This window comes from Lepeophtheirus salmonis, chromosome 12, assembly GCF_016086655.4.
Source record: "Lepeophtheirus salmonis chromosome 12, UVic_Lsal_1.4, whole genome shotgun sequence".
NCBI lineage: Eukaryota > Metazoa > Arthropoda > Copepoda > Siphonostomatoida > Caligidae > Lepeophtheirus > Lepeophtheirus salmonis.
Window position 1 is genome coordinate 8,722,130 of NC_052142.2, and position 107,730 is coordinate 8,829,859.

The window sequence follows — 107,730 nt, forward strand, 5'->3', positions numbered from 1 at the left end:
AGTTATTTCCTCATTTCAATCTCTTTGAACGTGCGTCCCATGCTCCGAAATGGATTCCTCTTGATTCTGGTTTTGACGACTTTTACTTTGTTCGTAGTTCTATCTGTCATCTTCCGACATTGTCCAGAGGCTCTTACAATTATACAACGAGTTTCAAAACGTTTTTGTTATCATAAACAGCATTAAAGGTGATACTCAGGTCCCTGGTAATCTCTGTTAGAGATTTTCTACGATATAACGTTTCAGCTACTCAATTTCTTTTGGTCTACAAATTTTCAATCTAAAAGTATCTTAATTACCTTATTTTTCAGAAGTTTTTTTTACTTAGAAGTGAGCACAACATACTTTTCTATGAAATTGTTTGTTTACTACATCAAAAATTAGAATAAATTTTGAGCGTATATATTGGATTACGCCGCACAGGGTACAGGTATTACGTATTTCTGCAGTAAAAGCTGCCAATTCGAAGATTGATTGTAAAGCAAAAATATCACTGAGCGTATATATATGTCACAGTAGAGCTTGAAATCCAGTAGAATAGTTGATTCTCCTCGTAGAGATCATGATCGTAATCTGTCCTAGGACAAATTATGATAATGATCTCTCCTAGGAAAACCAATAATTCTACTACTAAAGATTATAAACCTATTATCTCCAAGGACAAGTTACAATTTTCCTTTGGGAGATAGCAGTATTGAATATTTGGCTCATAGAACATTTTCCCCATTTTAGATATTTAATTTTTATTTAAATAATTTAAACAATTAGAAATATATTTGGCAATACACAGATACCAATTTTAAACACAATCACAATGATTTATTAAATGAAAATGATGCTATTCTTTCTAAGTAAAGTTAAAACTTAGATGATATCAACTTGTTCGGATTAAATTCTTATTCCCTCTGTTGGAAGCCCACTTGAAAAAATAAATGTTAGTAACTGTCCTTCTCTTTAGTAGCCCTTTTGTATGACTTGGCGTCATATTTTCAAAACACGCAACCTCTTCAAATATTCAATGTACTATGTTCATCAGTAAAATTGTAATTTGTCCTAGGAGAGATCAACAATTCTACTGGATTTCTATCTCTACATATACTTACCGAAAACTCTGCCTGCCAGCGTTGGGACAAAATGCCATAGGACTACATCCACAGTGGGTGCCAGCCCTTCCACCGGCTTCCAGAAGCCATTATTTCGTCTTAGGGTGGCTACATTAGTGATTAGGAGAGCTCAGACACACATATATTTTAGTATTAATTTTGTTGAAATTCTATTATTAATTAATATATTTTATCTTATTGAAGTTTAAAATTCAAAGTGTTCAGATTTTAGTTTACCAATCAGTTTAGGAAGATTTATATAAGATTTTTTCAAAGAAGGCAACATTAATTCATTTGGAAAACACTTCCTTTCTCTCAATTTATTAGCTATTAGAGGTACATTATTATTAAAACATTAATATATGGTAATAAACAACAAACACAAATATAAAATAACGTATAAATCAGCAATACGTGTAAATTTAATAAAAAGCTGAGCAAATATAAAATCCCAATTGGACAAAATACAAGAATTGTCGATAAAGTAGATTATTGCGCATGGGATGATTTTTTAATAACCAGCTAACTCCATATATTAGGACAAAGTTATTTTTGATAACTTTAACCAACCCTAAATTATTCAAGCATATGAAATTTGAACGTCTAGGCATAAGTGATTGGATCATTTCTGTAACTTGAAAGATTTAAAGTATTTGTCTTTGCAAATTATGTCAGGTAAAAAAAGAAGGCTATATTTTTGGTTAAAAAAATTAACAATACTAAACATAGCTTGCTATCTCACATTGTTTCGTACTGTTAGCATGCCTTATTTTAACAGAGATACTTCCAAATGGATTTCGTAAACTCAATGTAATAAAATTCGGTAACGAATCAGAGTATAAAATTAGAAGTCAAAGGGCTTAAACAAGGTAAATAAATTGATAAATGTATTAGAATCAAAAGTTCAAAATTTTAGGTTGTTCCCAAGAAAACATCTCCCGGCCAAAATGTCCATATATACTTGTTTGTTTAAAAATAGGCTCTTTTAGACGAAGATCCCTAATGAAAAATTATGTTGAATTATTTCAATAATATTCATATATATATATATCTTACTTCACAATTTTACCAGGACGAAGATCAAAATTATCATCAATTATTTTTATCAATTCAGTATTTGATTTCTTTGCTGTTCCATAGTCTAAAATTGTAACCGAGAGGGGATGAGGAACACCAATAGCATACGAAAATTGAACCATACAACGACGACAAAGACCAGCCTTTACCAAAGATTTCGCAACCCATCGAGCAGCGTATGCGGCCGATCTATCTACTTTGGTATAATCTTTGCCTGAAAACGCTCCGCCTCCATGAGCACCCCAGCCTCCATAAGTATCAACAATAATTTTACGACCAGTAAGACCAGCATCTCCCTATTATTTTAAATTAATATTAATCTTCAAGTAAACGTTGTGAATTATAACCAAAACTATGGCCAATTTTGAGAAAATCAGACCATGTTAAGAAAATTCATATTACCATAGGTCCTCCAATAGTAAAATTTCCACATGGATTGATATGATATTTAGTATTTTCATCCAGATACTTAGGAGGTATAACTACTTTGACAACTTTCTCCATTATGTCAAATCGAAGTGCGTCTAAACTAACCTAAAATAAGATAAATAATAAGTTACTCCTATATTTCAAATAACAGCTCACGCACTTTTTCACTATGTTGAACAGAAACCACGACAGTATGCACTCGTTGAGGAATTGTAGCTCCATTATCATATAGATATTCACAAGTAACTTGTGTCTTGGAATCAGGACGTGCCCACCAAAAGGTTCCATCTCTTCGGAGATCAGCGATTTTTTTGTTTAACTTATGACTTAAAACTACAGTAAGAGGCATGCATTCTTCTGTTTCATCAGTGGCGTATCCAAACATTATCCCTTGATCACCAGCACCAACATTGTCTTCATCTTGTCCTTCCCAAACGCCGGCTGCGATATCTCCAGATTGACGATCAAGATTGGTTATTACCGACATAGTTTTATAATCAAATCCCTTAGAACTATCATCATATCCTATCTCCTTAACGGTATCACGAACAACTTTCTGATAATCAACAGTAGCATTGGATGATATTTCACCAAATATCATTATTAAGCCTGTTTTAGTTATTGTTTCACAAGCAACTTTAGAGTTAGGATCTTGTTTGAGATGCGCATCAAGAACAGCATCCGATATCTGATCACACATTTTATCAGGATGACCTTCTCCGACAGATTCAGATGTGAACAAGAAATGATCACCAGATTTGGTCTCGAGAAGACCTCCTGCTTGACTTTGTGCTGGCATCTATAATAATAAAAAAACATTCAAGATTTAAGTATTTACGTTCAAAAGTAATAATCCCACATAACATTATATAATTAATACATTAATACGTTTAACAGGCCCTTGATTGACATTTAATTAAGTATCAAGTTGTTGTTTTTTCGAAATTTATAAAATAATACTAAATAAGAAAAAGGATCTTCGTCAATGCGAACTCTAAAATGTTATTATTTATTTATTTCTATTTAAAAACGAATAATTGTAATTTATAAGTATACGAATAGTAATATCAAAGAGTCTCACTTTCTCAATAACCAAATGCCTTGTTTCTTGAACGAACGTTTGAGAGTAAAAGAGACCGATTTGAAAAATAAGCACTCTATTTGTAGTTTATTTTTCCTATTTTTCCATGCGCCCTCTTTCCAGAGATAAAGTAATAGAGAGATGACTGATCAGACTCTTCATCGAGTACGGCAGCATGGGCTTAGTGCGTCAATACTCCTTATGCATTTTTCCTACTTTAAGCTACTGAGAGATTCAGTCTGCTGTGGGATAGTGGCAATATATTATTTGACTCATATATACGACTCATAAAAGAGAGTTCAATGATAATAATTAAAACTTATATTCATGTATGTTAACAAGTAGAGCGCGCTCCAAATATTTATTTTTTAAAAGGAAGAAGTTCTTATTTTTAAATTCAAATATTGAAATAGATTGTCAATGAGTTATTCCCCCATTTATTAAATTAGATTTAAAATTCTAGAAAATTAATAAAAGGTTTCACCTATCATCTGACGAAATTTCATCTAATTTCATTAACCATCTATGCGGTACATTATCTTTCCTAATCATGGACGGATCAAAAGTAAATTTTTTATTCACTTATAAGATTTATATTGGAGTGGTTCATAATAAGCACTTTTTTAAAACTAACATTGTAGTTTGATGTATCTGCTCCAACTTTTGTTGTATAATTTTTTTTTTTTGTGTTTCTAGATATTTCTCGACTTATAAATATCAATATAATAAATCATCTATAATTGGAATCTCGTATAACTATGTTAATTTTATGAACCTTAGTTCCAATCTTATTTTAAAAGGTTAAACAAATATAACAAGGTTTCAAGTAACATCTGACAATTTTTCATGAGGCTAGCATCAACAATTTGGGCGCTACACTACAGTATAAATGCATGGTCAAAATCTCAATTATACGCATTTATCTATATTCAGCCTCATGGTTATGAATATATTATAATTAAATATACAAATTAGCAAATTACTTTCTGTTAAATAATTAATTGATCATAATAGATTTTTATCTTTTACATAATATATTACATTACATGAACATACAAGTGAGCCCCAAGAGAGGACTGCTGCGAGACATATGGAAATATTTATTAAAGTTATTATATTGGAGGATAGAATATGACGTCTTTCTGCTCTTAACATGAGAATTTTGTGTATTTCAAATGTCACTGACTTAAAAGAGAGTTAATTTAAAAATAATTAAACTACTTAATATCAGGAATACTTTATTTACTTCGTGAAACTTTCATATTTCTATATTATAGATCTACTAACAATGAGATATCATCAATTTCTTAACTTAAAGTTGCAGTGATTATATTTTATACGATGAAAAATCAAAATCTTCTATATTAAAAAAATAAACAAAAAAAAACTAGAAGAATTATAGTATAAAAAATAGTTTAAATTTTCAAATTCAGGATTACTTTATTTACTCCGTGAAACATGAAAAACTTCCATATTTCTATATAATAGATCTATTAACATTGATATCCCTTAAATTTATTCCCTTAAAGTCTCTAATATGATATGTTTTACATTGAGAAATCAAAGACTAATTATTACCCGTGGCAGTAGATTACTAGTAAATTGATAAATCAAAGTATTATATGTATGTATATTTGTGATAGTAACTTAAATAAGGTAAAAAAATCATAAACTCTTATAAAACATATTAATTAGAAGTTTTAATAGAAGTTAGATGCTGAAAAATGACGATCTTCTTTAGATTCTTATAACTTATTAATCATTCATAATTAGTGATGTGAATTTTTTAGCTGGTCCGTTTTTTTTAAAATTGGTAATTTGAATAATGAATTTTCTTCCCTTTGCAGTTGTCATTACTATTTAATTCCTGAATATTGAGATTTATCTCATAAATAGATTCAATTATATTTAAAACCTGATTTGACATTCGTGTGTGCTGATAAAAGACGGAGAGTCACACTGAAGATTTGTTCCAGCTATAATTGTAAGTCCTTCTTGGACTCAGAGTAGAATTGGGCATCGATATGGGAGTAATTCTTGACAACGTGCTTGTTTATTTCCTTCTCCCTCTCCTCTCTTGTCACTGTTGATGTTTTCGTCCACGAACGTAACGGTTCTATGAGCCGGCTCATTGAAGTGAACGACGGGAACCGGCTTCCCACCAATCAGGAGCCGGCTCATCCCAAATGATGGATTTCTTGCCTTTTATAATAAATAAAGGTCATTCGGCAAAATTATGCAACAGAGCAAATTTTTTGAAAAAAAAATAATCTGAAAGAGCCAAAAGAGCCGGTTTTCTGAAAAGCTCCGGAATTCCCATGAATATTTGTGACAATTGTTTGTAGCTGATCTAATGAAACGTCATGATTATTATTCTTTCTCTCCTTCAAAACATTCTTCACTTTCTCAGGGTTACAATGTTGATTTTTGGTTTCTTTTTTTAACATGCCCATTGCACTCTGGATTTGCATCACTATTTATAGAGATAAAGAATACTGTATATCAAATATATGACATATGATTTTAGGAAAAAATGTCTACGGAAAAAAAAGGAAAAGTAAAAAAATGGCAATATTATTTTAAACTGATATAATACGCAGGGAGTACTTTAGTACTGGAGTCTGCATTATATTTTACACGCCTTAATATGCAAGAAGTTGTGTTACACTTTTTTAGTTTGTGTAATGACTTTTTTTAGTGTGTGAAAATAATTCTTAATTTATAGTTAGTTAATAAAATTTTGGCAGAAAAAATTGAAATAGATAGAATATTACTTTCAACGAGACTTCACTTTGACTCATAAATGGCAAGAAAAATTTCATTCTTAACATTCTATGGTTGAATATAAGAATTAATAAGTCATATTCGCTATATTATTAATATAAATATACAGTTTAAAAAATAAATATTTGATCTCTTGTTGATTTTCTAAGTTTGCCCCCCTTATAAAGATTTTGAATGAGATTGAGATCTGGAGACTGGGCAAGCCACTCCATGACCTGAATATGCATCTTCTTTTTTAGTCACTCTTTTGTTGCCATGCTTTGGGTTATTATTGTGCTATAAGATCCATCTTCAGTTCCCTACCCTGAGGTAAGGAGGTTGTCACACAAGATTTCTCCGAGGATGGTCCATCCTTCCTTCGATGTGGCGAAGTTGTCCTCTCCTCTTCACAGAAAAACACTCCCAATACATAATGTTTCCACCCCCATGTTTGACAGAGGGGATTTTTCTTCCTCCAAACACTTGTTTTGTTCATTTAATCAAACGTCCCTCATTGTTAAAATAAACCTACCATTAAAATTATAAAGCGTTATTTTCTTTGACAGTGGGCAAACTTACAAAATCGACAAACCATCAATTCTCCTCTGTAGGTCGTTTTTCAATTATTATTTATAATTGCTTATGAAATATAATAATTAACTGAGACGGATTAACATCTACGCCATAATTTTTCACTTTCAAAGGCCATTGGATCATGTTTGAGCTGCGTCCAGTTTATGATTATCTATAAATGACGATATCAAGGAATGTGGTACTGTTAAGGGTGATAATTTTGGTAAGAATACAAAAGCATGCGAGGAGAAGAGAAGAAATACTTATGGCATCATTGATTAAATAATATGCATCTTCTTCCATTAAGAACGTTACCATTCCCGCCTTTATTATTCAATATTAATATAATATTAGATGCTGATAGTCGATAGAGAACTGAATAAAATGCCTAAAATAACGTCGCCTTCTGTCTGGATTTATGAAAATGGAGGCCCAGGAATTTAGAAAATACTTACCAGATGAGAAACATATGGCTTGTCAGATTTATCGATATAAATGTGCCTTTAGTCCCCTGTCTAGAATTACACGCCACTCATTATTTTCATCTCATATCAAGAGCATGGATACTCATCTAAAAAATCAAGTTAATGATGAATACATCAAGTCAGACTTTAACTCTGATCCTCATAAAGATGCTTATTGGATGTAATATAACCTTATCCATTGCTAATCATCTACGTTCAAAAAATTTATGGAGAAACACACGAGTAAACCTATCCCTTCCCAAGGAACCATCATTAAATTAATGGAAGATGTTGGTACTGATGTTATTTATAGAAATACCCCCATTATAAATTGTGAAGTTAAGATAATTTTCAGCATGTTTAGAGTCATCCACTGAATTTTATACCATCTAATAGTAAGTATTCATTTTTTTTAAATCTAACCATAAAATATGATTCTATTTTAGCTAAAAATATCAAGAATTGTTATACACAACGCATTAAATGGCAAAAACAACTGCTTAAATGGTCACAACAACGGGAGTAGTAGCTTTGGGTTGTTCGCAACTAGTTTGTCCTAACATTAGTTTCTTCACTTAAAGACTTGGGTATGATCATTAGGTTTTCCAATATTACATAGTCAATAAATATTACTTTTTTGTCACTTAAGGATTAGCTATAGTTGATAAGCCGCAAGAAATGGTGTTCAAAAAACTCATAAAAGGCAAAAACAACTGCTTAAATGGTCACAACAACGGGGGTAGTTACATTAGGTTTAGCATTATAATTAGCAATTGTGCGTATCCTTCATGAAATATGAATGTGATTCAATCATCAACTTCTGAATATTTATATAATCAACAAATTAACTCACCATTTCTTAAAATCAATCGGAGAACATAACTTTTAATCAATATTATGTTATTTGAATATTTATAATAGTTACATGATTTATGAAATTGTATGATTTAAATGAAACTTGTAGAAAAAATTAAAGGAAAAAATTAGATTTTTTACAACTTTACTTGGCATATTTATTTATTTATAGATAGGAACTCAATCGAAATTTATGAGTCTTATTAATTTATTAGCAGACTTACTTCTAAGGAAAAAAAATACAAAACAAATCGTACAAGATATTTTATAGAAAAAGTTATTAGATTTGGGATTATTTTACCTTTTGCTGTCATTATCCAAGACAAATACTGTTTTTTAATTAAAGTATTTACAGTAACAGCAAATAGGTACATGTCTTGAATTCTTAAAGGTAAATAATGTGTTTTTATAGTATTTTTTTTTTTATCTGTAATATTTGATAAAGATGAATTGTAGCCAAGTACACGACATCTGTTGGTCTTTTGAGTCCATCTCTATCCATGGCATCCAAAAATGAATTTAAGATATTATTTGTCCCGGTTTCAGCAGACCGATTCAACGTAAAGTTAACTAGTTATTTTATGCTCGTATTAGATGCACATGCTCATTTCATTTTCAAAGATAGGTTTAATGCCGTCTAATTTTGCAGAAAACGTAATTTTTTTTATTTTGAAAAGATGGGAAGACGAAATTTTGACGGCATAAAAAATTATTATAAATTTTTTTGAAAATATGCACTTGGTCAATATGATTTTTAATATAAGGCGCCTTAATTGGTAATTCATCGAAGTATAATTAATGGATATAAAAATAAACATTATCTCCTTATATTCAATATTTTTTGTATGACAACTTTTAAAATATTAAAAAGAGTGCTTACTCCTTCTCTAGAGCGCTCCATCTAATACGTCTAACCAATGATAAAAATCCATTGTAGAATGAGCATCTTAATATAAAGAAACCGAAAATCAGCATAGTAACCCTGACAATTTGAAGAACGTTTTGGAGGAGAGAAAGAATAATGCTCATCACGTTTCATTAGATCAGCTATAATCAACTGTGACCAGAGAGGAAGGAGAAAAGGATATAAACATGGACATTTACTAGAATTACTGTGATGTCGATTCCCAATTCTAATCTGAGCCCAACAAGGACTAAAAATTATAACTCCGCAACAAAGCCTCATATTTTTCATGAGCACATGCAATCAGTTCAATCAGCCTTTGAATATAATTGAATCTATTTAGGAAAGGATGTTCACTACTCACGAATTAAATAATAATGACAACTGCTAAGGAAAATAAATTTTATTTTTTTTACTACCAATTACAAATTAATCGGCCAGCTAAAAAGCACACCATATCTATATCATTGTCTATCACCAATGTAATAAGTGATGAATATTATATGCCCCACCGGTATGTAAAAACAAAACAAACAAGAAACCTAAATTTAACCTGGTAGCCCTGACAATCAGAAGAATATTTGGAAGAAGAACAGCTTAGCTGACGTGTCATTTTATTAGATAAGCTGTGAGTAGCTCTGAGAGAGTTGCAATTGGAGTAAACACAAATACTACTCCGTATATAGGAAGAATATAGGCAATAATTACTCCGATGTATATCCTTAATTTGAATATGAGTCCAACAAGGACTTACAAGAAAAACTCCCAAAAAAATCTTCACTTTTACTCTGCTTCGAATATAAGCATTTGCAAATCTTCAATCAGACTCCGTGTCTATCAATGATGTATAGGTAGAAATAGTTTCACAATGATATTCATATTAAGTATTTACCCATTATCTTACTTTTTTCTTTATCAAGGATGAAAAGCTAATAAAATGTTCAAATAAGATGAAAACAACACAGCTTGCATCATTGGTATTTTGTCCTAAAATGGTAATGCTCCGAACAAAGACATGAAGAAAGTTGATTCAATAGATCCCAAAGTGTTCTTGTCTTAGACGAAACTACAATACATGAATTCAATGTTGATTGGTCCTCTGTATGGTCATTGTTAGATTGCCCTTATTTAATAAATTTGGAAGATGTTAAGAAGACTGACTACATAACAATTGCAATTATTGCAGTCCAAAGTATCAAAACGTTTTTGGATCCGATTTTTGGTACAAGTGGCTGCAGATTTTAATTATCAATGGTGCATCTTATTGTATAAAAGCAGTTAAAAACCTTCCAATCAGTCTTAATGGTATAGATCAAAACAGAGATGCAATCAAATTGGCTTTGTGATGGCGTAGCGAGAAGAACTCACTTTCCCAATATAAAGTTCAATATATTTACAAAATTTGGATGACTCTCAATATAGAGGAGACATTGGAGGAGGAATGCATCTTGTTTCAATTTAATTCTTGGAATAATTCTTCAAATTTTTATCGCGAATACGACTTTTTTTATGCCATTTAAATTATTATTTTATTATGGATTCACAAAAATATGGTATCCTTGTTATAAATCTTAACTTTTTCTCATTAATTTAAAAAATATTAATAATTGACTATATAATAAATTTTAATATTAAAATGAAATAAAATTATTATATTTATTTTTTCTTGTTACATGTATAATATTTTATTTAAAAAGAAGTTAGAATTTTTAATAAGAAAAGTAAATAATATTGGAATTGTAGGTACAATCAAGGTTAAAGATTTTTTCTATGATATCATTATTAATCCCGATTTGGTTAAATTCATAGTACACGCGATAGATGTGGTAACCCACCTTTAATTTAACAATTCTAATTAAAACGATAAGATATATATATTTATATTTTTTTTTTGAAAGAAGACAAAATCCAAGTGCAATTAAGATTGGAATGAAACAAATAAAAGATATGAAAATTTTTACCTACATAAAATTACAAGAAAATAATGATTTCACCGTTAATGAAAATGTTAAATTTGATGGAAATTTCATTTATTGAGGAAACATCAAAGATTTTTTTTTAATTTTGTAGAGGGAGGCTGATTTTTTAAAGGACCTGTAAGCTGGACTGGCAAATTTTTTAAGAAATTAAATCAATGCTTGTCAAGAATACATTTTTTGTTGTGAATGTTGGAAAAGAGTTATCATTTTTTTCTTTTTAAATACTTAAGGTTTAGACATTGTTGCTGAAGCTGCAATGTCCACAAATATAAGTCAAATTTCTTTTGAAGCAGGACTTGTTCCTTGATACAGAGAGCTTCAGGGATCTCAAGGAGCTATGAAGATGTTCGTTGAACTTCCTTCTCAGCTCTGACCACAACTAGAAATTACACAGGTTAAGGACAGGGCTGTTGGAAGGCCACTTCATCAGCTTTGAAAACAACGTGGAATTGGCTGTCGAGGTCATGCATGACAGTTTGGAAAAATTACGAGGCACTGAGTCTTAAATCCACATGAACGTTGTATCTGGAGGTAATGTGGCTTCCAGCCATAGTATCTCAATATTCTAAGGAAGGTTCAAATACACTGAGGAGGTCAACTTGAGACCGTGGTCAAAAATGTGAGTCGGCATGACATTCCTTTTACTGATTGATCCAGCCATTACCTTAAACGGGAACTTGATATTCATCACAAGAGAAGCATTTCCTCTGTTCCCTTCCAGCCAGCAGTCATTCTTTTGGTTTTAGGCAGCGTCCAAGGTGAAGTTTGACTCACCACTCAAAACCTTTTATGATGTCTGAATTTGACTTGCAAATTTGGACTAGTTTTTTACCAATCTGATGTCCTTTATGTTCATGGTAAGAATGGAACACTTTCCCCTGATATAGGATTTCACGCCAAGGTCGTCTTTGATCACCCTGGCTACCGTCCTCCTTCTTATAGACTTCTTCCGAGGATGAGCAGCCGTTGAGTTACCAGGATTCACTTTGATTGATCTCTTGAGGCCAGCCAGGAAGTGGCTTTATTCGCTCGCAGACGTCTTAGACGGTGCTACTGGTGTATTTTCTTACTTTTAGGATTGCCTCAGCATCATTGCCGGTCTCAAACAATTCTGTAATGACTTTACGTTGATTATATTCCTGCTTCATAGTAAAACTGAACAAATTAGTATAAAAATAAGTTGTTGTTCATGGAAGGTGCTTTCAAGTAAGTTAGAGCTTAACAAGATAAACGCACAAGAGCATGGATATTCGTCTAAAGAATTAAGTTAACGATGAATACATCAAATCAGACTTTAACTCTGATCTCCCAAGATGCTTATTGCATGTAATATACCTTTATCAATTGCTAATCATCAAACGTTTAAAAAATTTATGCATAAATACACGGGTAAACCCGTCCCTTCCTGAGGAACCATCATTAAATTAATGGAGGATGTTGGCAATGATGTCATCTCCAAAATTAACGAATAAGTGGAAGGGAAGGATATTTTTGTTGCTCTCGATGAGACAAAAGATAATCATAAGCGATCAATAACTGCTTTATTGATTGGTTCTTTGGACGGCTATTTCTTGGATCGTCCATATCTCATCAACGTGATAGAATCTAAAAGTGCTAATGCTAAAACATCTTAATAAGGAGTAATATCGCCGGACATTACGACATAGTTAGCTTTCCTATGTCCTGTTAGAAAACTACATTAAGTCAAGAATGGTTGCCTGAATTGTCCTATCAGTTATAAAGGAGTCTAATTTTTATACCTAAATATATAATAAATACTTTCGTTATACCCTCAAAAATCATAATAAAGCAGGCAGCTCATAATCACATCAGTATTTTGAACAGTGATACCATAAGTATCACCCCCCCCCCATTCTCCTCGCACGCCTTTTTCTTTATAGGGTTATCAACTTTGACTATATTTAGGGTTGTTGGAATCGTTGAAAAAGAAAGAATTTTATTGGCGAAAAGAGATTATATAAAAAAGGAATAAAAATCATTGGTACCCTTGCATATTCTTAACAACTTTTCTCCAGTATTGTACTAATCATCAGCAAAGCAACTTCCCCTCACTGCTCGGTCACGTGCATCATCATGATGCCGAAGAAAACGTGCCTTTTTTCATGGGTTTCTAACTACGGAGGTACTGATGTGTGGAATTATGATTTGTAAAATAAAAGTATATCTTGCCGTTTTTGCGATTTCTTGCACCCATCTCGTTCTTTATGGCAAGTAATCCGCCATTCCAAAACCTCTTATCGCATCAAAAACTTAAAAGTCTTCAATAAACACAAGATTAAAGGAGACGAAGGAGAATTAAACGGTTCATCATTCAATTTGGACGTAGCAAAGGTATTTGTGTCGTGTAACATCCCTTTAAATGTTCTGAATCGTCCCAATTTCTCCAAGTATATTGAAAAATTTACTGGAAAAACTTCTCCAGGTCTATGGATCGTTACAACTTGGTTGGGGAAATATGTCAAGGAGTTTTGAATAGAATAAAAAAAGTGTTGGAAGAAAAGGATATTTTTGTTGCACTAGATGAGGCAAGAGATCAACGGAGAATTTTGATTGGCCCTTTGGACGGACATTTCTGTGGGAGGCCTTACCTTATTGACTTGATTGATAATAAGATTTCAAACGCAAACAATGTAAATAACTTGGTCATATGCTCTGTTTATAAGTTATTGTGAGAAGACTTCATCTCACGTACCGCCTCGTATCGTCTCAAAGTAGGAGAAGGTCTTCTAAAAAAATTCCTGCAATTGATTAACATTACATGTATTGCTGATAGATTACATAGAGTTACAGGTATGGTTTAACAAAAGTTTACTCTAACGAACGAACTTATTTCCAATGTGAAGATGTTTTTGAATTCTGGAAGAAGAAAGGGAGTATTTACTGCTTCGTACGAAATTCCTCTCCCTCCATCACCCATTATAACAGGGAAGAGAACTTAATTAAAAGCAGTGGAGTACTACTACCATCACTTCGACGCCTTCAGAAACTATTTTAAACAGCATCGATGAAGATTTGGCAGCAACCAGAAGAGCACAATAATGATTCCTTATGAGAAGAAGTTGTATTTATACAGGAAAATTTTCTTCAAATACCTTTGGCAACAACTGCACTTGAGGAAAGATTGCCTTTTCTTACCAGCCTAACTATAGTAGAAAATCTGACTCAAGATTAGAAGGAAGAGGCATTCAAGACAAAGTTAAAAGAAGTACTTGAAAAGAATCCTGGCTACACAGAACTAAAGGCACTCTCAACAAGTGAAAACCTTGTATATAAAAATACTCCCAATTATGAATTGTGATGCTGAGTCTTTAGTATGATGAATATCATAAATACGAAAAGGAGGTACAAACTAATTACTAAGAAATTGAGTGAATTGTTGATCACCAAATGGAATGAATATTTTGTTATTATTGAATTGTCAAGACGTAAATATTAACATTATTTTTTAAATAATTTGTTACTTTTTTGCCTCATCTCTATTCCTTAAATTTTGTGCCAATGTTATTTAGTCATTTTTATGGTCAGTGGTCACTAAGAAGTTATGAGTACACTTCTTGTAAGGATGGGCTTGATGTCTTCTGACTATCAATATATTATGTCTCGCATAAATTGATAGAATATTATATACATTTATTAAGTGATATATTAGTAATATACAACAATCCCTCTTCCTTCATGTGTAAATAAATAAATATAAGTTAAAGATATATTCTAAACAATACTCTTGGGTTGGAATCGATATTTACTTTGAACTCTCGATCCAGCGACAGATACAATTGCACCACTGTCATATGTAGCTATTATATTTTAGAAGTAATTTCCATGGACATTCAATGCATCGATGGGTAATTTATTCAGTTCAAATTTTTGAATAGAGTTGATGATCAAAATAAGAGTTTTTTTCATTGAGACACCTGCATACTCTTATATAGTGTCCTCTCTTATCACATCTTGCGCATTTGATACTTTTTGCTAGGAAACTTCCCATTCTTATGAGGGAATTGGAAACCACACTGTCTACACAATTTTTCTTAGCTCGTGTTCCACGATCTCCTGGAGCTTTGACTTCTTCGATATATATTGAATCCACATGACTGTATTTGCGTTAACACTATTTCATACTAAATCATTTAGACTATTTTGATTATTCTTTGCCGTTTCTACTATTCTTCATTAATATATACTTCACAATTTTATTTGCATCATCAAATAATCTTAATTGTGCTTCTTTATACTCCCGGACTCCGGTTATTTTGTTAGACGTCATCCTTGAATGTTCTTTCAAATAGAAGTTATGTACTTGTATTTCAGGTCTAACGATGATTCGATCCACCTTGTATATTAATATTCTTAACCAAAGTTTTATATTATGACAATTAATATTTAATACTATTTGTATCATACAATAAATTATAACTAACATTTAGACATTTTCTTGATATTATTTTGGTTAAATAGTACCAAGTAAAACTATATTTTGATGAAGGGAAGCTTCTATATGTGGTAACCTTACAGATAAGTTGTAATTTAAAAAAATTATAGTTGATATATCTTTTTAGGTCTGTTCGAATTTACCCATGGGCCATCAAGTACGACTTATGAATAAAGGTGTGTTTATGTCCGAAAGAAAACAGAGGAACCAGATAGTTTTATTTACGGGCGCACTTGAGCAAAACACGATTCCCACAACCCATGTATGACATATCATATTAGCAACCTTTATATATTCCTGAATTTGAAAATTTATTTTTATATTAACTCATCTAGTGTTATTTTAAATATAGAAAATTCTCATTTCTATAACAGAATCACGTGATATTCTATCCTCCAAAACCATAGCTTTAATCAATAGTACCATATGACTCGCTCCTACCTTTTCCTCGCACTCGCTTGATGCCCAACCCTAGTTATATGTATGCTCTATCGATACATATTTTGGAAATTGAAAAGAAAATAGGCCACATAAGTCCAGAAATCAGTAAATTTAATAACTTTTAAATGTTTCTTGATCGTATTCTAATTTTAAAGAGCCGTATACAAATTTTGTAAAGCAACCTTTTAGTATTTTATGGCCAACTTCTCCCGAGTAATTCTTTAACTCCCTTTCCTTATTAAGAGTGTTTAGAAAAAAAACAAAAAAACCTCATCCCTCCTACCAGTGAACATACTTAAAATATAGTCCCTTACCTATATTTTATTATTATTAAAAGCAAAATTTTGAGATCTTAGGATAACAGTTTCTTAAGAATCCCTATATTACATATATAGCCTATATTAAAGGCTACTCACTTCTTTTGCAAAAGAATGTTCAATCGTATGGATAATTGCGATATAATAGAAAAATATACTATTTTTAAGAAACAATACCTGACCCAGGTAAACAAATTATGCCATAAATTTCAGATGCAAATACTATCCTGAATCAGGGAAAAACACTCAACCTTTTCAAAAAAAAAAAAGTTTTTGAAATGCAGGACAGTGTAATAAATGCTTTTTTTTAAAATAAATACAAGATATGAGCATTTAATAAAACTTTTCAGGTATAATTTTACAAACGTAGAGTCTCTGGAATAGGCATAGATAAATGCTCGAATAGTTTAGATAACGAGTGTTTAAAGTCACCAGACATTTCACTGTAAATTACATTAAGTTGAAAATTATCTTCCTTCTTAGATGCTACTGAGACCGCCCCAACATATTCATTATGGCATTCAAGCTTGTCATTTGCTTTCCCTAAAAAAATATGTTTATTATTTATACTATTGAAAATGAATTATAAAAACTTGCTGTTGCTTAGTATCAGATTATCAAGGGTTACTTTGTCGCCAAAAACCAACTTTTGTTTAGCAACAGACATCTTTATTTGAAGTCGAAGGGAATCAAGCAATGGATTAATAGAATTATCTTCTTCACAAAATAATGAAGTCAAATATCTAGCTTGAATTTCACCCTTTCGTGAGAGCAATTCAGATAGATTCTCAAGCTGATTTCTTACTTCTGACTTGGATAACAACGAAGGAGAGTTGCGCACTCCATATGTGCGAACAGGTGTCCCTGAAGTTGAAGTAGGCTTAGAAGAGTCATCCAAATGTTTGCGAGTTAATGACCTAGAACTAATGTATGATAATAAAAATAATAATACAACTATTAGATTGTTTCAGAAAATACATCGTTATAATAAAATCATGAAGGGACAAAATGATCTGGATTATAGGAACTTTTACTTTTATGGCTTTTCATTCGGTTGTATATCCACAGAACCATTCGCTAAAATATTATATATAGTAAAAGTTTTTTGAATCAAATGTGTAAAAGTTCCTATTTTATGCATAACAAAACCGAAAATGTGCCTTCCCATAATTATTCGACGTCATATTTCTGATACTTATATATATATTTGGCATTCCATGAATTAAAAAAAGTAAAATAATAATAATAAGGAACTGATTCGATTCAAATTTGATTTGTGGTATTATTGATAGTAGTCCTACTTAGAAATGAATATTGGATTCATAACTCAATCCCACTGTGAGTTCTGAGGTCCTCTAGATGAAGAAATTAACATTTTGATTAGTGATATATTGTAAACCAAAGCAATGATTGACAAGTATAATAGATCATTGAAAAAGTTATCCATGGCTTAAAAATATTTTAGGTTGGTGCTCTAGATTTTTTTAACCATCCAAAGTTATATAATAAAAAGTTTCATCGAACACACCCTTTTATAGTAAAAAAAGAATAAATTTCAAAAAATACTACATAAATGAAGTTTGTTAGGATTTTTATGAATAACACCATTAGCCATAACGGAATTAGGAGTAATTGTGTGATTTATATAGATAACTTAAACTTCATTGAGTTGGATTAAGTTATTTATACAATATTTATTTTCTGAGTTGGACTACTATCAATGATATCACTTACCTAATTTGAGTCAAATCCATTTTTTTTTTCATAGAATGACTAATATACATATATATAAATAGATTCGCACTATACCCTTGCATGTTGTCATCAAGTTTTTCTGATGTTGGTGCAGAATTGGAGGACAGTTTTTGAACTTCTATTTGAGATTGTTCTCTCAAATGTTTCCTACGTTTTTTACTCCAAAGCTCGTGGCAATCTTGATATTTAGGTAAATTAGGAGGTGGCATTCTATTAAAAAAATATCGGAATATTTAATATATACAATATTTAGATCGACTAACATAATTAATAGTACATATGTCGTTAATTGCACTTAGAATAACTAATTTTACTGAAATTGACCTTGACATCTGTACATATAGACTTTAATTTAAGGTGAAAACCCAAAAATTAGTTTCGATTTCAATATCATGCATCTGGTTTCTGAGTATTCTAGGTTTATAATAGAAGAGGCCCGCAACCTCACATAAATTCCTAAGTAAATTACGAAAAAAGTTATTTAAAACAAAAAACGAAACAGTTTTATAGCAAATTTCACGAGCTGTCAATTCAATTTCTATTCATTCCAGAAGATATATTTTTGACTGAAATTGATTGATCCACCACTTTTCTCGAACCGATCAAAAGCATGTGTATCATATCAGCATCGGATCTTATAGCCTGGACTTGTTTAAGCACCTGTACTTTAATATCTGATTTCTCATGTCCTCTCAAATGGAAGTGTTCTTTAGTGGCTTCAAAACTATATTGAGTTATCTCATGTAATCGAAGTATGAGCCATGTCCATTACAAATGAAGTTTTCTATTTATTTCTAAAATATTTGTTGATAAATTGATTGTTAATGTCTTATTGTATGTTCCTTCATTTTCTCGATTCAAATGATCAAAAGGAACATTAAAGCGGAAACTTCTAATTCGGACAGCAGTATCCGCAAAGTTTCCTAGGCTAGCATATTTATAAGAGGAATTATCTAAGCCAATAACTTCAAATAAGACAGCGGAGGAAAGAACTGCCAAAGAAAATCTTGCTATCTCCAAGTGAAATTGGGATTTTCTTCATTATGATGGGATATCCACCCAGGATGATCTTTTATTGAGATTATCTAATTAAATTTCATAATCACGAATAGTCCCAGAAAAAGATCTAGAGTTTTTCTACATACTATGTTAAGTGAAAAAAAGGTAAGTCGAATAAGTTATAATTTGCTAAAATAATACTAGTTGCTTTTAATTAGATTTTTTAATTATGTTTGAGCAACTAAATTATATTGAAATGTACGTAAGAGTTTTAGAAATAGCTTTTATGTCAGATATGTACATTAATGTTTATCTTAATACAATATAGATGTGCATTAACTATAATTATAGTAAGCACATTTCTCACAAATGCTTATTCATTTATATTTTTAAGGCATTAAATTCATTGGGTTCAGTGTGACTGATGATGTGAAATTTAGCCTATAAATGAGCCAAAACATTGTTAACCAAAAAACCCTGAAAAATGGAATATTCCTTCAGAATTCAAAACATATTCGATCTTGCTAAATATATTGGCTACTCTGAAAGCTGAGTGTGATTCCTCTGTCATGGATTTAACTGATTGATACATGGTTAACAAGGAGTTTATTTACAGAAAGTTGGAAGCATATATTCAAGAATATTTAAAGCAATTTACATACCGAGAGGGGATGAGTAGTTGGTGCACGACTTTGGCAGATATTAATTGTCGCAGAAAGTTCAATTTTTGTGAGAGGTTGTATTAAACCTTCGTTAAAACAAAGGGAATTACCATCAACATTGAAAATTTTACAGCGTTATTAGAGCGTTCGAAGGATTAAATCAAGGAAATACCCCCCATTAATTTTTAATTTAAAAAAAGAAAAAATTGCTGTTTGACCAGGACCGTGTCATAAGTCAATCAAAAAATGGCAGAACTACATTAATTTGACTTCGAATTACTTCCACATCCACCTTACTCCAAAGATTCGACTCCCAGAGAGTAATAAGGTTGTATTAGAGGAGGGATTCTCAGCCTTTCCCCCCGTCACTTACCACTTGTAAAATACTTATCTAACCCAAGTACCCCTTACATGCACAAAGCTTTTCAAGCTTCAATAACAGGGGCTTCCGTCGGATTATATTTTGGTAGAGTTCTTGGTATTTGGATTTTTGTGAAAATAAATCAAAAAATTCAAAAAATTTTGGTAACAAATTTCAAAAATGAAATTTTTTGAAAAAAAAATATTAAAAAATCAACAGCTATTCAGAAAAAAAAATATAACTCAACAGCTGTTCATAAAAAAGTTCAATTATAAATTTAAAAAAAAAAACCGCCAAGAAGGTGCCTCGGTCTAGTGTAGGGAAGGCCATACGAAAGGCTGGAGGAAAGTTGCTTAGAAGAATTGAGAGGCCACTTCAGTCCCAACTTGAATAATCTGAAGCACAACGCCAACCGGGTAATTTTTTTCTCTGATCAAAAGACCTTTACTGTTGCCCCCATCTAAAACAACCAAAATGATCGAGTGGTATGCTTTGGCAAGGCTGACAACAGCATCAGGACAGTCACCAAGACCAAACATTCGGCCTGTGTGATGATGCGGGGGGTTATGGCATTAACTGGAGAAAAAATGCCTCCAATTTGGGTTCATGTTGGATACCGGTAACTGCGAGAAGAAGGCCTGCAAAGTCCGCCACCCGAATATTGATGCCCTGAAGACCTCAGTTAACCAGCAGTGGATTATCATGAAAAATAAACTACCTTGCCAATGTGTGCAAGGGCTTCCGGAGGCAGTTGGAGGCTTTCATTGAGGCCAGATTTATAGTTAAAGTACATTCTTATAGTAAAAAAATTATATATATATATAAAATATTTATATACATCATCCTGATCAATATTAGTACTTTAATCACTACTTAGAGGCAGGTCTAAGTACTTTTTCTACACCCGGTATTCATATAGATATAATTTTTTTTTTAAGAGAAACTCTTCCCTTGATCATTTTCTATGTAAGTACATACATATATACTAAGACGTACCTGTATTATTATTTCGAATTATTTTAGTAACGCTATAAATAACTCCAGAACTTGTCGATAGACATCATTCGAAGTTCTTCTATCCATTTGACCATTATGATTAGTAATATATTCCTTTTTCAACCGTAATTAAGGGACATACTAAGATTAACTCGACAATCTTCTTCCTAATTCTTTTTTTAAAATTCGTATTCAATGTACGTTCTTCCCTTTTCCGTTAGTAAATAATTCGTTTTTTGGATTTTTAATTTTTTGAGTGCATTTTCCAATCAGCAACCCATACCTCATAAAAAATTTGAGGCATGGGAACTGATCTTGTTTAATGAAAAAAAAAAAAAAATCAAGCTATTAGCGAAAAAACAATCTTTTGTTTCATAGCAAAGGAATATGATATGATCAGAATGAACCATAGCCTAAGGTTTGTAATTCAGAATTCTGAACAACTTTTATTTTATTTTTGAAGTAGGTATCTGTCTGTTTTTGAAATAAATATCGTGTGCATTATTTTAACGGACATCTATTATCTATATATATCCACTATAAAATAATATTATAGTTGAATGATTGTATGTCCCATAATAAACACTCACAGGGGTATTTATTTAAAAAACGATGACATAATCATACTTCAAACATAAAATAAAAGTTGTTCAGAATTCTAAAAAAAAAAAAGGATTAATAAGGGCGTCAAATTTTCATGATTCGATTTCTTTACAAATTAAACTGTCATATTTTTTTTGCATGTAGGAAAAAAACAATATACCACGACGATGAGTATTGTAGTTAAATTTTACCCAACGAAATATCACCACTATCCAAAGGTTTTAAAGTCTATACACAGAGAATAAGGATCAAAATCAATTAAGACAAATTCTCATTTAATTCTAATGGAAGAGTATTAGAATTCAAGTCTTGTAAGTACTCAAATCTGAATGTAATATTTTTGTTAATAATTGTTTTCAGCAAAATGTAACTTAAAAATAAGGTTATTTTTTAAATTTATGACAATAATTTTTATTTTGTAGATATTCAACCCATCTGAAGTAGTAATAGTATGAAACTAAATTAGTTTCTTTGCATGATATCTTTATAATTCAAATTAACCATTAGTCGAAACAAAATATGCTATATAAATGTTTCTAAAGGAATTATTAACACATTTTCAAAAGCGACATACTTATCGGGGTCGACGTTACGTAACCATTCTCCTTTAAGAGCATCAGCAGCAGAAATTCGCTTATTTGGATCTAAAGCCAACATCTTATCCAATAAATCAAGCGCAGGAGCCGGAAGCATAATGAACTCCTCTCTTAGTTTGCGTCGATGTTGTTTTTTCGGTTTAATATTGGCGAATCCAGGCAAATTGATCACATTAGGCCAAACAGCTGGGCAAGGCGTTCCACATAATTTGGAAATGATCATAAGTTGTAAAAATTCCTCATTAGCCTAATTTAAAATAATACAAATGGAATGATAAGTGTACTTTATATTTTTACCTGAAATAAAGGTTTTTTAATGAATAACTCTCCAAGAATACATCCACACGACCAAACATCTATAGCTGGTCCATAACGTTCTTCTCCTAAAAGTAACTCGGGCGGTCTATACCACAATGTGATCACTTTATTTGTATAAGGTCGTTCCTTGTCTTCAGCCTGTAGTGTGAAATTGGTACATATGCCATACATACAATTAATATATCTTACATTATATAATCGAGCAAGACCAAAATCCGCTAACTTGACCTGCCCTCTATTATTAATCAAAATATTAGAGCATTTAATGTCTCGATGAAGGAAATTTCTATAAAAGAAACTTTTTATAGGAAAAGACAAATTGAAAAAATTTCGTACTTGCTATGACAATAGGAGAGTCCATCTAAAAGCTGTTTCATTATACTGGCATTCATTTCAGAATTAAAATCAACTAAACCAGAATCTAACAATCCAATGAGGTCGTGATCCATAAACTCGAAGACCAAGTAAAATGACCCTTTATCTTTTTTAAAATCTATAGCACTTTCTTTGTCCGTAACAATTTCACGCAATTGTATTATGTTTTTATGGCGCAACTGACGAAGAATCTTAATTTCTCTGACAGCAGTAATAGGAAATCCTTCTTTTTCGTTTTCTAAGCGCACTTTCTTTAGAGCAAATACTCTAGGACTTTCGATATCGACTTCAAGATCCATGTCATTATTACTGGTGGTTAATTTCAATACAGCTTTAAAGACTTCCCCATAAGTACCTTCACCAACCTAAAAAGTCGAGAGAAAAAATAATACTCATAATATGTAAAACATTATCTGATAACCTTATCGACAATTTCATAGAGATCAATTGACCTCTCCCCCCAATCTGTTCCATCCTCACACATGAGAGTGGGAGGATCTTTCCCTATAACCTTGGGATGTTTTTTATCTTTCTTTTTTCTTTTAATTGATCCACCAACAAATTCGATGTAATCGTCATCGGACCCAGTTGGAGGCATTGGCATGCTTAGTAATTTGGAATGTCTTTTACTATAAGTATTCATTGGCGATGACGAATTTAATGAATCTACTTTGAGATCATTTCCAGGGGGAAGAGGTAAATTTTCTAACCTATGAGAAGCCTTATACTGATGTTTAACCATAGAACCATTAGAAACAGGATTTATAACTGATGATGAACTTGGAGAAGAAAAGGCTTGAGACGTTCGTTCAGTCGTATGTGACACATGAGGTAGTTTGGGGTGTATCCCCTTACTAACGATAATTGACTGGGCAGAGTCTAGTCCTTTAACTGGTTTATGAGACAACTTGATGGATGGATACTGTAATTTTAAAATAAACACATTTATAATACATTATGATAAGAAATCCATAATTTTTGTACTCTTTGAGGAGATAGACAGTTACTTGACGTATGAATTTCGTCACGATTGCTATGATGGAAAGATGTTTCTCCCAGCATAGATGACTCTCTTTTCAAATTCTGTCTCAGCTTCAATTTTTCACGAAGTTCTTTTTTCTTTATCATTTCTGCAAATAGTGTTGTAGCTTGCATATTATTCGACATTTCAGGTTTACGTCTTCCTTCCTTGGTGTCATGACGATCTCGTCGTCTTGGAGAATCTTTGAATGATCGACGAGAATGATGACATACTGGAGAACGTGATGGAGACTTTTTAACTAACGTGGGACTTCTCTCTCGTGAATCTCTTCGCCTTCTGGAAAACGAAGAACACATATTATTTTTTTTGATGAACTTTGTGTAACAAGTACTCCAATCTTATTATGATTAACCATGACATCATTAAAAGTGATAAAGAGTTTTAGCTTAATGAATACAATAATTTATACTTGAACTATTAAAGTACAAATATAAATTAATAATGTTTAGGAATGCGACTTTTATATGGGTCATTCCATTTCAATTCACCAGAAGGATATAATTTATTATACCCCTATAACTAAGAATTTAATTAAACTCCAAGACAACTGATGCAACAATAAGTCTTGTTATTACTAACCATATAAATATAAACATTATCACCCTGAATATAATTTTCTACAGCTTCAATGTAGTCCTCTATATAAGATGAGTAATCAAAAGCTAAATAATTTTCATCGCCAATTTTGAATAGTTTTTAATAATTTAAGCTTTTCAGACTGAAATATTTTTCTAAATTTTAGTTTGACAAGCTAATATTTTACAAAAAATACTTCCAAAGTTAATAGACTATTCTAATAATACCCTTTTGTTACTTAAAAATAGACACCCATAAACAAAAAATAATCAAATAACGTCAACAAAATACCAATATATCAGATCAGCAGCCTCACAGATTTGCTTCATTTTTAAACCAATTCTTCAAACTCTCTTCAAAATTTCAATTGGAAAATTCAAGTATGGGATCAAAGTAAAAATCCCCTTCCCCTGAATACACACTCTCACATCAAATCCCTTTAAAATCCTAATTTTTTTTCCTTATATCCTAATTTTTTATTTCTTATTCAAATTTTGAATACTTGATAATTATTATTTAAAAAATCCGTAAATGATAAAATTTTGGTTTTTGTATATGAAAGAGACCAGTAATATCGTTAAAAAAGCCCACATATATAACTCTATATGAAAGTATTATTTCATTAATACTCATAAAATAAAACAAGATCAGAATCAAAATAAACTAGATACAAATGTAATTTTCAACCAATTTAGATCCTAATATATATGAATAGAAGACAAAACATAGTACATGATAAACAGAGCCATAAGGAATGCGAAGGTGTGTTAGCTACATTTGACTGGAGTGTCATATCACTCTTATTCAATACTACCGATAAATCTTGATCAGTTTATGCTTTGCTATTTCTGAGAAATTTTTAACGTTTAATTAACACTTACAACGACTTATTACTTGAGAAACTATAAATTATAAACCTACACATATATTTCGATTGTATAAACTATTTTTTTTAATATCAAAATATTATGTTTAAGGTTAATATTAATTTGTGTTACATTAGTTTATAATTGAAAGAACAATGTTACAAAACGTCTCATGTAAAGAGCAAATATTGGCCGATGTTCATCAGATTTCATTGCTATAGATAATTGCAATTATTGAACCTGAAAGTTAAGTATGAATAAGGTAGATATATCTATATTAGATTTCCATGATATAGAGAAAAAATTCAAATATGATGTAAAAAAATAAATTAATGTTATCTCAGAATTAAAATTAATGAATATTTGGTTCCATAGTATTTTGTGGTATACATCTTAAACACATAGATTGCTTAAACATAAGCATGATTCAACTATAATAACGCTCCAGACAAATGTTGAAGAGGGAGACATTTTTGATGGTTACGTTCGTCGTCATATATAATATTTTGTCTTCTATTCATATATATATTTGGATATAAATTAGTTGAAGATTACATTTGTATTTAATTTCTTCTGATACCCACCTTTTAAGTTTTATTTGATTGAGTGCATTGATGAGAAATGATCAATTTAATAATTGTATTTTTTTTTAAATTGATTGGTCAAAAAAAAAACTAGCTTACAATTTCTGATAGCGTAATGTGTGTTCTTCCTAATGATTTATACGCCTTAATTAAGTACATTGCCTAACTTAAAAAATGATGGATGTCACGTATTTTTTATAATTTATTAATTAATAATCAAGTATTCAAATTTTCAAGATTCTAAGTTGAAAAATAAGGATTTAATAGATAATGCGTTTTCAGGAGGGGATTTTTAATTGGTTCCTGGACTAAAATTTTCTAATCTTTTAACTCTCACATCTTTGTTGAAATTATGCATAGTCTATTCTGATTAGTTTTTTTTTTTTTTTTAATTGACATGTATTGTCTATTTTGAAAAAAAATTCGATTCCTTAACAAATTTTTGTGCTCATATAAGGATGGTGCTTTTTTTAATTGTTTTTACATCGAAAAACTAAATTTCTGGTTTTGTGGCCTACAAATTTATATTATAAAAATTAATTTTTACAAAATATACCTGTTATGTTATTTTTTTCCCCTTGAATGGCCTAAATAAAAGACATAAGCAAAACATATAATTTGTACAAACATTTTTCTACAAACGAAAAATATATAAATTATTTAGGTATATATTTTGAATATGAGAAATTGCCGTGTTCATAAAAAAAAAACACCTCTTTTTAAAAAAAAAATTCTTATATATTTATCATTTTTGATCATGACACAAATCACTGTTTACTTTTAAGCGAAGACATAACATTTCATTTAAAAGAAAGAACACCATAAAAAAATGATTTATTAAAAGTTATCTAATATTTATTTCTTGTAATAATATATTAAGGTCGGTCATAGAAGATAGTTATCAGGAAATGAAAGTAAGAATAGAGCACGCTCTTGTTTAACTAAAGATGGCCTTGTATATTTTGAAAACGTGGTCTCGATGGTTGTGTCCAAGAGACTTTGATTGAATTATACTTAATCATGGGATTCAAGTACTTTTGCCCTAGCTGCAAGCAATGCTACAATAACAATGAAAAGGACCCTGATGTGAATTTTAATCGATTTCTACTGAATGATCCAGAAACAGTCGTCAAATGGCAATGTCTATGTGAACAGAAACTTTAGAACTCAATTGAGCATCCACACGTTAGCACAACAAGAGTTTTCCTCCTGATCGATTGAAGATACTCCTACACAAAGTCACAGAAGTGCTTTTCAATATCATGAACAAAAAATTCATTGTAAAATGGAAGCTCCAATCAGTATCAAAATAATGTTTAAATTAAATATGTATAGATATATTAATGTTTTATTGATGTCCTCTTATGTCAAAAAAAAGTATATCTTATTTGGTAAATATATCAATATCAATGTTATAACTATTAGTTCATACAAGTTATTATGTTATATATTAAAGATATAATTTAATAATATGGTTTCGGCCAAATATAACTATTTTTAAAGGTGTATTTGGTCACTCTAATTTGTTGACATCAACACGGAATCAACTTCCTTATTATTAGTATAATTGTTATGTTGTGTAAAGATGTAGTGTGCTTCCTCTAAGAGTAATAAAATAATTTTTTTTTCCAAATTTAAAGGAAAGTGGATAAAAATCAAACATATGCTCCTTCAAGCCGGTTGGGTGATCCAATTTATGAAGTTTGGTATAGAAAAAATAATTTGTTTGCTTCGATATTGGTAGTATCCAAGGTTAATGGAAATACAAGGTTATACCAACATGTAATCGGGATTACTAGAATTTTCAATTTTATGTACCGTACCTACTGCTGAGCAAGACAGACAGATTTGGTGCCATAGAGTATAACAACAGCACCAAACACAAATTCACTAAATGCCAAAATTAGGAACTGGAACTAAAGAGAGAAGTTTGGTATCTCTGGAGTATGATATTATACCTAATTTACATTTTATATAGGATAAATACAAAAGGGGGGAAATCAATGAAACCAACAGCATCATACATATCGCATGGTCTAAATCCTAAATTAAATTCAGAATCATAAATTTCTTGGCGGTTTTATATCAATTAAGTACTTAAGTTTAATTAAATCATTACATAACAATGTATATATGATGAAAGTATAATTTCTTCCTTATCAAGAATTTATGAATAAAACTGTTTGTTTACTTCTCAATTCATGCTGTAATAAAGGAATGATCTTCGACGACTAAACTCAGAATAGTTTTCGATGGCTCAATGAAATCTAATTCGGAACTTTCACTGAATGATTGTCTGCTAGTAGGACCAAAATGGCTAGTAGATCTCATTGATTTACTTTTTAAGTGGTCATTTCATAAAATTCTTCTAGTGTCGGATATTACGAAAATGCATTGTCAGGGGGATTAAATTCCTCCTTGAACGCAAAATTTATCGTTGATCTCAGTTTTTTCCTCCTTTGTCACAATTTTTTATATAGATATCATAATAAAAACTTAATGGTTTTTCAATAAAAATATCTTGTTCAAAACTCGAGATATCTCTTTATTAGGCTTTTTATATACTTAAAAATTATTCATGTTAGTGAGGAACATTTTGATATAGAAAATTATATTGTATATATAAAAATATGAATCTCTAAGGGTTGGCGTTAAAATTCTGATAAATTCTGATAAATTCTGATATTACCCCATTACTCTGAATGATGAAGTTTGAGTCTCTTTTGAAGAAAGAAGTTTATTTAATTGCAAGAAAGGCAGAGAGATGACTAAAATCTTCTTTTGTATTTCCTAGTTGTCTGGCAAAGGAAGCCTGATGACAAAGTAAAGAGTACACAACTTACTTGGGTGAATGAATCCGCCTTTCTTCCTGCTTTCGGGATCGGGAGCGAAGCTTACATAAGTCAGGAGAGACTTCCCGCTTCCTTTTGCTTTGTCTGGAAAAAGAAGGACTTTTCGGAGGTGGACTTGGGGGTGTTCGAGGTCCACGCGGATAAATTGGAGTTCTGACTGGTGAAAGAGGCGGCGGGGGTCCCTCGGGAGAGCGAGGGCCTCTACGCAGCCTCCTCGATGGGGAGGGGGACGAAATTGGACTGGTGTTGTCAGGATGCATTTCCGGATCAGAACTAACTGGAGATCCGGGAATGAGGAGAGAAAGATCACGCAATCTCTTCTTAGATTTCTTCTTCTTCTTCTTCTTCGACTTTTTCCGCTTATGATGGTGATGGGGCTCAGGGGGCTTAGGCGGCTCATGCGAGCAAGAGGCTTCCACAGGGGGTGCCGTGCGGGACACTGAGCACAACACCTCCTCAGAGGAGTCCAAGGGAGTCGGACTTACCACTTCCGTCTTGAGGTCCAGTGACATGCCACAACCATCGTATTCAGGTAATTCCTCACTCTCCACTTCTTCTTCACTCTCACACTCGTTCCCACTCCCACTGCTGCTCCCACTTCGTCCACACCTACTACTCTTCTTCAACTCATGACCCGCCTCCCCCACACCTCTGCTTCTCTTCCTCATGCTCATTCTGCGCTTCTACAAATACTCCGCACGGATACGTCAGAGAGGGAACCCGAGTCGTTACAACGAGGCTTCACATACTTCCACAACAGCCTCGCGTATCTCAGAACTTCAACTTTTCCCCTTCTCTTCCCTTCTCTTCCCTTTCTTCCCTTTCTTCCCTTTCTTCCTTTTCTTCCCTTCACAGGAACTCTTATTTATCTTTTAAGTAATACCGGACTATCATTGTCATAGTAAATTTTTTAAATGAATTATATCTAAGCAAGATAGAATAACAAGCACTACGAAACCTCCTCAAAACTACTTCATGGGGCTCCATGATGTTCACAAATCTCTTTCAGATCCACCAATTTCAGCAAATTTAAATTGTCCATTTTTGACATTTCTTGACTGACGTCAGAAAGAAAACGCAATGAGAAATGCCACGAAACTTCTGTAATGTATTAGTGTTTTCTTCCCCCTTCTTCTCGTCTCTTATTTTCTTGTATATATATATGTAAAGTACATTCTTTTAAATGATTTTAAGTATAAATAGTTGTGTATTTTATGTACGTACTAAAGTAGGTTTTTGTATTAATAAGAATACAGATGTTCTTATAAATAACCATTGTATTATTCCTCCACGTCTTTCCTTCTCCTCACTTCTCTCGGTCGCCCTGGATCTCTCCATCTTATAAATAGTTTGTGTTTCCTCACCCTCGTCAAAACACAACAACTTCGGAACAAACATTAGTTAATTTGACATAATAAAAAAACACTCAACTTCATAATGACATTCAATTTATTTCAATTTTGTGATATATCAGATTGGAGACTATGCCACTTACAATGTTTAAAACCTCTTGACAAATAATACATAGTATGTACAAATGTGATGAGAATAAAGTTTTCAATTTATTATAAGGTGAAAATATTTTCGAATAAGTTGAGGGGTGTGCCGAAGTGAACAAGTGCACGAAATACAAACACAAAGTGGATTATTAAAAGGAAATAGGAGCGAAAATAATAATTTTAATCAAAAAATAGGTCAACCATCATAGCCAAGAGCAGCAACAATACTAACCAAAATTCAATAATTGGATTTTCATTCAAAATAAATCAGTATTTACTGATTACTTGTAAGTAATCTAATCGACGGATTTATATTCAATTTAAGGACTTTTTCTGCCTCAAAAATGTTCAGAAATTCTTAAAATTAGTGAGTAACTTAATTGCATTTGATTTTAAAACATTTAATAAATTTTCTGTAAGAAAATTAAAAGTTAAACTGAAAAAAAAACAATCCAAATCAAATTTTTTTTGACAGAAAATTCTTTTAAGTTGTAGTATAACGTTTATTTCGTTGTTCCGAAATGGTGTTCATTTTACTATATTATTCAATCCTTCGATATTATTAGAATATTTTTGGATCAATTGTATTAATATCAATTTTCTGATTCATCTGTAAATTAAAAGGTATCTAGAAAATGGTTGTTCTTTTGGACCTTTCTTTACTTATTAACAAAATTATTAAGGAGCACTTGCATCATGTCTAAAGCAGAGATTGCAATACGAATGTTGAATGCGCCAAAGATCATCGAAAAAAAATTATACTAAAAACTATGATCTTATCTGAAGCTAAATCAGTTTCTTACTCGTGAATACAAATGGGAAAGACAAATTGCATTTATCTTTACAAAGTTAATCTTTTTTCTATTTTCATTGAGAATGAAAGATAAAGAACATCCGATGGAGATATGTTTTATCTTTCTGAACAGGTACATTTTTGTTTCCAACGTTTTCAGAATTAGTAATCTTGTTCTAAAAACTTATAGAAAGCGTTGAATATTATCAATTTGCCATTTGAGAACTATCTCTTCTCTATCTTATATTATTGAAAAATAGAATACATTCCATCTCATCTCATTTTTCTCTCTTCTTATTAACAATATATCACTTCATCAACAATAACTTGATTTAATAGAAGATATTCCTCAATGACAAAATCTACATTCAATATTCAATTAATAGATTTACTTGATTATAGATTTATATATAAAATTCAAAAAGAAGTAAACTTAATATTGTAATTATTGCAACATGAGCAGATTTTTTTTTTGTGACAACTTTATTAGTCAAATTGTGTGGAAGATAGTTCTATTGACATAATTAAAAAATAGAAATTCAACTTTGAATTTGACTATCAATTCTTAATATCCTATTTCGCTCAATAACCACATAATGAATAAATTTTTGACTGATTTTTTTTATTAACAAACATGCAAAAGACAACATCAATAATGAATAGCGAAGAAAAAACTATTTTTTTTAGTATATTTACTACTTGTTATGTATTTAATATTTCCTTACATGTTTTATCTTCTTGTATATTCGTCCATGTATTATAAGTACTATGTTTTACGTATTATAAATAATCTTGTATCTTGTAAATAAATTAGAGTATAGTTAGAATACACATGATCTTATAAACAGTGTTACATTATTCCTCCACGTGAATTCTTCTCCTCATGTCTCTTGGTCATCCTGGATCTCTCCTATTATAAATAAGCTTGTGTCTCTCCCTCGTCAAGACGCAACACTACTAAATATTCTTAAATGCATTAAATATATTTTGAAGAAAACGTCTCACTACACTACATTTATGAAGATTAAATTAAATGTTTTAAGAATAACTCCAACATTTATTTCCATTGTGATCCAAACAATGTAGAAATTTCAATATATACAGGTCCGTCGGTCTAAAAAGCAACACTTATAAATGGTGCACCTTTGTCCTATTTGTAAAGTTGTTGGAATCGTTGAAAAAGAACGAATTTGATTGGTTGGAAGAGATTATATAAAAAAAGGAATAAAATACGTTGGGACCCTTGTATCTTCTAAACAACTTTTCCTCAGTATTGTACTGATCATCAGCAAAGCAACTTCCACTCACTGCTCTCTCACGTACATCATCATCATGCCGAAGAAAAAATCCCTTTTTTTCATGGGTATGTAACAACGGAGGTACTGATGAGTGGAATTATGATTTGGAAAATAAAAGTATAGCTTGCCGTTTTTGCGGTTTCTCGTGCCTATCTCGTTCTTTATGGCAAGTAATCCGCCACTCCAAAACCTTGCATCACATCAAAAACTTAAAAGTCTTCAATAAACACATGATTAAATGAGACGAAGGATAGTTAATCGGTTCATCATTCAATTTGGACGTAGCACAGTTATTTGTGTCGTGTAACATCCCTTTAAATGTTTCTGGATCATCCCAATTTCTCCAAGTTTATTGAAAAATGTACCAGAAAAACTTCTCCCGGTCGATGGGTCATTAACAACTTGGTTGGGGAAGTATGTCAAGGAGTTTTTAATAGAATAAAAGAAGAAGAGGAAGAAAATGATATTTTCGTTGCACTAGATGAGACAAGAGATCATCAAGGGAGGTCAATGATGGCAATTTTGATTGGCCCTTTGAACGGACATTTCTGAGGGAGACTTTACCTTATTGACTTGATTGATATTGACATTACAAACGCAAACAATGTAAAGAACATAGTCATAAGCTCAGTTTATAAGTTATTGGGAGAACTGATGCCGCCTCGTATTGTCCCAAAGCAGAAGAAGATCTTCGAAAAAAATTCCCGTAATTGATTCACATTACATGTATTGTTCATGGATTACATAGAGACGCAGATATGGTTCAACAAAAGTTTCCTCTAACGAACGAACTTATTTCCAATGTGAAGAAGATGTTTTTGAATTCTGGAAGAAGAAAGAAAGTATTAACTGCTTCGTACGAAATTCCCGTCCCTCCATCGCCAATTATAACAAGATAGGGAACTTGATTAAAAGCAGTGGAGTACTACTACCATCACTTCGACGTCTTCACAGAACATTTAAACAGCCTTGGTGAAGATTTAGCAGCAACCACAAGAGCACAAGAAGTAATTAATAATTATTCCTGAAAAGAGAAGAAGTCGTATTTATGCAGGAAAATTTCCGTTAAATACTTTTGGCAATAATTACGCTTGAGGAAAGATTGCTTCTTCTTACCAGCCTAACCATAGTAGAAAATCTGACTCAAGATTTGAAGGAAGAACCATTCAACACCAAGTTAAAAGAAGTGCTTCAAAGAATCCTGACTACACAAAACTAAAGGAACTCTCAACAAGTGAAAACCTTGCATATAAAAATATTCTAATTGTCAATTGTGATGCTGAGAGAGTCTTTAGTATGATGAATATCATGAATACGAAAAGGAGGTCCAAACTAAGTACTAAGAAATTGAGGGAATTGTTCATCACCAAATGGAATGAATATTTTGTTATTATTTAATTGTCAACACGTAAATATTAACAATAACGTTTTTCTCTACAATATTATCAACTTTATCCATGATATATATAATTCTATTAGCAGTGAAAAAATCTTTTCGCTAAATTTTGGGGTTTTTTTTCTGTTATAATGTCATGGATAAGCATTATGCTTACTTTAAAGTTCTTATGATACGAAGAACAGATCCTTCAATTGGAAGATTGTAATTAATTCTAGAGATAATTCTAACAGGTAGTTAAATTAATGTAAGTCTTCAGTTTTATTATTTAATAGATGTTACTTGGAAGCGTTTAATTGACAATTTGAACAATAGTTATTTAAATCAATTACACAGTCCGCTAGGACAAAAACTTGCTCTGTTTGAATGATGGCTCAATTTTCACTTTATTTCTAACATATGTAGTGTATTTAGAAGCGTATCTTTGACGTTTCCTTTCCTGAATGGAGATATTATTTTGAAAGATATGCTATGAACAGCTACAGACACCAAATAATCATCAAAGACTGTATTTTTTTCTTTTTTCCGGCAAAGAAGTCTTCAGTCTTCCATTCACTTAGAATTCTGTGGTATTTAACAATATAATTTGAATATTTGGACATAGAAATATTACAATTTCTGTTTATATGTAAACGTGCGGGCGTAATTTAAATATTTGAGGAATTTTTTTTTCTATGTCGTCAATTAACAAACACATTTATGACGAAATGTATGCGTAAGAAAATGTAGGGATTTTTAGTGAGAACCCTGGTTAGGAGAATCAAGCAAACTCAATATTTAATGTATCAATGCAGGTAATGAACAAGAAGTTGGGCTAGGTAATGGGCTTTAAAAACACTGTGGCCTCCATTTGTACCTCTGCGGCACTGGCTTGTGTACTCTCGATCCCGCAAAGCTTGCGAAAAAAATTGTAACGTCGCACAATTCTTTCTCCTCAGGCTATTGGTCGTGTTTCGCTACTTGGTTTAATGCTTTAGCTGGGCAAGAGAGGGAGATTTTGACTACACTGTGGGACAAGAGAGATAAGTTTGGTATCCTTGAAGTATTATTTACATTTTACAATAAATATATATTATTACTAATAGACTATTATTATTACGATAATAATACCTATTCGCCATTTCGAAATAGTATAATGTATTCGTGCAATGAAACTGTTAGTTGTGCAGTTTCCATTCGTGATTTTGCAATAACATCATTTATCATCCTTTTCCAAAGGATCCCTCCAGTAGGAAAAAGTGTGGAAAGTGCTTGTCATCGAAGGGACCCCTTAGGAAAATACCCTAGAATTTGTGAGAATCATTTTGAGGAAAATGCTTATAAGAGGAACTTAAAGGTGAACTGCTGAGACTATTTATAAAAAGAAAATTGAAAGAATCCCTTCCAGAGGTATCATACCTGGAAAACGATTTGAGCAAGCTCCAAGGAAAAAGAAATCAATTAAAATAATAGTCCAATTTCTAGAAGATTCTAATGAAATATATTTGGAGACATTAGACAAATCATCTCAAACCAACGTAAAATCAACTTGTGATAGAAAAGGTTAACGCATCTGATGAAGCATATGTATACCGGAGTAGAAGCTCTACTTCTAATACCAGAAAAGATCCACTCATTCTAGAACTCAAGTTACTAAGGAAACAGATTTACACAAAAAAGTGAAAATCCTTCAATCGGAAAATAGATAATTAAAATCCAAATCTAATTTTAAGGACGCAATGAAAGGAGAACTGGAAAAGAGATTTACTAAATCTCAATATAAACTCATTATCAGTGAGAAGAGGTTTGGAAAATGGAATGAAGAGGATTATATTAAAGGACTGATACTGAAGTCTCTTTCCTCAAAACCCTACCATTATATTAAATCCAGTAGTCTACTCCGGTTCCTAGTGTAACAATCCTCAAACAGTGGATCCGAAATTTTAAAACAGCTCCTGGAATACAATCAAATATTATTAAAATTAACCCTCAACAAATCAAATCCAACGAAACTCCAAATGGAAACTTAGCTGTCTTGTGCTTCGATGAGATGAAGCTCCGATTGTTATCAACAAAGCAAGATAAATGTGATTGTAATAATGAAGCAAATTAACGGAAATAAAAATGGTGAAGTGGTGTTGTCTAAATTATCTGCTTTGATGCGCTACCAAAAGTGCATAAGCATTTCTTCAAAATCTTTGATATCATTGTATCAATACATAAATAATGAAATTGGCCTTCCATATATATTGGCATCTGGTTTAAATCAAGACTGTCTTAAAAACTTTTTTTCAAGAATAAGATATATTGGACGAACCCACTACTAGTGCGGTAGAGGCCATGGACCGATTTCAGATACTCGTAATAAGTGGCTCATAAGAAAAAGTTGTAGAGGATGCTCCCATCAGATTTGAAGATGTTTCAACAAATTACAGGTTGTAGTATCACCAATACACTAATGTATATATACTAATCCTGCATCTCCTTTTAGGTCCTATTTTGAGCGAAGCAGATTCAGAAGATAACATAGAATTTTATCAAGACTTTGATCATATAATTTATCCTCAAATCATTAAAGGTGAGATTAAGGAAGAGATAAATAATGATGAAAATACAATAGAACAACCATCTAATGATTTACATCATCCTAAAATCTGTGGAGATGAAGGATTTATTTATGTTACTAGATATGTGGCCAAATTGTTACATCAAAAATTTTCGCACTCTGGGGTATATAATACTTCCACCATCCAAGTATCCAAAATATGATAGATAATGATAGAATTGGAAAGGACAAGGGTGAATAGTTAACACAGAATAACTAATAAGTAATAAGCCTTCCATTTAATTTTCCTAATGGATTTGAGTGAAATCGACCATCTTCTTCGTTCCTCGTTGTAGTCCACTATGGCAATGTGATCCTCTATAGAAGCTGAAACTTAGCTTAATATGTTTCACTACAACGTGGAAGATACTTAATGGGTTTGAATGTCTCTTAATAAAATGAAGACCTTGTCAAATTGTAAAATCAAAAATGAAGATTGTTTCTTTTTTTATACGATGGAAAATATAAACAAAATACACAACTACTTATACGCTATGACGTCACTATTAAAAGCCTGGTGGAAGTAAAACATCACTCGTAAAAACTTTATGGTATAACCTTGTATTTCTATTAACCTTGGTTTTATCTATATATTTCTAAATCTTGCAGTTCTTTGTTTGTTAAATAATGCACAATTATTCTATCTGAAATACACTTGACGTCTTTTAAAGAAATATCTATATTTCGTTATAACATTGAGTTAAAATATATTTTATTGATCTCGAGTCGTAGTCAACATTATTTTATTTAAATTATTAATTATCATATAAAAACAAATTATAGTAATACAAAAATAAAAATAAATATTTATGATTGTACATCTGCTTTACTATGACGTAAACCATAAGTAAAATATATGATCATACCGATACATAGATAAATAAGAAATTGAATCCATGTATTAGTTCCAAGATTTACCATTAGATAACAATTGATAAAGACACTCAGTAATGGGAACACAGGAACAAATGGAACTTGAAATGAAAGCTTTTCTTGAGATCGAGGCTGAAGTAGGAGAATTAAATAAACAAAGAATTCCCCTATCAAGGATATCACAATAATAGTGACATATATTACGTTATAAGTATAAGTAGTCAAAATTGCACTAATGATGATACATAAGATACCTAAAATATTCATTTAGAAAAAAATAGAGATATTTTAATATATTTTACCATGAGTCCATGTAACAAATTCTGCAACTTTTGCCGATTTGTACGACGGAATTTTAATACCTTGTGTATTAAAAATAGTTTTCAATGCAATCAACTTAGTATCATTGGTACTGGAACAGTTTGAAATATCTTCTTTAGATGGTAAATATCTGAAAAAATAATAAAAGGAATCCTAGAAACTTAATATTTTTATTAATCTGTTTTGAATAAATTTTAAAATTGCAAATTGTCACGGAATGTTCATATTTGATTCTTAGATACACAAGAAAAGAGAATGTTGACAACAAAGGTTTGAAGTTTTTTCAAGTTTAACTTCGTTTCAATCACGATGATTCAATGTATTGTTTTATCTTTTAGCTTTTAAATATATTTTCATTGAGCAAACAACATAAAATTGGAGTTATTTTGAAAAATGTAATTTCAACCGAATCATTTTATTGAAAATGAGTATGCAAGTAAGGCAGGAAAATCAAAAATTTAGGTCATGGTTATTTCATAAATTTTATAAATTTCATTTAAAAATTAACAAAATATATTTTGACACTCATAGTATCTTTAAAAATAGTGAAATCGGTTTTAAGTAATTAAGGCGTAATCAAAAATAATTTTTAGAAATAAAAATAGATTATTTAATAAAGATTAAAAAATATTCCGACGATTTATTCTATGTTAGGAATTGATGTGATCTGTCATGTATATATCAAATTATCCTTCAAAAGGGAACTAGAAAATGCCCAAATTATGAAGTAGTTAACCAAAAACATCATTATTCCCCAATTGCCGGACCAGACTGAACTATTTCTTATTCAGTAGTAAGGATATTTGGTGCATACCCAAGGTTAATAGAGATACAAGGTTATATCATAACGCGTGTATGACTGATGTTTGACATCCAATGTTGCTTGTTATCTCAAAATATGTTTTTCTTGCCAGCAGTCGGTAACTACGATAAATTAAATTGAAAGTTCTGGCAATAGTGACATCATAGACTATGAGTGGTTGTCAAAATCTACCTTTCATCCCCAGCAGTCGGTACGATACATCAAATTGAAAATTATAGCAAACCCGATTACATGATAGTCTAACATTGTATTTTTATAAACATTGGTGCTCACCAATATTTAATTTGAGTTCATTAATCAACGCTTACGCTTTAGGGCAGTAAACACAAAAATTTACACAGTTTTTCCACAACTCATACTCCTAATTAGTGTAGTATAAGTTGATTAGTTGAACTCTGATTAGTAATTGTTAACTTAATATTGTTATACTTTTTGTTCACAAGGGGAACTGAGGGTATCCTGAATTACTCTTTAACTAAATACTCAGAGGAATGTTTTAATAGATGTTGTCATGTTGACTGTGCCTATGTAATACACAACGTAGAATAAAGAAAGTATTCTGAAGGTTCCATAATTCATCAATAAAAGTTGTATTGGATCATGACTTTCCATGGATCTCTGTTTATTACTCTTCCGGCAGCTTCGAGCTATTCTCAATCATTGGACTATAATACAAGGACTTCATTTCTTACAACCTAAAAAAATCTAAAAATAAGAGAAAAAAAAACCAGATAAGTAATTCAAATGCAAACAAACTTCCTGTATATTATGAACCTATACATATTCAACATCCAAAGAGGGAGGATTCCTCTTTTGGTAACATCCTTTTTGAGAGGAGAATGTGATGATTCTCCATTCTTTTAAGTGGAATTTAATTAGTAAATGTTTATATTATTTGAATTAATGATTCCAAGTTATTATTACTTATTTCAATGTAGCCATATAATGACAGGATTTTTATTAGCATAGGTTCGAATTACTTTTCACATATTACCGTAACAATACCATGAAAACGCAACAATTTTGAAAAAGGGTGCAACTCTCAGGAGAAGTAGAAGTTGCGCCTTGACTTCTTTTTATGAAGTAACCTCATTCATTTTACTACATTAAATTGAAAGGTAGCATCAAATACACATAAAATCCAATGTGACTCTATATAAATGTGAGGTAACAAGGATTTTCTAAGGCAGTCTGGTTGGGGTTACCTGAATCAGCTGACGTCATGACGTCACTTTTGCGGCAGTTCAGATAACTTCATTGAAGTGAAGTGCACTAATTTGGATCTGTTTAGCAAAGATGGCATCCTCTCAAGTTTTAAAGCGTGTTTGTGCCATGGGCTGCTAAACAGATCCACGGGATGCCCTGTATTTTGCATTTTCTTAGATTAATTTGATGCTCCAGTATCTTTGAATTTGAGTCTGTAGGAGAAAATACCAAATAAATATTCAGAATGAAAAGATTTGTGATAGGCACTTTACATCCAATGATCTTGAGTGGTATTTCCAGTCTGAGCTTTTTAACTTAAAGGCCAGGAAGAAATTAAAAAGTGATGCAGTCCCCTCACTCTATGTTCCCTTTACTTCTCCCGCTTCAGATTAACCCAAATCCTTCAGAAATATTTTTAAGGAAACTCGCATAAGGAAAGAGCTTGTGAAACAACTATTGGAACAAGTAAGGTCCACGAAACCAATATGGACTCGGAAACAGAGACTTATAATGAAGGGCTCATGTACATTTGTAGCAGGATCTCTGAGTCCCAACAAGACCCTTTGACCAAGATGCAAAGTACTCAGATTCACGTTTACATATTCGAAAAAGGAGACCAGTGTGAGGAAGCAAATGGGTCTTTTTTTTTTTGAGCGCAGATGCAAAAATAACATTCTGTGACGAAAAACGATCTGTTTCTGTACAAAACTAAGTACAAGTTACAAAACTCAAAGAAGCTTAAACAAAATTTAATAAGGACCACCTTAGAAAAGAACCCCTCCAAAATCCAAGAAAGAAGAATTATATATCCCTTAAAGAATTTCAATCGAGGATACTCAAAAAGGATGTAACCACTGCTTCCTCTTACGAAACATTAGTTCTGCAGCCTTTAAATATTTACTTTCCATAAAACTTCTTCCATTGCCAAGACTCAATAAATCTTTCTATATGATTTTAAGTGTGAACTTTTCTTCTCTTTGAAAAAATGAGTTTTCAGAAGAATATCAAGAGCGTATGGGGGTTCTATGTTTCGATGAAATGGAAGTTAGAAGGACGTTTCAAATTTTCTCTAAACTTAAGTAAATAATAGGAACTTGGAAATAAAATGTAGATTGTAATAATAAAAGGGCTTTTTCATTCGTGAAAGCAACCAATATATGTGAAATTTGACACAAATATGAAATATATGTTGTTGTTCTCCATCATTGAGACGGTTGAATAACCTGGAATTTTAATCAAAGCCATTGCTTTTGATTTAGGTAACAAATTATTAATCTCCCATTTACAACTCTCTCCAGACAACCATTCGTTTGAAAATCTTTTGGATACAAAACGCCATATTCCATTTCAAAGCTTTACATTGTAACCATGAAGACACAATTGACCAAAACTCAAACGTATTTGAAAGTCTGCATAATCATGTAATTGAATAATATCCCAACTGGCCAAAAGAAGTCATCATATCCTTTGAAAAAACAAGGACAAGAATTAGAGTAAATAACTTTAATAAAAAGCTGAAACTTGAGAACGCCAGTAGTTATACAAAGAGTACATTTGTATTTGTGTATGATAGACAAAATTGTGTCATAGAAAAAAAATACCAATATATATTTTATAGAAAGGACAAGAGATCAACAAGAAATTGTATTCCTGCCCTTTTGGTAACGGAGCACTATAGAACTTATTACTTTTTTTATTTGTCAAAAAAAAAATGACGTATCAAGCGATATACATAGGGTATTTTTGTGTAAGCGAGGTAACGTCATGATAGTGACCTCGCAACAATCGGTAAGGGAAAAACTGTACACAAGAAAAGTGTAATGTATTTCGTATTTCCTTCCCCCTTGTTCTTCTTATCTTCTTGTATTTTCTTTTATATATATATGTATTAAAAGTACTGTATTTTACATAGTATAAATAGTCATGTATTTTGTAAATAAATTGGAGTAGGTTTTTGTGTTAATGAGAACACATATGATCCTGTAAAAAGTGTTTTACTCCTCCACGCATTCCTTCACCTCATCTTTCTCGGTCATCCTGGATTCATTGGCTTAAACAGTTGGAACCTCGTCACTTTCGTCAAGACGCAACATTGGCGACAAGGATGGGATCAGGAACACGTGACCTCCATGCTGTGGGATCGTCGGCGAAGCAAGCCCTGTTGGAGTTGTGTAGCCCTTTTTCGTCGACAGCGAGAACACTCGTTCGTCTGCAGAAGGCAGAACAATATGGACTGTGCCTATGTTTGGGCCTCGTGGAGGTCACTTACAAGAGGGGAAAGTGTGTCCGTGTCAGGGACCCCATCATTAAAAGTGGGTTTAATCCTACAAAGTTTTGGTTCTCTGTTGTTCCTACTCTCCCGTTCACATCATTGGATAATGGATGTGCAACGGTCTCTCCTCTGGATCATCCCGAGTTGGATAAGGATACATCGAGCAAGATCGCTATTTCTCCCAGGGATGAGCAGGGTGCTTAAGTGTTATTTATTTTATTTAATATCTACATATATTACTGAAAGCCTTTTCCTGATATTATGCCTGAGATACTAATAGGAAATAATTCAAAGATTCAAATCAAATTACTGTAAGATGATCAGAAATACTCAATATGTTTTTTTAAACGTTATTATTTATATTAAATAAAAGAAGGATAATTTTACCTTCGTAAATTTTCTCAAGACATGTTTTCCACATGGCAAGTCATCCCAGGGCAAACTTGCAAAAAACAAACTTTCCTAGTTACCTTTTGAACAAAACAATGATATATCTAATGTTCGCCCAGTATATAATGTTCATTGAGTATCCTCAACATCTATGAATATTCGATTTGATGGATGTTCATTTAGAACAATGTCTCAAGTCATACCTTCAGCAGTAATAGGTTTCTTTAATTTTTGAGTTCATAGGAGATCTGTTTGTATAGTCTTCGATACAATGTCTCAAAAGACCTCAATATCAAAGTAATTTCATGATAAAGTAATTACTGTATATTAATTTGGAGATAATAGGTCTGCGATGAGAACATCGATAGTCTCATTCGGATTGACTTTGCCATTTTCAAAAGTCAATAAGAAAAGACTGCAAGCTTATGTGAGTGAGAATAAAATTTGTTCAGATTGTTAACCATTATATTTAGGAATGTTCACATTTGAAAAATCTGGATTTAGTCTCAAAAAAATTAAGTGGTAATTTTAAGGTAGATATCTCACTTGTAAAAATAGCTATCTAAGATTTGTCTTCTAAAAACTTATCAGCCATCCTTCTAATACTTCGTTGCTGAGAGCAATGAATACAATATTTGATTTTGTAATAATGGGAGCAAACTCTGCCAAAGTTCCACCCCAAAGGAGATCTAAGATTTTCTTTTCAAGAATTTCAGACAAGAAAAAGATAAATTGAAAGACTTAATGGAGAAGTTTTAGACTGTGCTTGTTGAACGGAACCATGCTTCAACCAGACATCGTCCAAATATTTCTATGCTTTATATCAAATTTTTGATCTTTCTTGGGTTTTATTCACTTTTTATAATTCGTTCGTTTTTTGTAGTTTAAAGAAGTCATGGGACAAGGAACTGGAAAAATCTTTGGTCTATGGATTTAAGATTTGAGAGAAAGAGCTACTAAATCTTCCAAACTTAAAAATTGATCGATTCGTTTTACCTAAGTTAATTTTTTTTAAAAGTTTAGTTACATTTTTTTTTTTGTACGCAAGTGAGCTTACTTACAGAAGCGTTGTATATAATTAATTTTGTTACAGAGAAAAATATTGAGACAGAATTTATAATCAGTAAGTCTTGAGTAGTGCTTAATCCTCAAAAGACTTGTTGTGAACTTTTAAATGGATTGATAGGTGCTTGACTCGTTCGTTTTGTCTTCGATGCTTTTATTGATACTCATTTACATGTTGATTCGTATAATTTATTGTGAGATTCTAAAATTTAACCACCGCGGATTCATATACCTTGTAAATTTTCGTTCAGAAATGGGAAGATTTAGTTGTACGTCCTTGCTGGAAACATGTCCTTATCAAGCAAAATGATTACCTTAATGGTGAATATTCATTGAATTCATTGGATGAAGCCATTTTATTCGAATAAAACATCGTGGGTTATGGTTTTGAATGGCCACTGCTCTAGAAAATAATAATTATGTACCAGTGATGTATCTTTGGCTTGAGAAGAAATATTGGAAATTAATTCGCATAACAGTTTGGAGTCAAAGGTGAATTATCAAAGCTAATCAAAATTCAAGCTTTCTCACTACCCAAGAGTTGAGTGAATCAGAATTGAAATTAAAATGTACCGTACAACTTCAATGTTTTAATGAAGAATATGAAAATGTGTTTTGTGGTCGTTACTTGTCAAAAGATTGTCGACCTAAGGGGGGAAGAACCCCCCTTAGGTATTATTTCCCAAAGTGACGCCATCGCGGACAGCACAAATACCAAAGGGGATATGACACATCCAAAAGACTTTGGGGAAGAAACTACAATGAGCAAATTTGCTGAATCGAGTTTAGCAAGCTTAAATCTGCCAGGTAGTCAGCCAATTTGGTTCTGGGCCAAGTTGGGTGGTATACGGTTTCAGGGATTAGCAGACACTGGAAACCAGGCACTCGATCTTATTGACGAGGTATTATGGAGGAGGTCAAATACTTGCGAGAACCTGAAAAAGGCGGACATTGTAGTGGGGTCAGTAGGGGATAATAGGTTAGATATTATTGGTATTCCTACTGAACCGGTTGTAATCATGGTGGAAAATTTAGAAGAACCATGGAAGATAAACCCCCTAGTAGTTCGTGGGCTAGGGGTGCCATTTATACTATCACTGAAAACTATGAGACAGCTGTCCATATCATTAGAATTAGGTGAGGATATCATTGCTAGGGTTGGGACTAGCAGGACAGAAATTTGGTTAACAGAATATCTGGGTTCTGACGAGGCAATGGAACTTGTCTCCACTTTAATGTTAATTGACTGTGAAGAAGTTGCTGAGGTAATTATTACTGAGAAGACGGTAATCCCCGCAGAGAAGACGGTAATAATTGAGGCTACAGCCAAAGGGTACAAGGTAACTGATGACGGCACATCAAATATTGTATGGTTTACAGCAACTAAAGAAGATTGGAAAATAAATCTTGAGTCACAATTAACAGAAGTGAGGATGACGAGGCGGGGCGATAGTAAAGTAAAATTAGTCATTTCGACTGTTGAAGAAGAACCCTGGCGGATAGCTCAAGGAAGAAAAATAGGAACTATCCGACGACTGAAGCGTTACACGCCAACTCATGAAAATTTGTTAGCTTCAATGGAGATGGAGAAAATCTGCCCTCCATCTGAAGAACTTGAAAAATTAGACCCTACTATTAATTATTCACTAATACTAGATAAATTGTTCCAATATATTGGAAAACCTATTAAAAGAGTAGCTAGTGAGGTGGAGAAAATTAAAAAATGAAATTAATATTATGTTTGGGGGGGAGAGTTCGAAAAAATGATTATCTGAGCAGTAATGAACGGGCACTAGTAGAAGAGTTATTATATAGATTTTATGGTATATTATCAAAAGACTCCTCCAAAGTAGGCTGCACGGAAATATTAGAGTTTGCGGTGGATACCTATGAATCCAGCTGTGAAAGAAAGTTTTAAAGGACAACTTCAACAATGGATTGAGGAAGGAATAATTGAACCGACCATAAGTGAATGAGGATCAGAACAAGTTAACAATTTGTTTCCCCATTTCGGACTTATAAATTCCTTCAGATGCCTTTTGGACCCAAGAATGTGTGCAGGACATATGCACGATTAATGCGTCAAGTTTATGGTCCACAACTAGACCGGTGAGGACTCCTCGGATTCTTTGATGACAATCTCATCTTAGGATGTACGTTCATGCAAACACTATGTAGATTTGCTGAATTTATGCTCAGGACTGAGAATGCTAATGTCAGGGTAAAGGCGATGAAAACAGGTTTGTTTATGCCTATGACGAATTGGTTAGGGCACGAGATAGGGGGGAGGACATGTTGCTCCGGCTGATAGACTAGTAGAAGCTGTTCAGTATTGGCCTATTCCTGCTAACAAGAGGGATCTCCAAACCTTCTTGGGCAAGACCTCTTATTATCGTAAATTTATAGCATCATATGCTAAAATAGCTGAACCAATTGCAAAACTTCTCCGCAAAGATGTAGAATGGCAGTGGGCTAAGAGCCAAGATGAAGCATTTAATGAATTAAAGAAAAGGTTGCAGGTAAAACCATTATTAAATACCCCAGACTTTTCAAAAGAATTTATTGTAGAAACAGATGCTTCAAATTTTGCCATTGGCGCCGTGTTAACGCAAATAGGGGATGATGGTAAAGAACATCTGATTGCGTACGGTAGAAAGTTCCTTAATCAATCACAAAGAAATTATTCTGCAACGCAGAAGGAATTGCTAGCTGTAGTCGAGTTTGTAGAACATTTTATGTATTTTATAATGGGAAGAAAGTTTGAAATCAGGACTGATCATCAACCTTTACAATGGTTCATGAAATCAGTTGCGCTTACTGGAATGTTACACAGATGGAAGGAGAGGCTTATGGAATATGAATTCGAAATTAAGTATAAGCCTGGAAAAAGAAATCAGAATGCTGATTCTTTGAGTAGAAGACCCGACCATGAAGAAGGTGTAACGGAAGAAAGTAAAAAGCCCAATGAATATGATTTCAAACTAATGAAAGCTATAGGCAAACCCATTGCAAATGTTGCTGCGGTAACAACTCGACGCAGGAAAAAAGAACTTGATCAAGAACAAGAAAGGATCAAGGTAATAGAGCAAGAGATGATTGAGGTACAAGATAAGGGAAAAGAAATCAATGAAAATGAAATTGATGATATCTCAACAGATAAATTTATAAAACTAGATTTTTATAGGTCACAAAGGGATGATACTTGCATGAAATATATTAAGGGTTTGTTAATGAAAAACAAAACGGTTGAGGAAATTAGAGCACAAGGTAATAAATTATTGTCGCGGGAAATTAAAGCTTATCTTAGAATATATAATCAATTACATTTAATTGATGGTAAATTGTATATGAAGAATAAGGAAAATGGAAATTATGAGAATTTGTATACGGGAAAAAGATATTCATACAGTTATTGCGACTGTACATGTACATCCTTTATCAGCGCATCCTGGAATGACAAAGTCAAAATTATTAGCTAAACAATATTTCTATTGGACAAATATGGATAGAAATATTGAGGATGAAATAAAAGGTTGCGAGGTCTGTGTTTGTGCAAAGGAAAGGAGACAAAGACCATTGGAAAAAATGGGACAAACTTCTACAGCCATCAATGAAAGATTCCTTGTATTTTACATGGATTTGATGGGTCCGATGTACAACGGTTATTCCAGTGATCCTAAGTATTTAATGACAATCACTGATGCATGTACTAAATTTCCAGAAGCGTTCCCCTTGAAGGAACCTACAGTTGAAAATATTTGTAAGATATTATTAACTGAATTCTTCCCAAGGTATGGAACGGGTATGAAATTAGTAACAGACAGGGGTTCACAATTTAATTCCAAATTAATGCGACAGGTGTGCGATGAGTTAGGAGTCATTAAAGCAGAAACTCAAGCTTATCAACCTCATACTAACCCGGTTGAAAGATTAAATAAGGATATTGGACAAGCTATTAGAACATTAATGGTCCAAGAAAATATCCCTGATAATAAATGGCATAAATGCCTAGGGGGAGCCTTGGCTCAAATAAGGTTCCTAATTGTACCGAGGTTAGGGTATTCTCCATTTTTCTTAGTAACTGGAGCACATCCAGTGGTTCCTGCAGTTCAATTAGATTCAAATATGCAAAATGCTCCTACATCAGTTAATGAACTGGTAAATACAGTTACTGATGCGTTAGAAAAAGTTAGAGTCCAACAATTTGAAAGTCATTTAAAGAATAGAGAGGCTTAGAATAAAAAAGTAGCCCAACAGGTAATTAATGTTGACGATGAGGTGTTTTTGTGGGCACCACAAACTGACAAGAATCGTAAATTGGCTACTTATCAAAACGGACCATTTAAGGCTCTAAAGGTAATAAACGACAGAATGGTTGAGATTAGAACAAACAAGGGGCCTAAAAAAGTAGCTAAGGACAGACTACGGGTAATATCAGGAAAATATATTTCTAAAGAATTGATTCCCTTTAATACACCTCTCTATAGAACAGAAAGAAATAGACCTTCAGACTCTAGACTAACGGAAGAGAACGAAAGTAATAATTTAGATCGAGTAATTCAATTTTCATATCCTGATTCTCCTGAAATTCAAACAATTCCTAAGATTTCTACATCCGTAAGTAATAAAGATATAGAAGATCTTTCAAAAAAAAGGGATGATGAGGAGGAGAATGGAAAACAAGAGGATAAAAATGAAAATGGTAATATGGATGAACTCGAGGAGGCATATATGAGTGAAGCAGGAGCGGAAGAAATAAGAAAAGAAGTAAAGAATATGGAAGAATCGCCCAATAAGATGCAAAGATCTGTTGAGAAGAAGAATAAAAAACGAAAAGCAACGCCTGAATATAAACAGAAGTCAAAGAAATTATTAAGTGCCGCCTTTGATGAACTAGCTGCGTTGCCAGATGGGAAAACACGCCCTAAGTCATATAAAAGGAAACCAGTCAGCCCCCACGTACCAGGTAAAAAGGAATCGCGTATAGAGTCAAGTAAAGAGAGCGAGCTGGACTGGAGTGAAGAAGAGGAACAGACTGAAAGAGAACTAGAAGATACAATTAATATATCTTCTACAGATGTTCCACAGGAGAAAGAGGGCGAGGAACATAGTTTTCCTTAAAAAGGAATAAGTAATAAATATTTAATTATGATTTGAACTTTAAAAAAGAAAAGAATTAAATATAATTAAATATGAAGTTACTTATTTTATTATTATCACTTACTTTTGTGTTTGAAGTTCTTCAAGTTAATTCAGAAAGTGAAATTAATGGAAAGGAAGAACTCGTCAATTCTATTCGAGGAAATGGGTAGAGTGGGAACTTCAGTACAATTGATAGAGGTCAAGACGGAATTACCAATGGTGAAAATCAACAGAAGAATTGAAAACGTCCTGGGGAGTATGCATGCTACAATTAAGTATATGAACATTGTGCATATTCCCAAGTCATTGATGAATGCTCTACAGCAAAGAATAGAATATATCGGCACACACATGAATGAAGTAATGATGTTATGTGGGTATAAGAATGACGGAAAAACGAAAAGGCAAGTGATAGTGGGCCTCGGAGTATTGGGAGGCTGGATGCTTAAGGGGTTGTTCACAAAGTTCTTCTCAAGTGATTATCACTCAAGGTATGAATCAGAGATATTGGATACCTTGGCACAGCAAGAAGAAGAACTAAGGGCAATCCGTGGAGCAATGAGAAACTTAGCCACAAAGTATGATATCCTTAAGAATGTCAAAATGATGCTTCACAATCAGCTACAAGAAGTAGAAAGGGTTGAAACAATGATAATGGTGTTGACAACAATTTCAGAACAGATCAACAAATGAATCAGGGGAATACAGGCTGGTATGACCGGGAGATTAACACCAGAATTGTTATCAATCAATGATGTGGGGAAGATCTTGGATATGGTAAAAGAAAGGAATCATGATGGATCAATCAGTCCAGTTGAAAGTGAGAGTATTGGGAATTTTTACTCTCTGCCTGTGCAACTGGAAAGAACGGCAAACGGATTAGATGTGGCGGTTCGATTACCCTTATATTACAAAGATAATCTATACGAGTTATATAAGTATAGGGAACTCCCAATGACAATAGAAGAAGGAGTTCGGATGTCATATCGATCACCAATAGGAAAATATTTAGTGATTGATGACATAAAGGGTATTTATAAGGAAATTGAAACAGATGAATTAGTGGATTGTATTCATATTGAAGATATTCGTCTGTGTCCACATTTAAGGTTGTTCAGAATTGGACAAAATGGTTGTTTGCCTGCATTGATTCATGGTAACTTTAAATTGGCTAAGGGATTATGTGACATAATGTTACATAAATCGGATGACGTGTTTGTGTCGCAAATCAACGATGGAAAAATATTCGTGGATGTGCAGAAGACACAAAGGATCAAAGCGTCATGTACAAGTGCTTCTGGTAGGACAACAAAACGTCGAGAAGCACTTGGGTCCGGACAATGGATGATCACATTGCGGAATGATTGCAATGTGAGGATTGGTGATTACTTGATTGGAGAAAGACCAGTGACAAGTAAGATCAAGGTGAGGGTCGTGGAAATGATGATTCTGGATGAGGTGGAAGATGTTATTGCGGATTTAAACCTCCGTGAAAGCTGGGTTTATGGTAATGGACAATCAAGCTCAAGGACAAGCTAGAATTATTGACGGAACCTCAGAAAGCAATATCTATAAACAAGTTGAGGATAATGGCAAGAACTGCCAGGATTGAAGAGAATCGTTTTTGGATATACAGTATAGTGGTTATTGAAACTTTATTACTCATTATATTTTCAGGATTCTTTGTGACGTTGCTCTGTAAGGTACGAGCTAGAAGAGCTGTACAGGAGTGAGTTAAATCCTGAAGGGCCGTATATCGGGAAAGAAAGACGAGGTCGTCTTTTCCTCAAGGAGGGGAGCATCTGTAGTATCACCAACTGGATGTATTATGTATGATGATGTGAATGATAGTTGTTATTGTATATATATATTTATCAGATTTAAGCTATCATGAGCTGGGAGCATGGGATGAGGTGAATTGGAGAGTTCTAGAACAACTAGCATTAGACCCCAAACGTCTATAAATATATGTTATGATGTATGTAGGGGAATCAATCGCCAGATTATCTCCAAAGAACTAAGTAATAAATAAGGCAGTGTGCAAACGTACTACGTGATTCTTATTATCAACCCTAAACTCCAAAACAACAACTTAAGGTAGGCCTAATAGTTATCCCATTGATCACAGCGGTGTTCTCATTTGACTCCCACTAAATTGTATCCTGAGAAGGAATGCTTATCAAATATTGATCTTATATTAATCCAAACTAAAAAATATAAGTAAACTTTGTAGTAGCCTTTTCCACCATTGCTAGTAAAGGACACTACACTACCCTCAACTATATACTATATGCTCCAATTCTTAGTATGATAGAAGTTTCACATAATTTCAGACTCAATAGTTTCTTAAAATTATTTTAGAACAATTTTAGAAATTGTATAAGCATTTCGACGTGCCAAAAGCTCCGAGAGCTTGATTGGGAGGTTCTATTGTACCCTCTGTATATTCCAGATTTGGCACCAAGCGATTATGAACTTTTCACATAAACTGATTACAAAGGATACTAATATGGAAATCAATAGTGATCCACCAGTTAGCTCCTTACTTAGAATTATTCTGTATTATAAAAATATCAAAAATAGATCATGCGAAATTCAACAAAAGTACGTTTTGGTTTCTAAGAAGCCCTACATAACCTTGGAACATCTGCATGCTTCAACTTATGAGTAGGTTTGAAATGTCACAGGTCTATCGTTTGAGGAAAGAATATTCATGGTACCAATAGAGTTCTTTAGAACATCGAGAAGGACAGTAAATTATTGGAAAAAATCACTGGCTCCTGGAAATCCATAATTCAGTATGTGCTTCCCCTTCTGCGATCAAATATACCAATAAACTCAATCGAAGAGATTACACAATGGATGAATTTTTCACCATCAGGTATTTTTTTGGATATCTTAAAAAAAATATGAAAAATCAGATTAGTTATGTGATTTTTCTACAATAAAAACGGTTAGAGAATTACATATCAACTTGAACAACCTGGTTGTTGGGATCTCGATTAATTTTTACACCACTTTTTTTAATATACTTCAAGTGAAAATACAAAAATAATTCAATAATGATCTCAGGGTGGAGTTTCCAATTGGAAAAGTCCATAAACGCTTCCTTCATGTCATTTATCTTTCGGCAGATGATATCTTCAGGAGCTCGATGAGTATATTTTGCAACCCTTTCACAAGTTCAAAAAAAAAAAAGTATTGCTATATGGATTGGCTTTATATTCAATATTTCTCAAAAAAAACCTTTGGAAACAGATGATGAAGGAAAATGTTGTTCTTGTAGCATAGACGTGGAAACCTCCCCTCATCTATTCTACAAATGTCCATGGATTAAAGATATAGCGAGAATGCCATTAAAATCCATAAGGGAAACCTTTGAGATGTCACTGTCCAAGGATAATTGGCTGATTTTGACGTCATTAGTTCACAAAGAGTACTATAAGGAAGATATTGTGACAAAAAGTCACCTTAGCCTCTATGCAGCACGTACAAACGGTACGTACTTTCGGATTCACGCTTACTTAGAGAGGCTCGTTCTTCGGACTCTGGAGCTCTTCCAAAAATTGACAATAAGGGCAAGTAATTATTTTAACATTGTGAAGTTGTTGACTGAATAATGAGACAGAATTAGCTGGATTTGTTAACTTTAACGGCTGAAAATCGAGTATATTATAGACATGTTTAAAAAAAAAAGAAACCGAAATTCAACTTGGTATCCTTAAAAATTTGAAGAATATTTTGGAAAAGATCAGCACCCATTTAGTGACAAGAGAGGAGTTGGAGAACAAAATAAACAAGGACATTGTCAAGAATTACACCGATATCATTCCCCAATTCTTCTTTATAATTCATTTATAACTCTGCAACAAATCCTGAAAGTTACTTTCTGCTCTTTTAAGAGCACACACAAATGTTCAATCAAGTATGGATATAATTGAATCTGTTTAGAAAAGAAAGTTCAATACTCAGAAATTAAATAACAATGATAATTGCTTAGGAAAAGTAAATCCCTTCTTCAGATTACCAATTCCAAAAAACAGGCCAGCTAAAAATACCACACGATTTACATCACTAGAAATTACACATATATATCATCTCAGTTTTTCTTAATCTACAAAAAATAATCGATCTTTGGCATCAAAACATTCTTTATGTGTTAGTTCACTTTGCCATCAACTTTTTTTAATTTTTCATATCTACAAGGGTATAAAAATAAGATGTAATTCACCCTATATATATTCCCAGGCCCAGTTTACAAGTAGCATATCTTACATTTTGAGAGATTTGTAGTAATGTTAGCGTAAAATACAAGAAGGGGGCAGCGTTTTCCATACATTTGTTACGTCATTAAATGGACCTGCTTAATTCTGTCAAATTATAAAAGTCGTGTTTAACTTACTTTTATCATCCATCATCTTGATTTGTCCTCAATCCCCAAGTTACACACGGTGTTATCTCGATAACACAATATGTATTTTGTTGTCAGTTGCCAATTTACTCATCTCACTTGATAGTTTATGAATATTTCATAATGTATTTTATTTTTTAAATAAAAGAAATAATAAGCTGTTTTATAATTATGCTCCGTTTTCAAAAGGACAGTAATACAATTAGTTGTTCATTCCTGAATATATATATATATATATTGGCCATCTTATTATTTCTATGAAGAAATTTTGGCTGTCATACTGTCATATGGAAATAAAAATATATATCTACGCTTTTCTTATAATATTACCAAACAATATTATAATACAGTATGGAATAAAAATCTATGTATATTTTTAAATTACGAAATATATATATGTAATTAAAAATAGTGGACGGAGAATTTGTCAGATTTTTTTTTCTTTACTCTTGGTTATGGAGAATTCTACAGGTCAGAGAATATATTACCATTATTTGAATAATGTGGTAATACGTAAACAGCATAAGTTGACTGGAAATCCATCAAAACACAATCGAAATATGAATAAAAGGAATGAAGGTTTTAAATATTTTCTAGCGAATCTAATAAAGAATAATTTTATTTTTAGTAAGCTTTTGTAAGCTTTAAAACTGATTCTTTATTCACTTTTATAATATGACAGTACTTGTATTTACTATTTTAAAATTTAAAATGAAAACAATTCAGAATCTCCGTCAATTTAAATCGATAAAATTTAATTAAGAGTTATTAGACAATATTTTGAAGTAAAACATGAATTATATAAAATATGAAAAATTTATTTTGGATATAATATTCCGTGTCATTAATTTTGTTCTCATAAAAAAAGAGAGATGAGAAGGGGAGATCAGATAATCCAGTTTTTAATCCGACGCTTGGTATATCAATTCTTAATCGTAGAGCTCTAGCTTTAAGTCTCCACAAGAGTAAAGATAGTTTATTTTATTTTCTTCCTCTCACCCTATATTCTTCTCTCCTCTCCACTAACGTTATCCATACAAGCCCGTTTAGAGCAGCATGAACATTATCTCGTGGGATTAACATTGTCATATTGTGTTCCAGATAATAAACATTGTAATTTACTATTAGCTTTACAGGCCACTTGCTCGAGATCACCAGCTTACCCAAAACCATACAAGACTTCGTGGTTGTATGGATTCCTACCTAATATGGGTTTCACACTCTGGCTAATGTCTTTTTTTATAAACTTCAGGGATCAGTAGTCCCAAAATTATGAAATACAAACTTTTTTCCCCATTACATTATTTGCAGTTCGTACATGAAAACCCCCTCTGGGAAAAAAGACTCCAGATGAGATACGATATTTCAAGTGCATCTGCTTTGGTGTGAGGATTGGATCACTAACACCTTGGATTAAATTTTGTTCTTATTCTGTCTCTCTCAAAACCTCCTAAAATTTGGCTTTGTGGTCTTGTCAAGAGATGTTGTACCTGATAGTCGATTTGGCAACTTTGAAAGGGTCTCCGTCCGTCCTCCATTTTGGATTGAATGAGTATTACTAGAGTTGATTCTTCAGAAAGACCAATAAAGAATGAGCCCCTCTAGAATTTAACATATCTCCCACTGTGGCTAACCACAAATTATATTTCATTTTTTCAAGTAGATATAGGGTGATCAGCTCATTTCCTTCGATTGGGGCCGGTGAGCCAATAGCAAGCCTGTATACACTTCTCGTTTTAATCAGAACACTATCCATTTCTCTAATCGGCGAACACTGTAGACGGTCTGGATTCTTTTTACCTTCAGCTTCTAGTATCGCCCATATCCAGGGGAAAACTTCATATGGCCCCGTCTTCTCCAAGATAATTGAATGAGATATTAATACATTATTTATTCCATCGATTTCCAAGTCCCCATATCAATTATGTTAAGTTTAAGTATGCTTAATTAATAATATTTTATATATACATGTTGGTATTTGAAATACATCTGTTTTTAATTAGTTTAATTGTTATTATATAGTCAAATATATAGTGATTATATGAATCAAGATGATTTTTATTCACATATTTTGATATGATCAAAATTAGATTTAGTCCGCGAGAAATCAAGACGTTAAGATGCCAAGAACAAAGATCATTTGTCATGTTCCCAGATGCTAGACTGTCATAGAAACTGATTCATAGGAGGAATTAAATTGGTTATTGGAATAATGGTAATTGTTCAAAAGAATCACTAAGATCGGGGATGAAGTAAAGGTCGACCCGTTGCTTCAGTTTTATCAAACGACATTGGGTGATAATATTGTGAAAGATAATTTTGGCATCTTAAATTAAGCCAAGTAAATTGTCCTAGCGGTAATAAATTCACTTGTAGTGAATCAAGAGATAAAATTAGTAAAGGAGACGGAGTTATTATCTCTTTACATGAGTTCATAAAAACGTATGGATTTTTCAACGAAGGTTGAATGTGAAAGAAATATAAATTGTAGTCATGAAGTCATTCATTCGGGATATTAACATGTATCTGCGACCCAAGAATATTAATGGAAATAATTCCACCTTCTGATGTTGATAAGAAAGGACTCTCTGAGCTTAAAAACAATAAACGAGTGCTTGGAGATCGTTCGCTTCAAATTTCTGCACTTTCGTCTATCAGAAAAGCATTTAGTATTCAAAAATAATACGTTGGTAAATGGCCAGTCTGAAGATCAATCAAAGTCATAGATGAAGTTGTTCAGTATTGAGTTGGATGGAATAAATCAAAGTTTTAAATACACTTTAATGAGGCCCGTGATAGTTGGTAGTGGTTGCAGAGACTGGTATTTGGTAATGTTTTAGGAGGAAAATTTATTTTTGAGATTTAAGCAATGGTTAAACGACTTGATCAAGGTTGAAGATCATTTCTGGGAAGTTATTGGAAAGCCAATCGATATTAAGGGTGGCATTTTTCTACGTGTTAAAACAATGGAAAAAGTTTAATAAGAAATGGGGTCAGTTGTATATGTGAGTTCCCTTACTAGAAATGTGTTCTTACCAAAATATGTTTATAACAGATTAAAATATTAGATCATTCGTACCTTATGCACATCGAGGATGTGACTTCACATATAGGTAACAACAGAAAAAATACTGATCATGGATGCTTAAAGTGAACAAAACCTCGTACATGAAGTAGACTCCTACTCTCCTTTTGAATCTGTATTATCCGATTTTTGCGATATTAAGGGCCCCAAGTATCTTGTATTCGCTGATAGCTTGTCAGAATGAACTAAGTTTTATAAAAAAACATTTGATCAGAATGCATTTTGACGAGCTTAAGATAGTTTTTGAGTACGCACAGAGTTCCAGAATAAATATGGAGCCACAATTAACCGGAATTAACATCCTTAGAAACAAGAGTTTGTAAGAAATTGAGTCGTCAACTACCGTACATTATCGACGTATTTCCTTTAATTTTAAAAAGAATGTTACCACAAATAATACAAAATTAGTATAGTTTTTTTCCTAAGAGATTGGATAGGATGAGTACCCTAATGGAAGTGAGGGATAATCACCAATTATCGGTAGAAGTTAATGGATGTGACGTTTTGATTTGAAATTTTAAAAGATATATCTTGTTACCTTAAATAATATTATCAGCATGAATTAAATGATTTGATATGTGATTTGGGAATAAGAAAAAGACATCTGAGCTTCTAGCCCCACAATTGAATCAGAACATATTGCATAAGTCGAAGTATGTCTCATACATAATAATAATTTACTGGAATATGGTATTTTTGATGGAGCAAAAATACATAAACTTATCAGATATGAAGAGTTTATCAGTTAAATGACAAACCTGGAAAGGAATCAGAAATGTGTTTTTTTTTTTCAAATATGTGGATAACTTCCTGGGGAATTCCAAAGCTACTGACTACAAAGAGTTAGTGCACATACAAATGGAGGACTAAAGAGTAATGAGATGTAAAATGAGTATCATACTTTATTTTTTACATTGCCATCTTGCAAGCTTTCCTGATAATCTTGGTGATGTAAGGGATGAACAGGAAAAAACATTTAATCAAGATTTAATTGTAATGTAAAAACGTTGTGGATGAAGATGGGATGTGTACAAGATGATAGACTATTGTTGAAGCATAAAAAGAGATTGTATTTAAGTTGAATATACAAAAAAAAAAAAAAATGAAATGTAAGAAATTTTTAACATATTAACTATTAAATAAAAATATATATGTACATTAAAATATATGTACTCTTTTCAAAATTATATTTTGTGTTGTTATTAGTCTATCTGAGATAGGATTGTGTTTATATGATATATTTTTCTAACCTATTAACTAAAATTGTTGTTGTTAAAGAAGATTTACAAAGTGATAAATACTATTATAGAAATGTTGAATTAGTCAATGTCAAGTCATACGTCCTCTTTCAGACACTACAATTCTAATTGAATAAAATAAGAGACTGAATTTGTCATATGTTAATAAAATAAAAGGAAATATTAGGCGTTGTGGATTAAAGAAGGGAAAAATAATAGACTTTTGCTTTAAAACTACATAAATATATTTTTTTTATCTTAATTTCTATTTTAACATTTTTAAATAATATCATACACTTGACTGTGTTTTACGTTTTTTTAAATTATATAATTATTATTCTGAATTTCCTCTCTTTTACATACCGGTCTTTTCCAATAACCAACCAAAAGATCAGTCCGTTCCGGGCGACGACACAATAGTTCCCCCATAAGATAAACAGAGCATTAGGAAATTAAAAATTATGATTATCTGCGTTTTTAGGAAAACGGTCCTCTACCGCTTCGAAAGGTTGTTTGTGATCCATAGATTTGGAAAAAGTCGGCTCATTCGTTTCTGAAATTCATTTAATAGTTTTGGGTGATCGTTTCGGACTAAAAATTCTTTAATGATCGCGGGTTTAAGACACTCAATAGAAATAGTGTCCTTTTTACCCGGTGGTACTTCCACATAAAATTTATTTAAATTCCAAAATAAGACTTTCGCTGGACCCGTATAAGGTGCTTCCAGAGGATTTTTTACCCGATCCAAGCGAATCCAGACATAATCTGAATTAATTAAATTATCGGAAATATACAAATGATTTTTGCTTTAACACCACATAAATATATTATTTTTATCTTAATTTTTATTCTAACATTTTTAATTAATATTATACACTTGACTATGTTTTGACGTTTTTTTAATTTTATAATTGTCATTATTATTTTCCTCTCTTTCACGTCCCGGTCTTTTCCAATAACCTGCCAAAAGATTGGTCCGGTCCGGGCGACGCCACAGCGTCAAGATTTATAGAATGATATTAATTTTTTTTTAAATTATATAAATAGCTGAGTAAAACAAAAGATAGTTATAAGAAAATTCACTATATCAATTTTATCAAATTCTCTCAAAAGTCTCATGCAATGTTGGAAAAAACGAAATACTGGAATTTGAACTTGATACTGGAAAGAATGGTCATATCAAAACAAAAGTATAGCCATTAATTCTACGTTTAAGCCAATCTACGTATTATTACAGCCAAAACTGACTTATTTACTAATAATTGACATAAAATTGGAAAAATACATATTTTTCAGTCTGAAAGACTAACTCAAGCAATTTACGAACAACAAATACTTCAAATTGTTAAATTAATTTAAACATTTCTAGGTATAACCTCTTAAGATAGAAAATGTTTGTCTAATTATAGTAAGATTACCTAGCCCTTAACTCAATATATATGACAAGTTGAATGGATTTGTAAAAACCGGCATCAAGAAACCTTTAATGAACTCAAACAAAACTCATTAAAACAACCAATTATCCTTAACATTAGTTATTTGCTATTGTTATATTTGTTCATCATTTTAAATATTTTCTAGCTGGCTATAAATTCACAATCAACACAGATCATCAACTTCTTCAATTGTTTATGAAACAACTGTACTATCAGGCATTCTTCATAGGTTGTATAACATTAGGATAATATACATATAATCTTGGAAAGCAAAATCATAATACCGACGTCCTCAGTATACGAACGGATAATATAAACGAAGAAAAGATCATAAAAATATTAACAAAACGGAACACATGTAATTTAAATCATCTTGACAACGAACATAACTCCTGCGACCATAAAGAAGAAGATAAGGAAGCTCAAAAAACAAAGATCAACGAAGTGAATTTTTCAAAAATAAAAATAAATTACACAATGATTAAAAGAATATATTGTAGTATATAAATCAAGGAATGAGCATAGAACAAATATGAAATAAATATATAAAATCTCTAACGAAAGACTCAAAGATATATTTAAAATATTATAATTATCTATGTATTGCACAATGTAACTTATATCTTCAAAACGATGTTACATGAGATTTGTTTACTTTCAAAATTAAGGAAACAAGTAATAGCAACTTCAGTACCTATACCCCTCTTATAGCTAACCCCAGAATAAACAAATCGAAATTCATGGAAAAATAGTATTTATATCAGACAAATATGCATAGACATATCTAGGACGCAATTGGAAGATGTGATGTTTGCATGCAAGCGAAAGTAAAAAAACAACAAGCTTCTGAAGTTATTCGCCAAACATTCAAGGTAATAGGAGAATGTTCTAAAATATTATATATTAAGGTAGGTCGATTTGAGCATTTTCTTTCGAATTTCGATTTTAGACAGGCACTGATAGTGAAAGTTAGCTCATATGTAAGACTGGGCACGTTTGGACAATGAATTACTGTTTTGTGATTATAAAAGGTAAACGTTTGTTTTTTATTTTTTTCATATTTTTTTATTCATTATTTATTAACAACTGTTGTGATAACATCTTCCTCCCATGAATTTTGCCGCTTACCTTAGTGCAATATTGAAAATAATTAATTTTATTCGTCAAATGCCTTAAAAATGTTGCCCCTCCGCCTACATTACAATTAATTGGATCCACATCTATCCATTTTCCCATGAAGCTCATATTTATCCGTTTAGAAATCCTAACCACACACCTTTTGATTCTCTCTTCATGTTCTTTTCAAGGGATCTCGTCTCTATGTACCTCACTCGGTGGATCTTATCTTCTTTAATGAAAGTATCGTTCATTGTGCAGATGCTCCTTCCCACCAAGGTCTGTGATAGTGACTTCTAACCTCGTTAATAATTGCCTCTATACTCAAAAATTCATAAATTCCTCCAAATCTTCTCTGGAATAATCGTATACTACTATAAGAACTAATAAGTTCCATAAAAATACAGAATAATCAACTGAAAGCCCAAGTAAGCAACAGAAAGAGTTATCATCTCCCTTTACTGTTCCTTAATTGAAATGATGTAATCTTTTTCTTGTTGAGTCAACTCTGCTTCGTCTCTTACTCTAAGAAAAATATTTCATTCATAAAAGTCCTTCAGTTTCCTTGATGTATGTAACGCAGAAATAACTTAGCTCGATCACAATTCCAATTATACGGTAAATTTTGTGATGTATAATCTATATAGATAATTATATAACCTGGAACCTAGATTTCTTTATCAATCTTACATCAATCCTCGCTCCTGTATTTTCCTCGCACTCGCTTGATGCCCAGACCTACTCATATGATAACGAAGAAGAACATGATTAATACGTAACTCAACTAGTTTTTTTTTTTTAAATCGACTTAAAGATCAACTACATTCACCCTTTAATCAAGGAAATATGTATTACTGAAATATATGGAAGAGTGAAAAAAATTATATTTATTTTCTTAGCTTAATAGGCTACTTGCATCCATCTATTTGTAAGTCATTGAAGATTATATGAATAACACTAGAAAATATATACAAAAAAATGTATACAAAATATACATTTATAATATTAGCTGTATTAAAAATATATTGTTTGAGAAAATTTGTTTCAACATTTTAAACTCATAATAAGTTTTTAATACTTCACCTAAATTCATATGGTGATAAAGTTTTTATGTTTATTCTTCTGAAACATTTTTTACTTCTTCTGCATGACGAACACCAGCTGCACAAGTTATTAAGAATCGGTAATACAATTACTTTCCAATTTTGCTTCCAGACTCTATAGTAAGTGTGAGATGGTGTTCAGGTCCCTTACATTTTTTAGCTTAACGTATCCACTTTTATGGTAGACCACTTCATATGTTAAAGTGTCTTTGTCAATTTTTCAGTCTACTCCAATGCATATCAAATTTTCTATATCATTTTTCACCGCTCATCACTTTTGGTTTTAAAACTACGCTTTCCTCGGTCAATTTTTGATTTTCATAACAAAAATGCTTAACATCACGTCTTCGTTCAACTTTAAGGTGTAGTACAAATGAATCAATGAATTTTCTTTTACTTAGCAGTTGTTATTATTATTTAATTCCTGAGAAATGGATATCCTGTCCTAAATAGATTCAATTATATTCAAAATCTCATTGAACATTCGTGTGTGCTCATAAAAGACAGGAGCGTAACCTTCATAATTTTTTCGAAGTCCTTGTTGGACTCAGAGTAGAATTGGTGATCAACATCAAAGTAATTCTATGAAATATCCTTTTTTATTTCCTTCTCTTTTTCCTCCCTTGTCGCAGTTGATTGTAGCTAATCTAATTCTTCAAATTGTGAGGGTTACCCAAAGTTAATAGAAGTCCAAGGTTATACAATAACGCGTGTTCTACTGATATTTGACTTCCACTTCCACCACGCTTTTTACTAGTAACGTCATAAATATGATTGGATGCTTGTTTTGTCAAAACAAGTCTGTCCTTCTAGCAGTCGGTACGATACAACAAATTGAAAATTCTAGCAAGCCCGATTATATGATGGTCTAACCTTGTATTTCTATTAACCTTGAGGGTTACCATGTTGATTGCCCATTGTTCACAGGACTTTCATCACTAGTTATAGTACTAAAAATGTACAAAAAATCATATATTGGTTGATCTGATATCCAAAGAAGGTGAAGGGAAAATATATTTCTTGCAGCCCAGGCCTTACGTGGGTCCTCTTCAGAAATTACCTAACAAACCCTTATATTGATCAATTTTCTTATTTTATTCCCACTGTGAATTCATTTTTGTGGAAAAACTTTGCAATGTATGAGTCAAGTTTGGAAATTTATATTATTAGACAAATTTTGGAAGGAAATATTTTTTTTTATTAATTTGAACAATATTATAGAATTAGAAATAGAGACACTGAGGAAAGGTGACCTATCGATACACGATGTGTGATTTCATCAAATATACTCGAAGGTGAAATTTATATTATCGCTACGGAAAATAGGGTAGTTCTGTAAGCCTTTGATTTTTTGGCCACTGAAGATGAACACAGATATTCTAACGTTTGCTGAGCCTCATGCTCTAGGTAGAAAGCATCTAGAATAACTAGATTTAAAAAAAAAATTGGGTCAATTATGAATGAATTCGGCAAAACGTTAAGCAGATAGGTAAAAAAATTCCTTCACAATTTCAACTTCCAACAAGAGTAATGCTTTTAGACTGTCATGTCTTAATTGTTGGAAATTATACCATTGGTTTATTCATGAATTTACCGGTAGGCCTTTGTCATATATCCTGTATATCTATATCTTTTGTTATACATCACAACCAGAATTCTGTTTAGATCAACAGGTTGTACTAAGAGTGCGTCTTCCAAAGTAAGAACATTGAAGGTTACTGTGATAAATGCGAAGGCTTTTATCGCAAAGACGCTTATACAGGGGAAAAAGTCGTTATAGGAGACTTAAAGGCCGATTCATAGATCGGTGTCTGCCTCTAAAAATGCCTACTATGGACATATTTCGAAAAGACAGTCCGTGTTTTTCTTTATGGGCAAAATATCTCAACCTATCAACTAAGTAAATATATAGTAGGAAAAGATGTTCCGTTCAATATAATGTGGTTTTTTGGTGACTGCAAAGGTGCGTTTATACTACAGGAAAAACGTTCCTATTCATTACATACAATGTTCCCATTCCTCTCATGTTCATCAATAATAATGGATTTTTAATCAGGGATCTGATTAATAGCAATCTGTGATGATAACCGATAGGTTCAAGTACAGGATTGGCAAAAATAATCTCTTGGGTTTAGTGGATATGGAGGATTCTTCGTTGTCCTAGTCCTTCATATGTTACCTGCATTGCTGAATATCATATAATTAATGACTCAATTGAATATTAATTGTCATTTCATTATCATATGCCTAGAGTAGAATTGATTTGACAATTGGAGTTGTCCCTTGGAAACTTTAATTTAATATTTATAGAATATGTAGGAAATTGTTGATTTCTGAAGCACACATACATCGTTGGTTTTGATCTCCTGAAAGGTTAAGCATGTTGGTAAGCTAAACATACTTTAGTGAAGTTTATGGCGTCGGTTCGCAAATTAGGCTAAGCATAAAAGTGAAACTCTTCTTAAAGCTTCATTGAAACCTAGATGACTGTCCTTGCGTGAAGATTGCAAGATATTTTGAAGCAATTTTTGAGATGATACATCGATACCAATGTGTCAACATTGTCAAAACCACCAAGTAAGTTTTCTGGAACGTATAAAGCACGGTTTAATTTTAAAATAAAGTTAATTAGGATCATGATTTGTTTGATCCTCAACTATATCGTCAAGGAAGTTTGGCCCTGTTTTGATGTTATTTACACTTATGGAGAAAATGTCGGCAGTATGGTTCAACTTTCGAGAAACGTGTTCAATATTAAAGTTGATTTCTGCTATAAATGCGAATGTACATAATTGTCCTGGTGTCCAGAGAGATTGTGAATTTCAATCGCAGCAACTAAAGACATTTGCTCTGTGAAGACTTTAAAAGTTGTCTCTCCAAAGATCATTGAAAATGTTTGATGTTTTCCTTAACACTTAATAATTCCCCATCAAACGTTGAATACTTATGTTGTGTCGTAGAAAGAGATCGAGACCAAAAAGCTAGAGGTTGCTAGTGCCCATTTACCTTTTGTTCGAGGAAGGCTTCCATCCCTGTATCAGATACATCAGTTATGAGAGCAATAAACTATCTATGAATGCAAGTTGAGTACTCTTAGAAAAATTATTTTTATAAATTGAAGGACGTGTTCAATGTTTATATTCTGCATTAAAACTATACTTTTATATTTTCTTCAATAAGTGATATAAAAGCATTGATACAATCTTTTGATGACCTAAGAGTAATATTGCACCATGCCCAAAAATATTTCCAGTTCATTGATTTGATTTTGGAGTTGTTACTTTTTAAATTGCTTTTACTTTACATCCTAGAGGCCTAAAGCCTTTTGATGAAATAGTGTGCCCAAAGAAGTTTACCAATTTCAGAATAACTACAATTTTTCTTGGGAAAGGATAATATCAGCTGTCTTAAGTCTTAATAAAACAACTTTAACATTTACCAATGTTCTTCATTGACTTGGCAGTTAAAAGAATGTCATCAAGGTAAACAAAACTATTTGGAATTCCTCGTAAAAATTGAATCGAGGAGTCTCTGAAATGTTGGAGCAGCATTTTAAAACTAAAAGGCATCCTCAGATACTCATACAGATCAACTTAATTCCATCTATAATTTCCCAGGAGAAAATATCGATGAATTGCACAGTATATTAGATTTTTAAAATTTGTTGAGAAGGTTGGAGGCTATATTTCTGTAAAATTGTTTTTTTTTGCGTCTTTATTACTCTACACATCTATAGTATACATGTTTTTTTATTATTATTATTATTTTTTATTAACGAGCCTCAACTAAAAATGTATTAGTGTGAGGCCCCCACTGCATAGGAAATATTATAATTATCCTATTATAAGTTCTGAAAAGCTTAGTAGGGGACATAGATCCATAATCTACACACCCCTTCCCTCTTTAATTTACACCGTCTGTGCCTAAAATGACTTTTACAAATCTATCGGAAGACTTTATGTATTTGGAAATCAGAAACAACTGTATCACCCTTGCGAAGAAAAAAATCAACCCTACAGTTATACCAAAAAACTAAAAAAAAAAAAAAAAACTCAGAAAATTGACTAATTAATTAAAGCTTTTTTTACAGCTCCTTGTGCCTGATGAACCTATTAATTACAATTGTCGCTATAATAGTTTAGATGAAGTTTTTAAATCAAGTGGGCTTACCTCGGTAAGAAAAATAGAATGCCAATACGTAGAACTAGATGGGGGCTAATTTTCTGACACTCAAAAGAATCCAAATGAAGACAAACATATCTTCAGAGATAAGATTCCGACCTTTTACTCCCCCAATTATCGGACTGGAGGTAATCCCGAATAAAAAGATAAAAAAATTTATCAGAATCCGAACGTAATTGGAAAATTAATAGTTGAGAGAAGACTCTTAGGATATGGCAGATCCACGGAGACGTCAATGACCATAATTCACGGACCGTCATGTGGAACTCCTTTTCAAACGCAAAGCAAAAATGTTTTCACTATAGGATGGCGACTTTGGGCCTCTTCACGAATAAATCGCGTCCAGGAAAGGATGGACAGAGTTGTTCCTATTGTAAGGAAGTAAAAGAAACGAGCTGGCACCTCTTCTACGACTGCTGGAGGATCCTGGGAGTCCGTACCATTCTAGAGGAAAAAATTAAAGAAGAATACAGGGTGGATGTTACCATAAGGACAAAATGATCGCTACATCAAGTCAACATACATCACATTTTAAAATTGACTTTTTAATCACATGTGTCTTGAGCATAGTGTATCATATTTGATATAAAGGAGAATGCAATCCTGTAGGCTTCGAAACTTTTATTCAACAGAGTATAACTTTTTTTGAAGATTTTTGACGATAAGGGGTCAGGGATAATGTAATGTTTTATGATATTAAAGGTGGTTTTTTTTTATGGAATAACCAACGACATAATATTGATTTTAATCGGCCAAAACAATTTTTTTTAAATCCCCACAACTTCGAATCTTTTAAATATATAGTTTGTCTCTATATATGCAGGGCCGTACGTCAGTATTGCGCTTTGTCTGCTTCAGCGGACCAAAAAAAACACCTTACTCAACCGTCCACCAATCATATAGGTATGTAAATATAGATGAATTAAGTCATAATTAATTATTAAAATCTATTATATATATGTAACTTATGACCAACTCATAATAGTACTGAGTCATTATAATAAAATTACATATTTGTAGCACGTCCACCCAAAAGGAAGCTAGATAATTTTTCTCAAAATTGAACATGGAATACATTTTCCAACAAATTATAGTTCATTTAAATGAAAAAATGATTCTGATTAATCCTTTGGAGGCAACACAAATTGTACTTAAAGTAGCCAAAATTCACCGGCACATTTATAGAATTAGTAAATTAATAAATTATATCTCTAAGACAATATTGGGGCCAAATTAAGTCAGATAGATAAAACGGAGGTTTTAAACTACAGTTAACACTCTCGGGTATCTCAATTAATCGCAGAAATTTGAATTCAAATCCTGTAATTTACCGTAATATCTCTGTCAAATATTGCCTGTCATTTTATAAATATAAATAATTGAACCTTTGAATATAAAACATGTTTTTCGCTTCCCGTGATACATTTCTGATAATGAATAAATTACTGCAGTTATTTCAAGAGTACTTTACAGCCAAAAATAAAAAACAAAGACGCACACAACATTTTTCGTATCGATTTAAAGTACTTCACATTGAGTGGATATTTGAGTTAGATATTATGTTTAACGTTACTTGTTGCAAATGTGAAGTACTTTACAGCCAAAAAAAAAAAAAAAGACGCACACAACATTTTTCGTATGGAGTACTCTTGAAATATTTGGGAGCGAGAGAATTTGTTTCATTGAATACAAGATTAATTAAATTATTACTGCTTAAAAGGGACATAAATAATAGTTATGTACTTTTTAGAGTGGATTGTTGCAGTAATTTATTAATTATCAGAAATGTATCACGGGAAGCAGAAAACGCATTTTAACAGAGAGTTGGTGATTTTTTCTATCTATCAGAAGGAAATACAGAAGGACAAATTTAATTATCACAAAGTTAAACTCCATAAGAATGACCCCAGCTGCAAGTATCAAGTGAAAAGTGATCATAAGAAGCAGAAAACATTGAACTTTGCTGTTAAGAAAACTTCCTCTGCTACATCCTCATCCTCAGTCACTGCCTCCTCCTGTCCCGATGACCCTGCTCCAGTTGAGGCCTTACTGCCTGAACCAAGATCTGAAAAGTCCGTTTCTGCTGAAGAGAAAGTTACTGCAGACACAGAAACTAATGGCGACTCATCAAATTACCCCAGCGGACGGATTTCTCCTGGAATAAGACTTCCTAATCTCGATATCGGACCAATATTCTCTCCCAAGCAGCTCTCTGTAGTCAACAACAACAATATTCCCTCTGCAGAGGACTCTGAGACTAGTGACAATGTCCAGGGAGGTGAGAAGAGCAAGACTGAGGAGAAGGAGTTTGTGGACGGAGGCCCAGAGTACCCTGTCGTCTTCACGAGCCAGATGGGTGACCCGATACTTACAGGGCGGGAGCCAAAGCGGAAGGACATCCAGACCAGAACCAGAGTGGAGACTGAGCAAGAAACTGTGCTAAAGTCGAGAGAGATCATCCTCTACAGCCCAAGTTACAAACATACAGTCCTCAGATAGATGACAAATACTCCAGAGACTTTCAATATGATTGGTTCTGTAAGTTCCTGTGGCTAGAATATGACGAGGTTGAAAAGTCAGCCAAGTGTTTCGCCTGTTCCAAATTTGCCATTTCCAACCTTGGGAAATTTGAGTTCAAAACATGGAAAAACAGTTCCTCGTTGAAAGTTCATTCTAACAACCAAAAACACAAACTGTTGATGGAAAAGTGGATCAATTTCCTCACATCAAAGAGAAAGAATACCTCTGTTCTCGGCCATGTTCAGTCTCAACATGCTGAGGCCGTCGTGAACTGGCGAGCTTATTTGAGGTATCTTTTCCAAACTGTTGGGTTCCTCGCAAAGCAAGGATTGGCTTTTAGGGGCAATTCCGAAACAAGAGAAAAGTTGACAGAATCTAATGAAAACAATCGAGAAAACTTCTTGGAGCTTTTGTCCCTGCGTTCACACGACAATCATATTCTCAAAGATAAACTGGAGGCCGAAGTCAAAAAATTTGGTTCAGCTGGGGCAGGTTTTGCCAAATGGACTTCACCTGACATCCAAAATGAGCTGATAGAGATTATAGCATCCAAAGTGACGAAAATATAATTGAAGATGTCAAGACTTGTGCCGGCGATGATGACTACTGGTTCTCTGTGATTGTTGATGAGACATCAGATATGTCAAACACGGAGCAGTTCAGTCTGTCACTGGGATATCTGACGAGTGAAGGCATCAAGAAAGAGAGCTTCCTCAAGTTTGTAAAAGTTATCCAGACTGACGGCAAATATTTGTTTGAGAAGCTTCACGAAGCTGTCAAGGATCTTGGCCTTAACCCCGCCCGCACTGTCTCCCTGGCCGCGGACGGTTCCTCCAACATATCTGGCATCAAGAAGGGTCTTGCCACCAGGTGGAAGGAAGCAGCCCCACTGTGTGTCTACATCCACTGCTACGCCCATGTCCTCAATCTTGTAGTCAAGGATCTTCTCTCAGATATAACCCTGTTGAGAAATACAATGGGGACAGTACAAATTTTATACAACTTCATTGAAGGGTCACCAAAGAGGTCAGCAATCTACAAGTTGGTGAAGATAACAAGTAAAGATGAGGAGCATGCCAAGGTGATGACCCTGAAGAACCAGTCTACTACCAGCTGGAGTCTCCGCTACGATGCTGTACACGCTGTATCTCTAGAGATGGTCAGAATCATGAAGACCTCCATAATAATGAGAAAAGATAAAGATACATTGTCGAGTTCAACAGCAACTTCTCTGCTCAACAGCATCTTTAGTCACGAATTTGTTTTCGGCATTGAACTGTTGAAGACACTCCTCAGACACACATCTAGCTTGTCAGATGAACTTTAAGGCAGAAAGGTTGATCTAGCAAAGGCCCGGAAACACGTCAAACTAGTGATTAGGACTCTTGAAGATCTTAAGAATGAGAAAATCTTTGAATCAATCTGGAAACTTGCTGAGTTGAAGTCGTCTGAGATGAAATCAGTATTTGACCAGGACAACTCAATTGATTTGGAATTCAAGGAGGCGAAGATTCCAAGGAGAATAAAGTGGAAAGGAACAACTGAATCCTACTTCCGTGAAACACATTTCGATGTTGCAATAAATAAGATTGTATTAGAGCTTGAGAGCAGATTTGCCACCGACGATACAAACATCACAATGGATCTCATTGCAATCGTCAATGACAGTTAAGTGGAGACCTGTGTCATTGAGCGTGTTCGCCAAGCACTACAGACTTGAACTCGAGCAGCTCCAGTCAGACCATGCAATCTTCCAGCAATTCAAGGTTAATATTATAATGTTTCATTTTGGATTATATGTTTAAAATTTATGTTTCTCTAGGCAGATATTGACACAGAAGACATGGTTTCGTCACCAATTCCTGCGGAGTTAATAAGCTCAGGAGTGTTCCGCCTGATGCCAGAGCTATACAAGGTGATCGTTATCCTGGCATCAATGCCCATCAGCAGCTGTGAGGCGGAGCGGTCATTCTCCTGTCTCAGAAGGCTAAAAAACCCCATGAGGACCACCATGGACCACGAGAGACTCTCCTCCCTCACCCTCTTGAACATGGACAGGGTGATGGTGGACAAGGTGCTCCATGAAGACATGGACAGTTTGATTGACACCTTTGCGTCAAGGAAAGAGAGGAAAAACTTCTTCTTCTAATCATGATAAAGAACACATGCATTTTTTTCTTCATTTTTTTCAAACACATCACCACGTATACATGCGAGTTAAGAACATCAAGACTTGTGAACATAATTTATTTTCTGTCAATGTAACCATTTCATGGTATATTATAATCTTGTTCATTATCTTTATCTGTTATTATTTTAAAAATATTTAAGGAGGTTTAAATTGTTTGACTTAATTGTATAGTTCAAAAAATTTCTCTCATTCTTGCACCGTGCATTTTATACTCCATTAAACTCCTTCCTTTATGAATAGGTCGGCATTGACTTTCCGTCTAGAGTTTTTCCTTTTCATTTTATTTTTCCCAATTTTTGCCTGAAGAAAATAATGGTCAGACAGTCCATTGGACGATATTCTTGCAAGATTTAATCTATATTGTAGCATTTGCCCTGTTTAAATATCCCACGTTCACCACTGAAAATCAACTGTTCACCCTTGTAAAGCGGACCGAAAAATCTTCCTGACATACGGCACTGTATATATGTATGTATATATTATGAAAATGTATTATTATTTTAAGATCTGAATAAAACACTTTTATAAAAAAAAAATAAAGCTAATTTATATTTTATAATGTGTATTGTACTTTCATTATATATATTCTATATCAGAAAAAAGTTTTAAAAAAAGAACAGATCAAAAAATTCATAATTTATCAAGGTGCATTAAAATTTGCATTTCAAAATTATCATCACACATTTTATTACGATTTCTGTGAAATAAATATTTTCTAGTGCTGAAAATTCTCTCAAATGGGAAAGAGCTTGGAATAGATGTGTTATATTTAATAAACATCTTTTTAACCGACCCCGATAAGCAATATGTTGCAGTCTCAGTTTGACTTCATCAGTTTCGGTTCTAGTGGCTCAAGAATGGGAATCGCTAGTACTGCTTCAATAAGGGAGCAACTTTGCTTATGTATGATTATTATGTCACCTAAATCAGGTTGAACAAGATTAGTCTGCTTTCTTGTACTATTTAACCTTCTGTTTGTTGTTCCTAAATATGACAATTATTACCTTGAATTTGGAAGACTATTTTATTTCGTAAGTTATATTCTTCCCAAACCTGATTATAGTTTTTTTTTATGCATAAAAACATTTAAAGTAATGGTATGAATATTTAACAAGTACTATGTTCCTCTGCACATTATGCTAATCATAAACCGGAAATAATTGAAAGATATTTGATTAATCGAACAATCTATGACTTACTTAATTATAAATTTATATTTTCCTTTGTCAACTCCTTGGAGAAATAAATGTACAAGAAGTGCTGGACATTCTTTTTGGAGACTTATAAATGGATGAAGTCAATCTTCTTCAATTTTAAAAATGATTCTTAGGAGAATTAAGGAATCTTATTTATAATATATTGTATGATTTAAATATTTATTTGAATGACACAAAATTGGTTATATTCATTGTTTGTTAACACTTTACCATTTACATTACCTTCAATTTTTCCATCCTATTTGTTTGCATTCCGTGTATCTATAATTGACTTTCTTCCTCATTTTTTTTTTTTAATTTCAACTTATAAAAATAGTTATAATAGCATCGGTTGTTCAAAGAAGTTTACTAAACAAAAGTCATTAGCGAGATTCTGGAGCTGCTTATTGTTTTTGATGGATGGCGCAGCTAATATACGTTATAAAGAAATACCTCTTACGTTACAAAAATTTGTTAGACTTACGAAGATGGAGGTAGTCAAAATAAAAAGATTTGTAGAGTTAGACCCAATTCTATATACAAAGGCAAGGATGACAGCTCCACTCTGTACTATTGCAGTGTGAAAGTATTATAGAAATAAAAAATATTTTCTGTTTAAATAATGAAAATGAAAACCAATCCGTCCTGCAAGTTGTAGAAGCAAATAGAAAACAGTTCCTAAACAAACAACAAAGAAGTCTGCTATCAGTGGTTTACAAAACCAACAGAAATTGTTACATATATTCGTACTTAAATACGTTAAATTTAATTTGAAAATAATTGCATGTTGATGTTCAGTTAAATAATTAAATGGGATAGTGACATGATTATTAACTCCAAATAAGAATTTAAATTCACGCTCAAACGATCTTTAGGTGGAAATTATTCTCTTACTTAACCGACCTGTCATCTTTGTCTGTCTTTCATAATGATATTGTCTAAATTTCATTTTTTTTCTGCAGGAGCTTAATCACATAAAATTATATTCTGGGTACACAAATAATAGATTAGTTTTGTATAAGATAGCCAAAATATGTAGCTTGTTTTTGGTGAAATATTTACTTTCTTAATTTAGATCAAATAATAATAAATCTTTCAAACCATTTTTTTATTTGAGGAACCTGCTTTATTTATATTAATGTTGGAATATAGAGTTTCGGAATTGTTACAAAAATCTTGTAGCTTCCTTTGGTAGAGATCTTGTTTGGATGTAAAGTCTCTGAAGAGCTAATGCTGTAGTAATCCATCTGGTACTTTGCATTGTTCATTATATTTTTTGAAGAATGAACTTAGAACAGAATTTGGTTCATTTCAAATAATTTGACTATTAAAAGAAAAAATTTTCGATCCCTGCTTAATTTTTTTTTAAAAGACTCATGAAAATTGGAACTCATACTCATGGTTTAAATTGAACTGAATCTACTAGAAAGGATAAGTTCGATACAAGACTTCCTAATTCTTTTTTAAAAAGTTTTTGATCCAGTTAATTGAACATCATGGAATTCAAAAAATAATTTTAAATGCGATTAATCAAAACTTAGTTGTTTAATATCTAAAAAGTAATATGGAGGTGTGCAGCTCGGTGTTTCACGGGCACGGTAGAAATTATTATCTTAGTTTAGTTCGATGCTCCATTGCACTTACAGAAGGAAAAATACGTATAACATTACATTGACTTTTTTTTCTGCTCAATGACTCTTAATTTAGCTTCTAGAATAACATTTATATTAAAAAAAAACATTGATTTATAGAGATTAATTTAATTTTTGCATAAAAAAAATGAGCACTCTAAAGATAGTCTTCATCATAAATGCATAAGAAAAAAGAATAGAAGATATTAAACATCCAGCTTGTAAAATAAATGATGACAATAACACGAACAAGCATCTCCAATCTTATATATATAATTGTTTTTCTTCAATAAAACAGTTTCGTAGAATCCCCATCACGACATATCTTAGACCCACTAGGATTTCTATATATTTTCACCTCTAAATTGCTTAATCCTGTTGTATATTATTTACTATTAATGTATAGAAGATTCCTTACATATCGCATATAGTAAAACACCATATAATAGTAATCAAACAGTTGTGAGAATGATATAAAATTATTTTTAAATTTCTAATCTTACTATTTTATAAATCTTAATTTAAATAATATTATAACTTTTTAGATTTTACAATATATGTTGGTTTTTTTGTGTAAAATTCATTTAATAACTACTAGGTGAATACTTTATTAAATCAATTTTAATAAATAATTTCTGTTATTATTTTTCCACATAATATGGACTAAAATAGGTTGGCATGGTATTGCCGAGGACATTTAGAAATTACAAATAATTTTTAACTCTTCTGTTTCTTATAAAATAAAAAAATAAAGACCGTAAATACTTAAAAATTATTTTTGCTGCATGATGGTATGTATATTTACACACTTTTTTTAAAGGAGATTATTAGGTTTAGAGAAGAAAAAATATTCAGGTTGAACTGTCGTTCGCTTAACTTTGATATTATTGTCAAAAAATCATTATCCTTTCTCTCTTCTTCTTTTTTCTTCTCTAAACCTTACAATCTCCTTTTAAAAAAAGGAGCAATGATATATATCAACATTCAGCGAGAACAATGTTTATAATTTTACAGTATTTTTTTTTAAAGTTTCATATGAAATAGTCGTTAATTAGACAACAAAATTTATTTTTAGAAAAATGTTCTCTTAAGGCCACAATGACCTTGAAGGCCGAAAAAATGTTACCAGAACTATCTCTTCAGTCTATAGAACCTACATAAAAATTTCATCAAAATCCATTGATTAGTCTGGCCGTGATTCCTGGACACACAAATAGACATTTGCATTTAATATATAAATAAAATCTATGATGAAAATTCAGTGCAGAATGGGCATGTTTAAAAAAAGAAACAGAAAATCAATATGGTAACCCTGATAATTTGAAGAATATTATAGAGGAGATAAATAATAATGTTCATCACCAATGTTATTAGAACAAGATTAGGCAACAAGAAAAATACTGGGCATCAACGACAGATTTATTAAATAAATATATCTCTTTCAATTTGTGGTGACGTCATTGGGAAGAGTTTTGGTTATTAATAAATTAAATATTTGTGGTTACTCAGTATTTATTAAGCGATATTTTAATAAATATAATGACAAAAGTAAGTTTTCAAATTTTCATAAATTATCACAACATGAACATAACACATGTTAATAAATAAAATGTTATAATATTTTTGATTTTTCATATATTTGATTAAATTTGACCAAAACTCGTCCCAATGACGTCACCAGAAATTGAACGAAAGACATTTTTATTTAATAAATCTGCTGTGCTTGCCCAGCCATTTTCTTGTTACTAACGTTGTTCTAGTAACACTACTCATGACATTTAATTAGAATCAGCTGTCACAAATTCTGAATTTCCCAATAAAAATATATTTCTTAAAAAGTTTGTCAGTCAAAAAATTCATTTTTAGAAATATGCTATTTTAAGAGTGCCATAGCCTTGATAACTAAAAAAATTGTTAACAAAGCTATCTTTTTAACCCCAAAATTTTCAGCAAAATCCATTCATTGGTAAAGTAATGTTTTATTTGTCATTTTTTACAAGAAATATTCATTTTAAGAGAGAACTATATTAATATTTAGGAAAGATTGTATTTCATCTAATATTTATAATAATAATATCTTTCATTAGACACATATTTTTTTGAATTGCTGAATTGCTCAAGAAGTTATTCACTTTGACCTTTTTGGGAAAAATTGCTGAATTTGCCATTTTTTGTGTTAAAATTACTCATTTGTTAATGTTTTGAAATAATTATAGAAAATTTGGATGCTAGTTAGATTACGCAATTTAGGAGAGAACTATATTAATATTTAGGAAAGATTGTATTTCATCTAATATTTATAATAATAATATCTTTCATTAGACACATATTTTTTTGAATTGCTGAATTGCTCAAGAAGTTATTCACTTTGACCTTTTTGGGAAAAATTGCTGATTTTGCCATTTTTTGTGTTAAAATTACTCATTTATTAATGTTTTGAAATAATTATAGAAAATTTGGATGCTAGTTAGATTAAGCAATAACTTTTGATGATTCTTCGATTATATTTATTGAGGGAAATCTACCTTTAAAAACCTTCCTTCATAGGGCTCTCTTTTTGGAGGTAAAACTATATACATGATGTAATCAGGGTTAAAACTACATGATCAGATATGTGAGGGAGCCTATTGAATAATCTTCCTTCAAACTTGCAACAAAGGAGAAATACTTTTGTGCCAAATTACGAAATCCTGATCTTCCATTTATGCAAAAGGTTGGTCGTATAATCAGTGGATCAAACTAGACTCCTAAAGATTTCACCAACTTCAGAATCGCTGCAACAACTAATGTCTTAACGATCTTTGAGTATGTTTAAAACTACCAATACTGATCTAAGGCAAAAATTATCAGAATTTCCAAATTTTAGCGCTCATTTTTCCTCTTTTGGGGCAAAATAATGGCTCAAAAATCCTAAATCTAGTAATAAATATTAACATTTCTAATTTAGCAATTTTTCTATCCATTGCTATTATATTTGTTTTCCTGTATATGTTTCTGGCATGTCAAAATATGGCATTGAATCGTAATCATACTTTAAAAACATTTTTTTAAACTTAAAAGGACAGAGGCGTGAAGAAAATTTTGGAAGCAATTTTTTTCCATTACGGAATTATGTGACTTTTGCAATCACAAATCTATGATAATTATGTAGTTTAAATATAACAAAATATGGAATACTTAAAAATTATATATTCGAGCTTATATAATGAAAATACATTGTTTATGTGAGAATGGTTCATTAGTGACCATTCAGATGGATAATTAAAACAACATCCGAAACATTCACAAGATATATATATATTTTAGTTTCAAAACATCGACTTTTAATTTTTATATGATAAGGATAATAATAATAATTTATAGTCTGAATGTTGATAAAATATATTTACCTTAAAATAAGAATGCACGTCGACACCATAGTATAACCCAATAGGGTTCCAATAGACATAAGATCTACAAGTGATTGTAGATTAAAAATCGCAGCCATAATGGCAGCGATACTCCCTGATATCAATGTAGCATAAATTGGTGTTTGAAACTTAAGATGCACTTTGGATAAAAATTTAAAAACAAGACCATCACTTGCCATTGCCCAAATTACTCTAGGTAAAGGAATCAATGCTCCAATGAGACTAGCAAATAAGCCAAAAAATGCCCCTATTTGTATTATAATGACAGCCCAATTTAAACCAATAGATTCAAATACTTTTGGTAAAGGAGCATCGGAATCTTGCATGAAATATGGAAGACATAGGGTTACAATACTGGATACTCCAAAATATGAAATGAAAACACACAAAAGTGCAAGTATGATAGAGAGTGGAATATCGCGCTTTGGATTTATGACCTCTTCGCCTAGAGTAGCAATAACATCAAATCCAACGAATCCATAGAAAGCAGTTCCAGCTCCTTTTATTATTCCTGAAAAACCATATGGAAAGAAACCTCCAGATCCACAGACTGTATCATATTCCTCACTCACACAATTATTTTCTTCAGTACATAAAGGACAGTCATTGGTGTAGTTATTTTTTAATTCCTCCATTGATATGTTCCAATTTTCAAAATTTACTGTTTAAATGTAAGTATTTTTATTTAAAATTTTGTTATAAAATGTATCTACCATTGATTCCTCCGGCAATGAAAACAAACAAAACAATAGCTATGTTAACAGTTGTAAGCAAATTATTAATTATTGTAGATTCTTTGACTCCAAGGGCTAATATGACTAAAATAAACGTTAATGAAAAGTGTATATAATTGATACATAGAATGTAAAGACATACTCGTTAGAACCATAATTAACAAAAAGGATATAATGTCTAAGTTTTTTTCAAAAATTTCACCAGTTACCAATGGAAAATTCTCTAGAAAAACTTCAACTTTACCATTGGTTATTGAGTTCAAATTTTTAGTAAACCCCTTTGCTACAGATGATGCCCCTTAAAAATTAAAAAAAAAGTTTATGTGTCAACATATTTTCTCTTTGAGAATATTACCTATTCCATATGATAATAACATACTCCATCCAATTATGAAAGCTATAAATTCTCCAACACATACATAACTATAAATATAAGCAGATCCTGCCTTGGGTACTCGTGCTCCAAATTCTGCATATGAAAGACCTATAATGAATACAAATGATTTAAAAAATATATATGTAAGTATCAATCTTTATTATATTCAATCCAACACTTGTAATTAAGATTTTCCTAAATTTTTGAATAATAAAGTTATTATTACAGTATGGATAAACAACATTACAATACAAAAAAAAGTCTGGGGAAATTGAAATTATTTTTTTATTACTAATTAATATGTATCAAATATAATGAAAAATTCTAAATACTCAGCAGAAATAAGTTTGAATATTCTTTACCTAAATTAATTATTCAATAATATTGATGAATTATGTATATTGCAGATGATGAAATTAAATCAAAATAATATATTTTAGAAGTTAATATCCAACTATAATAATAATAATGTATTGTTCATGGTTCATTTAAAAAAAATTGAATTAATTGTGCTCAAATACTTAATAGGAAATAGGAATGAATAAACATTCAGGCTAATTGCTGTCGAACCTGAAAAAAATGATGCAATGGCTGCAATCAAAAATGATATTACTACACCAGGACCGGCCTCTGTTTTAGATATTTGTCCAGATAGAATGTATATTCCTACACCAAGTGTGCTTCCAACACCTAAAAATTGAATTTATAATTAATATTTAGTTTTAAATTTAGCTATAGTTCAACAACAACAAAAAATACTAAAATTGTTTAATAAGTGAATTACAAATTCTAATGCATTTGTTAAATGTCAAGTATAGAATAGTTATAAAGATATTTATGATAATTAAATTTGATTTGATCCTGAATTGTAAAGTTTAACCTACCTAGTGCTGTTAAATCAAACAATCTTAGACATTTCTTCAACTGAGAAGGTGTATTTGTTTCTATGATTTTCTTTCTTTTCACACGTCGTAAAAATTCCTCGAAATATTTCATTTCAATAAAATATTTGTAGTTAATTCATGTAATAGATACTATTTAAAGAATAATTAAATTATCAAGAATTGAAATGACGATATATTATAAATAGATGTTTATCAAAAGTTGAATATATTACGTACACAAAAGTTGTATTAAAATAAATAAATATATATATATATATGATGATTCAGTTAAATATAGATATTCTTTAGACTAGCCTTGATTTGAAACATATTGATCATACATATAACTTTTATTAGTAGCATACACAAGTCAAAATTTGTATTGTAATGCTTGGTTTTTGTTTTACATTTTAATAGTGTAAATTCATTTGAATGAGTTTATTTTCAATTAATGTCAACTCACCAATGTAATGAATAAAATCAAATAGATGCCACCTAGGCTCTTATCATATTTTGTATCAACTCTCGTAAGCTTCTGCAGTGGGGATAATTTATGTAACTCATTTACGTTTATTAATTACTTGGACAGAAAGTATCTTAAAATACTATAAGAATAGGAATGCTCTTGCAAACTCGTTTCTATAAATGAAACAAAAGGATACAAACCTGGTAATAACAAAATAGCAAAAAATTCAAATTTAAGTAGAAACAATCAAACATATTGAACAAAATATACAGAGAATGCTTAAATATTATATATAACATCTTTAATATTCTAAATTGATTATATTTTGTGCAGAAAATACTATTTTTATACATTTTTAATTATTATCTTCTATAACACAACTTATAAAAGACTCTAAAAATTGTTATGAGAAACATTTGATTATAGTCTGTAAAGTATTTATTTATGTGGAGATACAATTTCCTCACGAGGGTAATATTCCAAATAAGTTACAAGGAATTTAGTAATAAAGTATAGGATTCCAGATTCACTAAGTTTTGAAATTACAAGAGTATTCAGATTTGTCAATGGCATTCTGTTGAAGTTAACAAATCACATTTTTTTCCCTCTCAAATAATCACGTAACAGTTCCCAAAAGCTATAATATATGTATATAATACCAGAATAAACTTGAATAGATCTTCAAATTTTCTTTGAGTGTCTAAAATCGCTTTACATTTTTTTTAATAATAAGATATTCTGAAATGATAATGGACTCAAGAGTGAGACTTGAAATGTCTAGTCCAGCATCCATAACATACCATAGAGCACAAACTGAGTTATATAAATTAAATGGATATCAGTGTGATAGAGATAAGTGATTTTTTGTCCTTTAGATTAACTAAGGTAGTAAATCAATCAAATAATTTTCTTGGATTAAGAGACGAAGTAAAGTTGACTTGAGAAAGGGATTGACTGAGATTTTCAATGAAGAAGCTATTGATGGAAGATGAGAGAACTCTCACGGTATCTTTTTTTCAAATACTGTGTCTCGTTATGGTACTCCTCATTTCTTACTTCTTACAGTAGTATTCGGAGTATAGGATGATTCTAGACCAGATCAAGATCAGTGTATGTAAATTACATATTATATGTACATCTAGGTATCAAGGTATTTAGAATTTAATGACTGTGCCTAGCACAGATAGTCTCTGTTATTTACCAAAATTTGTTCCGAGGATTTTTTGTTTAATATTTCAACTTGAATATGGGTGTGACTTTTGTTTCTTAGAATATTTGTTTCTTCCATGATTGTATGTTTTTCACTAATAATAAATATCTCATGTAAATTGTCGTCTGAGCCTCTTCTTTCCGAAGATTTTGAGGTACTATTTTTTATTTTACCTTAAGACAAAATTCTAGTAGTGATGGAATTCTTTTAAAGTATCAAAAGGATATGACCTAGCATATGTAACTACTCATATTAAACTTAAAATGTTTACTTTTTTGAACTTTATTATTTTATATATATCAATTCTAAATTATTTTACCAGTTTCAAGAGTTCAATAATGATCAATTATGTTCATTAATAAATAAAGGATTTGGAATTAGGTATCTTATAAATAAGAATCTTTGATTATAAGATTAAACTACGTCATTTGAGAAAAGATTATCTTATGGAGGATTCATCGTTGACCTATTCCTTCATACCTTACCCGCATTCGTGGATATCCTTTCATTAAACTCAATTGAATATAAATTGTGATCTCATTCTCATATGCCTGGAATAGAATTGATTTGGCGATGGAGTTGTCCTTGGAAACTTTGATAGACATTAAATTTGAGAGAGTTTTTCTCTAAGTTATCACCCGGAATGAATGCCCTCTTCAGCTCAAAGCTTGGAACTCGAGTCATGATGAATTCATAACATGCATGATGCAGAACTTAATTACTTCCTATATATTCTATAAATTCCTATAAATTGAAAATAAGAAATATTTACCAACACTAGCAGAGGATCCTATAGAGTCTCTCCGAGTCCAAAGCTCTCTAATTAATCAACTTTGTACATATGTACATCGTCATCCAACAAAAGTTTAGATTTACAAAATTGAGCCAATATGGATGTTGAATAATATAATTTAACATTTATCTAAATTAATGTTGGGTTGTTCCGTGATTTAGTTATCAACAATTTATGGAAGACGTTGTTACCATATTCAATATTTGATTTATCCTTTTTGTATTTTTTATACATATTATTTTTATAATTTTTGACATGCAAAAATTTATTTATTAATTGATAAACATCTATTTATCTCCTCGCTCATGTTTATTAATTATTAATTTTTTTTTATTGTCAGGATATTCAGATAAAAAATGTTTTAAAATTAATATTTATAATATTTGGTTCTTAAAGGATTTATGTAATCATCATATAAAAATTACAACAATTTTATGTATATGATTCAAATATATAATATTGAAGGTGTTATCTATAAAAATTATAATTTCTTTTATTTAGTATTATAATAGATTTCATTAAATTATATACATAGTAAAATACATATTATGAGGGGGGATAATCACAAAAATTGATAGATAATATTGATTAAACAAAGTATTTACCTTGTAATTATTAAATGAATTTTATATCATAAAATAAATACATGAATTGTAAAATGTATTATTATTTATATATAACATTATTTAAATTAATACTTCTACAATAATAAAAATTAGAAATTTAAAAATAAAGTTATATCATTCTTACAAATATTTAAAAGCTATTCTACGGTATTTTAATATATACAATCTTTATTAATTTTACTTAATTGTACTATAAAGGGTTATGTTTGATGAAACCTTATCTTATTTTTTTCTATATAAATAAAAGTATGATTTTTATAAATCGTACTTTTTTATTAATTCCATGACTATCTCAATACATTTTTTAAAATTATATGTTATGTTTCAATGGTAATGTTAATGTAAAAATAGAAAACAACCCTTATTAAAATATTTAAGATATTGGTTCATTCCTAAAAAAACATGATATAAAGTATTTTTTAAAGCTATTACATAGTTTTTCAATAATGTATTTTACTTGCCTATTATTGATTTGGTTTACGATACATAATGATAAATAAATTCATCAAATTGATAATGATAACTTTCATAACCTCAGAACTCAGATTTTAATTAAGTTACTATATATTTCATTTTTGAGTAGGAAACCTATCAATGATTTCACATACCAAATTTCAATCATATTCGTTTCCCGTGAAGATTTATTATATAATGATCCATATTTACCTACCTATAATAAATTTTTCTTAACTCTATTTCCCGCTGAATTGAGGGCCTCTCAAAATTCTTGAGCGAAAGCGGGAACGCATTCATTGATTTGAATAACGAGCGGGAGTGTGCTCGTTATTTTAGAAGAGTGATAAAATCGCTCCGATTTTTGCACATTTATATAAACTTGCATTACATTTTCCTTTTCTACTTCTTATTGGATAACATCAAATTTTTTGATGATTAAATAATAATTTTTTTAAATTGCAATAAAAGACTGTTGATGTTATTTCTTAAGATAAGCTACCGTTGAGAAAGTATTTTCTAAAGGTGTTCAGTTATTTAAAGATATATGTCAGAATTTAAAAGATTTAAATTTTGAAGAAAAAAAATTGATTTTGACAATGAATCAAATATTTAATGATTAAAACATTGGATTAATCATTTAGGGATTTTTATTTATTTTAAATATAACTTAAGATCTTTCTGTCTTATTCATTCTTTTACCTTATTTGACCTCATGTTTTGGAATAAATGATATATATAAATTTCAGGAATTTAATTGCGATCATAAAGAGTTGTCAAATTCAAATACTCCTCTATGAGCAAAAAAATAAGCGCTGTTCATTTTTAATTGAGCAGGAGCGAGAGTACGCTCACAAAATTAATTACGAAGTGGATCGCGTTCAGGATTTATTGAGCAGATTAATATTCTATAAATGAGTCATGATTGGTTCTCCTTGTTTTCTTTTAGATGACAATGTCAAAGAAGTTCCATCCTCAGAATCCGTTTCTTTAGTGACTAAGGACTGTTTCTCCCAGACAACGAAGAGCTCACATCCTCTTGGATCAGTATCTTTCAAGATAATACGAATATAGTCCATTCATGAATTACTAATTGATACTTAGTTGAGGAAAGTGATTGATATTTCTCCTCACGAAAGTCAAAATAATTTTTACTGAGGAAAGACTATTTTCTAGCTCCTTAATAAAGACAACAACAACAATCAACATCTATAAAGATATCATCTTCATAAAATTTATAGAAATCTAAAGACTTTTTTATCGGTGCTCACTAATCTCTTGTGCGATGGAAATGAATAAATTTGTTTTAATATTTTGTTGTAAATTTTCTAAGATTTTTTTATCAATTTGAATTTTCTTTTTTTAATTATAATATTTTGTACATAAATGAGGATATCCAAATGGTTATTTTACATATATTTTTGTATCCTGAAATCCATTTCAATTTATTAATTTAGTAATTACCATAAAATTATTTTTATTAAGTTAGGAGTAAAATGCAATTATTTATTTTATAATCTAATGGTTGTGGTTAATTTTTATTTGAACTCTTGTATAAATATTATAGTATTAGTGAAAATTAGTAAAAGAAGTGATTTCTATACTATGCATAAAATTTTACAAAAAGAAGATGAAGTGCATCAAGAAAGAGATGATGAGGATTCCAGAAGGTCTCCAAATATTTGATAAGAAAGGATGTATCCATCTTTTTAAACAGTTAATTATTAATATGAAGGCGTAAGTATTAATCTAATAAACAGTTATATTCTTTCATGTTTCCTGATAGCCCCTTGCTATATAACACCAATGACTACGCATAAAGGTCTATTTTTTATTATTTTATTATTTTTTTCATACCTATATCTTTACAGAACTCCCTGAAATATGTTCGTAATAATGGTCCACCGTCAGTTGGAATATGCATTGGAAACTCATAATCTTCAAACCACGTCAACATTATATCACTGCTTGACTTAGTTGAAGTCTTTTGTAACTGACGATGAGGGGTCACCCTGCATAGCGGTCTACAACGACGAGATAAGTTTTCCCTTTGACCTCCATTAGGTCGGAAGACACGGTTTGAGAAAGCATTGACAAGGTAATGAATAGCCAAGCTCTTAGAATGAATTACAGATTGATTTCAACAAATTAATTTCATTTGACATTCCAGGTACTGTAGTATCATTGGAAAAGGATCTATATTGACCTACTATATATTCTTATGTTGTTATTATTATATGGTTGTGTATAGATTTTATTTATTTTTGTCTTATAAGTAATAAATAGGAGTATGTCAGTCTTTGTATTTTTAAGTGATGATTTATGACGTAAAGGGGCCGCTTTAATGGTGAGTTGAAACAGAAGCTGTTATTTGAAATGTTCATAATAATGAGTACCGTATAAATAGAGGTCATCTCATCATGGGACTATGCACATGATAAAAGACTGTCGAATGTTCTAGAAACTACGTATAAGACCCAAACCGTTTATAAACATTGAAGTCAGTTGCCCTACGAGGTTAATCTTCTGATAACCTCCAAACTTAATACTAATAAAGAGTGCATTGGGCTATTTTAGGAAAGAATATCTCGTACAAATTTATTTGATAAATTCTTCGAATCGATATCAATAAACAAGGTAGGCCTAAGCACCTAATACACATACTGTTAGAAATCATCTCCAACATAATTTATATCCAAATATAGAGTACTTCTTAGACATTTGGTTACTATATATCCTTTTAAAATTATAAGTAACTTTGTAGTAGCCTTTTCCACGATTGCAATTCGCTTGAATAGAAAAGGAAACTCCCTTGTTATATTTTTGAAAGATGTATCCCCCGTCGTCGATACTATCTTACGGATGATAGATTTACTTGGAGAAACTTAAATGACTTGAGGAAAATTTTCAGGTATAATTCTCAGTTTTTGTTGACAATGCCATGAAATAATTAATTCATCTTGCAGATCTAGAGTAACGCATGCCGTGATATCTGTTTCGGGGACTTCTCCTATTTTAATACGAAGACAGACTGCACCCATGTATCTCAAGCTTGCATTGTTCGCTGCTGTGACGGAGAGTCTTTTAGATGAGTCTATTTGGATGATGTACTCCATCATCCAAGTTGTGAGAAACATGAAACTCAGTAGCTCATGTATCAGGGAGAGCTTTCATGGTAAAGGGTTGGCCATACCTTGGATAAACTTCAGCCTCGATATATAGAGTGACATGATCGGTGAACAAAGTTTTCGTTTTGATTGTCGACATTTTGATTGGCTTGGCCTTACTCTGCAATGAAAATTTAGCATCATGTAGGCAAATTTTCTCGAAAAAGCCCTTCTTTTTGTATTTTTTACACATCTCAATTTTAGCAAGACATTCAAAAGGTCGACGGGATGTATTTGACACGCCACCTCTATAGCATTTACTTTCAAGTTTTGGTGGATAATGATGTTTCTTGTTTGTGGTTGGATTTTGTTGTTGTCTTTGAAGATCTTTGTGAGTAGAAAGAGCTAAAAAAAAATCTGTTTTTGTTTTCATTTTTTATTTCGTCCTCGATAAATGATGCCGACTCCCAGGCAATAGCTTTTTGTATAAGCTTTTAATGATTTGGCCTACTTTGACGGACATTCCGTTAACGATTTAATTAAATTATGTACTTACTAACTATTCAAATAGTAAAGAGAGCCAAGAATTTTAGCAAATTAATTAAAACATATGATTGATATAAGAGGCTCGATATGGCCAAACTCTTCCCGTAGACGTCTATTATTTGTATTCGTGATCAAGCATAGGGTGTACAAATAGTCTTGATTGATTCTGTTGATCTCTGCTTCTTATCCCTGTAGTCTGAGACGGAGATGCCAGTCTGAGAATTTTTCTCCCCGCTTTTGATGACATTGAAAGAAGCCATACCGTCTCATTAGGAGGAGAATTGCCTAACCAAAAGTTTAATTTATTTCATTTAGATATCCTCCTATGTCCATTATTGGAGTGTCTAGAGTTTCTCATTGACTCCATCTTATTTGTAGAATAGTAGAGCTCGTAACTTGTCCCCCAAAATCAAAATTCTACCAGTGTGGAGTCTGTCCTGAGCATCACTGGTTTCAAATCGTTATTTATTTTTACAGTTTTGACCAAGAACTTCTTGGACGGGAGGGGGATTTCTTCCTTTGGTTTTATGGAATTTTTGGATAGTTTTAGGATTGATAGCCTTAATTTCTCGACTGTTTCAGAGACATCTTGAAGAATAATTTAATTTTCACTATTACGTCCTCGGTTCTTTCCTCCAATGTTATGGACTCCACTCCTCCCATAAAGCTCTTAAATACTGTAAATTGATAAGTTAGATACGCCCTAATTTGTGGTTAAAGTACTTTAATTGTTAGCAGCGCCATGTTTAGTTACCAACTCACTACGTTTCTACTGATAAACGATGCTATTGGTGCTAACATAATTATATTCTATACAAATGTACATTCTAATATTATAAACATACCGGCTTTAATCTTTACTATAAGATGACCTCACAGAGAACACAGGAACAGAGAGATTTTTCATGATCCATTTACACCTTCTAAACTAAAATTATTGAGTCACTTTCTCCTTCATTTAGCTCTGCTTTGTCTTTTATTACAAGAAAACTATTTCATACCTTTATTTTCATTGATGTATATAACGCAGAAATCACAAATAGTCAAAATTAAAAGGTGAAAGAAACTTACTCAATGCATCATACTCGGTTCTCTTAGCAAGATAATTACATGAAACCTTTTGTGATTATATTCGAGATGCAATATATTAAGATCTTATTGCTAGCTTATGTTTTCACATGATCATTTCTTATCTAATAAATAATATCCAATTATTTTTAAAATAATATTGATTTATCCGCTACATTAAATATATATTATATCTTCACATAAAGAAAATATATTGAAAAAAACTCATAATTGAGCTAGATATAGCATTTATAGTTACAAGTTATCTAATAGAATTCTTCCTCTATGAATCAACGTATATATACATTTTAGATAGATGTTCTTCTTTTTTTTCTTCTTACTAACAGACATATGGTATAAAAATTCCCTTTTATGAAGTCCCAAGCTCAGTTCAAAACAACATAATTAATAAATTGGAAGTAAAAAATATAACAGAATTATGAGTTTTTACTCAAGAATCAAAAATACTTCGAATTCATACCAAGAAGCTCAAGCCTTCAGAGAATTTATTTGTGACACGCACGAACTAGAGGTTACATTTAGGAAGCATCATTACCTCGTAAGTTACTAAAGGAGATATTTAGTGGAATTGAATCTCTTCGATCAACTGAATTTAGGTATGTTTATTTAATATTTCAGTAATTTATATACAAATATAATTTAAGTAACTTTTGTAGGAAACCCATTAAAGTTTAATGGTCAGTTACACCAACCCGACACTCTTTTAAACTAATAACGTCACTACATTTAAATTTACCTCAGTTTAACTTTAAGTTCGGTAAATTCTGGGGAAATCACCAAGAGTGTCTATAATTTCTGAAAATTGATACAAAATCCAGTATGTATAAAAAATCATACTGTTCATCTACAAATCCATTTCAGGGACCGTTTAGGATAGGAAAATAATCTATTCGCGTTGTCCTTGATATGCTACTCCCTCAATGTCAGAGACCACGGGAAGGACAAGATCCGGTTTTAATCCCCATTCATCGTTGACAATTTTTCTTCAATGTCTTCGAACGAATGGATTTCATCGTACCATTGGTAATCAGTGTTTTCATCAGAGTATCTCTAACAACAGACTGCCAACCAATCAATGAAATAGCAAAGCTCCACTCAGAACTAGTATATGAATTTGTCAATCTTCCGAGTGTTGAAGAATCCCAACGCCTTGCCCAAAATATATTTTTAAACACAAGTTTGATAGGAACTTGTGTTATAGTAGATGGCACTCATATTTAGATAAAAAACCACCGATAATGTCGCCTATTCTTGAGAAATAAGAAAAAAATAATCCAATATTTCTCATGTAGACATGGAGGTAGTGCTCATGACTCGAAGATATTTAATGAAAATAGACTAAAGAATATTTTAAAAGACAGATTTTATCAAAAAGAAAACCTTTTCTTGGTTGGTGATGAAGGCCTTGCACTCTTCTGACATTTTTGCAACCCTTTCATTGACTCAAAAGAAAGGTGATATTTCAGCCTTCATTTCAGAAGGGTCCTAAAAAGTCAATTTCCAGTTTATGATTATATTGTCAATTTACTACATAAGAATATAAGAACATCATATTTCATTTGGGAAAATTCGTTAAAAAAATTTAAGATTTATTTTCCTTTATTACCTCCTCAAAGGAAGGAGCTGGCAGTTTCTCTGAGATGCAAATTCGTCAACCGAAAACAGCAAAAAATCTCAAATACAGCACAGAAAAATATTATAGATTATTTTGAGACATAATTTCAACTGCCCATTCTTACAACTTTTTAAATTATTCTTTATCTTTCAATTTTTTAATGTTATCTAATAAGACGTAGAAACAGAAAAAGTACTACAAACTTATATAAATGAGCGAAATTCGAGCGAGTTTATCCTTCTTCTAAATTGATGAGCGTTTCTGCTCTTGCTCGTTATTTAAAACAATGACTGCACTCTCGATAAAGAACTTTCAGAGCTTCTCTTTAATGTTTTAATAATTATAGTTGATAATATTGTAGAGAAAAACGTGTGCGAGGAGACGGGGGAGAATGACATATGGTATCATTGTTTAAAAAACTGATGTGATTCTCCTTAATAATCATATCAGTATTTATCAGTTACCTGCTTTATTATAACTTTTGAGGGTAGAACGAAAGTATTTATTTGCAAAATGTTTAATAAAGATATACTACTTATAATTGACTTAGACGGTTTTTATCCGTTACAGTAGATTTGAAAACGTCACACTTCAAGAAATTGTAATTCATTATGAACCATATTCTCAGAAAAATAACTAATAAAATGACAAAGTAAGAGTATTTCGAAATATATTTGAAGTTCCAAGTTTAAAATAGAAGGCTTAAATTAAATATAATCTACATACTAAAAAAATAAGCCATCATACATTTAAGTTAAATATACAAAATTAAACAATTAGAATCATATAACTAATAATAACAATAAATTATAAATACAGAATATTGAAATAATAGATTGATCCAAATAATATTATCTTGTTCTAACATCGGAATTCAGTTCAATATGTCATACCTTTAGGTTGCTAAACACAATCCAAACGTGTAGTTTAATCAAAAATAGGATCACCCTTTTTTCCTCATGTGCAAGTTGCATATACAATTGTCACAGGATAGATATATCTCTACCGATGAGATCTTAATAATGATTAATAATAAAGGAAATGTCAAAATCATAAAATAATGTTAGATTTAAATGCATATCTTCTTCCAATCTTAGTACGAACAGCTTTTAGAATCCCATTTTCATTTATTTCTTGTTTATCTAACAAAAGAAAAGTTAATCGATGCAGTCAAATTTTAAACCTTAATTACTTATCTTAGATATAAAAATAAGACTCCTTTATAACTTATAAGACCATTCAGGCAACCATTCTTGACTTAATGTAGTTTTCTAACATGACATCGTAAAGATTTAGAGCAAAAGCTAATTATGTAGTAATGTCCGGCGATATTACTCCTTATTAAGAGCATCAAAAAAGATATTTTCCCCGTTATTTATGCTTATATAACAACATACTATTATGATGAAGGATATACACAATTGCTAATTATAATGCTACACCCAATGTAACTACACCCGTTGTTGTGAACATTTAAGCAGTTGTTTTTGCCTTTTATCAGTTTTCTGAACACCATTTCTTGGAGCCTATCAACTATAGCTAAGCCTTAAGGGATAAAAAAAAGTAATATTTATTGACTATATAATATTGGAAAACCTAATGATCATACGCAAGTCTTTAAGTGAAGAAACTAGTCTCAGAAAAACTATTTGCAAACCATCCAATGCTACTACTCCCATTGTTGTGACCATTTAAGCACTTTTTTTTTTGCCATTTAATTAGTTGTGTATCATAATTCTTGATAATTTTGGCTAAAATAGAATGAAAATGATCAGATTTAAAAGAAAAGGAATACTTACTGTTAGATGATACAAAATTCTGAGTTCCATTTCTTAATATGGTACGGATGACTCTAAACGTGCTGAAAATTATCTTAACTGCACAATTAACAAAGGGGTTATTTCTATAAATGATATCATTACTAACATCCTCCATTAACTAATGATGGTTCATCGAGGAGGGAAGAATTCGCCCGTGTATTTCTCCATAAATTTTTTGAACGTAGGATGCTTAGCAATGGATATGGTTATATTACAAGCAAATCTTTGTGAGATCAAAGTTAGAGTCTGATTTGATGTATTAATCGTTAACTTGATTTTATAGACAAATATCCATACTCTTGTTATGAGATGAGGATAATGAGGGGCGTGTAATTCTATACAAGGGACTAAAGGCGCATTTATATCGATAAATCCGACAAGTCATCTGTTTCTCATCCAGTAAGTATTTTCCAAATTCCTAGGCCTCCATTTTCAGAAATCCAGACAGAAGGCGACGTTATTTTAGGCATTTTATTCAGTTCTCTATCGAGTATCAGCATTTAATATTATATATTAATATTGAATAATAAAGCCGGGAGTGATAACGTTCTTGATAGAACAAGATGTATATTATTTAATCAATGATGCCATAAGTATTTCTTCTCTGTTCCTAGCACGCTTTTGTATTCTTACCAAAATTATCAACCTTAATTATATATACTATCTAAATAGTAGTTGCTGCAACAAATTTATGGTGATTACATAAGAATTAGTAGATATATGGATGACCAGAAATTTTATATGTCGACAAAACCTCAGATCGCACCTTTTTCTATTAATAATAGCGAAGGAAAACTTTGTAAACTCTGCAAGTGTTTACTAAAAATATTGATGAATGCTATAAATAAACAGTTGTATTTGAATTTTTAAAGAAGAAGTGACCTATAAGGTCTTACGTTCAAGGTTAATACAAATACAAAGTTAGAATATAATGTAATTGTATTTGCTTGAATAATCTATGAACCAATAATAATCTATGACGGTTCTAAAGTTAGAACTTTCAATTTGATGTATGGCAACGACTGCTAGGCAAGAAAGACAAATTTTGACAAAACACGCAATCACTCATACACTATGACGTAAATATTGAAAAGCGTAATGGAAGTCAAACATCAGTTATACACGCGTTATGGTATAACCTTATATTTCCTATTAACCTTGCTTACATTAAAATATTTCAGAAATAAAAAATTAATGTTAATACACACTGTAACAAATTTTAATATGCTTATTGGAAGCAATAGATAGATAATCCCAACGAGCCGTTGATATACTTTTGCTTTAATTAATGAACAAGGAAAAACATTATTGTATAAAGTTTTAACTAAACACTTTCGTACACTTCAATGGATTAACCATTAGCGGCTTTCAGAAAGAAGGATGGTTTTTCATTTATTGATTCATTATGAAGGAATTACACTGATTTCCGCACCTGTATCGACAAGGATGTTTTTCCGATAAATTTTATCGTAAATTTTATAAAAGTGGGAAGGAGTTCATCTTTGAAACCTAATAAAAAAATATGATGCAAATACATAATCTTCATTCCTTAAATGCAGACTTGGACTTGCTGCTTAAGAATTGGACTTGAGTCTATATTTTGAATATTTGCAACATAATTGATCTTACAATCAACGACTTACGTCTTGGATTCAAAAGATTTTAGATGGTTGTTAGCTAATTTTCTCACAATTTGAGGGCTTTATGAATACTCAAGGACTTGGACTTGCAATTTGTATAAGGACCTACTACTACCTCTGCTATAAATGAAGCAATATGTATATTCTTGGAAACAAAACGAAATTTCAACAAATAAAATACTAACAGACAGTGTAAGTCAAATTAATTGAATGTTTTTGGTATAGTGAGCTTTTTGAGTATACAAGTTGACTCAGCTTTTTGCCTTCTCAGTTTCTACAACGAGATAGGCAGCGACACCCATTCCTACTTTGGAGGCATCTCCGAAGACAGCAAGAACCTTTATGCTTCCCCGTTTAACGCGGGAAACGGAGATCTTTCATCAAAGGGATTTGTTTAACCCATTTGCTAAAGATCTTAATGCCCGCTTTAGCAGCTTCGGGGACTTTAGACTTAAGATTTCGTCCCACTTAAACTTGTCTTCCCATAATAAAGGAAGAATCAGTTTAAATTGCATTATAAATGGTAATACATAATCTTGTATGTCAAAGACTTGACGAGCTAGAGATACAATATCCCATCTTGATAATGAAGCACAATCAGGATTAAATTTTGAAATATGCTTCCAAGATAAAACATAAATTCATCTGTACATACGTCCAACTTTAAACCAAGAACTGAAATCTCATCTCACGTGGAGGAACAATTCGTTCTGATTCAATCAATGAAAAATTTTCTGGACGTGAAGATGTTATCTTGTGGCCATAAAATCCTCCACATTCGAGAATTTTTAATTTCTTTAAAGTAGTTTGGATAGCTTTTTCCGGAGTATCCTGGGTATATTGTCCATGTAGGTCATTTTATTTATAAATTCTGAAGCTATTGTGTATTTCTTTGCTACCTTCTAGGCAGTTTCCTTAAGATACCACATAGAAATATATTGAGCTAAAACTAGTCTTAACACAACGACCTTGAACCTTATCAACCACGGTTGATCTCCGGGCTTTCTCCAAATAAAACGGAACATATTTTTATCAAGGGGGTCGGCAAAGTTAATCGATAAGAACATCTTTTTAATGTCAACGGTGACAAAATACTTCAAGCATTTAACCTTTAGAATAAGTTCCATTATATGTGGAAGCATATTCTTACCTGGCATTAGTAGCTTATTTAATAATTTAGTTTTATCTTTGAAATCAGGTAAAGATGCATTTACCACAATCCTACATTTGTAGAGTCCTTATCAAGCCGAAAGACAGGTCTTGATATCAGGACATGGGTGGAATATTTTGTAATTCTTTCGTTAGAAGGAACTTACTCAGTATAATCAAGATCAAGAAACTCTTGATAAGCCTCTTAAACTAAGTTCATATGTTCAGATTTGACCTTATCGTGAACTCGCTGCATGACAGCAATGGTTCTACTGTAGTTATCAGATATAACTCTACCATTAGGATCACTATCAATCCATGGCATTTTTATGAATCACTCATCCCTAGATGTATCAAAGACAGCAGCTTTTTGCTTATGCAAATCTGTCTGGAGCCAGTTCTGGTTCTTGAGGATTTATACCCACATTCTCCCCATTCCAAAACTTAGTTGAATTAAACTCGAGAGAACGATAAATAGTATCAAGATCAAAGTCTTTAATTTGAGTAATAATTCCAGAATACAAAGAAGCCTTATTATCAATGGTAATTCTTTCTGAAATATGATATGCTCCTCTAAGGACCCCTCCTAACATAGTCAACTTAGCAACAGGGAATGGCATGTTAGTTTCTCCTGAAAGTAGCAAAATCATCTTTTGTTTCTGAAGCATTATTGTGGAATAATAAGGTTCCGAAAAGAAGAATTTGAAAATCTCTAGTTCGTGTACTAGGTAACTCTTCTGTCAACTTAATGTATTTAGTGTAATCCCATTTTTTAGGATCAAATTGAATTGGATCTAAGGAATTAACAATTCGTTTACAAGTAATAGCGACAATGGGTGCTGTACAAGTAAAATTCTTCAAATTTGATAATTCAAAAACAACTTGCTTTTCTTTATAGGAATTTATTGCTCCCCTGCAACAGCAATATCGATATTGATAATATCTCCCTTTCATCCTAGAGATTTTGCTGTAGCAGATTTAATGATTGATAGGTTTGCTCCTGAATCAAGTAAAATTCGAATCTTACATAATTTCCCATTTACAGGATTAATAACTAAGGTTGATAATTTTTGTAAGAATCCAAAAGCGTACGAGGATAAGAGAAGAAAAACTTATGGCATCATTAGAGTTGTTGGAATCGTTAAAAAAAACGAATTCGATTGGTCGAAAGAGATTATATAAAAAAAGGAATAAAACACGTTGGTAACCTTGCATCTTCTAAACAACTTTTCCTCAGTATTGTACTAACCATCAGAAAAGCAACTTCCCCGCACTACTCTCTCACGTATATCATCATCATGCCGAAGAAAACGTGCCTTTTTCATGGGGTTCTAACAACGGAGTTACTGATGTGTGGAATTATGATTGGGAAAATAAAAGTATATCTTGCCGTTTTTGTGGTGTCTCGTGCCCATCTTGTTCTTTATGGCAAGTAATCCGCCACTCCGAAACCTCACATCAACAACTTAAAAGTCTTCAATAAACACAAGATTCAAGTAGACAAAGGAGAATTAAACGGTTCATCATTCAATTTGGACGTAGCACTGAAAAACTTCTCTTGGTCGATGGGGCATTAGCAACTTGGTTGGGGAAGTATGTCAAGGAGTTTTGAATAGAATGAAAGAAGAGGTGGAAGAAAAAGATATTTTCGTTGCACTAGATGAGACAAGAGATCAAGGGAGGTCAATGACTGCAATTTTGATTGGCCCTTTGGATGGACATTTCTTTGAGAGGCCTTACCTTATTGACTTGATTGATATTGAGATTGCAAATGCAAACAATTTAAAGAACATTGTCATAAGCTCAGTTTATATGTTATTGGGAGAAGATTTTGTCCCGTATATACTTAAAGTTTTCATCACTGTCTCGTATTGTCTCAAAGCAGGAGAAGATCTTCGGGGAAAAAATTCCTGGAATTGATTCCCATTACATATATTGGCTCATGGATGACATAGAGTTGCAGATATGGTTCAACTAAAGTTTCCTTTATCGAACGAACTTATTTCCAATGTGAAGAAGATGTTTTGGATTTCTGGAAGAAGAAAAAGAGTATTTACTGGTTTGTACGAAATTCCCCTCCCTCCATCACCATTTATAACAATATAGGGAACTTGGTTAAAAGCAGTGGAGTACTACTATCGTTACTTTGACGTCTTCAGATAATATTTAAACAGACTTGATGAAGATTTGGCAGCAACCAGAAGAGTACAAGAAGTAATTAATAATTATTCCTTAAGAGAAGAAGTCGTATTTATACACGATAAATTTTCGTCAAATACCTTTGGGAATAACTGCGCTTGAGGAAAGATTGCCTCTTCTTACCAGCCTAACCATAGTAGAAAATCTGACTCAAGATTTGAAGGAAAGGCAATTCAAGACCAAGTTAAAAGAAGTGCTTCAAAAGAATCCTGGCTACACAAAACTAAAGGAACTCTCAATAAGTGAAAACCTTGTATACAAAAATATTCTAATTGTCAATTGTGATGTTGAGAGAGTCTTTACTATAATGAATATCATCAATACGAAAAAGAGGTCCAAACTAAGTACTAAGAAATTGAGGGAATTGCTGATCCCCAAAGACGGCAAGATGTTTACAATCATCCACACCAAATTACGAAATGGAACTCTGAATTTTTGTACCATCTAACAGTAAGTATTCATTTTTTTTTTAAATCTGATCATTTTCATTCTATTTTAGCCAAAATTATCAAGAATTATGATACACAACTAATTAAATGGCAAAAAAAGTGCTTAAATGGTCACAACAACGGGAGTAGTAGCTTTGGATGGTTCGCAACTAGTTTATCTGACATTAGTTTCTTCACTTAAAGACTTGGGTATGATCATTAGGTTTTCCAATATTACATAGTCAATAAATATTACTTTTTTATCACTTAAGGATTAGCTATGGTTGATAAGCCCTCAAAAATGGTGTTCAGAAAACTCATAAAACGCAAAAACAACTGCTTAAATGGTCACAACAACGAGGGTAGTTACTTTGGGTGAAGCATTATAATTAGCAATTGTGCGTATCCTTCATGACAATAGTATGCTGTTATACAAGCATAAATAACGGGAGGAAATCTTTTTTGATGCCCTTAATAAGGAGCAATATCGCCGAATATTACAACATAATTAGCTTTTGCACTAATTCTCTACGATGGATTTAATTCTAACATTTTTTTAATAAGTATATTTATATTGTCTAATTTTTTGATTTTGACGTTTACCTCATTTTTTACAATTATTTAGATCTCATCGATATCTATCCTGCGCACAATTGTATATAGCAATTTCCCCATTAGGAAAAAAGGGTCGATGATCTTTTTTATTAAACTCCAAGTCTGGCTTGTGTTGAGCAACTTAAAGTTATGACATATTTAACTGAATTCATGTCAGAACAAGAAAATATTATTTGGATCAATCTATTATTTCAATATTCTCTATTTACAATTTATTGTTTTTATTAGTTATATGATTCTAATTGTTTAATTTTGTATATTTAACATCAATGTATGATGGTTTATTTTTTAGTATGTAGATTATATTTAATTTAAGCCTTCTTTTTAAACTTAAAACTTCAGATATATTTCGAAATGCTCTACTTTGTCGTTTCATTAGGTATTTTTCTGAGAATATGGTTCATAATGAATTACAATTTCATGGAGTGTGACGTTTTCTAATCTACTGTAACGGATAAAAAACGTATAAGTATGTTATACGTAATATATCTAAATTAAACATTTTGCTAATAAATACTTTCGTTATACCCCCAAAAAACATAATAAAGCAGGCAGATGATAATCACATCAGTATTTTAAACAATGATAGCATAAGTTTTTCTCCCCCCTTCTCCTTGCACGCGTTTTATCTACCGAATTATCAACTTTATTAATAACGCAACGACATAATTAGCACAGAATGCTTTGTATTTAGGGATATTGTCAAGTATTTTACTACAATTAATTGACATAACTTGTAGAGCTCTTTCAAGAGGGAAGTTTTTGTACTATCTATTTTCCCCAAAGCATTTATGTTACTGATATTAATTTAATCTCTCTTATTCAGAGGATGAGGAATCCCTTGAAAACACAAGTAGAATTTCTAGCTCTTTTGAAAAGAGGCAGTGAATTTGGGAGTTAGGGTCAGTAATCAAACCTCAGGAAGCGAGATAGCCAATAAACTATTCAGACACAGGATGCTGTACCTGCAGACTTAATTCCTGCCGATAAAATATCAGATTCGAAACCCTAGAAAACACAACTAGAATGAAAGAATTGCTATTCACAAAGGAACCAACAGATAATCCAAAATAATCCTCAAATGTAGATCTCAAGATCCAGCTCGAAGGACCATGCAAAGACTAGTGCACTGTATAATTCGGAAATCTACCTCGATAACCTTGTGTATGAATAGCAACCCTTGACAATGAATATGATAATTATTATTACCTCAATATATAAATAAAAACAACAATATTTGTTTTTGAGAATAAAACTATTATATTTAGAACAGAAATGCAATTTAGACCTCTTCCTGACAATAGCAACCAAATAACATTGACTGAAGATGGGATAATTATTAACTGTGAGGAACTCCTATTGTGGCGTACATTAATAGTACGCCAAGTTATAACTCTTTCTCTCTTTTGGCGCTAATAGTCAAAATGAGAAAATTGGACAAGTTCAACCTTGTAACAATTATTGGACAAGTTTAAACTTGCAGTAATTATTCGACAAGTTCAAACATGTAATTATTAATTACGTTAACGTGATTCGTATAATGCAAATTGCAATATTATGCTAAAATGATCGATTTGCCGCGACACAAGGAGACGTTGTTGCGTTGAAAATGGTTGCTTGAAACTTCCTTTTCTAAGTGGAGAGATATTTCGAAAATTTATAAATCTATGAACAGCAAAAGGTGGCAAGTAATTTTTTTCAAGTTGGTTCTCCTGTATGTAAATAGTATTTTCGAAATTCCCTTAGTTTGTAAATAATATCTCAAATAAAGTCACCATGCTGAAAGTGGAGTGAATAAACTTTTGAATACTCAGAAGGTATAATTCTTAGCTAGGAACTTTTAGTATTCGTTCTGAGAGAAAGAATGAGGTGATATGGAGAGATTTGTGGATTCAGTTTCATAATCTGAATAAAAATGAGGAACAAAATATTTTTTTTGCATCATGAGAAACTTACTTGAGAGTCATATTGATGAATCAGTTCTACAACTTTCAATATCCTCACAAGATCCTCTGAATGAAAATTCAAACTAAAATTATATATACAGCTATGGTTTATTAAATATATCTGCCAATTTGAGTGTTTACTACATTGATTAACAAACACATTGATGACGTAAGGTATGCTAATTATTAGCGTAGGGAAATGTAATTTTAGTCAGAGCCCTGGTAGAACTTTGTCGTTAGCTCAACTTTCATATTATTGTCAAAAATCCTTTATTTCATTTTATCTTCTCTAAACATTATAATCTCCTTCTAAAAAGTGTGCAAAGATAGATACTCTAACATGCAGAAATAATTATTCTTAAAATGTTGCAGTCCTTATTTTTTATTTTACATGAAGTAATCGTTTGTTTTTTCATGATAAGTTGTTACACAATGTACATTTTAATAACCAGTGAAAAAAGAAGTCGGTAGGAGAGTATAAACCTCCTCCATTCATTAACTTTGACGGCTTTATTTTTTTCCATCTCATACAAGTCAATGACGTATTGAAAGTTTGAGGATAAGAGGTCAACGTCCCCAAAATTAGGACACCTGAATATTTCCCCCCTTTGAAAATAGTTATACAAGTTTTAGAAGTTGTGGGTATTAGAGAAAAGTCTGGAGTAGCTGAATTTGGCATAATAGATGTACAATATCCTTTACAAAATTTGTTAAAGTAGCATTTTTGGTTAGGGCTAGAGATATTACGGATATTGGACCAAGATCCAAAGTACCTAGGTATGGTATAAGTATACTTGTATAATGGTTCTCTTCAGGAAAAATACTCAACCGGTTGTTGAAATTACGAACTGAAGTAACCACACTTCTGACCAAGCACAACACTTCCCATGCCATCTTGTTCAAGGATATAGAATGTTTGGCAAAGCTGTGATACCTGGCAGGTGTATTTAGCAAACTGAACGAACTCAATAAATATCTGCAAGACAAGGACACCAGAATTTTAAACCTGTATGACAAGGTGAGAGGCTTCTTGAAGAAAACAGAGGTGTAAAGAGGGGTTGTGCGCAGGGAAGTTTCCCCTGACTTCCTAATGTGAATGATTTTCCCTCTATGCGGATGTGAACAGAGCTCCCGTCTAGTTAATCATATTGGGACATTTGACCATTGTCATTCAAGATTTCAATTCTTACATTGCTGACTTAAAGAAGAAATCTACACAACTGGATTGGTTTGGAGACCCATTTCTCTTGTTTGAAGCAAACAGAAACAAGTTTCCTGTCACTGATCAAGAATAACTTTTAGAAGTGACATCTGAGCGTGGCCTCCAGTTGAATTTTGCCAAATCCATACTCACATACATTTGGGTGTCTGTAAAGCAGGAGTACCCTGACCTGGCACCAGGCTTGAACATTGAACAGAAAAACTTTTGCGCAATATTGTACTCTGTAATTCCTGAAAATTTCATTCACATCGATGTTTAAGAAAGTTGTATTGTTTTATTGAAATATCATATGTTATTAGATCACAGATTTCGGTACAGGAAATTCGAGTATGCAAATATCTTTCCATGCTCTTCGGACAATAAAAGATAATTATTGAAAAAAAACAGAGGTTAAAAATTAAAACAAAGTACCTTCATATTGTGCAGTATTAAAGATTAAAGGGGCTAATGTTGTGTTGAAATTGATGAATGTCTCAGGAACTGATTACATGAAAACTTTAAAAGATACTAGATAAATAAATGTTTTTAAGTCCAGTATAACTTTTCTTCATCCATTACACCCCATTTGTAATTGTGAAGGCTATCTTGACATACCTTATTTTCCAGCAAATGGTGCAATTAAACAAAGCAATGGATTGAAAAAAATTTTAAACTGGGTAACATATTAAGAATTTCTCTACATTAAATGTATTTGACATGAATTTGGTTTCTCCTATTTAAGAAATGAAAATTCAGCATTTCTATGGAGATCCCCAAAACACTACTATACTTCCATTCACGCCTCCTGCAAGTCTTTTTCTCTCCTTAAATTGGCATTTTGTAACATACCTACTTTATTTACTCTATTATTGGGGAAAGTATTATATACAATTTACACTTAAATATAGATTTTCATCGTGAACTCCAATCCAAGGTAATTAATTTACTGAAGCTTCAAAACCCCATAAAATCAAACTGTCATATATTTGGGAAATTGTAATATATTATCCAATTATATGTATATTCAATGTTATACTGTTACACAAAGCGAGAAAATATAAATACCTCCAATAATGTAATAAATAATTAAAAAATGTAACATCCATATCAATCCTCATCAATTAAAAACCAATTGGAGGCCTCTCCAAATAATAAAAAAAAAAAAGAAGAAAATCAAAAAATAAAACCTGAACGGGCCTGACAAATAAAGACCGACCACAACCTAGTTTTATGGACACAACTTGGCTTAACTATATTGTTTTAAAAATTGAACCCGGCCCAAACTTCGAAGAAATTTGACATCATTGTATAAAAATTGGAAGTATCATTTCTTAATTTACGTGTTATATTTTATACAAATGGAAATGTGTATAAATTTTATTTTAAATTAAGGAAGACATGCTATAAAATTAACATAAATTTTATTTTTAAATTTGGCATCATTTTTATTTAGTTTTTAATCAAACTTCGGTAATATTCATCACAATTGTATATTTAAACAATTTGAATTGTCTTTTAATGGGGTTTGATGATGTACAAAAAGCTACTATAAATGAGAGCCCCAATTTTTTCAACTGTTACCTGATTCAGGGAGAGTACTTCTACACCATTACAAAAGTATTGTCAAAGATTAAGGAACAACTTGTGGTAAATGATATCTTGCTTTAGACGAGACTACGGGTAGATCCAGGGATGACTTCTTTTTTCATGGATTCGGAACCAGAAAAATCCGGAGTATGAGGACACGACCAGAAATACCCAGAGTATTATGACTCGAACTTTACCTGAACACTGAAAAGGTGGACTCAAATACAGCTCTGAGTATTGAATCTTTACTTTTCTCTTTAATTATCTTTACTATTTAGAATGAGGTATAAATAATTATGTATGAAATATGAAGAGGATCTATAATTAAGATGCAAAATAACTAATAATAATTATGAATAAAGTTAGATACGAGTATAGTATTATGTCTTAATATTTGGTTTCTTATATTGATTGTACTATTTAGGTTTTATTTATGATAACCACAACAAGAATGTGTAGCGGCCTCATTCATCAGTAAACATTCAAGTTGTGGTACAAATATCCCTATAACAGGAGATGTATATCCCATAATGGATAACATTATCGTTGTTCATTTTTTGGTTGCATCACTGTTTCCGTTCATACAATTGAGACTGAATTGAAGTGCTCGGAGTTGTAATCAAACTTTTTCGATCATTAGAATTAAGAAACAAAAATTTTACTTTATAGATATTCTTCTTCTTATATTTTGAAGTAATTTGAACAGACAATAGGGCTCTATAGCCAGTTTATCGCATTTAAGAAAGAAGGAGGGAAGATTTCTGTTGTTATCTATATTTATTATTTCATTCCATCCTGGAATATCCTTCTCAAAGAAGGAGTCAACTTTACTCTGTAATTAAGCCTGATAGTCATGCTCGGATGAATTTTAATCCTGTCATCTCTCAAAGAATACTGAATTCTAAATTAGAGCATCTCTTGAGATGGATGATCAAGTTAGAATTATGGTCTATCGATCCCATTGATCTTCTTTGGGTCCTAACCTAGAAAATAGAAGTCTACGTCTTCTGTTCTTAATGAATGAGGAATTATCTTAGGTATTAGCAATTGTAAAATTAAAATTATACCTAAATTTCAAATTATTATATATTTTAATTTTATATTTATAACTTCATATTGTTTTAGTATTCAACATATCTTTATTTTATACAAAACGGTAGTATTCGGCATTGGCCGAGTAATTAGGCGCCGGATAAAATACAATGTTTTGAATTAATAACAAAGAAGATAACTTCTGAAGAATTTTCATGAACACACTCACATGTACCTACTCAACACAATATACTTATATCAATTCATATGATGTATTCTCTCTTCAAAAATGAGAGAATAATATTAACATTTTTAGAAAATCAAGTAAAACGCTGACATGACTGAAGAGCATTTTAGTCTAAATGCACACTAATAAAACAAACAAAATTCATTTTAACATACCAACGTTTAAATTTTATTCAAATCTTATGATATTGTTATATATTGATGAAGTTCATACTTGTAATATTGTTACTACATATATATGTCATACAAAATAATTGTGTAAAGGAATAATATGTGTGCAGTTATAATATAGACCACGATGAAGCAAGGTACATAAGTCTTACTCTTAAAGATTATTATGGCATAGTTGGTAGTTTTAGAAGGACATTAAAGAGGACAGACGCGTGGATTCCTAAAAAAGTGATAAGATGTCAACTGAAGTGATGGCTGCTATTTTATCCATCGTGAGAAGATCCCAAGGGACCCAGAAAAGGTCATTTGAGTCGCAATATGAAAATTAAAAAAAAAAAAATTAGAAGAAGAAAATTCGTCCTCTCATAAAAGCAATTTAACTTTAATAGCAGTAAAAAATGCAATTGTTAAATATGATGAAAAAACAGAAGAAATTTTTGGTCTTTTGGAAGAATCCAAATATGAAAGAGGAAAATAATATCAATGGGAGAGGAGTTCGTTGAAATTGAATCTCGAGTCGATATGTATTTGGAAAGACGTTCGAACAATACAACGGACCCTTCAGTCAAGAACGTAAGACATCCAAATATTCAAGCTAAATTACCCAACCAAATTGAAGAAAATATCAAACACACAGACTCCTATTATAGAATAAATTAGAAAAATAGCTAACCCCGATAAAGACTATAAAAATTTAGTAAGATTTTTTAAAGTGATCTCTGTCAGAAAAATATATTTTCAAATCCATTGGTAAAGTTATACGAGACTATGTGGAATGATTTAACAGTGGACAATACACTAGTTCGGATGAAATCACGTATTATCATTCCAAAAGCATGTCAAAAAGACATACTGCTTAAACTTAATTCTCATATCAGGGAATCACTAAGACAAAGATACGTGCGCGAGATTCCGTTTACTGGCCTCGAATTAATAATGAAATCGATATGATCATTGAGAAATGTGATTCATGTTAAACTCAAAGAGCAAGTCAATGCAAAGGGGAGTTATTGACAGATGTAATTCCTTCATTGATTTTTGAATCAATGGTGACGGATTTATTTTAATTAAATGGGAAGTCTTACCTTGTATGTACCGATGCTCTATCTGGTTATACAGTTATAGAGGATTATAAAAAGGATTTTAATACTGATCAAATTATTGAAAAGTTTTCTAAGTGGTTCAGAGATTTTGGATATCCAAAGAATTTAAGATGAGAACAGATTATTGGTTATGCACGTAAGAGGTTTTAAGGGTTTCTACAAAAAAGTTGAATTATTTAGTCACCTTTGAGCTTATATTATCCTCAAAGCAATGATATAGAAAAAACAGCTATGAAAAATATGAAGAGTTTACTTTATGAGTGCAACACTCTAAAAAACAACTCCGATGAGTTTTGTGACGGATTGTAAGAATATCGTAATACACCTTGTCAGTATGGGTATTCACCAAATCAAATTGTTTATGGCAAAAATTTGAGATCCCATATTCCTACTTTCAATTATACTATGATGAAACCATTAGACAATCAAAATGCATTGCATTGCAATTAGAGAGAGAAAAATAAATAAAAAATATTATAAGACACACTGTTTACCAGTACTGGAGTTTGGGAGGACATTGCCGATTCAAGGTTCCGTTTCAAAGAAGTGGAAAAATATTGGGAAAATTATAAAATGAAATAACAGATTGTGTAAAATTCGTTTCGATAATGGCAGAACTTATTGAAGGAATAGGAAGTTTCTACGTTTGTTTATTGGAGAAGAGGACGAGAAAGACAGTAAGGGAAAATGTGAAAATATTAATGGTGAAATGAAATTGACAAACAACCCGAAGAAGCGGATCATGTTTTGTATATAGTTTATGATCGTTCGAGAAAAAAGGGATTCTTATATATATATATCATACAAGATGATCATGTAAAGTAATAATAAAGTGTAGAGTTTTAATATAGACCACAATGGAGGAAGGTGCCTAAGTCTTACTCTTAAAGATTATTAAACGTATACACACATGAATTATGATAAAAATAAGAGAACAATGAAAAAAACAGAAACGGTTATCTTCTTGTATGCACACACCTTCAATGTTTCATTAATACGACAACACTATTACGTATTATATCAAAAATATTTAAATGATTTACATTAGGGAGCACTATATACAGTGCTAATTGTATACATGTTGGATGCTATAGGCACACACATGCAACATTTCATTAGTACGACTATAAAGGATGTGTAATTACACCAGGAATTGAGAGGGGTTAGCCATAAAACATTTTTACAGACGAAGAGAGAACACCTTCTTTACGGCTGTACATAGATCTGGAAGTTTGTCGACCCATTGTAACAAATTAAGGTGTTCTTTTATTGAAGATTGAAGCTTTTGAGGATAACGTTTGAATAATTATTAGACTGTGGAAGATATGACGTAGTGTGAGTCATCTTGTAGCCTTAAGATATATACTTATTACTAGGGATGATAAATAAACTATTTGCAACTTGGGCCACTTTTTTTTTGGAAATGACAGGCCCTCTTCACCATCATTGTCTTAAGCTTTTCTTCTGCATTGTATGCTAATCCTGAAAGATACATTTTGAGGTGAAGCAAGCAGTCGTAAGTAATTCATTTTTTGTTGGTGCTCTCCTATATATTGTAGAATACCCTCCACCAGAACTTCCGCCACTTTCTTGTTGAATAATCTTGACATGAAATAAAAATTTGATGCTATTCTGTATTTCATACATTAATATATATTTATGTATTATTATTTTTTTTTGCAGAAAGTATAGGGTCCCATGTTGTTTTAACATTTTTTTAGTATTTTCCTTTTTCACTGCAGCCCTTTTAACAGGTATAGCTCATCCAAATTTTGATGGAATGATTTGGAACATTCATAACGACATTCATGGGATTGGGTCTTTTGGTCGGTTTGAAGGAAAGATTAAGGGACGGCTGTAGGATTGCTAATGCAGCGTGAGTAATTTGATTGTAGATCAAAATATCATATATAATATTAAGGCCCCAATATCTTTGTATTTCCTTAGATAAGCAAATTTTGATATCTGTGTTTCCTAGAAGTGATGCACTCACTCCTATTATCTGCCCACATATATTTTTGATATTTTTTTCTGGTATTAAGTTTTCCTATGGTGTTCGATGATGTACACGAAGTTATATAGGAGATGTAATAATACAAGCCTATTTCAAACTAGATAATAATAATAATATTTGCCTAGATAGTTTCTAATTATGAACAAAAATTGAGCTTCATTTTCAAGCCAAATAGCTTGAACCCTATTAAAATCCAGGGGTTTTTTTTTTTTTTCAGTTTAGATAAAGGTGACAAATGTTCCCGTGTTGAGCTTAATTATATTAAGTATTTTGAAAATTTAATCACTAAAATCAATCTTCCTTCAACCAAAGGTGATATATCGGTTTATTTGAGCAAATGTGTGAGGTAATCACAAGGAATCAACATTGAAACCAATATGTGTAAAGAAGAAAAAAGTTTATTTTATTTTATTTCGAGTTGTTTTTCCTGTTCTGTAGGATTATTCGATCCGTTAGGAAACTTTACTACTTGTTTTGATTAGTTTAATCACGAATGTGTTTTTTATCGGTGAGATCAATGCTAAGAAATGTATTCTATTCTAACATTGAGTCATAAAGCCTAAGTGTTTGCATATTTTGATGCCCTGGATAAGGAAAATCAAAAGATAAAATCCAAAATAAGTGATTGGAGAGTTTGTCCGACACCTTTTTATTTCCCTATGGCTACGGGGAAATCCAGAGTTCAGGGATTATTTACTCATTATTTAAAAATGAGTTCACACATAAACTACTTAAGTTGACCGGAAATTCATTTAATAACCTATAGAATCAAAATATTCATTAAAGAAGAGAAATATTCAACATATTCTACAGAACCTAATGAAGGATCTTGGTATTTTTATACCCAGAAGAGTTGCATCTTCTAATGATCTTAAACAGTTCGTTTCCCAAGTCATTAGAATAGGGAAGTCATATAAAATAATTATAAGTAGTCATGTTTGGATCAAGGGTGCGATAAATAGAGCAGAAAATTCACTTTTATTCATCATGGGAGACTGTGTGTCCCGAATTTGGAATTATGGGACAGCGAAGGGATGTTTACCATATTTGTTATTTGTCTCAAGAATTAGTCTCATAATTGAGAGAATTTATACAAAAAACTCAAAAAACATCCATTGAAGTGTACGAAAGTGTTTAGTTAAAACTTTATACAATAATGTTTTGCCTTGTTCATTAATTAAAGCAAAAGTATATCAACTGCTCGTTGGGATTATCTATCTATTGCTTCCAATAAGCATATTAAAATTTGTCACAGTGTGTATTAACTTTAATTTTTTATATCTAAAATATTTCAATGTAAGCAAGGTTATATGTATACCTGATGTTTGACTTCGGTTACGCTTTTTAATATTTACGTCATAGTGTATGAGTGGTTGCGTGTTTTGTCAAAATTTGTCTTTCTTGCCTAGCAGTCGGTACCATACATCAAATTGAAAGTTCTAAAATTAGTGACGTTATAGACTATTATTCGTTGCAAGTTTTGTCAAAATCTATCTACCTTGCCATGTAGTCGGTACGATACATCAAATTGAAAATTCTAGCAAGCCCGATTACATTATATTCTAACTTTGTATTTCTATTAACCTTGAATGTAAGACCTTATATGTCACTTCTTCTTTAAAAATTCCAATACAACTGTTTATTTATATAATTCATCAATATTTTTAGTAAACACTTGCAGAGTTTACAAAGTTGTCCTTCGTTATTATTAATAAAAAAGGTGAGATCTGAGGTTTTGTGGACATATAAAATTTCTGGTCATCCATATATCTACTAATTCTTATGTAATCACCATAAATTTTTTGCAGCAACTACTATTTAGATAGTATATATAATTAAGGTTAATAATTTTGGTAAGAATACAAAAGCGTGCTAGGAGAAGAGAAGAAATACTTATGGCATCATTGATTAAATAATATACATCTTGTTTTATCAAGAACGTTATCACTCCCGTCTTTATTATTCAATATTAATATAATATTAAATGCTGCTAGTCGATAAAGAACTGAATAAAATGCCTAAAATAACGTCGCCTTCTGTCTGGATTTCTGAAAATGGAGGCCTAGGAACTTGGAAAATACTTACCAGATGAGAAACAGATGGCTTGTCGGATTTATCGATATAAATATGCCTTTAGTCCCTTGTCTAAAATTACGCGCCCCTCATTATCATCATCCCATAATAAGAGTATGGATATTCGTCTATAAAATCAAGTTAACGATGAATACATCAAATCAGACTCTAACTTTGATCTCACAAAGATTTGCTTGTAATATAACTATATCCATTGCTAAGCATCCTACGTTTAAAAAATTTATGCAGAAATACACGGGTAAATTCTTCCCTTCCCGAGGAACCATCATTAATTAATGGAGGATGTTGGTAATGATATCATTTATAGAAATTACCCCGTTGTAAATTGTGAAATTAAGATAATTTTCAGCATGTTTAGAGTCATCCGCACTAAATTACGAA

General features: G+C 31.7%; 4 protein-coding genes and 7 long non-coding RNA genes across 20 annotated transcripts; 5 read left to right on the plus strand and 6 right to left on the minus strand.

Annotated features, from left to right (window-relative positions):
• Window positions 1-1,392: 1,392 nt before the first annotated feature.
• On the minus strand, window positions 1,393-3,832 carry Sam-S (S-adenosylmethionine Synthetase). Its single transcript, XM_040721921.2, has 5 exons — window positions 3,691-3,832; window positions 2,770-3,408; window positions 2,583-2,714; window positions 2,160-2,476; window positions 1,393-2,102 (listed from the first exon to the last, which is right to left on the minus strand). The coding sequence occupies exons 2-5, from the start codon at window positions 3,406-3,408 to the stop codon at window positions 2,000-2,002; spliced, it is 1,191 nt and encodes a 396-aa protein (XP_040577855.1). The 5' UTR covers window positions 3,691-3,832; the 3' UTR covers window positions 1,393-1,999.
• A 99-nt stretch (window positions 3,833-3,931) lies between these two features.
• Window positions 3,932-8,486, plus strand: LOC139906707 (uncharacterized). 2 transcript variants are annotated; one of them, XR_011782487.1, is made up of 4 exons: window positions 3,932-4,255; window positions 7,158-7,885; window positions 7,937-8,077; window positions 8,140-8,486. It is a non-coding gene; the product is annotated as an uncharacterized lncRNA (long non-coding RNA). The 2 variants fall into 2 exon arrangements; XR_011782486.1 differs by lacking the exon at window positions 3,932-4,255 and having other exon boundaries at window positions 6,180-7,885; window positions 8,140-8,483.
• Window positions 8,487-13,265: 4,779 nt separating this feature from the next.
• LOC121127287 (uncharacterized) lies at window positions 13,266-14,956 on the plus strand. 2 transcript variants are annotated; one of them, XR_011782491.1, is made up of 3 exons: window positions 13,266-13,580; window positions 13,638-13,970; window positions 14,032-14,956. It is a non-coding gene; the product is annotated as an uncharacterized lncRNA (long non-coding RNA). The 2 variants fall into 2 exon arrangements; XR_011782490.1 differs by having other exon boundaries at window positions 13,450-13,580; window positions 13,638-13,960; window positions 14,023-14,956.
• Window positions 14,957-16,756: 1,800 nt separating this feature from the next.
• LOC121127288 (cyclin-dependent kinase 12) lies at window positions 16,757-29,913 on the minus strand. 5 transcript variants are annotated; one of them, XM_040722610.2, is made up of 10 exons: window positions 29,016-29,913; window positions 24,089-24,422; window positions 23,526-24,026; window positions 23,066-23,469; window positions 22,919-23,015; window positions 22,709-22,867; window positions 22,390-22,658; window positions 18,249-18,404; window positions 17,037-17,362; window positions 16,757-16,982 (listed from the first exon to the last, which is right to left on the minus strand). In XM_040722610.2, exons 1-10 carry the CDS (start codon window positions 29,696-29,698, stop codon window positions 16,798-16,800), a joined length of 3,114 nt encoding a protein of 1,037 aa, XP_040578544.1. In that variant the 5' UTR covers window positions 29,699-29,913; the 3' UTR covers window positions 16,757-16,797. The 5 variants fall into 5 exon arrangements, with proteins under 5 accessions (XP_040578544.1, XP_071748108.1, XP_040578546.1 ...); XM_071892007.1 differs by having other exon boundaries at window positions 17,037-17,356; window positions 28,862-29,885; XM_040722612.2 differs by having other exon boundaries at window positions 17,037-17,356; window positions 29,016-29,862.
• Window positions 29,914-31,917: 2,004 nt separating this feature from the next.
• LOC139906708 (uncharacterized) lies at window positions 31,918-35,380 on the minus strand. Its single transcript, XR_011782492.1, has 4 exons — window positions 35,121-35,380; window positions 34,168-35,016; window positions 33,547-33,638; window positions 31,918-33,439 (listed from the first exon to the last, which is right to left on the minus strand). It is a non-coding gene; the product is annotated as an uncharacterized lncRNA (long non-coding RNA).
• A 910-nt stretch (window positions 35,381-36,290) lies between these two features.
• On the plus strand, window positions 36,291-36,717 carry LOC121127292 (uncharacterized). The gene is made up of 3 exons (XR_011782493.1): window positions 36,291-36,424; window positions 36,481-36,567; window positions 36,652-36,717. It is a non-coding gene; the product is annotated as an uncharacterized lncRNA (long non-coding RNA).
• Window positions 36,718-37,255: 538 nt separating this feature from the next.
• On the minus strand, window positions 37,256-78,450 carry LOC121127289 (cationic amino acid transporter 2). 4 transcript variants are annotated; one of them, XR_005867735.2, is made up of 9 exons: window positions 78,200-78,445; window positions 77,886-78,005; window positions 77,295-77,423; window positions 77,082-77,237; window positions 76,919-77,023; window positions 76,185-76,866; window positions 57,084-57,225; window positions 37,770-37,918; window positions 37,256-37,721 (listed from the first exon to the last, which is right to left on the minus strand). XR_005867735.2 is itself a non-coding variant. In XM_040722614.2 (8 exons), the coding sequence occupies exons 1-8, from the start codon at window positions 78,309-78,311 to the stop codon at window positions 37,402-37,404; spliced, it is 1,773 nt and encodes a 590-aa protein (XP_040578548.1). In that variant the 5' UTR covers window positions 78,312-78,450; the 3' UTR covers window positions 37,256-37,401. The 4 variants fall into 4 exon arrangements, 1 of the variants encoding a protein (XP_040578548.1); XR_011782488.1 differs by lacking the exon at window positions 57,084-57,225 and adding an exon at window positions 65,246-65,701; XR_011782489.1 differs by lacking the exon at window positions 57,084-57,225 and having other exon boundaries at window positions 37,770-39,316.
• LOC121127290 (uncharacterized) lies at window positions 47,916-48,922 on the plus strand. Its single transcript, XM_040722619.2, has 2 exons — window positions 47,916-48,675; window positions 48,783-48,922. The coding sequence occupies exon 1, from the start codon at window positions 47,916-47,918 to the stop codon at window positions 48,663-48,665; it is 750 nt and encodes a 249-aa protein (XP_040578553.1). The 3' UTR covers window positions 48,666-48,675; window positions 48,783-48,922.
• On the minus strand, window positions 71,427-71,842 carry LOC139906709 (uncharacterized). The gene is made up of 2 exons (XR_011782494.1): window positions 71,649-71,842; window positions 71,427-71,593 (listed from the first exon to the last, which is right to left on the minus strand). It is a non-coding gene; the product is annotated as an uncharacterized lncRNA (long non-coding RNA).
• Window positions 78,451-83,059: 4,609 nt separating the features above from the next.
• On the minus strand, window positions 83,060-86,421 carry LOC121126910 (uncharacterized). The gene is made up of 2 exons (XR_005867303.2): window positions 86,246-86,421; window positions 83,060-86,077 (listed from the first exon to the last, which is right to left on the minus strand). It is a non-coding gene; the product is annotated as an uncharacterized lncRNA (long non-coding RNA).
• A 6,809-nt stretch (window positions 86,422-93,230) lies between these two features.
• LOC121127154 (uncharacterized) lies at window positions 93,231-96,317 on the plus strand. Its single transcript, XR_011782495.1, has 7 exons — window positions 93,231-93,441; window positions 93,490-93,560; window positions 93,612-93,705; window positions 93,759-95,362; window positions 95,412-95,550; window positions 95,613-95,903; window positions 95,966-96,317. It is a non-coding gene; the product is annotated as an uncharacterized lncRNA (long non-coding RNA).
• The last annotated feature ends 11,413 nt before the right edge of the window (window positions 96,318-107,730 follow it).

What these genes read in the sequence shown, in the direction of transcription:
- LOC121127290 (XM_040722619.2), top strand. Translation starts at nt 47,916, where the DNA reads ATGGTTGAGATTAGAACAAACAAGGGGCCTAAAAAAGTAGCTAAGGAC.
- Sam-S (XM_040721921.2), bottom strand. Translation starts at nt 3,408, where the DNA reads ATGCCAGCACAAAGTCAAGCAGGAGGTCTTCTCGAGACCAAATCTGGT. An exon ending in TTACTATTGGAGGACCTATG is followed by an intron (nt 2,477 to 2,582) that starts GTAATATGAATT and finishes TTAAAATAATAG; the next exon opens with GGAGATGCTGGTCTTACTGG. An exon ending in CGTCCTGGTAAAATTGTGAA is followed by an intron (nt 2,103 to 2,159) that starts GTAAGATATATA and finishes ATTTTTCATTAG; the next exon opens with GGATCTTCGTCTAAAAGAGC.
- LOC121127288 (XM_040722610.2), bottom strand. Translation starts at nt 29,698, where the DNA reads ATGAGCATGAGGAAGAGAAGCAGAGGTGTGGGGGAGGCGGGTCATGAG. An exon ending in AGGCGGATTCATTCACCCAA is followed by an intron (nt 24,423 to 29,015) that starts GTAAGTTGTGTA and finishes TTCGTTTTCCAG; the next exon opens with AAGGCGAAGAGATTCACGAG. An exon ending in ACTGTCTATCTCCTCAAAGA is followed by an intron (nt 24,027 to 24,088) that starts GTACAAAAATTA and finishes TTAAAATTACAG; the next exon opens with TATCCATCCATCAAGTTGTC.
- LOC121127289 (XM_040722614.2), bottom strand. Translation starts at nt 78,311, where the DNA reads ATGAAATATTTCGAGGAATTTTTACGACGTGTGAAAAGAAAGAAAATC. An exon ending in CATTGCATCATTTTTTTCAG is followed by an intron (nt 77,424 to 77,885) that starts GTTCGACAGCAA and finishes TATTCATTATAG; the next exon opens with GTCTTTCATATGCAGAATTT. An exon ending in ACGTGCATTCTTATTTTAAG is followed by an intron (nt 37,919 to 76,184) that starts GTAAATATATTT and finishes TTATTTTTTCAG; the next exon opens with ATATTTACCATCTAAAGAAG.